The 144,179-nt window shown below is 39.9% G+C and overlaps 2 protein-coding genes and 1 long non-coding RNA gene across 8 annotated transcripts in view; 1 reads left to right on the top strand and 2 right to left on the bottom strand.

Annotated features, from left to right (window-relative positions):
• The window catches only part of C2H10orf67 (chromosome 2 C10orf67 homolog), a 184,939-nt gene extending 169,867 nt beyond the window's left edge, over positions 1-15,072 (bottom strand). Inside the window, exons 1-4 of the mRNA XM_049096630.1 lie at positions 15,005-15,072; positions 14,822-14,891; positions 6,852-6,952; positions 4,608-4,651 (exon numbers count right to left, since the gene is read on the bottom strand). Coding sequence (XP_048952587.1) covers positions 4,608-4,651; positions 6,852-6,952; positions 14,822-14,891; positions 15,005-15,072 — 283 coding nt within the window. The remainder of the gene's footprint in view (positions 1-4,607; positions 4,652-6,851; positions 6,953-14,821; positions 14,892-15,004) is intronic.
• Positions 15,073-29,919: 14,847 nt separating this feature from the next.
• On the bottom strand, positions 29,920-39,803 carry LOC112670316 (uncharacterized). Of its 3 annotated transcripts, none has more exons than XR_003142873.3 (3): positions 39,674-39,803; positions 31,325-31,413; positions 29,920-30,106 (listed from the first exon to the last, which is right to left on the bottom strand). It is a non-coding gene; the product is annotated as an uncharacterized LOC112670316 (long non-coding RNA). The 3 variants fall into 3 exon arrangements; XR_007405208.1 differs by lacking the exon at positions 39,674-39,803 and adding an exon at positions 32,597-32,786; XR_003142874.3 differs by lacking the exon at positions 39,674-39,803 and adding an exon at positions 32,597-32,765 and having other exon boundaries at positions 31,325-31,410.
• A 6,118-nt stretch (positions 39,804-45,921) lies between these two features.
• On the top strand, positions 45,922-136,712 carry OTUD1 (OTU deubiquitinase 1). Of its 4 annotated transcripts, XM_025463949.3 has the most exons (4): positions 45,922-47,768; positions 49,037-49,084; positions 50,923-51,040; positions 53,099-53,291. In XM_025463949.3, exon 1 carries the CDS (start codon positions 46,210-46,212, stop codon positions 47,692-47,694), a length of 1,485 nt encoding a protein of 494 aa, XP_025319734.3. In that variant the 5' UTR covers positions 45,922-46,209; the 3' UTR covers positions 47,695-47,768; positions 49,037-49,084; positions 50,923-51,040; positions 53,099-53,291. The 4 variants fall into 4 exon arrangements, with proteins under 4 accessions (XP_025319734.3, XP_035569810.2, XP_025319732.3 ...); XM_035713917.2 differs by lacking the exons at positions 49,037-49,084; positions 50,923-51,040; positions 53,099-53,291 and adding exons at positions 59,237-59,320; positions 136,549-136,712; XM_025463947.3 differs by lacking the exon at positions 49,037-49,084.
• The last annotated feature ends 7,467 nt before the right edge of the window (positions 136,713-144,179 follow it).

The following is a 144,179-nucleotide window of genomic DNA, read 5'->3' as shown; positions in this document are numbered from 1 at the left end:
ATAGACATTTCTCCAAAGATATACAATGACCAATAAGCACAGAGAAAGGTAAACACCATTAGTCATTAGAGAAATGCAAATTAAAACCCTAATGAGATATTGCTTCACACACACTAGGATACCTGTGCTCAAAAAGACAAGCAATAGCAAGCGTTGGCGAAGATGTGGAGAAATGTACGTTGCTGGTGGGGATGGAAAATGATACAGTCACTTTGGAAAACCAAAGTCTGGCATTGCCTCAAATAGTTAAATCGAGATTGACCATACGAGCCAGCCATTCCACTCCTAGGTATCTTCCCAAAAGAAATGAAAACATACAAACACACAAAGACTTATGCAAAACTGTTCATAGCAGCCTTATTCATGATAGCCAAAATGTGGGGGGAAAAAACCCATCAACTGATGAATGGATAAACAAAACGTGGTTGGTATATCCACACAATGGAATATTTCATCATAAAAAGGAATGAAGCCTTGATACACGCTGCAACATGGATGAACCTTGCACATGTTATGCTCAACAAAAGAAGCCAAACACAGAAAATCACATATTATATGATTCCACTTATAGGAAATATTCAGCATAGTCCAAAGGCCCAGTGTGTAGGTTGCTACGAGCTGCAGGGAAAAGACGAATGACTATGAGGTTTCTTTTGGGGTGATGAAAATATTCTGGAATTAGATAGTGGTGATGGCTGCACAAATTTGTGAATATAAACAAACCATTCAAAAATAAATAAATAAATGAATAAATGAATAAATAAATAAACAAACAAACAAACAAACAAACCATTCAGAGATGCCTGGGTGGCTCAGGGGTTAAGCGCATCTACATTTGGCTTAGGGTGTGACACTGGAGTGTGGGGATCAAGTCGCACATCGGGCTCCCTACATGGAGCCTGCTTCTCCCTCTGCCTGTGTCTCTGCCTCTCTCTTTCTTTGTCTCTCATGAATAAATAAAATCTTAAAAAAAATCAAAACTATTGAATTGTACATTGTAAAAGGATGAATTGAATATTACAGTGTGAAATATATATCTCAATTAGCAGTAACAAAAGAGCATGGACACTTCTTTCCCAAAGTTTTCAGAAAACCTCTTAAAAAATATTTTATTTATTTATTCATGAGAGACACACAAAGAGAGGCAGAGACACAGGCAGAGGGAGAAGCAGGCTCCCGGCAGAGGGCCCAAGGCGGGACTCAATTCCAGGACCCTGGCATCACAACCTGAGCCAAAGGCAGATGCTCAACCACTGAGCTACCCAGGTGCTCCTCTCAGCGAAACCTCTTGATAGCCTGAACTTTGACACATGAGCCCAGACCAGTGTCCTGGGGGATGACTCGCATCTAGTATGAGGTTTGTGGCTTCTGAGTGACAGGTTTCTCAGGGCAACCCCAACCCCAGAGCTGGGATCAGCCCTCTGACCTTATGACTGCTATCCAAAGAGAAAGAGGTGTGCAGGATGTCTGGCAAATACAATTTTTGTTCTTGTGCTTCCCTCCTGACATCTTAGGCACGTCTTTGTACCTGCTCCTATGCTACTCTCATGTTTTATAATTGTCTTCCTGCTGTCTCCTCTACCAAATCACAAGATCTTTGAAAGCAAAAGCTTCTGAGTATGCCCAACAACTACTATAGTTTAGTCATGGAAAGTAATCAACAAATACTTAATTGAATAAACAACTGATATGAAACTTGGAAGTATCTCCTATCCTGGCTGATGACCAAATTTTTCAATATCAGCAGTTCATTGTTTGTATGAAGTCATGCCTTCTGATACATCTTCCTTAGCACTGAATCACTCACGGCTTTGTGTGAGTTTGTTTAAATAACTCCTCTCTGATCCAGGGAACAAAACTAGCCCGAGCTTCCCAGAAATAGAAAAACTTGAAGAGGAGCTTGTCTACTTGACCTCTCAGTTTGGAGTCAGCTCACATGACAAAATCATGGTATATTGGTTTGTGTTTTTTTTTTTTTTGGTGTTTAAAATAAGAACTTCCAATTATATAAGAAATACCAATGCTTTATTTGACCTGTTGTGTCCAAGACACACACACACATGTGCGCACACACGCATACACAGTTACATTTTCAGAAATAATTTGGTCCAATTTCCGTAATGAGAAAGAAGCATTTTAGCATAGGAAGAAATAAAGTCTTAATTTAAAAGTTATTTGAGATGGTAAATAAGTACAGACAAAGGAAAAATTATAGAGATCATTTATGTTTTATTTAAATCTCAGGGTCCTCTGGTAAGTTTTTGTTTTGGTTATTTTTTTAAGATTTATTTATTTAAAAATTTTTTAAAAAAGATTTTATTTATTTGAGGGAGAGTGGAAGAGTGAGTTGGAGGGAGAGGGTGAGAAAATCTGAAGTTCAGAACCAGATTCAGGGCTTGATCTTTAGACCGCAAGATCACCTGACTGGAAACCAAGTCAGATCCTCAACTGACTGATCCACCCTTATATTTATAGGTTTCATCACAGAATAGTTTGTTTCAGAAAGCATTTAGAGAGGCCACAGAGGAACCACAAAAGGTGCCAATAACCAAAATCATCTTGAGAAAGATGAACAAAGCTGGGGATATCAGGCTTCCTGATTTCAAGCTATACTACAAAGCTGTAGTCATCAAAGTAGTATGACACTAGCATAAAAATGGAGACATAAATTGATGGAACAAAATAGAGACCTCAGAAATAAGCCCATGTATATATGGTCAACTAATTTATGATGAAGGAGGCAAGAATAGCCAACGGAAAAGTATGGTCTCTTCAATAAATAGTGTTGGGAAAACTGGACAGCAAGATGCAAAAGAATGAAACTGGACCGCTATCTTACATTATATACAAAAATTAACTCAAATGGATTAAAGACTTGAATGTAGGACCTGAAACCATAAAACCCCCAGAAGAAAACATAGGTGGTAAGCTCCTCAACACCAGTCTTAGTGATTTTTAAAAAAATCTGACTCCAGAAGCAAGGGCAACAAAAGAAAAAAAATAAACACATGAAACTACATCAAACTAAAAAGCTTCTGCACTGTGAAGGAAACCATCAACAAGAACAAAAAGGCAACCTGCTGAATGGGAAAGATATTTGCAAATCATATATCCAATAAGGAGTTAATATCCAAAATACAACATATAAGACAATACAACTCAAGACCAAATAATCCAAACTAAAAATGAATAGAGGATCTGAACAGGCATTTTTCTAAAGAAGACATGCAGATGGCCAACAGGCACATGAAAAAATGCTCAATATCACTAATCATCATGCAGATCATAATGATGTATCACCTCATGCCTGTCATAATGCCTATTATCAAAAACCTAAGAAGTAAGAAGCACTGGCAAAGTTGTAGAGAAAAGGGAACCCTCATGCACTATTGGTGGGAATGTAAATTGATGTAGCCTTTATGGAAAACAGTATGGAAGTGTTTCAAAAAATTAAAAAATAGAATCACCGTATAATTCAGCAACTATATGGATATTTATCTGAAGGAAACAAAATCACTAGTTCAAAAAGGTATCTGCACCCCCATGTTCATTGCAGAATTATTTATAATAACTAAGACATGGAAGCAACCTAAGTGCCCATTGATGGATGAATGGATAAACAAAAGGTAGAAAATGTGATATGTGTATGAATATATGACATTTACAACATGGATAGATCTTGAGGCTTTATGGTTAAGTGAAATAAGTGAAAGATAAATATGATATGATCTCATTTACATGTGGAACCTTAAGAAAAGATTCTAAGTATAGGGATTCTTTCAATCCTCACAATAACCCTATGCGCTAAGGACTATCAGTACCTTCATTTTACAGATGAAGAAACTGAGGTATACATTTGTGTAAGCAAATGGTGGAAATGGGATTCAAACCCAGACAGCCTGGTACCAGAGCCTGAGCTCTTAGTTTTCTTAACTATTGAAAGAAAGATGAGAAAGTGTGTAGCGTCCATCCACAAAGTATATGAAATAGCCCGGTTAGCATCTATTTTGTCCCTGCACTTACACCAGATGCACTTGTCTAGCAGACAGTGTGTTCCTACACTCACAGCATCTGGAGAAAAATAAAGTGAGGCTGGAGAAGTTACAGCAAGAGACCATCGAAAAGAATTTGAGATATCACAAGTGCTTCCCATTTAAGTACAGGTTGACATGATTCATATTCTTCACTTGGAAAAATGAAGGCCACTATGAGTGAACATCATATTCATTAGGAGTTTTGAGTACGAGCTACAAAACCAGCTCCAGCCCATCTTGAATCTGTCCTCTGGACCAGGTGTCCCTTGGAACTGTTGGGGAGGAAGGTGTATGCCCCACCCAGGGTGAAAATTTGGAGCTGGGGTCTGGAAAACATCACATCTCTTTCTGTTTCCCACACTGGAAGGCTTTATGGATGTGAGATCTGCCAGGAACTATGACTCTGTGCTTAGGGGGACCCATGCCTGGTTTAATACTCTACTGTCTTAATCGTATCTATTAACCTGCTTTTTGTAAGTGAAATCTGATGGACAATGGAACATGTGTGTGGGGCAGAGGAGATTCACACAATATGCACATCCACTATGGATTTTTGTCTATCCCCCAGCTCACATATGGTGTTTATGGGGTCCTGTAAGTACGGAGTTTCAGTAAACCTGCAATGTGTGGGAATTCAGTGAGACTCAAAGCACGTTACGGCTAGGACTGAGTACGCAGGAGTGCCAACAACATTGATAGTCCACGTTTTCCTAGAGCCAGAGCTTGCTTCAAACACAGGTAGAAGGCAATAGCATTCTAAGAAACACATGTGACCAAGGAATAACCTGGCCAGGGACAAAGTGACATGATACAAACAAGGGCAACGTCCAGAAAAGGACAGAGAGTGATACATTTTTTTAAATTTTTATTTATTTATTCATGAGAGACAAACAGAGAGAGGCAGAGACATAGGCAGAGGGAGAAGCAGGCTTCCCGTGGGGAGCCTGATGCGGGACTTGATCCCAGGACCCCGGGATCACAACCTGAGCCAAAGGCAGATGCTCAACCACTGAGCCACCCACGTGCCCCAGATGATACATTTTTTAAATGGAATTCTTTTGATAGGGACTAAATAGTCCTAGTAATAAGTAATAAGAACAAGTACTTTCTAATAATTAACTGGAGGTGCTCTGGGAATTTGGTGAATCACATTTATGCATAAAATTGTTGGCATGTGACTTCATGAAGTTAGTCTAAGTGACAGTACTATTAAAAATAATAGTAGTAAAATTTTTTTTAGTAGTAAAAATTTTAAATATGTCCAGTTACTCGAGAAGGTTTTTAAAAAAGATTTTATTTATTTATTTGAAAAAGGGAGAGTGAGCGAGCAAGCGAGAGAGAGCACAAGTGGGGAGGAGCAAAGGGAGTGGGAAAAGCAGACTCCCTGCCGGGTCCCTGGACTCCAGGATCATGACCTGAGCCGAAGGCAGATGCTTAACTGACTGAGCCACCCTGTGCCCCTGGAGAAGGTTTTAACAGATTATTTGGGCTCAGTAATGATAGGGCTAGGGAACTCCTTGGGGACACAGAAGAAAGTCTCTTGCAGAACCATGGGAGGGATGAAGGACCTGGAGGGAGGAGATAGCAGAAGCTCTCTGGTTGTTTACTTCTTCCAGAAGCCTCCAAACTCCACAAGAAAACAGGGTACAGGGCCAGAGCTGACCCTTGGAAAATCCCTGAGGACCAGGGATTCTGAGTTGGTGGCACTGTGTTAGCAGGTTCTCATTCTTTTAGCAATCCAGCCCAGAGTTTCTCAAAACCTAGTTTAGAAGATAGAATTAAGTAGAAAAAACTCATTTTAAAAAACATAGATAAAAAAATACTTCTTCCAGAGGTCTTCCAAGGGGGCCCACTTGGATTACAAGCCAAGTCACTTTTGAGCATTTCCTGCAGCCCCTGAAATCCAGAAGCCCACTGCTTCCCAAAATATAAAGGGCAAAAGTTCTGGGAGGTAGGAGAAAGAAGAGTAAAAGCACTGAAGAGCCATTTTTACTTGCTCATAAAGAATCTGAAGGAAATGAAAGCTTCTCTAAGTGGTACCAGAATGATTTGATCTTGCTCCATCTTTGTCTCAGCTGTCCAGGCAACATCTTTTATTTGGAATCTAATTATCCATCACTTTCTCATTTTTTTCTCCTCCCAATCAATTAATAACAAACACTTATTGAAACATTCCTATATGCAAGGTAGTGTATAAGATCCTCTGACAAAGGCAAAATTGAATAAAATATTCTGTTTGGGAAAGTAGTGTTTACTGTGACTCCTGAGTTGTTCTTAATCCACTAAAGTCCAAATGCACTGGGAGAAATGATGTCCAATTAATGATCCTCTTCTCTGTAACCTTTTAATGGGATGCCAAAACCTTACATAGGCAAGAGTGGACCTTTCTTTTATTTTCTTTTCTTTTTTTTAAGATTTTACTTATTTATTCATGAGACACCCAGAGAGAGAGAGAGAGAGAGGCAGAGACACAGGCAGAGGGAGAAGCAGGCTCCTTTTAGGAAGCCCGATGCGGGACTCAATCCTTAGACCCTGTGATCATGCCTGAGCCGAAGGCAGACGTCCAACCGCTGAGCCACCCAGGCATCCCAAGAGTGGACCTTTCTGAACACATTTCTGTGCAAAATTGTTATTCCTCTGATCTTGTCTATATCATATCACATCACAAAGGATTAACTACAAATGTATCCATGACACCAACCTTCTTGATTTTACCCAAAAAGATAGATAGTACATTGTAATTACTAAGGTCTCTCTTTGGTGGTTAATCAGAGAACTTGGAACCTGCCTTCCACAAAGCATAGAGGGAAGGGATACTTGCAGACCATCGCAGAATGTTTCCCCTCTTGATGCAAGAATGGATTCCACATTTCCCGAACTATTTTAATGGACTCCAACTCTTCCAAATGGTTCAGTACCTATGTGATAACACAAAAGAGTTTCAATATTGCTTTAATAATAAATGCTTCAAAGGAAATCTTGTAACATGAATATCACAAGAAAAAAGTCCATAGCCCCTTTTCTGAACCTGAGGTGAAATGAGCCCACCATGAGCACAGTGGCTCTGACTCATGCCCTGAGCCTGTTCTGCTTCAGCAGGCTCTCAAGATCCAACAAGTCATCTGGTGACTCAGAACAGAAAACAAAATGCTCTGTCCAACTCGTGTTTCTGAAGCATTTACTGGGTGTAGCCCTTTACTATCCAACTGAATCCTTTTTTGCAAGACATGCAACAAAGAATTCAATGAACAAAGCAAAACAAGTCTGTAGCATTCCAGAAGGATTCCCTAATCTAAATATAAAATATGCAAGTTACAACTAATCTGGCAGATTTCACAGGAACACAGGGAGGATTGTGATAGATCAGGACAATGAAATGCTGGCAAATTGAACTGAATCTGGTGCAGTTTCATTGATTATTTACACTTGATGACATCAGGACATAAAAACATGTTAAAATTGCAATGGTTTGGATTAATGGGATTGGCTTAATGGACAATCTGCTTAAATAAACGTCATGCACTATTAAGGTTATTACTGAAATCATAGCCTATGGGCTATATTGTGGCTTCTCAAAAAATAGGAACTCAATGCATTTTTATAATTATGCCCCTAACTTTTAGTCACTTACCCACTATTAGATATGAGTATGATCACACAGGTAAACACAGATGAGAGTTCTGAAAATTTAGGGATATGGGGAATTGTGACTCAAGAGACAATGGCTACACATTTTAATTTCTACAGGACTTATTTTTTTTCCAGTTTTATTGACACACAGTTCTGTCTATTTAAGGTAAACCACATAATGGCTTAACATATATACAGTGAGAATGACTTAGGTTTTGTTTGTTTGCTTTGAATTTCTATAGCACTTAATTTCTTAGCTTTGAAAGTTTTTATATTTAAAGTAAATACTTCTTGAATGGCAAGTATTAATTTGAGAGTAAGAGAGGCTGCAAGAAAATAAAGACCACAAACAGTTCACTTCTTTTGTTGTTTCAAATACTTAATGGGTATCATATACTGAGGTTTGCTAACTGCAGTTTTGAAACAATTCCACATCCTCTTCATTTTATTTTTTGAAAATTAAAAGCTATAGGAAAGTTGAAAGAAGAGTACAGTGAACACATATTCTTTATCCGATTTCACCACTTTTAATATTTTGTCACATTTGCTTTATCTATGTATATATATCTATGCACATATATACAAATATATATATCTGGAATGTTCTGATTTGTTTTATTGATTAAATTCTTTGTTCTTGGGATCCCTGGGTGGCGCAGCGGTTTGGCGCCTGCCTTTGGCCCAGGGCGCAATCCTGGGGACCCGGGATCAAATCCCACGTCGGGCTCCCGGTGCATGGAGCCTGCTTCTCCCTCTGCCTGTGTCTCTGCCTCTCTCTCTCCCTGTGTGACTATCATAAATAAATAAAAAAATAAAAAAAATTCTTTGTTCTTTGTTTAACTAAAAAAAAAAAAAAAAATTCTTTTTTTTTTTTTTTTTTTGCTAAAGAAAGAATCCGGCTGGCTATTCGTACATATCTACACACATACACATATAGAGGGAGAAAGAGGGAGAATTATCTAAGAACAAAGGACATCTTTCACATAATCAGTCACAATGGAATAGTAACATTTAAGAACATTCACATTAATTGTATAATATCATTTAGTATACAGTCTATATTTGAATTTCCTCAGTTGTTCCAAAAAATATCTTATAGCTGGGGTTTTGTTTTCTTTCCTAATCCGGGTTCCAACCAAGGTTTGTACATTCCATTTGGTCTTTCTTTAGTTCTTACTATAAAACAATTTCCCTACATTAAAAAAGTATTCTGTAATAATGACTTTTCCCCCAAGAACCTTGACTGATATCCCACTTTCTAGATTTCTCTACTTATTTCTTCATTATTGGATTTAGTTAATCAGATTTGGCAAATATGCTTATGTTGCTGTCAAAGCAATATTTAAAGTCAAATTTTGAATTTTCTTTGCTTGATATTATGGCATCTCCCAAATTCTGGTGCATCAAGACTTTAAACCAGTTTGATTTGAAAAAATTCTTTTGTGTAATAAATAGCTTGGTCCTACTAGCAAATACATGTTTCTTTAGCATGTTTTTTGTGTGTGTGAGGACATGGGATGTGTTTTGTAGACTTTTATTTTAAACCTTCCTAACACCAAGCAAATTCTCAATATATATAGTTTGCCACTCTGCCTCATTTAGTGACCACTTATGGCCATGTTTGTACAGCTTATCATCTGTACCTCAGTGAATCTACAAAGTTGTTGAGAGGGACATAATCAAGATAAATAACAAGTGAAGAACTATAAGTAAATGTACATTCTGAATGTTTTTCTTGATTATTAAAATTGCCATGTACGTGCATTTGAATTATCAATCTTTGCAATTAAACATATTAATTAAACACAATTCCCTATGATTTCTCCCTGATTTTCTCGAGTTATCAGTGGAGCAGGTCCAGGTCAGCAACTGGGGAGATTAAATCTTCTAATAATTAATGAATTAGTCTAACCATCAACAGAACTGGAATCTTCACCTTCACTGATACTGTCATTACCAACCTCATGTCACACTCACTGAATTACCATAAGGAGTGGTCTTCGTCTAGATCATCAGGGTCTGATGGGAATCTTAAATGCAACTGAGGTTGCGATCTCACCATTTGCAACTTAACATTGGCTATTCACTTAAAGAACCAGAAATAATCCTAGGATCAGGAGACCGAAAAGAAATCTCAAGAGGGTATCATGGATATTATCAGGTGGGCCCAAACTCTCCTTTCTGGCAGCTGCAAATCTACCCTATTTGTAATAACCCTTTACATAGGGATCTACCATGGCCATTTGGGTCAAGTACTTATCCCCGTGGTCAGGATATTTCATATTTATTTATTCATTAAAGATTTTATTTACTTATTCAAAGAGACACACAGAGAGAGGCAGAGACAGGCAGAGGGAGAAGCAGCCCAATTCCGGACTTGATCCAAGGAGTCCAGGATCAGGATCACTCAACTGCTGAGTCACCCAGGTGCCCAGAATGTTTCACATTTAATTTAAAGTGTTCTCTGTGGGGTAGCTGAGACACAATAGCTGTCCTTCAGTTGAAAGCTCTTTTCCAGTCTGGGTTCCAGTTTGTGCTGTAGGCAGAAGCACACTCTGTTGCTTTTCCTCACGGGTCTTGTTTCCTAAACCTTTAATCATTTTTATGGCTCTCCTTTAAACTCTCTCCAAGTTTTCTGTCTCCCTTCAGATACAAAGCTCAGAATTAAATATAGTCTTTGAAAGGATATGATTAGTACCAAATTTAGAAGACAATTGCTACATGGTCCTTATATTTTGTGCTCTAAGATTTGTTAATAGTTTTCAAAACTGATCAGACATCCAACAACAGCAACAGCAAGAGCAAAAGCTTCCAAGGAGAAATCTTGAATATTATATTGTCATGTTTTAGAACTCTCTTTTACCATGGCCCACTTCAGTGGGACAAAAGGCCTTTCCTTCCTGAGAAAAGCTCCTTCAAATCGCAGGAACAGATCTTAGGAAGAAGTGTAAGGAAAACTCATATTTGAGCCATAATGCGTCATGTCCTAAGATCTGCAAAATTACAGGCCGAAAGAGCTGATGCAAATTCATGTTACCACTCACTCTAGAGTTAACCAAACCACCCACAACAGCAGCACAATACTCATTCTAAAGAAGCCACATTGAAGCATTTTACGATTAAAAGGAAGATGATTAGGGGTGCCTGGATGGCTCAGTTGGTTAAACATCTGTCTTCAGCTCAGGTCATGGTCTGGTCCTGGGATCGAGCTCCATGTGGGACTCCCTGCTTAGTGGAGGGAGTCTCCCCTCCCGCCCTGCCTGTCTCCTCAGCTCATGTGCCCATTCTCTCTCTCTCTCTCTCTCTCTCTCTCTCTCTCTCTCCCTCCCTCTCAGCGTCTCTCAAATAAATAAAACCTTTCAAAAAAGGAAGATGATTAAAAATTAAAAATCATAAGGAAGTAAAAACCCTGTTGATCATAGCCTGATGAAAAAGTAATTTCCTGGAAAACTGTGGAAATCCCAAGCATCTGTGAGTGTATGTTTACAGCAGGAGCTTTTGCATCATTGTGTCACACTTCACAGAAGGCAAAATTCCTGGTGGTCAACTCAGGACTTTGCTCAGTAAACTAACAATATGTCAATTTTTCTCTCTAGTAATATTAGACAAGCTGTCATTTATTGAATGCTTACTATGTGCTAGGCAGTCTACTGAGCCCTCTGTACACATCTCTTTTGAATCATATCAACTTTGTGAGGGACATATTATTATTATACTCTATTTATAGATGAGTTGATTGAGGCTCCAAGGCACATGGTTAGTAAATGTCATAGTGGGGATTCCAACCCAAGTATTTCAGATCCAGTATAACTACTATGTTATACTGCCTTATGAATTTTAAATATCAGCACTCTAATAGTTGACTAAAAGTAGAACTCATTCAAAAAAGGATAGCACTTATTTTCCTTTTTAAATGTTCTCTGGGGGGAATCTGGATGGCTCAGTCAGTTAAGCATTGGATTCTTGGTTTCGGTTCATGTCGTTATCTCATGGTCATGCGATCAGGGCCCATGTCAGGCTTTGTGGTAAGTGGGGAGTCTGCTTGAGATTCTCTCCCTCTCCCACTGCTCCTCCTCCCACACTCTCTACTCTCTTTGTCTCTCTAAAAAATAAATAAATCTTAAAAAAAAAAAAAGATAAAATGAAATTCTCTGAAGTTGTACAATGTCCATGTGTAAAGTCAGAAGAAAAGACCACCATTTTTAGATGGGTTCCTGGCCCCAGGAGAACCCTTAAAACCACTGCTCTACAGCAGTTAGAATGATATAGAATGCTCTATAATGACACGGGAAAGATATAAACTGACCACATGCCTCCTCTCCTTCTTTCTCAGCTTGCATTTGGTTGCCTTTCCTACGGTCAACTCTGGCTGTAGGAGAAAGTTCTCCCTGGTGGCCTGGGGCTGAAGTGATATTTGCCTTACAATAGCCCATACACAGACCTCCAAGCCTTTCTCCAGGCTGAGTAGAGCCACAAGCAGAGTGACCTAACTTTTCAAATGACTTCAAGAAAACCAAAACCAAGTCCTTCCTCCCCACCCCTGAAAACTGGAACTCTTAACTGAGCAAGAATAAAATAAATTCTTCAAGCTACTATATTTGGGTTCTATCTTTTGAGGCAATTTGGCATGCTCCAACTCACATGCATATATGCATTGTTAAGATGTCAATATACATCTGATTCATGATGACTTGAAAATAGCAAGTTGTTAAACAAGGTTTAGAAGAGGATCCATTTTGGTTTGCCAAAGTAATCAAATCTGGAGGAATGGACACCAAAATATTCACCATGCCTGGCTTTGAGAAGAACTACAGGAAGGGTTTTCAGTTTCTACAGAATATAAATTTATAATGTTTAATGCTGAAAAATAATAGGTATGTTTTATTTGTAACAAGAAAATAAGCTCTATTGAAAAGTGTTGCCCTCGACCTCACTTTATAGGGGAGGGCAGATGTCCCTTTTTAGCAACACTTTGTAAGAAACCTACAATAGATACTTAAATTTCTCCTCAGAACACAGATTAAAAACTTTTAAAGAAGACAGGTAAATCTTATTTTATACAATCAATATAGTCTTAAAATATTATCTGTAAAACATATTTCTATTTATCAACCTTTATTTCCTCAGTGTCATTCAAAATGAAATTCTAGCGATGTTTGCCAGGAATAAAAACATAACTCAGGAGAAGAGCAAGCTCCCCTATTAATGTGTCAGCTTTTGAAAGCATGTGCTTTAAGAAAAATGATATTTGTTAATTAAAATATTAACATTCATGTAAGCTAAGCACACATGCAAATAGTCTTCTACATTTAGAAAAATATTCAAGACTTAAAATGCAAATCACCATTGATAACTCCTTTGAACTTAACAAAATGAAGTTCTGTTAAGATTCTCCCATCAGGGTCATATAGCTAATAACATATATTGGATTGCCCGAGCTGTACATTATGAAGAGTTAGCAGTACATCTGACTTCTAAAAATGATTTTTCTACTGTTATTTAAAAAAAGAAAATGAAGACACAAAAACACACAGTAGGCAAGGCACCAAATTAATCAGTAAAAAGTAACATTACTTGTAAGTCATTATACATGTTTAATGATTTCCTTGAATTTTAATGCTGTAAGTCAGATTTTTTCAGTGTACGCATGAGGGATTTTCCCCCAAAAGAAAGGACAAAATATATTTGATAGAGTAGGCAGTTAGCTAGATATGAGCAGGGAACAAGGGCTTTCTGACTGATAAAAGGGTGGAGGCCAAGTTCCAAACAGTTGAGGGTTGTGGGGGAGGGGTCTGTCTTTCTTTTCTTGGGAGGACCAATGGTTGGTGGGGCTTTGGGGCCATGCAAGGTGGTATAAAATTATAAACATGAGAAAATAGTTTTTAAGAATTGTTTCTGGGATTTATGCAGTGGATGGCCTTTAATGTTTTAGAACTTAGGCAAGATTAAAAGACTAGAATTCATTTTAAAAAGTGATGTTTTTTTATATTCCCCAAATGAACGAGACCATATAATGTTTATCCTTCTCCAACTGACTTACTTCACTCAGCATAATACCCTCCATTTCCATCCACATCGAAGCAAATGGTGGGTATTTGTCTTTTCTAATGGCTGAGGAATATTCCATTGCATACATAGACCACATCTTCTTTATCCATTCATCCTTCGATGAACACCGAGGCTCCTTCCACAGAAGCGAATAAAGGGGAAAGGAGAGAAAATCAGTGGGAAATATCAGTGAGGGAGATAGAACATGAGAGACACCTAACTCTGAGAAAGAAACAAGGGGTGGTAGAAAGGGAGGTGAGTGGGGGGTTGGGGTGACTGGGTGACAGGCACTGAGGGGGGCACTTGACGGGATGAATACTGGGTGTTATACTATATGTTGGCAAATTGAACTCCAATAGAAAGAAAGAAAGAAAGAAAGAAAGAAAGAAAGAAAGAAAGAAAGAAAGAAAGAAAAGAAAGAAAGAAAGAAAGAAAGAAAGAAAGAAAGAAAGAAAGAAAGAAAGAAAGAAAGAAAGAAAGAAAGAAAGAGAAAAAGGTGATGTTGGCTGTTTGAAAGATGCTTCTTTGAAAGTCTCTGGGGACTGAAAGGATTATCTCCTACCCATAAGGAGGCCCATGGTGGGGGTGCTTCACTCTGATCTCCTACAGGAGTAACCTCTAGGTGAAGAAATGAGGCCAACGAGATGTGTCTACCCAACACCCACGCCTCCTTCTAGATCATGCACCGAAGTACCCAGGACCCCAGATTCTCCTGCCCAAGTGGCCTTAGGTTGATTTACAGGGTTTTTCCCTGATTCATTTTTGAGTCTTGATTCCCAAGAGCAGATTCTGTGGCTAGGTGCCCACCCAGGACACAGATGCAGGCCACAGAGCTCCAATGGACTAGGAAGAGCCCAGTACAGGGCATTTCACTGTGTGGCAAGAGGAGGACAAGCTTGGGGGCCTCATGCAATCAGCTTCTGGCTTGTAATTCCAAGGAGTCAGAGAATGCCAAATTGAAATCTGGCCTTCCAGATCATCATAAAGGCATACTCCTCTAGGTAGAAAGATTGAGCGTAATGTATTTAACAAATGTTAACTTGGTGTATGTTTAAATACTTTGTCATATGGTATGTGAACCTCTGTTTGTACTCATGCCCTGAGCTCACAAGTAACAGGGGCAGCCTCAGGTTTGACTGCAGGGAGCCCTGCGTTCTCCAAGGTTCATCAGGATTACACCTATAACAAAAGCACACAAGTTAGAGTGTGACTTTTCTGATGTGCTTCATCTGCATAAAAATCTGGAGTTAGATGGATAGATCTGGCTCAAACTCTACCACCACACCCCTTACCTGCTTGACTGTGGGCAAGCTTCTGACCCTCTCTGAGCTTCATCTGGAAACTGATTGATGACGAGCATTTGGCATCTTATCTGGTACATAATAGGTGCTCAGTGGCAGTGATGGGGGCAAGTGGCTTGTAAGTCAACAACTTTTGTCTTTGAGTCATTTTCCCATTACTGTGCACATTTTGGGCCAAGACTTTAGAATACCTGAACTGAAAGATTAGAGGAGGACTTTTAGAAGAATCTTTGGAATCAAAATTGTCCTGAGTTCTGATCCCTTTTTATCTCCTACCAGGTGTGTAGGAGTGTGAGTCACAGAACCTCTTTGACACTTAGTGTCCTCAATTAGAAGACAGTAATAATAATAGTAACTAATTCATTGCACATTGCACCATTATAAGGATTAAATGAGAAACATATGCAAAAATGTTTGCCATACAGGAAGGGGGTTATCTTTAAGTGTCATACTTCAAACTTATATTGAATTTTACTCAGTATGTTATTCTACTGAATTTCATTTGATAGACAATTTCTCCAATTTACTGGGATATTTTGAACATCTATGGGGTCTGCCAAATGAAAACCAAATCTGCATGTAATTATTTGGTACATCTGGGACACTTACTTTTTCTAAATTCTTTTTTATTGTTGTGTGACTGGTTTTGTCTTTTATTGGAGAGTTATATTAGCTTCCGCTTTGATTCCATTTATACTGCTGACAGATGCTTATCTTTCATCCTTGGACCTTCAAATGTAAGATAGTTATCGCCCGAACAAAACCATAAAATACCATGTCATTTCTGGATCTTCTTAAAAGCCAAAGAAAATAGTGATCGTACTTGAAGTCAAAGTAAAATGTGATGGAAGATCTGAGAAAGAGAAATGTACATGCTGACTAAAGTGTCTGGAACAAAGAGTAGTGACCTTGAGTTTCCTCAGAGGGACAAACAGTCACAGGGAGCTTGGCTGTGCCCAGAGGAATTGGGTAGCACATCTGCAGAGTCCAAAAATCAGAGCTACCTCGATACTGACTGACATGACATTTTGGATTATGATTAGTACAGTGTGGAGAGATAAAGCGCCAGGGACTCAGATTCACTTTTCCTTTTCTCCTTCCTCTTCCAAGGGGGATTATTTAATAGCCTGTTTACACATAGAGCACTTGGTTACTCCAATAATAGCCCACAGGCCTGAATCATCCTGCGTCACTGTGGTGTCATACAGAGTCCTCAGCTGTTTCCACGACTTGTGTGGTTGGCTTTCCACACTATCTGAAAACCGCGAAGAATTTGCAGGGTAATCAGTGATTTTAATTTTAACTATGCATGACGTGAGGGATCTTCTATCTCCATTGACCTGTCTTTAAAATACGTAGTGTGTAACGATGAAAGAAATTCAGGAGAAAACTTCAGCGTGAACACTTGTACAATAATATATGTAGGTACATACAAATGTGTTTTAAATTTATTCATATAAACATATCTTACCACTCTTATTATTACACATGATCAATTTGTGACATAATTGGGACACATACCTGTATAGATTAACACTGTCACTTGATGGACTGCTAGGGTGTTGATCACGTTCAATTTCTTGATCTGGGAGCTACTTACATGATTGTATTCAGTTTGTGAAAAACGAGTAAGCCAAAGATTGATGATATGTGCACTTTTCTATATTAACTTTCAATAAACTAGTTGAAACATTTACTGTTTAATGTCACTTTTTTGAGGAAAAATTGAGCAATCACAGTAACATACCATATATACATGACAATACGTATTTGAGCCGTTTCAAAGATCAAATAACATTTGAAAATTTTACAAAGTTTCATAGACCTAAATATCTCATTTTTAAACAGATTTTATGCATTTATTTGACATAGAGAGACACAGAGCACAAGCAGGGGGAGTGGGGGAGGTAGAAGCAGTACTTATCCCAGGATCCTGGGATCATGACCTGAGTTGAAGGCAGATGCTTAACCAACTGAGCGACCCAGGTTCCCCTAAATCTCTCATTTAAATGGGACTCTATTTTATCTTTTTAAAATTTCTCCCCCAAACTAAAAATAACATTTCTCATCCCACAATCATAGAGGTATAACAAATTGAATTTTAAAATAACTCCTCTCTTTGATCTTATGTCTCTGTGTTGTAAAAGTCTTAAAAACTAAATTGGTATAAACTTTCTGAAGGCAATATCTATAAAAATAAAAAATGTTCATGATTTTGATCAAACAACTCTGCTATAAAATTTATCCTATGGAGCACCTGAGTGGCTCAGTCAGTTAAAAGTCTGACTCTTGATTTCAGCTCAGGTCATGATCTGAGGATGGTGAGATCAACCAGCCCTGAGTCAGGCTCTGCATTCAGTGGGGAGTCTGCTTGAGATTCTCTCTCCCTCTGTCCCTGCACACTCCCCACTCCTGTGGGCATGCATGCTCTCTCTCTTTAAAGAAAAGAAATAAAAGAATTATCCCAGAAATACACTGAGAAGTCTAAAGCATTTTTGATAGCCATTTATACACTCGACTTTCAGTTGATGTGTTTTTATTGAAATCTACTCTGTAGTAGGTGCAGGGCTAGGTTTGGTGATATATTAGTAAACAAGACGGTTGTAGTCCAACATTAATGGGGGACTCTCACATAGTTTCTATGCCAGAAGAGAGCATAGATGTAAAACAAGTCACACAATTCATGATTTCATTACACATTTAATTTAAAAGAAAAAAAAAACAATGACAATTATTCAAATTATTTAAATAAATATTATTTAATGCCAAATAAAAGAGAAGTGTGGGTCACTGTGAGAAGAACATGTAATTAAAGGATGTGGACCAGCCTGGAGACGTGAAATAGAAAAAAATTGGAAAAAATATAAAGTTCATGAAAGGTTAACCCATTACAGCAAATCTATAAATAGAATAACAAATAACTGTCATAAAGAATTAGGCAGCTGAAAAGCATGTACTTATGTCCAAGATAAATTATCATTATTATTTATAATTTGAAAAAACAGTTGCAAAATAGTCTGTGCTGCCATATTATCCTAGTTTTGTAAATGAAAAGAATTATAATAGGTAGTTACAGATATAAAATGCATAATAAAACATAAGATATGAATGTATGTGTACATGTGTGCGTGTGTGCGTGTGTGTGTGTGTGTGTGTGTGTGTGTGTGGCTGCCTATTCACCATAAGCTCTTCTTCCCTTCTTCCCAGGTATCTGTGTAGACATTTCCCAGCTCTCTTAGCATTTAGGTATGGTCAAGTGACTAAGTTCTCAAAATAGAATATGGCTTAGGGTACTGTGTAGGTCTATGCTCTTGGAGGGTGGGCCTACTTGCACTTTCTCTTCTTCTTTCCCACCAACTGGAACCTGGATTTGGTGGGGACCTATCTCATACCACTCAGACAATGATGACATTGCGGGGATGGCAGAGCAATGAATAGGAACTCAGGTCCTTGAATGACCATGTGGAACAGAATTTCCCTAACAGCATGGAATTCTTACCTTAACATTAAAAAAAAAAACAAAAATTTTATTTTATTCAGCAGCTGTAAGTTTCCAGAAAAACTGAACAGAAACTACAGAGTTCGCCCATAACCACCCCCCCAGCCTTCTATTTCCCCTATTATTAACATCACGCATTAGTGTGGTATATGTGTTACAGAGGGTCATCATTATTAACTGAAGTTCATAGGATACATCGGGGTTCACTCTTTATATTGCAGATTATATGAATTTTGACAAAGGTATAATGACACACATCTACCATTACAGTATCCTACGGAATAGCTGCCTTTCCCTAAAAATGCCCTGTTCTACTTCTTCATCTCTCTCCCTGTCCCTGGCAACTCCTGGCAACCAGTGATCTTTTTCTGCCTCCCTAGTTTTGCCTTTTCCAAAATGTCATATATTTGCAGTCATGCAGTTTATAGTTTTTTTCTCATGTTGGCATTTTTAGGTGAAAGAAAAAGAAGTCACTTAGTTCCTTTGTAATTAAAGCAGTTTAATCTTTATCCTAATAAAGTTAGTATAGGTCAAGAACAAGTTTGGAGGAACTGTAACCTACATGATTAGAGACTTTGTCGCTGGGTGGAGTTATGGGAGACTAGCATTTTAGGATAGTTATTTCTACTGACAAAGATTACTCTCCTTGACCTCTAATCAGGCACCTTTAAACCTTCTGCTCGGCTAAGCTTGATCTTGGGCTTCTCTCTTTGTCTTTTTACACAATCCAGTTTCACCAAGAACTATGCTAAGTCATTTTAAAGAAAACACCTCACACTTAGTATCTTTTTTTTAAAAAAGAGTTTATTTACCTATTTAACAGAGAGAGGGCACAAGCAGGGGGAGCAGGAGAGGGAGAAGCAGGCTCCCAGCTGAGCAGGGAGCCTGATGTGGCACTCAATCCCAGGAACCTGGGATCAACCTGAGCTGAAGGCTGATGCTTAACTGACTGGAGCCACCTAGGTGCCCCTCACCCTTAGCATCTGATCAAATTCCTCATCCACTGCCCTCCCCTCCCCCTATCATCGTAGCTTGCCTTCAGCAGAAATTCTACTGGGCCTGGTAAGAAACCCCTTTACCTCTGAGATTTCCTCTTTTCCATTCACTGACCTCCAGCCTGGTCTTTGCATATAATGCCCCACTTGTCCCTGTTGGAGTACACTCTCCCCTATTACAAAGCTCCATTGTAGTGGCCCCTCTTTGAAAAAAGTCTGTCTTAACCATCTTCAACAAGTGTCACAAATCATTTTTTCTTTAACATGACAATGTTTGAATCTTTAATGGTTACCTGTAATTTTGCAACTAGATAAATCATATATACAGAAGTAGGGTTTTTAAAAATTTATTTATGTTTAAATATTTTATTTGTTTATTTGAGAGAGAGAGAGCGTGAGAGTTCGTAGGAGCAGGGAGAAGGGTAGAGTAAGGGTGGAGGAGGCTGGAAGGAGGAACCAGACTCCCCTGCTGAGCAGGAAGCCCGAGGTGGGACTCAATCTCAGGACCCTGGGATTGTGACCTGAGCAATTGTCTTCTTAATCTAAATTCAGAGGAATCAAAAGGAATCACAATATTAAAATGAGTTTAATATGTAGTGCTATTATATATTACTACATTAACGGGTGGTATATACCTAGTTGACAGGCTGTGTACACCTGAGGTCAAATCATACAGATATGACTCTGTCCCTGTGTGCAAGAAAAAGAGGTAAATGATATAAAAGAGATAAATGATATAAAGATACAAGGCTGCTTTTAGAGAAACTAAACATTCAGATTAAGAGATTAAAGTAGAAGCTGGAGTGCCTGACAGGTAGACCTTTATTAGCAAATTAGCTTGACAAGATGTAGACCTGGGACATAACCACACAGAGTGATTTTTAGATGGCTAAGCAGAGAGTGATTTTATCTGGAACCCAAGACTGAATAATCCCAGGGGTGAAATCTTGCAGCAAGACCCAGTTCACTTAGGCAATAGATGTTAAGTTATTTTAAGACAGTTCAAGAAATGTAAATCTTTTGCAAATACTTGGTATCTTAAGATTTTCCTACTTTCTCTTAAAGGGTTTATGGCTGCTTGACTGTGCCATTAAGTCCACTCCACAAGGAAAGATGTCTTTTCAGGTGGTTAATAATATTTGCTAATGTTTGTTGCTTGCTTTTGATGGGTCAAGCACAGAACTAAGTTTTATGTGTATCGCCTCGTAACATCCACACAACCTATGAGGTAGATGCTAATATTAAATGCACATCTATCCTCCCAACACCCCATGAGGTGGTTACTATTATAAGACCCATTTCACAAATAAAGAACTTCTCAAGGACATACATGTAGCAAGTAAGAGGGCTGAGCCAGGGTTTGTCTACATTCCAAGCTTGAAATCTTAACCATGTTGCATTATCTATAAAGAAATTGAGGCCTTGCTCTCAAGAAGGAAAACCCCAATCACAGAAGCATAAAGCCAAAGGACCTTAGAGGCCTCTGGACCAAGCTCTTCCCTGTCCAGGTAGGGCAGGTGCATCACACAGCTTCAGTCACATGCTTGGTTGCAGAGCCAGGATGTGGAACCCGGGTTTCCAGACTCAAGGCCAGTCATTCACCATTTGTCTGTATACTCGCAGACATCTGCATGGTGGTAGTAGAAGGGGCATCTGCCAATAGGAGAATGTGTGCAAACCTTGTGTTGTTGGTAAAAGACACTAAACTTCTCTTCATCAGCATGATCAATTTCTTATCTTCCACCCTGCTGGCACTTTCACTTCACTTGTGAAACTCTGAGCAAGAGGATTCTGTATGTAAAGTTATTACTGAGACATACCCATCATTTTAAGCATCATTTAAAAATTTTCTAAATGTGTAATCTGGACAAAAAATGCTCGATTAAGACGGTGTTGTTTCCATGGCACTCAAGACAGCATTCACGGTGCACAAACATTCTCCTAATATAGTTTTTCAAATAAAAATAGAAATCTGAGAGAGCAGTGACTTTAGGTAGGGTGAGGGGATTGGAAAGATAAAACATACTTTGTTGTGGTTTTTACTGTTTTCAATACCATTATTTTAACTACAGCCAACATGATAGCTGCCATCATATGTCGTCATTCTACTGGTATTTACCTCTGTTTCTTAGGCCTGTGTTTCTGTTAGCTATAGATAGATGATCCTCAAAACTCCTTATTGATCAGTTAGGCAGGGCAGCTACTCAATCACTACATGTGCATGGATTGTCCTGTCAGGGGGACTGACAGACTGGCTGAGATACAAGGACTTTAAAATCACCTGGCCCAGACCCTTCAACACAATCTCTCTCTCTCTCTCTCTCTCTCTCTCTCTCTCTCTCTCTCTCTCACATAAACACACACACACACACTCCACTTTTTATGTGAGACAAAGAGATACCATATTACACCATCAACGAATGTGCCTTTTTGGAAGCCCTTCTAAGGATTCCTCATGGTAACGTTCTGGGGAAGATAATAGCAAATTCTGATCATTCCTCAAGGAGCATAGATGTCCCTCACTGTGGTTTGCTGTTGCAATCCTTCATTCATTTACTTTGGGGAGAAAAAAGGAGCAGTGGACATTCAGAGAAGCTCTGCTGGCATTCACAGCTAGACCATGTTATTTTGCTCTTAGACATAAACATAATCTCACAGAATATCAGATTCGGACAAGGTTATTCTGAGACCAGGATAAAATGGGACCAGGCAAGGCCACTTCATCATTTTGGCTAAGCACAGACAAAACCAGGCCACTGTAAGTAAACCCCCCCCCCAATACCAAACGTCACTTTCTCTTGCTAAATAAGTGTCTGCTGCTTCTGTCCCCAGTCATAGAATTATCACTCCCCAAACTTCCTGACAGCATCCAATGTGGGGCAAACCCCACTCTCGTAGGCCCTCCTCTAAATCACCCAAACAGGTTGTTCTAACTCAGTACTATATCCTGTTGCCGAGACAACAGGATGGAACCGCACAATTCCACACAGTATGTTCTCTCTTATTACTCACTGCAGTGAGTAATAAGCCAACTTGTCCAACCCTAAGTGTGCTCTAGATGATCTTTGGTTGAATAGAACTGACCCGCATAGCATGGACTAAATGTTTCAATTATTTTATGTTTACTTTCTTTCCCTCTCTCCTCAAATAGAAGATAGATTTCCAGAAGACAGAAACCAAGTCTACCCTGTCCCCTATTGTATTCAAAATACCTGGTTTTTATCTGGATTATAGTTCAATGTTTGCTGAATAAATGAATGAACATGGGGGAAATTGGGACTAGCTTCATATTCCTTGGATTTTTCACATCTCTCCTATATGTCAAGGAAGCCAGCAGTTAGGTAATAATCAGCCTGTCACTAGGAACTACTAACATACACTGGAAAATGTACATAAAAGCACTTTGTAAACTCTACTCACTCTTATCCTAACATTAGTCTTAGTGGTAATAAAAATTTTCCTTCAGAGTTTGGATTTCAATTGATGCCTGTGTGTGCTGTGAAGATGTTTGCTTATTTCCCCTGCCTCGAGTCTATTTCTTCATTGGTTTTTCTCTCTGATCACAAAGGCAACAGTTTATTTTGATATCTGGAACTTGGTATTTGGAAACCTTGAAAACTACGGGCAAATGTAAAGAAGAAAATGAAGCCATGTCCTGTTCTTAAAACAGGATCCTTTCCCCCACATTCAAGTTTATGCTACCTCAGGGTTTGCAGATTGAGCCTCAATGTTTAAATATTTAGATATTGGAAGAGCAATGCAAATTATGTTGTATGAAGTGGTTAAGAAAGGAACTTTGAAGGTATTCGTGAGAGGACTCAGAAATGCAATAATCCTGCTTGGCCAAAGAGCCAATCCCCTTTTCTGCCTTTTAGCCCTGTGCACCCCACCTTGAATAATGGCCACAGGAAACAAGGTTTCTCGTTATTACTTAGCTCCAGAGTGCCTGGGTAAAGAGTGATTTGAGTTTGTTGTGAGGATAGAGCAAAAAGGGGTAGAGGGCTCAAGGGGACAGGAATGGAGGTGGAGGGGTGGAGGGGAATAGAGGGGTGCTTCCTATCTCTCCAACTCCAGTCCAGGTCTTGAGCTCTCACCACTTTGCGGATGGATTTACAGTTCAAGACCTCATAGCCATGACCAGTAGACTCAGAAATATATATATAGTTCTACCTCAGGATTTTTACCATCACCACCAGAAACACCTTTTCCATCTTTGGTTATTCCTTTTATTATCTTCTCCAACAGACTGCAATCCTTTGAATGAGTTCATCTGGCCAAATGCATATATTGGGGGAGCACTGGTTACAATTGTGTATCTCCTTTTTTTCTTACAAAATCGAGCACGTATTTACCAGATAAAAATCATCACAAGTTTTAAAACATGAAGATTGCATAGATCAGTGCTGTAGTTCTGATGCTAATAAACAAAACTGTTAATTGATACCAACAAGCAATAATGTAAGTAATATACAGACACTTTATTGCTCCTCATGGCTATTATTGCTCACTAAAATTTAGCAGTCACTCTGTATTTATGCATGAATTAATTATGTGTTAGATTGATAAAATTGGGGTTGTTAAAAAAAAAAAAAAACCTAGCATGTTGAAACACTCTGGTAACCATCTGCTCCATTTAATAAATCCCCAGAATCTCTCTGATGTCATCAGCAGCCAATCAGAGCTCCTGCTGGGCATGTAGTCACTTCACTAGATAACTGTTTACTTCCTCCCATGTGCCAGGCATGTTCTGAGCACTGACTCGAGAAAGATGAATGAAACAGGCCCTTTCTGAAGAGCTCATAGTGAATTACTGTTGATATATTCTAATAAAAGATAGAGACTTTGGTATTTAAGTAGCTTGGATAACTTTACAGAATTACAATTTTATTCATCTTTTAAGAATACTAAAAGTAGCTCTAAGTCTTCATTATTATATTCCTGGACTCCTGCTGGAAATCACCAGTTACGTCACAAATTTCAGCAAATATCACCAACCTCTCAAGAGATAAGAATCTCTATTCTCAGTTTTATTATGACTTGCCTGTGGCTTAAAAAATGTCTAAAAGGGGTGCCTGGGTGGCTTAGTCGGGGAAGTGTCTGCTTTCAGCTCTGATCATGATCTCAAGGTCTTCAGATCAAGCCCCACGTTGGGCTCCCTGCTCAGTGGGGAGCTTGCTTCTCCCTCTCTCTTTGCTCCTCCGCCCTGCTCATTCTCTCTCTCTTTCAAATGAATAAAAAAACTTTTTTAGAAAAATAGTACCTATCTCTTGCAGAGGCTGTGAGGATGAATTGAGCTAATACATGTAAAATTCTCAAACAGTGCCTCAAACATACTAAGGATGTTAGTCATTATTATGTGGTTTTACCCAAAAGTATTCTGTTACAAATATATTTCCTGAGGTGAAGATAATCAGATAATTTCTCAAGTAGCGGTTTCAGAAGAAAGTAAGTTGCCCTCTAAATTTTTTTTAATTTGTTTGTTTTTTAATAAAGATCACTTAATCTTTATATATTGTTGAGTAAGCAGAGATAATCTGAGAGTGCCTTTTTTCTTAGAGGGTTTTCCAATAATACAGAAATTGCTATGTTTGAACTTTGCTTCCTGAGTCGAGTATTTTTTCCAAGTATGAAAAATGACTGATAGAATTTATTGGTGTACTAAGAACCTTCTGCCTATGTCTTCATTACTGTACTCAGAAGGAATCCATTAAACGAATCAATATATGCTTACAGTTGCCAAGCTGCAAAGAAATCCAATATCGCTAAGGTTGTAGTGAAGGGGCCATAGTTTTAGCAATGCTCTCTGACTCATCTTTGATCATTCTGAGTCATTTGTAACCGCCTAAACTCTTCCCAAAGTTAATCCTGTTCTAAGAAAATGTCCAAGTAAATGATACAGTATGGTATTTTTGAGGCTCTGACCTCACTTCAAGAGCCAGAGCGAGAAGGGAAATTTCTCTCTCAAAAAAAAAAAAAAAAAAAAAAAAAGGAAGAAGAAGAAAAGAAAACACAGTTAAAAACAATCCCTTTGGAAAAAAGAGAAGTCCCTATATTTCACCAACCATTTTGAGATTGTTCATTTCCCCATTCCCGTGATTTTTTGTTTGCTATGCTTAGCTCTGGAAGAGCGTGAGTGCCTGAAATAGAAAGGAGAGATCGTATTCAGGTTAAAAAAGAAGAAGATTTCACAATCCCAAAATGTTTAACCAGAAGCTATTTTAATGAATGACAAATCCTTACATTAGGGAGATTTATAGAGTGACAGTAAAAGTTTTGCAGTGCCAGCAAACTCAGTGCACTGTAGGTTAGAAAGTCTCGTGGAATGATAAGAAAGGCTTGACTATTCTTGCAGGATTACTCAAATACCCCTCTGGAGATTGCTTCATTTAGACTCTAAATTTTAGAGCTGTAATCCTTGACACCAGAAAGAGGAAGAAGCAACATGCCAACTGAGTGATTTGGTTTTTATGCGAAAAACAGAAAACATTCAACTTAGTTCCCTAGGTACAAGGAACACGTCCTACTATAGAGAGAGAACCAGCGAAAGGAAGAAGCCACACTTCGAGGAAGGAGATAAGAGGGTGAAAACTGAGAGTTGATAATGTGCCTAGCAATTGATTCTCTTTTAGCAGCTTTATTGAGATATAATTCACATACCATGAAGTACATCTGTTTAAAGTGTACGTTCCATGTTTTTAAATATATTTACAGAGCTGTGCAACCATTGCCATACACTAATTTTAGAACATTTTCACCGTCCTCCAAAGAAGTCTTGCCTTAGCAATCACTCCCCACTTTCCTCATTACTCCCCCACCTCTGAGTCCTAGGCGACCAGTAATCTACTTTCTTCTCTATAGATTTGCCTGTCGTGAACATTTCGTATAAAAGGGATTCCGCACATATGGTCATTTGTGACTGACTTCCTTCACTTAGCTTAATGTTTCTGAAGTTCATCCATGTTATACACATGAACTTCAGTACTTAATGCTTAACATGTATCACTACTTGATTCTTACTTCTTGCTGCTACTCCATTGAGCTGGTATCCTATGTTTGATTTATCTATCCATCAGTTGATTTCGTTTGTTGCCACTTTCAGGCTGTTAGGAATACTGCTACTGTGAACATTCATTTCCAAGTTTCTGTGTGGACATGTGTTTTCAATTCTCTTGCATACATCCCTAGGCCTACTATTGCTGGGTCATATGGTAACTATATTTAACCTTTTGAGGAACTGCCAAATTGTTTTCCAAAGTGGCCTCACCACTATTTATCCTCACCTGTGATGTATGAGGGTTTTAGTTCTCCACATACTTGCTACGATTTGTTATTGTCTTCTTTTCTGTTTTATTGAGGTACAATTCATGTACAGTACCATTCATCTATTCGAAGTGTATGATTCAATGGTTTTTAGCATATTCACAGTTGTCGACCATCAGCACAACCAATTTTAGAACATTTCATCACTCAAAAAGAAACCCTTACCCAGTAGCAATGACTCTCCATTTCCCCCACCCCCACCTCCTCCGTCACCCATCTACTTCCTGTCTCTGTATATTTGTGTTCATTTTCTCTAAAGACAGTCCAGGAAGAAGTTTTATTTTATTGTGGCTTTTGACTTACATTTCTGTGTAGACTAATGGTGTTGAACATCTTTCATTTGCTTATTAACCACTCCTGTATTTCTTTCGAAGAAATGTTTATCAAAACACTCTGCCCTTGTTTAAAATTGGATTGGCTCGTCATTGCTGAGTTGTAAGAATTCTTTATACATCCTGGGTAAGTCTCTTATCACATATGCGATTTGCAAGTATTTTCTCCCATCCTGTGGTTGTCTTTTCACTCAGTGATTTATTTCTTTAGATCCCATCCTTATTCCTGGAAACTCCACATCTTCATTCTCGTTTGAGTCTACATCTACAGATCTGACTCCCCTCTCCTCCCTTCAACTTGACTGAACACTTTTACCTGCAGTCTTTTCCCATTTTTTTTTTCATACAGTCTAAAGATCGATTTCCACTTATCTATACCTCTTTCTCCCTAAAAACAAGTAGTTCTGATAAATTTGCCTGCCCTGAAGCTTGGCTTCCATCAGAAAATGTGATCTTAGATTGCAGCATGAAAGCATGTAGTCTAAGAGCAACAACACTCCTTTTTTGTAATAAGGAATTTATTTAATTTTCTGTTTGGGAAAGGGTCTAGACATTTGGTCCCCTTTTTTTTTCTTCAGGAGCTGTAGGTCTTCTCTCCTCTTCAGACTTTAATTTTGAAGTAAGTCATTATTTGAGTGCTTGTAACATTGTTTTCATCAAGGATATAGAATGATTTTTCCCACTCATGAGTAGAGCTATAACCAGGTATGTATGGTATATATAAATTCATTTAAAAAGGATTCCTAATTAAATATGATATAATTATACTAGCTATTTGTACTTATTTTAAGGTTTAAGATTCATCTGCCCTTTTAGCTCTAAAAGTACATATGAATATTTGTCTGTATCCTGTGACAAGATACATTTGATTACAGGTTGCTTGGATTAAAAAAAAATGCTATATAGCAAAATTAACTAAGGACACCATAATTATGAGATTTAGGAAAGAGGCAAATTAAATATAGATTATATTTTAAAAATATAATTTGGTCTTTTCTGGGCACTTTATTAATCTCAAAAATATTTATTGAAGATTTGTTTAAGGAGAAGGGACATAAAATTTACACAGCAAGGTGCCTACTAGCTTACTACTAAAAATTAATAATTTAAAATACACAGCATTTTAATTTCCTTTGCTCCACAGTCCTCAAAGTTCAATTCAATTGAGTAAATATTCTTACCCCATTTTATAGGCCATGAAATGAAAACATGGGTTGCCGTCTAAAATGTAAGAGGCATATTTAATATTTACACAGAGTAATTAAATATAAATACAGATTTTTGTTTTGTTTTCAGTCTTTTTAGTTACATGTGAATTTCCTCAAAGTGGAAAGGTTTATTGTCATTATGAGACAGGCACATATTTATCTTTAAACACTGGTTTATTCAACAATTATACTATTAATCCAAAGCCTGAATAGAGACACAACAGGGAAAAGGAACTGAGCTATTCCCGATGTTCCTAAAGCTTATGATCTAGGAAATGGGCAAGTAACCACATGGTGTACCAGTGTAATGAGGCCCAGGCTGCTATGAAAATAGAGACAAGGTGAGGCACCTAACCCGGACTTGCAAGGACGTACGTAGCATCATCTAAATTGAGAGTTTATGGATGAAGAAGAGTTACTCAGATGAAATGTTCGAGCAAATGGAACAGTACGTGAAAAAGCTTAGGATTAGAGATATGAGGTCCAGTTAGGGGACTTAATGAGTTTCCTATGACTAGAAGGTAAAGAGGAAACAGAACATGAGTTTTGGGGGCACCTGGATGGCTCAACTGATTAAGTTTCTGCCTTCAGCTCAAGTCGTGATCTCAAGAGTCCTGGAATCAAGCCCCTACATCAGGCTCCCTGCTCAGCATGGAGTCTGCTTCTCCCTCTCCCCTCTTCTTGTGCTCTCTCTCACTATTTTTCAAATAAATAAGTAAATAAAATCTCAAAAACATAAAACAAAAAACATAAGTTTTGAAAGATGAGAACTGAAAAGAACCTGACTACCAAGCCACTAAACTGTGTTAAGAAAAGCAAGGAGGAGACACATAGAATCTTAAGCAGGCGAGGGTAGCAGGATGAAACTTGGAGTTTAGAGATATAATCATCATCATCATTATGATGTTGATAACATGTCAGACACTATGGTAAATGTTTTATATCAAACACATTCTAATACATTTTTCAAGTGCAATTACTATAGCTGACAATAAAGCTACGTACATTATGTTATAATTGTTAGAAAGTGCAAAGGAGAAACATTTTACTTTACTTAACTAGGGCTTTGTTCCATGATTACCAGCTCAAGGGAGACTTTAAGTGATGTGTGGACCCCAGCTTTAGAGAATGTAATATGACAGTGAGAGACTGTTTGTTTATAAACAAACGGGATATTTTTCATTTTGAGAACATAAAATTATTTGGGAAAAGTAGTTCAACTACTGAGTAATTTTGAGTAAGTTTGAACTATGTTTAATTCATTTTCCCCCAGTTCTACTTTGTGTTACCTTAATGACTCTGTGTGTGTGTGTATGTGGGTGTATGTGTGTGTACCTGTAGTAAGGTAAGTTGGGATTTGGTGGGAAGGCCTTGGAAGAATGTTACAAATGCACATCTTGAATTGTGGAAATACACATAAAGTCTTTGAAAAGACAAAAAAACTATCAGCAGAATCGTATCTCTATACTGATAGGTTTCTCAAAGGCGTTGTTGAAATGAAGAGCTTTAGAAATTATCATAAAGTTACTTTGCAAGCCATAGGCTGGACAGCTTCCAGAGTGACATTAAATATATTTAGTAACCATGGGATCCCTGGGTGGCGCAGCGGTTTAGCGCCTGCCTTTGGCCCAGGGCGCGATCCTGGAGACTCGGGATCGAATCCCACGTCGGGCTCCCGGTGCATGGAGCCTGCTTCTCCCTCTGCCTGTGTCTCTGCCTCTCTCTCTCTCACTGCGTGCCTACCATTAAAAAAAAAAAAAAAAAAAAAAATTTAGTAACCAATAGGATACAAGCACCAATTAATCCAAAAGGATTTGAGCCACAGAGCTGGAGGTTCCCTGTTGGTTTCTGGGTGCTGGGATACCTACGAGCGCTAAAGGATGGACCATAGATGCTAGAGCAGCTGGGAGAGCTCAGAAGTCTCATAGGATGTTGGCTGTTTATCAACAAAAATAGAACTATTTTAATATTTTATTACCAACCAGTATGATCATGCCAGTAGGTATTGGTTTAATATTCGCTGTACATATTCTTATTTTTAGCACGAATAAGAAGAGCTATATAAAGATGGCAAGATGGTAGGCATCTATATAAGCTATAGAAAAATGTGCCCAGAGAACACTGCATTTGAAAATAATAAGTAAATTTAACATCCTTCAAATAGACTTCTGTTCCAAAGGAAAATGAGTCAGAACCCCAAAACAGAACATAAACAGAGCCCAAATTCTAAAAAAGTGTAACATTCATCATAATGGAGATAGATTGTGCTCAACATTGAAGGAAACATAGTTTTGGTTCTTCACCAAAAAAGGACATAAAGGGCAGCCCGGGTGGCTCAGCGGTTTAGCGCCGCCTTCCGCCTGGGGCCTGGTCCTGGAGAACCAGGATCGAGTCCCACGTCAGGCTCCCTACATGGAGACTGCTTCTCCCTCTGCCTGTGTCTCTGTTTCTCTCTCTGTCTCTCATGAATAAATAAATACAATCTTAAAAAAAAAAAAAGGACATAAATTTCTCCAAATGGACACTCTCATTTTCAAATATTCATTGAGCTCTTAGAATACACAAGAGTGTCGAGAGCAAAAGTCACATTTTCTTGGGGCGCCTGGTTGGCTCAGTCGGTAGAGCTTGCAATTCTTGATCTCGAGGTCCTGAGTTTGAGTCCCACGTTAGGCATAGAGGTTTCTTTAAAAAAAGAAGTAACATTCTCCTTAACAAGGACATTTTCCTTGTTTAGTGTACAGCAGGTGATAGAGCAGAAATTTGAAAGCGAAAATGTCGCAGGTCTGCCACTTGCTGCTGGATGATCTATGACAAGTTCATGCATTGGTTAGGACACTGGTTTAATTGCTTTCATAGAGATTAAGATAACAGTGACTTATATATTATTTTATTTCTCTCTGACTTAAAAGTCCAAGATGGCAGGCAGTCTAGGCTCGTAGGCAGCTTCATGTGCTCACCTGAGAACTTGGGTTTGGCCATGCCATAAGGTTGTGGTCTTATTTGCATCGTGGAAGCCGACTCAGGGCCGCATCTATGTACCCGCCTGCTGGGAATGGGGCAATATAAGTTAGTGGAAGGCACTTTTTCAAAAGGTATGACCTACAAGTCATGTGCATCTATTCTAGTCACATTCTATTGATTATTATTGAATCACGTGGCTATTACCTAGCTGCTGTATGGGAGGCTGAGAACTGTAGTCTCTAGTTGTTCAGCTATGTACCTAGCTGGAACCATGGAGGTTCTAGTATTAGAAGGCAGAAGGAAAAGATGGATATTGGGGAACAATTAGTAGACCCTGGCCCCTTTAATGACTCTGATCCTTAATTTTGCCTTTGAGAAATGCAGAGAATTATATTAAACAATCAGTGTGGGGGTGCCTGGGTGGCTCAGTTGGTTGGGCATCTGCCTTCGACTCAGGTCATGATCCCAGGGTCCTGGGATTGAGCTCTGCCTTTGGCTCCCTGCTCAAATCTTACTTCTACTTCTCCCTCTCCCTCTCCCTCTACCTGCCACTCTGCCTACCTGTGCATGTGTGCTCTCTGTCAAATAGATAAATTCTTAAAAAACAAACAAACAAAAATCAGTGTGTAGAAAACCCCTAGCCTAGTGCCCAACACGTTAAGTGCTCAACAATAATTGGTTCCTCCCTACCCGTCTTCATGCGACGGTGGTAGAGTTCATGGGATTCATCCCTACGGAAGGCCCAGGTAGGTACAATAACAGTAGCAGTGCTGACGTGCCACAAGAGCAGCCATGTGGTGCCAGTCCAATTCCCGTCCTTCATTATGTGCCATATCCGTGAAGATGTGTTCACGAGTTTTACCAAGGCACGAGGCTTATTGGTTTACTACTTTTATTAGTTCACAAGTTTTACTATTAAATAGTTTCTCCCTTGAGTCCCAGGATCCCCTTGTTATTTTAATGAAATGAGTTTAATGACCTAAAGGAAGCATCTCTAGGAAATGCAAATGATCCCTTTGGGGTCTGAGCTCTGAGAAAGTAATGGTACAAATCTTATATTGCCAGGCATTCAGTTCTTTTCTCTCTCACATTCTGCTTTCCTAAATATATCCCAAGGAACTAGGCTCCACTGGGGACCATCCCCCTTTCTCTTCTATCTGGGCCCTAGGTTCCTGAGACCCTTTTTTTTTATGGTTCTCTCTCCATTCTTTCCAAAAGTTTCAAAATGACAGTCTTAAGATAGCTTTCATCTCTTATTCTCTTATTACCTGCAGGGGAAGCACTGCTCCTTCCTAATCCTATTTCCCTTATTTCTATCATACGTTGTCTCCAAGGTGGTCCCCAATAATCCTCACTTCAATAGTATTAACTTTCCTGCATCATCTATTTTCACACTGAGTCAGAGCTGACCCATGTGACTCATAGATCAGTGGAAATGACATCAGTGGTGTGTGACATCAAGGCTAGGTCATAAAGGCCATGGAAGCTTTTGCTTTGCTCCTTTTTTGATTCCTTGCCCTGGGGAGGTGTGAGCCACCAGGCCTTGAGGATGTGTTGAAGACTTTTGAGAAAAGCCCATGTGTCAACAGCCAGCAACTATTTGCCATTCATATGAATGAGCCAGCTTGGGAACAGGTCCTCCAGCCCGAGGCAAGTCTTCTTGAACTTGTCTCTACCACCATTTGACTCTGACTTTATGAACTAGTAGGCCAAGCTCTTACTGCATTTATGTTCTATCTACACTGTAAGAGATAATAAATGTGTACTGATGATTTAAACTATTATGTTTTGGGCTCATTTATTACATAGAAATAGATAACTAACATAACAATCTTTATGTTTTGGGGGATAGTCATGCATTTTTTTCCTCAAATCTTCCACTCTATTTGTTGTGCATTTTCCTGGGTGAATCATTAGGATTCTTTAGTCACGATGAGCAGAGTGCAAAGTAGTTCTCAACTGACAGATGTTACCGATGCAATTGCAATCAACTGTTAATAATATTAACTTTCTTTAGAAATTATTTTTTAATATATAAATTAGAATGAATTCAAAGTTATCCATAGTGTTTTCTTATTTAGTTTATCCCAATTTGTTTCCATAAGTGGGAGGGAAAGGCCCCCTGGCTGCAAGATAAAAGTACTCGTGGCTCATACTTTGCCTCACCTATGAGAGACAGCTTCAGGGCATCAGTAATAGTTATTGGGATAAGGGTGCCTGGCTGGCTCAGTCGGTAGAGTATATGACTCTTGATCTCAAGGTTGTGAGTTCAAGCCCCATGTTGGATATAGAGATCCTTAAAAAATAAAATGGTTATAGAGATGTACTTGGGTGGCTCAGTCAGTTAAGTGTCCAACTCTTGATTTTGGCTCAAGTCATGATCCCAGGGTTGTGAGATGGAGTCCTGCATTGGGCTCTGAGCTGAGCATGGAGCCTGCTTAAGATTCTCTCCCAGTCCCTCTGCCCCTCACCCACTAAAAAAATAGCTGTAGGGATTAAAAAGCAAAAGCTTACTTCCATGTTTTACTTCCTCATTTTCCCACCACTCCCCACCACCAAATCTCAGTATATACACAGGAGCATAACACTTGTGAAAGTTATATATACGGAGAGAGAGAGACAGAGAGACAGAGACAGAGAGAAAGAGAATCCATTCTCAGAACACATGGATTAAATTTCATATACAAAATAAACTTCCTCCTGTATGGTCTCCATCTTTCCCATCCATAGTGACAATCAAAGCATGGACAGTATATATATATATATAAAATCACTAAACTGACTGTGGCATGCCTAGCTCAGGAATCCTGGTAATATAAGCATTAGTTACGTGGTTGAATCAATCACGTGATGATACATATTGATCATTAATGCAGCCAAACCATGATAGTGGTTGGCTATCATGGTAGCTTGGCCATGACAGTTGCATGCACAGATTCTGATTTTACGACAGTTTCCTATCTTTAGGATCTAAAAATCCTTTTTTTCCCTCTGTCATTTTTCTTCCCAACTTTCTCTTTATTCCCAAAAGATCATGATTTCTTTATGTTTTCTTCTAGATGCATCTTTCTGGATGGGCATTCTAATGGAATGATAATTTTGAGACCCCTGAAGTTCAGTGTTTAAACTTAATTGTGAAAATGTGCATATCTTTGCTGTAAAAATCAGCTCTATTCACTTCACAGTGAAGGAAATCTCTGCCCTGATGACCTTTTCCTCTCCAAATCGTAGACACATATGTAGGCTTAGGTTTCAGTCTCCTACCAGCAATCCGTGTGTCACGGCTTGTGTCTACTTCCCCATAGCTAGCCTTAGTATTCTTTGTCCAGAAGATGGTCTTCATTGTCTCATCCCTGACTTCTGTCCTTTAGGACGAAACTAATCTCTTCTTGTAACACTTTGCTGGACTAGATAGACTCTAACTATGGTATCCCACTGTGTTCTTAGTGGTAAAACAGCATTTACTTTAAGTAGCTTTGAATACATTGCATAACGTCAAAGGATTCAGAGACTCCTCTGGCAAGTCAGAGTGGGGCTGGAACCAGCTGACACCGTATCAGGGGCTGCTCCAGGGGAAGCCTCCCTCGCCCTGCCAGTGCTCACATGAGTGCCACACTTGCACAGATGATGCTGGTGACCCTGGCAGGAGATGCTTCCTCTGTGCACCTGCTCACTTCTGTTAGTCTCTTCTGATTTTAAGTCCTGGGCCTGCGTGTGTTTGATGGCTGGAGCCTTGGTCAACATTTCATGGCAGCTGGCAGAATGAATCTCGTCTTCTCGCTGGGGAGGAAGAAGGGCTCTTACCAGATGAAAAGGATATTTCAAAAGATGCTGGGGCAGGGGCAGACGTGATAAATGCCCTCTGTAGTTAGTCACTCTTAAAAACTTAAGTGCTGTGTTCCATTTAATTTGAATAAAAGTATGAGATTTAACTTATTCAGCAACCATGATTTCATCTTATTATTTATTTTTAAACTGATAATTGACACACAATGTTGCAACTGTGATTTTATTTTTTTATTTTTATTTTTTCCAGTTTAAGATTTTTTTATTTATTCATGAGAGACAGAGAAAGAGAGAGAGAGAGAGAGAGGCAGAGACACAGGCAGAGAGAGAAGCAGGCTCCATGCAGGGAGCCTGATGTGGGACTTGATCCCGGGTCTCCAGGATCAGGCCCTGGACTGAAGGTGGTGGGAAACCGCTGAGCCACCTGGGCCACCCTGCAACTGTGATTTTAAATAGGATCTACTCTTAACAGAATTGTGACATCAACAATGTTGTTCACCTCTCATTTAGCATAGTTTTCTTCAATCCCAGACTCTGTTTCTTCCTACATGTTTTTCTGTTTCATCTGAGAAACTGACTGTAACCTAATCATCGTATCTTTTAAAAAAAAAAATTTTTTTTTAAATTGTGGCTAGGCAGATGAAAGAAGGTACACTCTCGAGGCCTCCAATTCTGTTACATATTTGGCTGTTAATTCTTTGAGCCCAGCCCAGGTATTCTTATTCAGGCATTTGTACTGAAATGTCCTAAGAAAGAACATTTTTGGGGAAGGGTAGGATGTTATATAACTCAGTTACCTCATTTATACTGTAAGCTTTTTAAGGTTGTTTTCATATCACTTCTTGTGGCATAAAGTCACTTAATTTTTTAAAAAATAATCTCTCCCAAATGTGGGGCTTGAATTCACAACCCCAAGATTGTGAAGAGTTGCATGCTATCCTGGCTGAGTCAGCCAGGAGCCCCAAAGTAATTTCATTTTAAGGTTGAAAGGAATAGTAGAGATCATTAAGCCCACATTTTATACATGAAATAATTAAGGGCCAGGAAGATATAAAGATTTGTTCAAAGCCAGTCATTTAGTGTTGAAGTTGTGTAGAATCCAGAGATTGGCAGAGGGAGAAGTAGGCTCCCTGTGGGAAGTGCAATGTGGGACTTGATGACAGGACTCCGGGATCACGACCTGAGCCAAAGGCAGATGCTCAACCACTGAGTCACCCAGGCGTCCCTCTTCTGTCAGTTGTTGATAGGGTGACACCACCTGCTATTTTTTCTGGGACACTTTTGGTTTATCCCTGACAACTGGAATAACTATTAAGAGGAACCCTTTTCACTCTCAAAAGTGTGCTAGAACATAAAGTATAGGTTAATTCACTTACTGAAAAATTATATTGTTCTTCAATGAGTCCATCTGCTCAGCAAATATAGGAGGTTAAAGGGTCAGAACATATTGTATATACAATGATTAATCAGAGTAAAACTGAGGTCGTAATTGTTTTCAAATTCCAAGTCCTGACCATTGGTGGTCTGTGAAATGAATTTGGGGTTATAATCAATATTTAAAAGAAGGAATTGGGGTGGCTGGGTGCCTCAGTTGGTTATGTGTCTGATTTTCACTCAGGTAATGTCTCATGGTCCTGGGATTGAGTCCCTCCCAACTCCTCAGGGTCCTGCTCAGCAGGGAGTCTGCTTGTCTCTCTACCCTTCCCCACACTTGTGCACTCTCTCTCTCTCTCAAATAAATAAATACATAAATAAAATCTTTTAAAAAAAATAAAAGGAGGAAAAGAAGGGAATGCATGTATGTAGTAAAGGTAAGCATTATTTTATGAGACTTGTTTTAGTTACATGTACATACACAGTAGTATATGTGGTCTCAATGTAACATTTTTTTAAAGATTTTATTTATTTATTTATTTGAGAGAGAGAAAGTGAGAGACAGTACGAGCAGAGGGGGGCAGGTGCACAGAGGGAGAGGAAGAAACACTCTCCCTGCTAAGCAGGGAGCCTGATGTGGACTCAATCCCAGGAATCTGGGATCATGACCTGAGCTAAAGGCAGACGCTTAATAGACTGAGCCACCCTGGCACCCATAGTATCTGTTTCTTATTGTAGGTTGTAGCAAAAAAAAAATAAATAAATAAAAAATAAAAATGGGAAAGTCACTGCATAAAGAAATCCAGAACTTTAACAACTTTAAAAATGAAAATGGAAGCTCTTAATAGTTTATATCACTTTGCAGTAAGCTACTAGATGAATTGGCTGTATAAATAACGCAACTAAAATTTACATGTTTTGAGACATGGTAAGGTATAAGTATTAAAGCTTTCACTACAATCATAGAGTCAGAGGAAGCAATAATCACCTTAAAGGGTATGTTCTTTAGTTATTTTCATATTTCAAATATAATTACACAGATAACACAATGTAGATCCACATGCTGCAAATACTATTTGGCACTTACATCTTTATGTAAAGATGTTACAAGATTTCTAAAACACTGAAGGATAACTGATTTGTTAAAATGCTATCAGAGAAAAGTGCTGTAGGAGTATATTTTTTATATGAACAATATTTTGACATATCAAGTAAAAGTATAGAGGACAGCATAGTATCTATGGTATGATCTCATTTTTGTAAAAACTTGTGTCTGTACCCATGTGTATGTTTCAAATGTTATCAACTTTGGCACATTTTGGACCAGGTAATTATTTGCTATGCGGGCTGTCCTATACACTATAGAATATTTAACAAGATCCTTGGTCTCTATTCATGAGATGACAGTAGGAGATTCCACCCATGCAACTGTGATAACTAAAAGATGTCTCTAGACATCACCAGATCACCTGGATTGACAACCACTGATATAAATAAAATTGACCAAGGAGCTGTCTTTTCAGCAGATGATTTTTTAGGAAAACTTTCTCTCTTTTGTATTTTCATAATTAAAAAATCCCATAAAACTGTATTTACATTAAAAAAATGTATCAGCTTCACAGCAGTTGTTTTTATAATTTTGATGATTAATATCCTTTTTTAATAAAGATTTTATTCATTTATTCATGAGAAACAGAGAGGCAGAGACACAGGCAGGAGAAGCAGATTCCCTGCAGAGAGCCCAATGTGGGATTTGATCCCAGGACCCCAGGATCATGACCTGAGCCAAAGGCAGATGCTCAACCACTGAGCCACCCAGGTGCCCCAATGATTGAGATTCTTAAGAAAGATGTTCCCAGAAAATTGAAGAGTCTCAAGTATATAATCACAGGAGCCAAGAGAGTATGATTTTTTCATTCATTCAAAAATATCTATTTATTAACATTTATGTGTAAGTTTATATATGATAGAGTCTTTAGAAATACAGTACATGCTATTTGCTCTGTGCTAACAGAAAATTGGAGTGAGGGGAAAAATAGATACACTAAATATATTTCGTAATGAAATAATTTCCAAAATAAATCAGATTGCCTGGCATTCAAAACCTCCTCAAGTTGATAAACCTTCTCATGAACTACCTTCTAAAATGTTTAGAAGAAATTGTCCTAGGAGCTCTCATTTAAAGGTGCAGATATGCGTACAAAGGTGCTCTCTGCGACATTGCTGGACTAGTGACAAAATTAAAACAATCTGAATGTCATTAAAAATATATTATCGCACATCCAAAGTTTGGAAATTTTTTGGTAGATATTAAAGGAACAAGGAAAAATGTTCAGTATATACCAGTTAAGAACAAAAGCATATTGCAGAGAAATATGCATACCATAGTCCTACTACAAGAAATGTTACAGAGAGGTAGTATGCAAAATATACACTCTATATGCTTATAAAAGTTCTAGACATATATGTAACCAATTGTTAACACTGCTCATCTCTGTAGCTTGAGATAAGGGAGATGGGATGGAAGGAAACTGCACTTTTATGTTTACATATTTGCATTGCCTTAGTCTTTTATAACACATTTTCTTAAAAAAAAAAAAAGCATTTTTGAAGTTGCTTAATGTCTATCCTCCACATTTTCTTTTTCTTAAGTCCTGGTAAAATAGTTCCATAACGGCTGGGCATTTTCGCAATTGACCTCTTAGTCAATAAGGGTGTGTCTCCCAGCCTGGCCTTCTACTTCTGTAGGAGGGAGGGGTGTGAAGGTGCCTCCTCAGTCCCCATTGGTCTTTAGGAGGGGTGAGCCATATTGCTATCATGTTCACTTATTTACAGATATTTAACTATGTAAACATTGAAGATTGTGGATAAAGTGTGGGCATACAACCAGGTGACGACTGAGTAATGTTAGAGCCACCCTTGGCAGCAGATTACAGCACTTACTGCATTGTTATTGTGTGTGTGTGTGTGTGTGTGTGTGTATAATGCCTTGTTTTTGCTACTTTATGTTAAACCCTTTATAGACAGGGGCTGTCTTAATCTGTCTGGGCTTTTATAACAGAATACCATGGAGTAGCAGTGTAGCTTGTGAACAATAGAGATGTATTTCTCATGGGTGAGGTTATAAAAGGGGAGGGCAGGTTTAAAAAGGGGTGGAGTAAAAAAAAAAAAAGATTATTTCTCACAGTTCTGGAGGCTGGAAGGTCAGGATGCCAGCTCGGTCAGATCTGGTGAGAGCCCCCTTCCGGGTCACAGACATCTCATTGTGTCCTCACATAGTGGGAGGGGCCAGGGACCTCTGGACCCTCTTTTGTAAGGCAGTAATCCCATTCATGAGAGCTCCACATTTGTGATTTAAACTGTTCCCCAAGTCCACACCTCCTAAAACCATCATCTTTGCAGGTTGGGATGTTAGGATTTCAACATAGGAATTTCCGGGTGACACAAACATCCAAACATATTAGGAGCCATATCTTATATTTTCAGTTCTCTCTCTCCAACTAGCAGGCCTCATTATTAGTAGACTTGATCATCATATTGGTTAAAGCATCAGAAGCAGGTAACAGAGCATGAAACAAAATATTTCTGGTCTAACCACTCCTTTGTTAATATAATACTAGATCTGATGAACAGAATTCAGGGAACACCTGAGGTGTTTGGGTTCCTCCCCTCCTGCTGGAATGATTCAAAGCTGTGTGTGGGAACGGATTATTCTGTTAGGATTATGTCATCTGAACCTCCCTGTGAATACCAGGCCTGGCCTGCCTTCTGCTCTCTCAATAGTCCATTGAATTCCACAAAAATGCCATTGCATGAGTGGGGGCCTAAGCCATATTGCTAGTCATTAGGGGAACTGTTGGACTATTTATCAAAAGGATCTGTCCATTTTCCACTCCTGAACTTAGGAAACGATTACACATACTTCCCAGCCTTCCCTCCATTCTTTGCCCTATTTCTTTTTTCCATTAAAAAGCAAAAGTCTACTGATTACTTGATCTAGTTATCCTAAATTAATTTAGATTTCCTGAGTCATGAGATCTTTAGATAATGGGATTTTCAGTGATACTAATAAATACAATTTCAGAAGAGCTATAAGGTTAAAATAATTAAGAGGTGCTTTCACTTCTGCCTAGAGATTTCACTTCTCCCCAGTGACATGTCAGCAGTAGTAAATGTGCTGGGGAGAGAAGACTGAGATGTTTGCATGCTATGGTGCCCTTTATTTATTTGTTCACTTTGAATTGTCAGTATAATAAAATGAATATATGTCAACCTACACAATATTTCCCAGGGTGCTTTCCTCTACTGCTTATATCCCATTTTTGCTGGGCAAGATTTAGAAAATATTTATTAAGAGCCTGCTATGGCCCAGGCACTTTTCAGAATCTTTTTTCACAAATGCTACATATTTTAAGTTTGATTGGCATTATATATGATTACGTTCCCATATGGTTGTGCATATTAGTTTCCAGTAATTGGTGAACAGAATGTAAAATTATCTTTTTATATCATGATGATTACACAAAAAGTTTAAGAAGGAAACCAAAATTATAAATTCAAATAACCCAGCTTTTCTTTTTTTTTTTGTATATTTTTTATTGGAGTTTGATTTGCCAACATATAAACACCCAGTGCTCATCCCGTCAAGTGCCCCCTCAGTGCCCATCACCCAGTCACCCTATCCCCCTGCCCACCTCCCCTTCCACTACACCTTGTTCGTTTCCCAGAGTAACCCAGCTTTTCAAATATCCTTTCACCTGACCCTAAATAATTTGATTTCCGTAAGCTTCAACTCTTTGATATCCTCTTAACAACTACTTTTAAGTACCATGAATTTATCAGAAAAATCATTAAAGTATATAAAATGTGTGACTCGTAGAAGGCTTCTTAAAAACAGCTTTATTTGGATGTAATTCACATACCATAAAATTTACCCAAGTCCTCACCTCATACCATCATCTTTGCAGGTTCAATTTTAGTTCAACTCTGTATTTTTTAGAATATTCCCAGAGTTATGCAACCATTACCAACACTCCGAGAAGAAATCCATTCCCATTGGTAGTCCCTCCCAATTCGCCCTTCTCCCTAATCCTTGGCAACAAGTAGTCTATTTTCTATCCCCATGGATTTGCTTATTCTGGATATTATATATAAATGGAATTATGCACCACATGTGGCCTTTCCTGTCTGGCTTCTTTCACTTAGAATGTTTTCAAGGTTCACCCAAGTTGTACGATGTATCAGTATATCCTTACTTTTATGAATGAATATTTCACTGTGGATATACCATATTTTATTTATCTATTCATCAGTTGATGGGCACTGGGTCCTTTGCACCTTTTGGATATTGAATAATGCTACCTGCTGAGGCTGATTCACAAGTTTTTGCGTGGACATAGGCTTTCATTTCTCTCGGTTATATACCTAGCAGTGGAACTGTTAGATCATGCGGTAATTCTATGTGTAATCTTTTGAGGAACTGTTCTTTTACAGAATGTCTGCATTGTTGTAAGATCCCCTAAGGAATGTATAAGGAAGGGTTCTGTTTCCTCTACATTTTCATCAACACTTGTTGTTGTCTGACTTTTTAATTAGAGCCATCCTGGTGGGTGTGAAGTATAACTCACTGTGGGTTTTGATGTGCATTTCTCTAATACTAGTGACTTGGGATTTTTTTTCATGTGCTTATTTGTTGTTTGAATATCTTCTTTGGAGAAACATCTATTCAAATTATTTGACTATTTAAAGAATTGAGTTGTCTTTTAATTACTGAATTCTAAGACTTCTTTATACATTCTTTAAATATTTTATTTTATTTTATTTTATTTTTTCATTCTTTAAATTTTAAACTCCCTTGTCAGATACATGATTTGTAAATATAGTCTCTCATTCTTCAGTTTCTCTTTTCACTTTCTCTATGGTGTCCTCTGGAGCACAAAGTTTTTAGTTTTGAAGTCCAGTTTATTTTTTCTTTTGCCATTTGTGCTTTTGGTGTCACATCTAGCAAACCACTGCCTGATTCATAGGCACTGAGATTTCCTAATTTCATCTAAGGATTTGGTAATTTTAGCTCTTACATTTCATCCATTTTGAATTAAATTTTGTGTATGTTGTGAGGGAAGGATCCAGCTTTATTGTTTTTATGCAGATATCCAGTTGTCCCAGCACCATTTGTTGAAAAGATGATTCTTTCTCCCATTAAATTGTCTTGCATCCTGCAAAGTCAATTGACTGTAAACATATGGATTTATTTCCAGACTCCATTCCATTAATCTATATGCCTATCTTTATGCCCGTACCACATGGTCCTGATGCCTGTAGTGTTGTAGTAAGTTTTTTTCTTTTTTAAGATTTTATTTATTTTAGAGAGAGAGAGAGAGCACACAGGGGGTGGTGAGAGGGAGAGAGGGATTAGAGGGAGAGAGAATCTCATACAGACTCCTCACTGACCATGGAACCTCCTACAGGGATCCATCCCATGACCCTGAGATCATGACCTGAGCTGAAACCAAGAGTCTGATGCTTAACTGGCTGAACCACCCAGGCACCCTTGGTAGCTTTGTAGTAAGTTTTGAAATTTGGAAGCATGAGTCCTCCAACTTTGCTCTTTTTCAAGATTGTGTTGTTGTTGTTTTTTTTTTTTATCTTAGGTTGATACAGAAATGATTATTTAATGAATGAATAAATGGATTAATGTTTGCATTTTTAAAAGTTTTATCTTGGGGGTAGGGAGGAGGTTAGGAATTTTATTATCTTTAAAGGAATGTAGCTAAGAGATGGTGGTTATTTACATGTACACACCTGCAAAAGAGCATGCCAGGATTGGTCCTATTTTATAAAGCTGCTTTTGGTGACTAGGTTTCTGTTAGCTGGGCCGTGTGGCAAATGTTTCTCAATTTTCTGTAATCGGTACCATGTTGAGAGCATAGCTGGTGCTCAATAAATATTCATTGATTAAATGCCTTGTCCTTTTTGCTTTGTTTTAACTTATTGCTTGTCTTATTCCTACCCTTCGGTTGATAGTTGGTAAAATTTTCTGTTTTTCTAGCCATTCAATGACTGTAATTTTGGTTTAGAATCCTATTTTCCTAAACTTCTGCCAATTTTCTTCACAGCACCAAAATATGCTAGACAGATGATTTTCCAGGATGGAATCATTAGGAATTCTTCTCAGATGGAGTATTAAGGAACTGGATTTGCTACCCTAATCTCTTTACTATCATTTGCAAGGAGTTGCCTTTTTTTGATTCCCTCGGGCAGGAAACAACTTCCATTTCCAAGTCTGGCAATCATTCCTGCTTTGAGTTTCCTGAAGTGTCATTTCCTCTGAGTAGACTTTTCAGATTGAGATATAGAGTGGGCATGGATTCCATAGTGAATATGCAGCCTTGCACAGCCCACCACATCCACCACCGCCCCCCCATCCCACAAGATAAAACAGAAAAAAAAAGAGCCTTCATTTATTTAAAACTTTGTATTTTGATATGTTTGTTTACATCCATCTGTTCCTAATTTGGTACATTTTCCCTGTGTTTACCCTAACCTGTTAAAATACATCTTGCTTTAGGATTCATATTGAAGTTCCCTTATCTCCCTCCAGGCTCGTTATGCTACTCTGCTAGTCACATAACGGGTACTTAATAAATATTATTTGAGATTTATTTATTTGTCTTGCCATCTGTTTCAGAACATAGCTACTGAAAGGCTCAAGGTAGAGCTCAGTGTGAAGTGTTTAAGACACAGAGCAATAGATCCCCGCAAAAGCAGCGATGAAATCTAAGTAATCTCCCTTTTCTAGGTAGCCATGGGGGCAACCAGCTTCCAATAGGGTAGTTACCATTAGTTTTTATTTCCTCCGGAGTTGATTTACAGAACAGGTTGGAACGACCTCAGCAAAAGCCTCAATGCTGGGATCCTCCTGCCAGTCACCTACGCCTGACCCCTGCAGAGGAAAATTCAAAGCCCTGGCGAGCGTCAGGAGACCGGGATCCCAATTCCGGGGGGAAAAACCTTGGGAACTCATTCTCCGTTAATTAGTTCATTCTGTAAATATTAGCTCTAGCTCCATAGCCAGGTACAGTGCTAGGGGAGGTCACCACAACAGCCAACAGGACCAAGTATTTTCATTCAAGGAATTTACACTTCAAAGTAAGGTTTGGGGGGGGGAGTGGGTGGAAGCATGCGCCACAGTCCACAGCTATTTCCCATTTCCTTTTTTTTTTTTTAAGATTTTACTTATTTATTTATTCATGAGAGACACAGACAGAGAAGCAGAGACCTAGGCAGAGAGAGAAGTCTGATGCGGGGAGGCGGGGGGGGGGGGGGGGGGGGGGCTTGATCCCAGGGCCCCTGGGATCACGACCTGAGTCCAACGCAGATGCTCAATCACTGACCCACCCAGGCGTCCCTATTTCCCCATTTCTTAAAAAAGGTGAGAGAGCTTCCACGTTCAGTTTGAACGCTTAGGGCCTGTTACTTGCAGGTGATGGAAGCTCAGAACACAGCACACCTGCCCGCTAGTATAACCAACACTCGGTTGATCAAATCGAACACTTTGGCTTCCCTTTACAGAGAGGATACGACTAGCACCGGTGAGCACAACTCTTTCCAATATTCTGCTCGGCCTCGGCAGGCATCACGACTGACCTACGGTGGGCGGTGGGCGGCTGCACCTGATCTTCCAAAGGCTGTTGGAAGGGCTTCCCATCGCCCAAGTCGTGTGTTTGCCCGTTGACAGGGGCGAGGGGTGCAGAAAAGTTGCTTTCGGTTGGGCAAGGCAGCAATCGCGGGTGGACGCGGGGCGTCACGGTGTTTTAACACTGTGACCCAAAGAACTGAAATCAAAAGGACGGCAGCGGTGCCCTGGCCCTGCAGGGGGTTACAAGGCTACGCTCCGTCCCGGAAGCTGCCTTCGAACCGCACGGGGTCTAGGCGGCGCAGCTTCCCCACGCAGCGCCCACCCCGCCACGATCCGCCGCGGCAGCCGCCGCAGGAGCAGGAGCGCGGCGCGGCGCCAGGACCCGCCGCTGAGGAGCAGGGAGCGTCCGGCGGCCCCTCCCGCCCCGCCCCCTGCGCCGCGGGCCCCGCCCCCTGCGCCGCGGGCCCCGCCCCCTGCGCCGCGGGCCCCGCCCCCTGCGCCGCGGGCCCCGCCCCCTGCGCCGCGGGCCCCGCCCGTGACGTCCGCCGAACGGGCCGGGGGGCGGGGCGCGGGCCGGGGGGCGGGGCGAGCCCGCGCGGCTGAATGGGGCGCCGCAACGAGCCGCACATTCCAACGGGCCCACGTGACGCGGCCGCGCGGCCTGAGGTAAACAACCGCGGCCCCGCCTCCCGGCCCCTCCGCGCGCCCTGCACTGCTCCTCGCCGGCGGGACGCGCTCCAGCGGGGCGGGCGGCTTTCCCCGAAAGTCCCCAGCGGCCGCCGCGGCCGGAGCAGCGGCAGCGGGCGCGGCGCCCCGGGTGTGCGGGAAGAGCGCGCCGGCCCGGGTCGAGCGCGCGTCCCCTCCCCGCCCCCACCGCGCGTTGTGGCGCAGCAGGAATTTGGCGGGGACCCGGGCGCTATTTGCGGCTCCTGACGCGCCGGCGGCCGGCGGCCCTTGGGTCATTTCTATTCTAGGGGCGCCGGGTCAGCGCGCCCGGCCGGCCCCCTCCGCCGGGCCCGGAGGGTGTGTCCCCCTCAGCCCGGCTCGCCGCGCCTATAAGGGGCCCGAGCGGCGGGCAGGGACATGCAGCTCTACAGCAGCGTCTGCACCCACTACCCAGCCGGGGCACCGGGTCCCACGGCCGCAGCCTCCGCCGCCCCCGCCGCCGCCGCCGCCGCCGCCCCCTTCAAGGTCTCCCTCCAGCCTCCCGGAGCCGCCAGCGGCGAGCCGGAGCCCGAGACCGGTGAGTGCCAGCCTGCCGCGGCCGCCGAGCCCCGAGAAGCCGCCGCCGCCGCCGCCGCCGCCCCCGCCGCCAAGATGCCCGCCTTCTCCTCCTGCTTCGAGGTGGTGCCCGGGGCCGCCGCCCCCGCCTCGGCCGCCGCCGGCCCGCCCGCCGGGTCGTGCAAGCCGCCGTTGCCGCCACACTACACGTCCACGGCGCAGATCACCGTGCGGGCCCTGGGCGCCGACCGGCTCCTGCTGCACGGGCCCGAGCCCGGCGCCCCGGCGCCCGCCGCCCCGCGCGGCCGCTGCCTCCTGCTGGCCCCGGCGCCCGGCGCCCCGCTCCCGCCGCGCCGCGGCTCCTCGGCCTGGCTGCTGGAGGAGCTGCTGAGGCCCGACTGCCCCGAGCCCGCGGGCCTCGACGCGGCCCGGGAGGGTCCCGACAGAAACTTCCGACTGAGCGAGCACCGCCAGGCCCTGGCCGCCGCCAAGCACCGAGGCCCCGCGCCGCCCCCGGGAAGCCCGGAGCCCGGCCCCGGCCCCGGCCCCGGCCCCGGCCCGTGGGGCGACGAGCACCCGGCGGACAGGAGCCTCCGGGGCTGGGAGAGGGCGGGCGAGCGCAGCGACCCTGCCGGCGCGGACGAGGCGCGGCGGCCCGACCCGGAGGCCCAGGCGGCCCCGGCGGCCCCGGCGCGGAGCTGCGAGGCGGCCCCGGGCGGCGCGGCGGAGGCGGTGGTGGTCTCCAGGTCGGATCCCAGGGACGAGAAGCTGGCCCTGTACCTGGCGGAGGTGGAGAGGCAGGACAAGTACCTGCGGCAGAGGAGTAAGTACCGGTTCCACATCATTCCCGACGGCAACTGCCTCTACCGAGCGGTCAGCAAGACGGTGTACGGAGACCAGAGCCTGCACCGGGAGCTGAGGGAACAGACGGTGCATTACATCGCCGACCACCTCGACCACTTTAGCCCCCTGATTGAGGGCGACGTGGGGGAGTTCATCATCGCTGCTGCTCAGGACGGGGCGTGGGCCGGGTACCCGGAACTGCTGGCCATGGGGCAGATGCTGAATGTGAACATACATCTAACGACTGGAGGGAGGTTGGAGAGCCCCACGGTGTCCACCATGATTCACTACTTGGGCCCAGAGGATTCCCTACGGCCTAGCATTTGGCTCAGTTGGCTCAGTAATGGACATTATGATGCCGTGTTTGATCACTCCTATCCTAACCCCGAGTATGACAATTGGTGCAGACAGACTCAAGTGCAACGGAAACGCGACGAAGAACTTGCCAAGTCCATGGCCATATCCCTATCCAAAATGTATATCGAACAAAATGCATGCTCTTGAAGTGTCTGAAAACCTACACCCTGGGAGAATTGCATACATAGTTTGTGTTGGGAGAATTACGAACTCTAATCAGGGTAATAGCACTTTTAAACTTCCTAGTAGATTTACTGTAGGTGTAATGCCTTAATCATTTTTTTGAATGTTTTTCTCCTCAGAGCTGAAGGTTGCTGGGCACCTAAATAATGTTTCATGATGGCTTGGGGTGATCCTACTGCTTATTTATAATTTGCTGTATAAAGTTGGCGCTACTTATAATTTGCAAGCTAGTTTCTCACGGTGTAAATTTGTTCATTCCTGGTAATCTGTTTTCTATAAAAATGTATTTTTGCACAACGTTTTTAAGAATGGGTGTACCTTCATCTATGACGTGTTCCGTTTTGACAGACAGCTTTCCGGCATCAATCCAGAGAAAGTGCTTTATATGAAGTTTATTACTTTGAACAGAGTTTGTGATTCAGTAGTTACTTTATGTTGTTCGATTTGAATTTTATGATTCTTAGATCATTATTTCAAGTGGATATTAATGCATTTGTGTTACCAGATGATTGACCCATTCCATTTTAATGAAAAACAGATTGGTTGTTTTGGAAATCATTATTTTTCTAGAAATGGTCAGCCTTTAAAAGAGAAATATTTAAGGGAGGGAGGAGTTTTCTGTAAGGGGGAATAGTACCAGGTCTTCTTACTTGAATGGAAGTCTGATATTTGCAGATGGCAGAGTGATGACTATTCTGTACTTTGGTTGGTGTTTAGAGTAGATTGGTGCTCTGAATTGTTCTTATTTATATTTGTCATTTTGTTATAAGAGCATTTTAACTTTGTGACAAGATAAGCCTCCTGCTTTATATAGCTTCTTGGATTCAACTAAGAGATTTTAAAAAACTACTAGCATTAAATGCCTTGAATCAACTTTGGCAGTTGTTTTATAGCAGGAGAATAGTGTCTTAATATTTTATTCCTTTTAAATTCTCTCAAAAGGCAAAATAGGATTGCCCTGTATTATGTACAAATAAAAATGTCTGTAAACAGATCTTGTATGGTTTGCTGGGTCAAACAATGTTCTCAACCTAAAATCTATCTCATTTCCACTTTAACTACTTCTAGTCATATTTATTAAGTGCTGCAGTTTGTACTTTTTTATTTTGTAACATTTTGTGATTTTTTTGTACAATACCGTATTTGTACAATAGAGCGATTCTCAGCCAATGGAATGAATGAATAAAATGCGTACTTTTACTTTTACAATGTCTTTTTGGCTAAGATGCTTTTTCAATTAAAAAGTGACACTTGTAGGAGCCTCTCTTACATACACACTCTTTTTTTTTTTTTTTCTTGTGTAAAGATGTCCCAGAATTATGAGGGAGATTTCTTAAGTTCTCACATGAACAAGGTAGGATAATCATTATAATTTCAAAGGATAAGTCTTAATGAAATATGATCTACAGATGGAGTAACTCAGGACATTGCTTTTACCATTTCTAATTATAATCCCTGTTTAAAACTATAGAGGTACCTGTTGGCTAATAAACAGGGAAGTACAAGAATTGTGTTAACCAGCACAGTGTCTAAGTATCATAGTTTTGTGTTTCACTTACTCTCAGCACAGATTTAAATGTTTCAGAGAGTAATCAAAACAGTGTCCTAATTCTTGTCCAGTCTGGGCATCTTGAGACCATGGGAATCTATTAATTTTAAGATGTGTTACTGTATTTAGTAGACAGGTACACCTGTATGCATATCTGGGTATCTTGTTTATTACAGAACAAAAACAGCTAGTTTGGATATTTTACTTTACAGCTGATAGGTCATATGTTTATATTTCATGGTTAAAGACGCATTGGAGCTTGAGCTCATTGCTTAACCACATTTTTGGAAGAATGCCATTGGTTATCAGGACAACTTCCCTTAAATGCTAACTAATGAATTTCTTTTCAATGTTAACTAATCATGCATCTCTGGTTTTTTGGGTAAGAAGACGTTTGCTTCACTGATCAAGTTGGGAAAGAAGTTTTTTTTTTTTTTTAATTACCTGTCTAAACATACTTCTTTCCCATTTCTCCCCTTAATTTAGACATGTAAAAATTTGGGCATACTTAAAACTTACACAAATGAGTAGACTAATTAGATATGATATCCTAAAAAGCCATCTGTAAGCGCATTACTGTTTTAAAGAAACAAATTTTTCTGGGTTCTGTTTCATTTTCGAATTAGAATCCCAAGTCCTTGATATTTACATCCTCAAGGGTGATGTGTTTAAAAGAATTTAATGGATCCTCAGGTCCTGTTGCATTGGCAGCATGTTTTCTTAGTTGTCTTGCCTGAAATGTTTATGCCTTTCACATTCTCTTTCTATGGCTTGGTTTTCTGAAGAAGTGTAGTGTTGGTCACTCCCTCAGGCTCAAAATTTATTCTCTACTGCCGTACCAGTTTTATGTATTAGCAGTAGCAGACCTGGATCACTGAAAACGCGTAGTCGAAGAGGTGGAAATGTGGTTGACTCAAATAGATTTTATTAAAATCTATTCCTTCAGAAACTCTTTATAGCAGCTAAGAGGTTCCAGACTATGAAGGAAACTCTCGGTGGCTTTGAGCTAAAGTTTCTTTAGAGTTTACCCCCTTCTCCATAAAATACGATGGAGGCGGATAAAGCCCCTAGGTCAATCCAACTGTGGTTTCTGGTATATTAATGTGAAAATCATACTATCAACTTGAAAATTTTACTAAAGTGGTATATGAATAAAAACCGATACAATTCACTATTAGTGTGATTTTTAAAAAATTAAATGGCATAGTACTTCAACATTTTGGCAAAAGCCTAATTCCCTGAACCTTTTGTTCATTTTTCCACTTGTATTTCTGTAAGATAAGAAAATGTACTCATTTTCATTTATTTAATTGGACTAAGCAGTAAACCTGTTGATAAGTGTCACAAGGACATGTACATGTGATTCTTTAATTACGTTTTCCTAAACTTGTAGTCCATATGCTTTATATGCTAAAATTCTCATAGGCACAAAGCCTTTCTTCAGATACCACATTCTATAGAGAGGAGGTATCTGCCTTAGGATTTCTTTAACATCAGAATTGGTTAGCCTCAGCTTGGGTAAATAATCATTATGCTGCGGTGTTTTCTTGATAACTTTTGTATTAAAAAAAAAAAGGATCTTGAGCTAATTCTCACTACTTTATTAAAATTTATTTTATGTATTTTCCCTCTTTCCCTAAAAGGTGAGAAAGTTGAACTCTAAAATTTTACCGTGGTATTCAGTGTGCTCATATGGAGGAAAAGCGTTACTGATTAAAAATAGGTTTTAAGCCTTTGGACATCTGATAATTTAATATGCAGGTAAACATACTGGATCAATATAAGTATGTATTTCAAATGTGTTACATGTTCACACTTAGCAGTTATTTGTCACACGAAATCTTAAGTCCAGACCTTATTACTATTTCTGACATTCCTGGAGTGTCTATAACCATCTCAAAGAGGCATCGAGAAACTAGATGACATTTAATTCAGTTTTATTCCCTAAATGTACTAAATGGAATAGACATGGACTATATACTATGTTCTCTGTGGAGTCCCTTGGTTCCAACCTAGTAACTAGCAGAGTAAACGCTCAGTAAACATTTGTTGAGTGAAAGAATTAATTGAAGGAAACTATGAGCTTTGGGAAATATTTATTTGGTAGATGTGAAATTAAATAAAAATGGAGTCTACAGTAACTGAGAATTACCACTAACAAAGTGATTCTGAGCATTTTAAAGAGAGGTCGTGTCATAAAAAGACAGTGAAGTACTGAAGTCCTTAAGTGGAAAAAATAGATTGTGAAACCCAAAAAGTAGAATTTGATGCTATCTTTGTGTCATCTTCCAAACATCTTGAGCGCTAAATTAAGAAAAATTATTTAAAAACAGAACCTCCATCAACCTGAAATGATTGTGAAAGTGTTCTCTTATCTGAGAGGGACTTGCTCTGACTTGCTTTAGGGGTTACACCTATCCCAAGTCCAGTCTACAGCAATTCCTAGTTCTGCTGTGTTTTCTTTCTATAGCCTGGTCGGGAAGGAAATGCTGGACAGATTTCAAGCATGCTTTAGGATTGTTGTGTTCAGCAGCACGGGCTGCAGGCTTATGCCATTGGTCAATGCGGGCTGGACAAGTAGCACACATCAGATCAAAACAGATCTATGTGGGGTGGGGGTGGGGGGAGAAGCAGTGTATTTCCTCCTACTGTAAATTAGGTCAGTGACAATTATTCTGTGGGTAGAGGTCAGAGAGAGAGAGAGAGAGAGAGTGAGTGAGTTCACTGTCATCAGATAAAATCCTATCTAGCCTGGTTTTCACAAACGAATTTTCTAATGGAACGGTCTATTTATGTGTAAAATTTAAAACAAAACTGCTTTTGATAAAATTCTTTAAGGAGCAATCGGTGGTGCACTTATTTGCCTTTGGTAAGATAACTGAATAGTTTTTAATCTTCCCTTAATGACTGAGGGCTTTCATGATGGCATGGGTATATGGCCCCGAAGCCTTGGCAGATTGCTGAGGTGTGACAGTCCCTTTGTACTTTAAAGGACCTCAGGGTGCTAGGACTTTTATCTTTGTGTTGAATATTTTCCTATCCCCTCCCTCCTGCTCATCATTATTTTCTACGTTGAATTAAAGGACACCAACAAGCATGCTTGTCAAAATTGACTCCAAGATCATAGGAAATGGGTTTCTAATTTGAGAATAGGATGCTCTGCTATGGGTAATGTACTTACACTTTAGTTTTTGGTCAACCAGAGAGCTTTTTTTTTGCTTTCATCTCTGTCTTCTTTTTTGCATTCTGTGGTGGTATCCTGGAAATGCCAAATTTGTCTGATTAAGGGACCTCTGCACATATGCAGTGCCATATGAAAACAAAAGACCCCTGGGGGTTAACCTTCTCAGTCCTCAAAATTGCAGTTGATTTGTCATTGCCTGGTTAATACTTTGCCTCCTCTCTTCCATATGTAATCCTTTTTAGTGGGTACCTGCCGGTTGTCTCTCTTTGATTTTCGTGTTTAGTTTTCTGGTTCACTAAAGATGTGCTAATTATGAAGTAATTCAAATATCAGTTCTTCACTGAAGACTGCAAGTTACAGTACGCAGAGATAGGTCTAGTACAAATACGACTACTGTCTTTTGAACTCCTTTAATGAATGTATATTATGTCTACACTGGGCAAATGTAGACTACGCGGTTGTATTCCGTAGCTTATCAAGGTACAAAAGAGTGGTGTGCAAAGTAGGTGATTGTGAAGGAAATTTATCCCAATGGGTCGCATAACACCTGTGCAGCCAATTTGTAAAATAAACTCAAATAAAGCTTTCAGTTCTAATGACAAACAGGAGACATTCACACCTTTTGTTTCTTACAGTGAAATTTGACCTGTACGGTGATGTAATAGGAATGAAGAAGTAGAAGAACACCACGAGGAAATCCTTAGCTGTCACTCCACTGTCCTTGTCATCTTGCTGAAAATTGCCAGGCCTAGGGGGAGTTCACAGATTTTTACTTAAAATCTGAACAGCGCTCCTATCTCAATAAACAGTAGATGCCTGAAACGGAAACCTCAGTGGCTGCTTATTCTACAGAATTCCAGGGCGGAATTAGAAGGGAGATTTAAGATGGATGTTAAACTTCTCAATATACAGTCGTTTTCTCTGACGGATTTTCCATTACCTTCCCACATTATTGATAGTGGCTGCTGGCAGCAGGCAGTACTGCTCAGAATGGTGGCAATATGCAGAGAGATGGCCAGACTGGTGTAGAATGCACCAGAAATCTACAGGAATAGACGGTGTGATTTTAATAGTTAAGCTAAGCTTGTAACGGAAGTTTTTCTCTCTTTCACTTAACTGTTCCAAAGGGAGCAGTCCAGGCTGGCAGGGCAGCCACGCTCTGTAGAAGACACATGTCCTGGGACACTGCCCCTGTGCGAGTGTAAGCTGGGCCACCACCAGGTCTGCGTCGTCACTCGCAGAGCACACAGCGGAGGGGGCACACTTCGCCTCTGCTCTCGTCTGTCGGCCCGAATTTTGTCAGATGGCCTTATCTAACTGGGGAATATCAACCAGACTGTTCCCAAGAAAAGGGTAAATGGATCTTGGCAGGAAAATAGCAATCTTTTCCAAATCTTTATTTGTCAGGAAATGGTTTAGGGTGAAAATATCTCTGAGAGGAAAATGATAATATGGAAGTATCTGTGCATCAAGGGAATAAAATATCCTGCGCCTGTTTCACATTACGGAGATACAGAAGTGGGATTCACAGTGGCCACCATTTAGCGTTTCTTATCAGCTCCTCAAAAAAGTGTTTGCCACAGGTTACACGCATACATGCACAAAGCCTTCCATGTTTTGAGAAGGCTGCTTTTCTTCTATTTCCTTTCCATTCTTAATTGTTTCTTAGTATACAGAAATATCTCGAAAATCTGGCCTTCAACACAAGCACTGTTTTTCTTCAGAAAGGACAATATAAAACTTCTTCCTCTTACGTTTTTATAGATCTTGCTTCTTTCAGATATTCCTGGTTTTACTTCTCTCCCTTTCTCTGTGTTCCAATTTTTTTTATTTACATTGTCCTGCTTGGTTTTCTTTTAGAAGAGCTGTATGTACTTAAAATAAGGCGGTCTTTTTTTTTTTTTTTTTTTTTATGATAGACATAGAGAGAGAGAGAGAGAGAGAGAGAGGCAGAGACACAGGCAGAGGGAGAAGCAGGCTCCATGCCGGGGCCTGATGTGGGATTCGATCCCGGGTCTCCAGGATCACACCCTGGGCCAAAGGCAGGCGCTAAACCGCTGAGCCACCCAGGGATCCCAAAATAAGCTGGTCTTTAGTAAGTTTTACTAATATACTGATTTTGCTAATTTACTCAGTTTTTAAAAGAAGATGTCTACACCTCACCTCATCCCATAAAAAAGGGGGAAAACCCCATACCACTAGCAGGTACTTGGTGGTCTAGAGACTTCATATAAGGGTATTTAAAGATGAGCCTTGGGATCCCTGGGTGGCGCAGCGGTTTGGCGCCTGCCTTTGGCCCAGGGCGCGATCCTGGAGACCCGGGATCGAATCCCATATCAGGCTCCCGGTGCATGGAGCCTGCTTCTCCCTCTGCCTGTGTCTCTGCCTCTCTCTCTCTCTCTCTGTGACTATCATAAGTAAATAAATAAAAATTAAAAAAAATAAATAAATAAAGATGAGCCTTACCAGGGGGACCTGGGTGGCTCGCTGTTAAGTGTCTGACTTTCGCTCAGGTGGTGACCTCGGGGTCCTGGGATGGACCCCATGTCGGGCTCCCTGCTCAGCAGGGAGTCTGCTGCTTCTTCTGCCCCTTCCCCTGCTCATGTTTATTCTTTCTCTCTCCCTCTCTCAAATGAATAAAATCTTTTTTTAAAAAATATGAGACTTGGGATCCCTGGGTGGCGCAGCGGTTTGGCGCCTGCCTTTGGCCCAGGGCGCGACCCTGGAGACCCGGGATCGAATCCCACATCAGGCTCCCGGTGCGTGGAGCCTGCTTCTCCCTCTGCCTGTGTCTCTGCCTCTCTCTCTCTCTCTGTGACTATCATAAATAAATAAAAATTTTAAAAAAATAAATAAAAAATATGAGACTTGCCTTCTGTATAACTCCTATAACTCTTATTCACCTTCTTAAGATTAATAAGAACCCTCAAAAATGGGTCAGAGTGGCCAACTGTAAGCATAACCCACTCTGAGAGATGGTCACTAAAACTCTTGTTGAGAAGGGGACCCTCCCAGTTGAGTCTAGGCAGCTGCATAACAAGCAGAGCCTTCGTGGGGGTTACTAAAAAGTAATTGATGTAGGGGCACCTGGGTAGCTCACTCAGTTAAGTGTGCAGCTCTTGATTTCAGCTCAGGTCATGATCTCAGGGTTGTGAGATCGAGCCCTGCATGGGGCTCCATGCTGGGTGTGGAGTCTGCTTAAGATTCTCTCTCTCCCTCTGCCCCTCCTCCCTCTCTAAAAAAAAATTGATGTAAAGAAAGCCATAACTGACACAAATATCCATAGCCAAATTATTTATCCTGCCGCAGAAATATATTATCACAAGAGAAGGGTAGTGGTCTGTATGATGCCTAAGGAAAAGAGAGCCCAGGAACAATACATTAGTCAATATGCCTGTATTTATCTAGTTAAGAAGGTGTTCTGGGCAAGCCTCACTAATATGCCAAATAGATAAGAAAAATAAAGGAAAATGTTTCCTGGAAATATGAGGTAAATATTCATTCAACAAATATTGACTGCCTCGAGAGTACGTACTGTGGTAAGTAGTAGGTAAACTCACGGGCTGTGTGTAATAGATCTTTAAAAACTGGAGGCTATCATAATCGTATCTTGCATGAATTATTTTGCTCATGGGAGGTCTTTGGAGTCAAACTAGCTAGGGTTCAATTTGAAGGTGAACCACTTTACTGTAAGCATGACTTTGGGTGGGTTAGTTAACCTCTTTAGCTCTGCGTCATTTGTGTAATGGAAACAGTTATATATTTATTTCAGAAGGTTGAGTAAGGATTACATTAGAAATGATGTGTAATGTACATATCTCAAGCAAAGAGCTAGCACTCATTAAATGTTAGCTACTTCTGGAATTATTACCTTTAGAATCACAGGACAGGTTCATTATGTGCATTGAACCTGGCTTACAGCTTTGCTTTCAGTTTTGATCCTGATTTTCTATTTTAGGCTTACTCTGATTGAAATGATTTTTTAGTATTGATTGCTGACTGGTGATGTGCTTCATTATTATTTATTAACAGGGTTTTGCTTCTTCTTTATTCATGCAAATATGTTCTTTTAATATTTTTGCATTGGCATATTTAGTATCAAAATTCTATTTCAAAACTTGAAAAGTGCTTTTGAAAACAGTGATTATTGTATAGATCCACATATGTGGTATTTGTATTTTCCATTGGTCAATACTTGTTGATGTTGATAGCTTCCATTTGCCTAAAAGTATCAAAACTATGTTTGAAATGTATGCATTTTTTTTGGACTAGAGAATATTAAGTGAAATTTTGATCATCTTGGTACATGTGCTTAAGAACTGTGGGATTCTTTCTTTTGATACAACATTCTGCTTTTACTTGCCTCATCTTTAGTATAATGTCTCACCTAATAAATTTAATCTTATATTGGGGGGCAAGACTGTGAATTGTTTAGATTTGCAAACCTCATTTCATCCTCACCACCTTTTGTACAGGAGGAAAAAAGGTAATCTTTGTTCTAAAAAAGATGAAATCAAAAGAGAGAAGTTGTTTTTCATAGATAGTGACAATGTTGGGACTAGGACCCAGGGCTCTTTACCTTAAACCAGAAAATTTTAAGTGACAGCATATGTGTTTTCCCCAATGGACTGGTAGTGGCTACCAAGAGCCCTCTGTTGAGAAAAAGCCATGCTCAGGCTTGGTAGGGGAGAGTCCACAGTTCATGAGAGCAGAAGGAAGTGGCAACCCACATGATAGGTATTTGCTCTTTGTATGTTAGATCATGTTGTCTACATGACCTTTTTTGTGGGTACTTTGCAGAGTTGAGGACAGCCTCATTTATAATCATTCTCGATGAAAAAATAGCTGTGTTTAATTTTGTAACTCTCAGAAAAAAGAAATATTCATGCTTCAAATTTCACTGTTTAAGCAAACAAATTCTCGGTATTAAGAAAACATAATTTTCAGGACAATGCAAAGCCACATAGATGAGGATCATTAGTTTCACCAGGAGATGGATGTCTATCTATCTATCTATCTATCTATCTATCTATCTATCTATCTATCTATCTTTATTACAATACATATACCTACATATAAAAATACACACATAGAAATATTGTAATAAATATATATATGCATATGTATGTGTATATATATACCTTTATTGTATTTGTGTGTGTGTGTGTGTGTGTGTGTGTGTGTGCATGCAGAATAGAGCTCAGAGAGATGTAGTAGGGCTGGAGTGGGGCATGGGGATTATAGATTTAGAGATCTTCCAGGTAGGGCACCTGAGTGGGCCAGTGGTTGAACATCTGCCTTTGGCTCAGTGTGTGATTCCGGGGTCCTGAGATCGAGTCCCACATCGGGACTACAGGAAGCCTGCTTCTCCCTCTGCATGTGTCTATGCCTCCTCTCTGTGTCTCTCATGAATAAATGTGTAAAATCTTAAAAAACAAACAAACAAAAAAAACAAATTCCCAGGGTGGTTTTGATGCTCAGCTCCCAAGGTTTGGGGACCCTTGAACTACAGGCAGATCTTAGGAGTCTCACTCCATGACTGAGCAAGTGCTCTGTGAAGTTTAGGAAGATGAAGTGAGATGAGAGGAAGAATAAGGAGTGTGATGAAAATTCATAAAATCATGAATGTTATAAACAGGATGAATATGGATGTGCTCACCAAATCTTGAAATACCAAGATGAGGTAAATTGATTCAATTTGATTCTTGCGTGTGTAAATATGTCCATATTTGTCCACAATATGTAAGCAGAGGAAACATGAAATTCAGAGTGTTGTAAAACCTGTTGGGGCAAGAGCCCATTGGCAGGCTCTACTTGCTAGCCTGGCTTTGAGAGCTGCCCTTTCCCACAACTCATGACACTGTAGATGGTCAGGTTCATTCTGGGATGGTCAGGTTTCTTCTTCTTCTTCTTCTTCTTCTTCTTCTTCTTCTTCTTCTTCTTCTTCTTCTTCTTCTTCTTCTCCTTCTTCTTCTTCTTCTTTTTTTTTTTAAGGTTTTATTGATTTATTTATGAGAGACACACAGAGAGCAGCAGAGACACAAGCAGAGGGAGAAACAGGCTCCCTGCAGGGAGTCCGATGCAGGACTCAAGCCCAGGACCCCGGGATCATGCCCTGAGTGGAGGGCAGACCCTCAACCACTGAGCCACCCAGGCTTCCCTCATTCTGATATGAGTCCAGATTCTTTGGATTGCAGATGCCAGAAACTTGATTCAAACTGGCTCCAGAAAAACAAACAAAGGGAGGGGGCCCTATTGACCTATGTTGCTGAGCAGGATCCTGGCATAGCTCACAGAGCTGAAGACATGGCTGCAAGACCAGGTCCTTGGGGCTTGGAATGAGGTCTTCCATGTTCATGTTTGTCTCTTCTCTGGCTTTCATCTCACAAACCTCTGCTTTTATTTAAATGCCAGCCTCATTCTTCCTGGCATGAGGCATATCCAGTGACTGCAAGTGGTCCCCAGATAGCACCTCCAGTGAAAGGAAGCCCATTTCCTTGTCTTCATATCAGTGGGTCCCAGACTGCAGTGGTTTCAGAAACACCTCCAGAGTTTCTGTTTTTGTCTGTCTGGAGGTGAGGACTGAGCATTTGAATTTCCAACATATTTCCAGGTGATGCTGATGCTGCTGGTCCCAGGACCTCAGGGAAGAACTTTTCCTTTCTTCTGGGCTTTGTGCATGCTGTTTGCTGGGCATTGCTTGGTCCCTGTTGTTTCCACAACTATAATAGTTAAATTCAGTGCTTGACCTGCTTTTCTCATTTACTCCTCAGGATGATGCCATGCAGTAGGTAATACGTTGTTACCTATAAGTGAGGAAGAGGAGAGGTGGGTCCCTGGCAACCATTTGGCCTTACGTAAGTTTTTCAAAGTATAGAGGGAATATCAGATTTTTTTAAATGGCATTTTCAACATATTTTCCACCTTTTCCTCTCAAAATACTTCCTGAAAAATGATGGGGGGAAAATCATAAACCCACAAGGACAAAGAACCTGGGAAAGGAGATGATGATGATGATAAAACAAAATGTAGACATTGGAAAGAGGGGCGGTAAATAATTTAGCAGATTGGAGAGCCAAAAGCCTTACCAGACTCAGGGGGGAAAGTCCAGAAGCAGCCCTGCTCTGCAGAATCCCAGAGAGCAAAGGCTGGAGGTACTCATTACCTCTGCTGGTGACAGCCCAGGTGGGGCTAAAACCAGAGGATGTGGAGACACAGTGTGGTCCTGGCCTGCCCTCAGATCTGAGAGTCGTGGCTGTCAAGGCATACGCCTCTCCCCACCTGCCACCTCACCTGCCACACCCAACCTGAGGCAGATTTCTTTCTGGGAGAATAGGCTAGACCAGAGAAGAGACCTTCAGAGACTCTCCGTTGGGATCCTCAGGAAAATGGGCGTGCCAGGTCATTTAGAGGGAAGCCACCACTGGAAGCCACCCTGCACACACATTCTAAGCAAACTTTCTCCTGGAAATGTCAGTGCCACTGACCACCAGGCATTTAATATCGTCTCTAAAATAAAAACAAGATGCCAATACTCGAAAAAGAAATAGCAAGAAGGACAGAGAAAGGAAACAGGATGCAGTGAATAAAAGCAAATCTAAAAGGAGAAAAAAAGTGAATAAATTGCTAATTGATATCTTCTGAGAAATAAGACAAGATCTTGGATCTGGAGAACAGAGAGCTGCTATTTTTAAAAAGAACTCTTGTAAATTAAAAATAGCATAGCTGAAGTTAAATATTCAGTAGAAGTTTGGAAGATAAAGTGGAGGAAATCTCTCAGAGTGGAATAAGGAGACATGGAATGAAAAATAGAGACCAAATAAGAAAATGAAGAGACTAATCTGTGAAGTCCAATATTTGACTAATAGGTATTCCAGAGATAGAATGAAGACAATGGTGGAAAAGAAAGATTACACAAGTGAACTCTTAGAATTCAAGAATAGCAGTTGCTTGACTGTAAGGTCCACAGGATGTCCACAGTTCATCACGGACAGCCATATAGGTGGTGTCTATGGATTAAGATGGGAATAGTCTCCCCAGAGTGGTGCAGTGCACAATATGTACAACTGTGTGTGGCCACCGAATGAGTGCAACCCCCACCGTGTCATTTTGAATAGATATTTCACAAAGTATTAGGGATTTTAAAAATAGCCTTAATGCCTTCAGAGATGAAAAATAAGTCATATCCAGAACCTTCAGAACAAGAATGGTATCAGACTTCTCAATAGAAACATTGTAGGGGCAGCCCAAGTGGCTCAGCAGTTTAGCACCACCTTTCAGTCCAGGGCCTGATCCTGGAGACCCGAGATCGAGTCCCATGTCAGGCTCCCTGCATGGAGCCTGCTTCTCCCTCTGCCTCTCTCTCTTTCTCTCTCTCTCTCTCTGTCTGTCTGTCTCTCATGAATAAATAAATAAAATCTTAAAAAAAGAAACATTGTAACCAGGAGACCATGGAACAATGCTTGTAAATTCTGAGGGAAAATTATTTCCAAGCTACAATTCTATACCCAACCATATCAATATTCTTAATCGTGTAAGAACAGCAGAATCTATATTGTTAGTTTAAACAGATACATTTATTGGCTTTACATTGTTTGTAAATGGGAGAGAATGCAGGCTTACATGCCATGCTGCCAGGATCCACACCTAATGACTACTGTGGGGGCTGCGACTGAGAAAAATATCACCACCATCACACCTGGTCCAGATACCACAGCTGGCAGCAATGATGAGTAAGCTCTGCTATTAAGTCATTCCTCCCCTACAGAGTACATGCCTCATGTCTCTGTTTTCACAATTTGCCAAAAAAGAAAAAAAAAAAGGAAAAAGAAAAGAGAAAAAAAAAAGTAAACAGCCACTCTCTCGTCTCTCGTGTTGCTTACTTTTTTTTTTTTGCTTACTTCTGAACTGACATTACACAGGTATGTGTTATTGTTAGAGTGTAGGTTAATAGCTCCTTCTCCAACCCCAGCAGCCAAAGAGCACATTCTAGGTTTTACCTTGGAAAAGTGAGACTCAAGATGTGAGAAATTTACCAAGGGAAAGGTGACCAAAAGATCTTTAGTAGCACTGAAAATAGACAATATTTACTATAGCAGCCAAACTATGAAGAATGAGGGTAGAATAAACATATTTTACATATTTTCAGACACTGAAGTCTTGAAAAATGTACCACCCCCTTGGCCTTTCTCAGAAACCTCCTGACAGGGATCCCTGGGTGGCGCAGCAGTTTGGCGCCTGCCTTTGGCCCAGGGCGCGATCCTGGAGACCCGGGATCGAATCCCACGTCGGGCTCCCGATGCATGGAGCCTGCTTCTCCCTCTGCCTGTGTCTCTGCCTCTCTCTCTCTGTGTATGAGTATCATAAAAAAAAAAAAAAAAAAAAAAAAAAAAGATTCAGAAACCTCCTGACATGAGTCCTACCTACATGAGGGTGTAAACCAAGGAAAATTAAGACATGGGATCTAGGAGACAGGCATCCGTCTCAGATGAGATAGAAGGAAGCCCCATAATGGCGGTTGAAGGAACCTCCAAGTTGACGTCTGGACAGTAGGTTTGTAGAGAAGCTAGAGCCAGAGGGCTTGGGGCTTTGGGAGGGAAGGCTGCCTTGAGGACTGTGTGAATGTCTTGGGGGACTCACACTGCTGTTGAATAGTTTGAGGATAGGTCTGTGATAAGAACATAGAAAACAAAGCAAATACAAGAAGACAATGATTACTTTTAAGGAGAACAAAAGAGTTGTACCAGAAAAGGAAATAATAACCCAAATATAAAATGTTTATGCTTAGCTGTGAAACATAATTGCATAATCATAAAATGTACACCTTGGATAAAAATGAAATCTATGATTGGGAAGGTACAGGGAAGAGTATATATGTGTGTGTGGGGGGGGGAGAGTTAAAATCTTACCTTCCATAATAGAAAATCAAAATATACTACCTAAAAGTAAAAACCAAGAAGTTTAAAAATATTTGTACTAAATATAACCACATTATATATTTATATGAGCATAAATTACATTTATATTAATAATGCACATAATAATGTAAGCACATTATTTTTAAATACAGAGACATATGCCAGAATACAGATTAAAGGACAGAAATCAACTATCTCTGGGGAGGAGGGAGGTTGTGTCAGGGGACTTTTTTTTTTTTTTCATTTTAAACTGTGTTGAACTATTTGACTTTCAAAAGTGTAAATATATAGAACTTAATCAAAATAATGATTCCAAGAGCAAATTCAACATATTACAGATTCTTACAAGCTCTGCATTCCAGATTTGTTCAGCATTGTTCTTAATGCTGTATCATGACGATAAAGACCTGAGTTCTTATACTAGCATGTAATACTGGAAATGGCATAAATGAGAGATCTGTGTATAAAGGGAGGGGAAGCAATGAATAAAGTTATGTGCAGTCTATACTTAAATGAAGCTGGAGTCAGATCTCATCTACACAGATCAAAACATATGCTCAGGGCATAGAGTTACTGAAATTTCTAGGAGAAATAGCAAAGAAAAGAAACCAACATGTCAAGCAGGCTGTAGATTCCACGCTGGAGTAATTAAGTGCCCACAGTAGGAGTCACTGGTTAGTCATGAGGCACCTCAGAGTGGTGGTTGGAAAATTCATACCCTCTCATGCAAATCTTGTACTCGAGCCAGAAGCTTCCAGTGACCCCTCGGAGATGCAAACCAAGATGACATCTTCCACCTAAGGAACTAATAGACTAGTGGGGGCATAAGATAGGAAAAGAAATTTTAGGGGCACCTGGATGGCTCTGTTGGTTAAACATCTGACTCTTGATTTCAGCACAGGTCATGATCTCTGGTCCTGGGATAGAACCCTTCATCACGCTCCATGCTCAGCAGGGAGTTTGGTTGGGATTCTCACTCTCCGTCTGCCCCTGGCCCTGTTTGCACTCTCTCCCTCTCTCTAAAATAAAAAATAAAGAAATTTTAAGAACACAAATAGAAATTTTTTTTATTGAATAAGCTGACTCTGGGGGTTCAGAAAAGTGGAAGGGCAGCAAGGTTTGAGTTGTCGAAAGAGGTTCACAGAGGAGGCTGGACTCAGAGCGGACTTTGAAGGGAGAAAGAGTTCAACTGGTAAGGGAGAGAGCAGAGAGAGTCTCTGGGACCACACACCCCTAAACACACAGATGTTGCAATGACTGTGGTGCATTCAGAGCAGTAGAAAAGCAGTCCTATGTCACCTTGAGGAGTTCCTGTGGAGCCCTGGAGAAATGGGGGGTTGTGGGGGCAGTGGGGCTACACTACAGAAGATAATGACAGTCTAAAAGAAGAGGTTAAATTTGATGCGTTAAAGATGGTCAGCTTTAAAACAAAGAAGTGATTTTTCTTGATGTATCTTGGCTTAATATAGAAGTTTGGTTTTTTCCTTGTTATAGAATTAAACATGCTAATTATAGAAAATACACTTATCTTAGATACTTTTTGGTAGAGTCTCGTGGGATCATTCTGTTAGATTTGGAAACGTTTGAGGTTTGAAATGAGATCTCAGTTAAGGTCATGACATTACCCCTGGTAGTCTGTGGCCTTAGGGAGAGTTTCTTATTCTACCTGAATTTTGGTTGGTTTCCTCATCTTTTAAATTGGGCAAATGTGGGGACACCTGGGTGGCTCAGTGGTTGAGCGTCTGCCTTCAGCTCAGGTCATGATCCTAGGGTCATGGGATCAAGTCCCACATTGGGCTCCCCTCAAGGAGCCTATTTGTCCCTCTGCCTATGTCTCTGCCTCTCTCTGTGTCTCTCATGAATAAATAAAATCTTTAAAAAAATTGGGCAAATGTGGCAGACATCTTTCAATTTTCTAAGTTCTCACCCCCGTTCTCTGGAAATTGTCCTGTCCCCGCACTTGCAGGGATCAATTCTTGGGAAGCCTTACATTACTATGCTCTGCGTTATACGTCTGACTGAAGCTGCGCTAATCGGTTTCTTTCTTTTGGAAATTTGTCATAGTTGTGGGCCTGGGATGGTAACATCTGAATTTAGGAGGCCCTGGATGTAATCTCTCCCACAGAGTCCTGGGGAAGCAGGAAAGGTAGCTGGTTTGCAGAAAGAGAAAAGAGTGAAGTAAATATGCTGAGACATCTGGGTGATAGAGTGAGAATCCCCAGATTTTCATTTCCAGCATTGACCTCTTTCTAAGGCTCGCTGCCTTCCCACATCCTCCTAATAAATAAACCTTTTTCTCTTATGCTAATTCAAGTTGGTTTTCATTTACTTAAAATGAAGAGTCTTAACTCACACAAGATAAAAGGATCTCTCTGTACAGCTTATGCACTTCCCCATGTTGCTTGGCCTTACCTCCAAATTTTGACATTGGTCCTTGCTTGACAGAAATGCCAGTCATCATCTCATCTCCTTGTACCATTGGCTGCCTCTGCTGCCCTGTGGTGCTGCTTCAGCATGGCACCTGTCACACTTATTATGGGGGGACTGTCATGGTTTCAGTGATGTTAGATTGGGACCCCAGAAGTCACAGCTCCTCCTGCCACTCTGGACTCCAAGGAAACACTGGAACATGGATCATAGGATCTTGTTTCCCCAGCAGCTGCCCAAAGGGCCAGATAACCCAATCTCTACTGTGGAAGAGTCCATCAGTTGGCTTTGCTATGCACCCCAAAGTGTGATGTCTTTAAACAACAAATCCTTTTTTTCTCACAATTCTGAGGGTGGCTGTGCCGTTCTGGGCTACACTAGCTCCTCTGGCTGGATAGTATAGAATGGAACTATAGGCAGCTGGTTGGTCTGCGGGGCCTCACCCACATGTCTGGCAGTTGGCTCAGTGTTAGATGGGACAATTGTACGTGGCTTCCGTCTGTGGCAGCAGGATTAGCCTGGGGTCATGTACACGCTGGCCGAGGTTCCTAGCAGCAAGAGAGGGCATGCCCCAAGGCACAGGCGCTTTTCAAGTCTCTGTTCGGTATCATATTTGCTAACGTCCCCGTTGGCCAAAGAAAGTCATATGGCCAAGACTAGATTCAGGGGGTGGAGAAATAGACCTGTCTTCTTGGTAGCAGTTGCTACAAAGTCACATTACAAAGGGGTATGTATACAGGAATGGTAGGAATTAGTGTGGCCATTTTTGCAAACTCTACCATAGAGTTTTATTTTTTAATTTTCATTTTTAGTTATTTTTAGATTTTATTTATTTATCTATGAGAGACACAAAGAGAGAGGCAAAGACAGACATCGGCAGAAGGAGAAGCAGGCTCCCTACAGAGAGCCTGATGCAGGACTCAATCCCAGGACCCTGGGATCATGACTTGAGCCAAAGGCAGATGCTCAACCACTGAACTACCTAGGAGCCCCTACCACAGAATTTTAATGCCTACTGGGGTGAACTTGGATGATTAGAAGATAGAAAGATCCAGTCACTTTGTCTTCTTTCTCCCCATTGGACTATTTTGAGGTGCACTGTTTCCACATCCTCTACCTGGGGGTATCCTGTGTGACTGCATAACTGTCTTGATAACTTTCCTTCCTTCCCTATTACTCGGTCCACACTCTTGCTGCCCTGGGATGGTAGCCACCAACAAAGCATGCATACAGACTTTGCCTCAGGTTTATTGTATATGTACTCTGAGCTAGGACACTATTACAACTTCTCGAGGGGATTAAAGAGAATATGTCTCTGGGTTATATTCCATTAATTAGTATTACTAACAAAAGTATTTCATAATAATAAAATCTTAATGGACTTTAAAAGTATTAGCATATCTTGCTTTACTGCACTTCCCTTATTGTGCCTTATAAATATTGTGTTTTTTACAACTTGAAGGTTTGTGGCAGCCCTGCATTGAGCAAGTCTGTTGGGGCCATTTTTCTGACAGCATTTGCTCACTTCACGTCTCTTTGTCATGTTTTGGTAATGCTTGCACTATTTCAAATCTTTTCATTATTATTATATTGGTTATGGTGATCTGTGATTAGTGATATTTGATGTTACCATTGTAATTGTTTTGGGGTGCTGTAAACGACACTCATTTAAGACGTTCAACTTAACTGATAAATACTGTGGGTGTTCTGTTTCACCGTCTGGCCATCCCCCCATATCTCCCCCTCCACTTGGGCCTTTCTACTCCCTGAGACAAACAATATTGAAATTAGGCCAGGGAATAACCCTACAATGGCTTCTAAGTGTTCAGGTGAAAAGGAAGGGTCTCATGTCTCTCATTTTAAATCAAAAGCTAGACATTATTAAGCTTGGTGAGGAAGGCATGTCAAAAACTGAGACAGGCCAAAAGCTAGGCCTCTTGAGCCAGTCAACTAGCCAAGTTGTGAATACAAAGAAAAAGCTCTTGGAAGAAATTAAAAATGCTACTTTAGGGCAGCCCAGGTAGCTCAGTGGTTTAGCGCTGCCTTCAGTCCAGGGCATGATCCTGGAGATCCGGGATTGGGTCCTGCATCGGGTTCCCTGCATGGAGCCTGCTTCTCCCTTTGCCTGTGTCTCTGCCTCTCTCTCTCTCTCTGTGTCTCTCATGAATAAATAAACAAAATCTTTTAAAAAATAAAATAAAATAAATAAAATAAAGTAAAATAAAATAAAATAAAATAAAATAAAAATGCTACTTTAGTGAACATATGAATGATAAGAAAGGGAAACAGCCTTATTGGTGATACGAAGAAAGTGTGAGTGGTCTGGACAGATCAAACAGCCACCACACTCCCCTCAGCCAAAGCCTGATCCAAAGCAAGGTCCTAACTCTCTTCAGTTCTATGAAGGCTGAGAGAGGTGGGGACGTTGCAGAAGAGAAGTCTGATGCTAGCAGAGGCTGGTTCATGAGGTTTAAGGAAAGAAGGCATCTCCATAACACAAAAATGCAAGGTGAAGCAGCAAATACTGATGTAGAAGCTGCAGTGAATTATCCAGAAGATCTAGCTAAGATAATTAATGAAAGTGGCTATGCTAAATAACAGATTTTAATATAGATGAAACAGCCTTCTATTGGAAGAAGATGCCACCTAGGACATTCATAGCTCAAGAGGAAAAGTCAGTGACTGGCTTCAAAGCTTTGAAGGACAGGCTGACTCTCTTATCAGGGGCTAATGTAGCTGGCTTTGAGTGGAAACCACTGCTCACTTACCATTCTGAAAATCCTAAGTCCTTTAATAATTATGCTAAATCTACTTTGCCTGTGGTCTATAAATGGAACTACAAAGCCTGGATGACAGCACATCTGTTTACAACATGGTTTACTGAATATTTTAAGCTCAGTGTTGAGAGCTGCTGCTCAAGAAAAAAAAAAGATTCCTTTGGAAATTATACTGTTCATTGGCAATGTACCTGATCATCCAGAAACTCTGATGGAGATATATGGTGAGATTAACGTTTTCATGCCTGCTAACAAAACATTCATTTTGCAGCCCATGGATCAAGGAGTCATTTTGACCTTTAATTCGTATTATATGAGAAATACATTTCATAAGGATATATATGCCTGACATAGATACTGATTTCTCTGATGGATCTGGGCAAAATAAATTGAAAACCTTCTGGAAAGGATTCATCGTGTTACATACCAGTAAGGACATTCATGATTCATGGGAAGAGGTCAAAATACCAACATTAAGAGTTTGGAAGAAGTTGCTTCCCACCCTCGTGGATGACTTTAAGAGGTGTAAGACTCGAGTGGAGAAAGTAACTATAGACAGGTGGAACAGCAAGAGAACTAAAATTAGAAGTGAAACCTGAAGATGTGAGTGGCTGCAATCTCATGATCAAACTTGAGTGGATGAAGAGTTGCTTCTTACGGATGAGCACAGAAAGTGATTTCTTGAGATATGATCTACTCCTGGTGAAGATGCTGTAAAGATTGTTGACATGACAACAAAAGATTTAGAATATTACACACACTTAGTTGATAAAGAAGCAGCAGGATTTGAAAGGACTGACTCCAATTTTGAAAGTTCTACTGTGAGTCAAAGGGGATCAAACAGCACTGCATGCTACAGAGAAATCATTTGTGAAAGGTAGAGTCTGTTGATGCAGCAAACTTCATTGTCGTCTTATTTTCAGAAAATGCCACAGCCACCCCCGCCTTCAGCAACCACCACCCTGATCAGCCATCAACATTAAGGCAAGACCCTCCACCAACAAAAAAGAGTATGACTTGCTCAAAGCTCAGATAATGGTTGGCATTTTTTTTTTTTTAGTAATAAAGCATTTTTAAATTAAGGTACGTGCATTGTTTTTTTAGACATAATACTATAATACACTTAATAGACTACAGTATGATGTAAATATAACTTTTACATGCACTGGAAAGCCATTCTTTTGACTCATTTTATTATATTTGCTTTATTGCAATGGTCTAGAACATATGGCTGAGGTGTATGCCTTGGAAACTATAGAGGCCACATTCTCAAAACACACTGCAGTAAAACTAGACATTAATAAGTTTAAAGAAAACATTCTAACCTGATGGATAAAACAAAACCAAAAACAAAAATAAAAACAAAACCCACAAATGTTCCTAAGTAGCATTTGGTCAATGATACAAACAACAGACTATTTACAAAGTAAGTGAACAGGGAAAACTAATGTTTAAAAATCTCCGTGTACACCCAAAACTGTTTTCTTGGTTAAATTCCTTAGTGATCTTGATAAACAACAACAACAACAAAAAGATAATAAAAAGACCAAAAGTGATTTTTTCTACCTAAGAGATTAGAAAAAAGAACATAAAACCAGACCCAAGGAAAGAGGTTATCAAAATACCAGAGGTGTGCTGGTGTCTGCCCTTCCTGGCTGCTCCAACAATTTTCAGGAATTTAGTGAAATGGTTGTTAAAAGGCCATTATTAAAGAATCACATTAAATAAACTTTAATAAATTGTGTTAAAAACAAAAGTGATAAATGCTCAAGTCATCACTTCTTAAATAATTTAGTTCGTTTCACTAGTATATATGCTCTGGAGTTTATCCATGTCAATTGTATCTGTATAATGGTAATACCATTCATCTATTTGCAACTCTGCATTTGTCAATGTCACACTGGCAGGTGGAAATCGGCCATGGTGGGAGTATTTACACTATGGTATTTGGCCAGGCTACAAATTAGAGCCGTTGTCTCCTCCTCTCCTCCTCCTTCTTTTCTTTTCTTTTCTTTTCTTTTCTTTTCTTTTCTTTTCTTTTCTTTTCTTTTCTTTTCTTTTTCTTTTCTTTTTTCTTTTCTTTTTCTTTTCTTTTCTTTTTTTTTCTTTTCTTTTCTTTTTCTTTCTTTCTTTTTCTTTTCTTTTCTCTTCTTTTCTTCTTTTCTTTTCTTTTCTTTTTTTCTTTTCTTTCTCTTCTTTTCTTCTTTTCTTTTTTCTTTTTTTTTCTTTTTACATATTCACAAGAGACACACACACAGAGAGGCAGAAACATAGGCAGAGGGAGAAGTAGGCTCCTTGCTGGGAGCCTGATACAGAACTTAATCCCAGGACCCCAGGATCATGACCCGAGCCGAAGGCAGATGCTCAACCACTAGGTGCCCCTCCTTCTTTTCTACAGAGCTGTTGTTAATGAGCATACCACTGGCCATCAGTAGATAATCATTTTTAAGGAATATGAATTTTCCAGGTTGAGATTAGAATAAAAATAAAGCATGAAGATGATTTATAAAGTTCAAACATTTCATTGTGGTGGAATGATCCAAATCTCAGGGATACATTTCTTTTGTTGTGATGCTTGCAGTGAAATCCATTCTAATTAATGCAAGATGGACCTTAACATTCAAGAGTGAGCCAGATCTCACAATGTTTCTCTGGATTAGTAATAAGTAAGGACTGGATGGTACAGAAGTTTTCTGGCCAAGTTGCTGGATGCTTCTAGGTTATCTAGAATCTTGGAATGGGGGGAAATGTACTTGGGACATATAGGGATTTTTGTCAAATGAAATATACTTTATACATTTTTTTATAAAACATGAGAAAAACTTAAGTGGTTGGTGAGTATTAAGTGAAAAAAATAATGAATAGCAACAGTGACTAAAACCCCTTTTTCACAGTGGGGGTTATTTTCTTTGGCTCTGAAATAATTCTTAGTAAAAAAGTCTTTGTAGCAATTTGTGTTAAAGACATTTTAAACCATACGCTTGGTTTTAAAAATACATTAATGCTAATTCAAAATACAGAATTAAAAAAAAATTAAAAAAAAAATTAAAAAAAAAAAAACAAAATACAGAATTATGTTTTTTTTAAAGATTTTATTTATTTATTCATGAGAGGCACACAGAGAGAGAGAGAGAGGCAGAGACACAGGCAGAGGGAGAAGCAGGCTCCATGCCGGGAGCCTGATGTTGGACTCGATCCCGGGTCTCCAGGATCACGCCCTGGGCCAAAGGCAGGTGCTAAACCACTGAGGCACCCAGGCTGCCCCAGAATTATGTTAAATATGTTGGTTTGAGGAAAAAGAGTGAGCCAGCACGCAGCTCCTTAGGTACCCATAGTTTATTCCTCCTTTTTTTTTTTCAAATTTACTAAATTGATTTTAGGATGAAAAGTTTCTCTTAATTCACTCTGTATACCTGATTAAGTTTTTTTTTTTTTTTTAAACATTTAAACATAATGCAGAATGTATTTTGGAGGAAGAGAAATTGCAGTATTATGCAAGTTTGCTGACAGTTTTCTCCTTTGTGACCAAGCTGTGCTATGACTCTGTGAGGTAAAGGAAATATGTTGGAGCAATCTACTCCTATAGCAGAGTATCATATTTGAGCAGTCTATGCCTCAATTTTTAAGAATGCTTAATTTGTGCCCAAGGTCCTTATGGCCTATAGAATATATTCCATCTTTTTATTTCTTTTTTTTTAAACATCTTGTTTTGTTTTTAAAGATTTTATTTATTTATTTCAGAGAGAGAGAGAGAGCTTGCACAAACAGGAGCAGGGGGAGGGGCAGAGGGAAAAGCAGACTCCTTCTGGAGCAGGGAGCCCAATGCTGGACTCATTCCAGAACTCCGGGATCATGACCTGAGCCGAAGGCAGACCCTTAACCGATTGAGCCACCCAGGCACCACACCCCGCCCCCATCTTTTTATTTCTTTATTTGGTTTTTAAAAAAAAGAGTTAGCATTAGGCTTTAACCTTTTTCTTAAAATATTTTATTTATTTATGCATGAGAGACACAGAGAGAGAGAGGCAGAGATGTAGGCAAAGGGAGAAGAAGGCTCCTGTAGGGAGCTCCATCGGGACTCAATTCCAGGGCCCAGGATCATCACATTCTGAGCCAAAGGCAGACGCTCAACCACTGAGCCACTCAGGTGTCCCTAACCTTTATTATTATTATTTTTTTTTATCCAAGGCCTTTCCTTATGCTAATGATTGTTTTTTACAAATTCTCTTTAAATAATGGTAAGATTTATTTTCAAGTCAGTTAGAAAATCTTCAACTTGAAAATAAACCACTTCCAAAGATGTCTTTGAACTAAGCCTGACATCTGAACTTTCTTTTTAATTTGTTCTTGGCATTGTTAGCTCTTGTGCATTCCCTGGGCTTATTAGAGCATGTGAAGCTCTTACGACTTTCAGTTAATATAATAAAATCTGTTAATGTAAATTTATCTTGGTGTTCTGCATGTGTTTGCTGATTCTGCACACTTGAGTCATTCAGATCTAAATATAAAAGATCATGTTTTAAAAGTAAGGAACTAAATGATTCTTTCCAATTATGCTAAAATATTTAAGCATTTGGATTTAGTTTTAGTCTAGATGAAATATTTCTGGGAAATATGACTCCACATGTTTTTTTAAATTTGTTTTTGAGAGATAACCTAGTTGATTTGTAACATATGTGAAAGTGGATTTTCAAGCTGAATGGGCTATCTCGAGATTTGGGCTACTCTAGTAAACCAAATGGGATGAAGGACAAACATTGTGGACTGTACCACTTACTGGGTCATGAAAATGTATGCCTGGTCTGCTTAAGTAAGTACTCAGTTTGAGCCCTTAAGCATGATTTGAAAAGTCTACTGTCCCAATAGGACTTTTACCTGCCTGAGCCAGTGTAAATAAATACTTGTTAAGTGATATGTAAGAAAATCGTAATCTAGAAAAATAGTCCATGTTTTTCAGCTAATTTTGTTTTTTGTATTTGAAAAATCTTACCTTTTGGGACACCTGGGTGGCTCAGTGGCTGAGCGTCTGCCTTCGGCTCAGGGCATGATCCTGGGGTCCTGGGATCAAGTCCTGCATCAGTCTCCCCACAGCCTGCTTATGTCTCTGCCTCTCTCTCTGTGTGTGTCTTTCATGAATAAATAAATAAAATCTAAATATTAAAAAAAAAAAGAAATCTCTTAGCTTCCTAAATATAAGTTTAAGTAACAATCTGGGTTACTTTATTCATGGATTTGCCCAAGTAAAATTAAGGGGTTTATCTGCAGTCTGTTTTTGTATCATGATAATTCACCCATTGGAAGCAAGTTTGACAAGTTGAGGATGAAGTGGTGACTTCTAAAGAGGATCCCCAGAATAGAATCAACATATTAATAAACCTGCCCATCACCCATTTCACCCATGTGAAATCCATTGAGTGTTGTTTGTCAACTAGTTACAGATCATGCCTGTGAGACTTCTCAGTCTTTAAATTTCATGAATTCCTGGCTATTGAGCTCATTAGGTTAGTACAGGTGGTTAGTACAAAAGGGTTAGAACAAAAGGATAGTAAGCTTTGCAAAATGATAAACAGTGGTTGTTTACTTAAATTCCAAAAACAGAGTCTTAAAAAAAAAAAAACAACAAACCTTTTGTATGCATTTTAAAGACCCTCTAATTGGGCAGCACTGGTGGCTCAGCAGTTTAGCGCTGCCTTCAGCCCAGGGCGGGGTCCTCGAGCCCCGGGATCAATTCCCGCATCAGGTTCCCTGCATGGAGCCTGCTTCTGCCTGTGCCTCTGCCCCCCACCCCCTCCGTGTCTTTCATGATTAAATAAATAAAATCTTAAAAAAAATAAAGACCCTCTAGTTGATACAATGATCAATTAACAATTAAATCTGTCATCACCAGAACAGCTACTACTACTTGATTGATTTTAACTAATAGATATCAGGCAACTGATGAACCTTTGTACAAATAGGATGCCCCGATTGAATACTGTTTGGCTAACACAGATATTAATGTAAGATTTTGTCTTATTGTCAGTCAATCAAAAAGGGAAAAGTAAGGATCTTTCACAAAATACCTATGAGGGGAGCACCTGGGTGGCTCAGTGGTTGAGCATCTGCCTTTGGCTTGGATCATGATCCTGGGGTCCTGAGATTGAATCCCACATCAGGATCCCCGTGAGGAGCTTACTTCTCTCTCTGCCTCTCTCTCTGTGTCTCTCATGAATAAATAAAATCTTAAAAAAAAAAAAAAAGTACCTATGAGGGTAGGATTGGAGTGGAATTGAAATTTTTTTTCTTTTTCTTTTTGTAAGAGGTTAAGCTTTATTTCTACTCTCAAACTCTTACAACTTTGCATAAAGTCCTGATGGTCCCGGGGCAGCCTCCACTGAGTTGATGTGTCCTACCGAGGCCCTTGAGATACAGTCCATGGGGGGGCCTTTTCACACCATGGCCACCATGGGCCCAGAGCTCAGGTAGCTGATGAAGGGGTGGAAGGGCTTCCTCTACAGGTCATGGTAGTGCTGGGCAAGGATGTTCTCTGGTGCCTGCAACATCTTCATTCCCATCAGTTTGAAGCCCCTCCTCTCAAACCTCTGGATCAGATCTACAAGGAGACACCGCTGCACCCCATCTGGCTTCACTGCAACAAGGGTCTACTCCCAGGTCCAGAAGGGACCTCCTGAGCTGGCATGCAAGAGCAGGCTTGGCCAGGGGCTGGGAGCCTGTGGGCTGCTCAGCAGCCCTGGCAATGAGGCACACCCTGAGAGGCCACCCACACCCCTTCCCTGTGGGCTACTGGCTTTAAGCTTTCTTTGTGTGAACATGCAGAGATAAAATTGGCCAGACATATTTACCTGTAACATTTACCCATTCATTAGTTGCTGTCCAAATGAATACATGACAATCAATTTGCTATATTCTAGCACTATGATTTTTGTGAAGTAGGCATATATCTGAAAATTTAAGAAAAGCGGTATTCATTCATTCAACAGATACTTATGTAATGGAGTATGAGATGAGGTTGGAGATGGGGGCAGGAGCCAGGCCTCGTGGTGTCCTGTAGGCAACAACAAGGACTTTGGCTTTTAATTCTAAGCAAATTGGAAAGAAATTGAAGGGTTTTTAAACAGGAGAGTAAACAAAAAAATATTTGATTTATTGTCTAAAAATATCTCTGTGCTGAGTAAAGAATAAACTGCAGTAAGGCAAGAGGTAAGGGCTTATTTCAATAGTCAAGACCAGAATGGATGGCAACACAAATTGAGGATGGGTCCAGGGCAACGGAAAGAAGTGGGCAGCCTCAGGTTGTACAGTCTAGAAACTGGTAGTGGAGTGAACAGAGAACTTAAACTGCATTTAATACCTAGACCTTCCTTTCCTAGATGCAAGATGACCTTGCCTCTCTTTTTTTATTCTTCAACTTCAAAACTTGAAGTTTTGGGAAAAGATCTACAAATCATGGCATCTCGTGCATTCTGTAGTTAAGTGTCTGAACAGAACTGTATTACTGGGCACGCAAAACAGAACAGGACAAATAGACCACTAAATATTTAAAAATGATGTCCTGACAGAACTTTTCAAAGTTCCAGGCGAGTGGTTTTCAATGGAGAGAGCGAGGTAAAGCTTTCTCCCTGTTGAATGATCCAATTGTTGGTAAGAACACAGTTCCTGTATCACTAGCGTCAGTTGTCTCCTGGGTGGAGATGCAGCACCTTAGGTCACACAGGGTATGGAAAGGCCAACAAGTGACGCTGAGATAGTCTAAGCAGCAGTCCAGCATTAGGGCGATGTCACCAAATGATTTGTGATTCGTATACATTCTGAGAAGTTAATTTGGTTGAGGAGTTTTTTGATTTGAAGCTTTCAGCAAATGGTTTAGGGAGGTTGGTTTGGCTGAGGACAGAAGCCATCACTTCTTTTTATGTCATTCCTACTGAGTGCTTAGCATAACACCAGTCCAAGGAGGCACTCTGCATTTTCTGTGAACACTTTTTTTAAAAAAAATCTGTTTGAGGATATAACTGATGAACAGGCAAAGCACTGAACAAAATAGCTTGAACACTGAGAATCCCAAAATGGTGGAAAGAGCCGGACTTTGAAGTCTGACACAGCTTCAAATCCTGCTTCTTGCTCCTACCACCTGCATGATTTCAGGCAAATTACTAATCTCATCGTCTCTTTTAGTTTTACCTGAAGAAAAAAAAAATAGAGGTGTGGATATCTTTTTTTTTTTTCTTCCAGTTTGCTAGTATTAAATAACAAAAACCTGAATAGAGTTTTTTTTTTTTTTTTAAAGAAAGAAAAGGGAAAACTGTGAACAGTAGAACAGTAATGGGTACTTAATGCATGTTTTGAGATTCAAGAAAGAAATTTTGAATTACAGAGCAGAAATCCCCCCCAGCATCCTCATGTTGAAGGAGTTAGGATAACCCATGATAAGAAAACAATTAGCATATCCATTTGTTGTAATTGTCTCAAGGTTGGAGATGAATGGGGGTGTTAGTTTTCATGCTATTGAATAATCAGAGACCAGAGAAGCCAAAAACGTGCAAATTGTAAAGTACAGGCAAGTGTAAAAGGAATTAGAAAGGGAAAGATGAGTATAGGCTTTTAGTAAACTGGAAACGATTAGCCTCAGAAAGCTGATCAGAACGTGGATAAGCACGTGGGAGAAGGGCGTGACAGGAAACTGGAAATATCTATTACCTTTCTCTTCTGCACTGAAATTCTCTTCCCTGGCCAGCATCCGGCGGCAGGGCGAGCCAAACCAGATGATCTTTCTGTTTTCCTTTTCCTGGTTCAATTTCTGCAGGACTCTGACTCCCGGCCAGAGTTGACTCAAAAGGTCTCTGCTTTCAGAGCCGGTTTACTGCCAGCTCCTGTGTCCACATCTTCAAAATCTTACGCTGCCAAATGCACTGGGACAAAAAAGCAGAGGGACTCCAATTTCTTAGAAGCCACAATCCGCATGGAGCTCCTCTAGGCCCTGAAGCTTGCGGCCTGCTCTGCAAGGCGGAGCCTCCTCTCAAGGCCCGCGCGACCTGGACTCTGCTGAGGGCTGTGCAGACTGACTTGAGACGCGAGTGGGAAAATCCACGCCACCCGGCGTGGGTCGGTGGAGGGCGGCGGGGGGCCGCTGAGGCAGACAGCGGGAGACGAGCGATTGCGGACGCCGCTACCTGGTGCCCCGCACGCGGTGCTCAGCCGGTACCCTGCGTTTGGTGCTTAGCCCGGTACCTCGCACGCGGTGCTTAGCCGGGTACCCTGCATTTGGTGCTTAGCCCGGTACCTCGCATGCGGTGCTTAGCCGGGTACCCTGCATTTGGTGCTTAGCCCGGTACCTCGCATGCGGTGCTTAGACGGGTACCCTGAGTTTGGTGCTTGGCCCGGTACCTCGCACGCGGTGCTTAGTCTGGTACCCTGAATTTGGTGCTTAGCCCTGGAACCCCGTACTTGGTCCTTAGCCAGGTACCCGGCACGCAATGCTTAGCCGGGTACCCTGCTTTTGGTGCTTAGCCCAGTACCCTACATTTGGTGCTTAGCCCGATACCCCGCACGCGGTGCTTAGCTGGGTACCCTGCATTTGGTGCTTAGCCCAGTACCCTACATTTGGTGCTTAGCCTGGTACCCCACACTCGGTGCTTAGTCCAGTACCCTGCGTTTGGTGCTTAGCCCTGGTACCCTGGGTGGCTCAGTCGGTTAAGCATCTGCTTTCAGCTCTAGTCATGATCCCAGGGTCCTGGGGTCCAGCCCCTTATCAGGCTCCTTACTCAGCGGGGAGCCTGCTTCTCTTCTCCCCTCTGCCTGCTGCTCTGCTTGTGCTCTCTCTGTCAAATAAATAAATTAAATCTTTAAACAAACAAAATAAAAAAAGAAACAAAACCCCAAAACAAAAACCTAATCCACTCTGTCTAACATGAATAATATGCTAGATATACTAGACATGCTACTGGTTCTTCAAAATACCACTGTTAGTTTCAACTAAAATATAACATGTTAATCAGGGTAGACAGAAAATAGACCTTATAACCAGCTTTTTTCTCCCTCCCCTCCCATAATAATTCAAGAGAAAGCAAAGGACCAATGAAGATCTACAAGTGTGCTTTGATTTGGGACTCATGAGTGTGTTTTATACACTAAAAGATTTTGTTTCTTGGCCCTTTGGCATTTCAAAATTTGCACATGTCTGTATAATGGTAATTTCAGGAGGAGTTGCCTTTTAAATATGGTTTACACATTGAAGAGCATTTTAAATTTGTTGATCTCATGGCAAACAAGTGCCTAATAATTTTAAAATAAGCATATATTTTTTGCATTGAGGAATTTAGGAAGCGGGACAACACACTGCCACCAAGTTTAATTTCAGTGGTGATGTGTTTTGCATGTTCTAATGGCAACACTTAGTGAAAGTTACTAAGCTCTTCTATGAGCTATTTGTGAATCTCTGGTTGTCCTAGTGGCCAGGATTATTATCTTAGATGGGTCAAGTTCTCACTTTTTTTTTTTTTTTTAAGATTTTATTTATTTATTCATGAGGGACACACAGAGGGAGAGGCAGAAACACAGGCAGAGGGAGAAGCAGGCTCCATGCAGGGAGCCCTATGTGGGACTCGATCCTGGGTCTCCAGGATCAGGCCCTGGGCTGAAGGTGGCGCTAAACCACTGAGCCACCTGGGCTGCCCAAGTTCTCACTTCTTAGGTGCCATTTGACCTTTCCTGCATGCACTCGTGCAGCCATTGGGAGTGATGCCCCGTGCTACTTAAATTCTTTCCTTTCCCTTCTTCACCATCCCCTTCTGCTCGTCACCAATCTACTTTTTTGTCCTCCTCTTCCCATTTTTACCCCATGTCAAAAGTTTATGGTTAAATTCCCTTGATAGATTCTCATAGATTAATTGGTATATGATGCAACTCTGCAGTATTTGGCATGTCACCATATTTTGTTTATTTTCATTTTACTTTCAATAGCACAATTTAAGAAACACAGAGTGTAGGGATCCCTGGGTGGCGCAGCGGTTTGGCCCCTGCCTTTGGCCCAGGGCGCAATCCTGGAGACCCAGGATGGAATCCCACGTCGGGCTCCCGGTGCATGGAGCCTGCTTCTCCCTCTGCCTGTGTCTCTGCCTCATTCTCTCTCTCTCTCTGTGAGTATCACAAATAAATAAAAATTTAAAAAAAATTAAAAAAAAAAAAGAAACACAGAGTGTAGGATTAAGATCAAAGTTGGGATCCCTGGGTGGCGCAGCGGTTTGGCGCCTGCCTTTGGCCCAGGGCGCGATCCTGGAGACCCGGGATCGAATCCCACATCGAGCTCCCTGTGCATGGAGCCTGCTTCTCCCTCTGCCTGTGTCTCTGCGCCTCTCTCTCTCTCTGTGACTATCATAAATAAATAAAAATTAAAAAAAAAATTAAAAAAAAAAAAGATCAATGCGTGTTACATGCATTGATTATGTGCACCCTTTTGTAGAATGGACTGACCTTCAAAGGTATTTGCTTTGGGATCTTGCCCAAAACATACTTTTGATTCTCTAGGGTTAGTGAGGAATGGAACTGTCAGGGCAGCAAAAGTCAATGATTAGTTAAAGGATTTTTCTACCATCCCCTTTGTTTTCTACCCAAAACCTTGTTAAGCAATATCTAGATATCACTCTCATTGGTTTTGAGGCATCGACAAATGAGATATTTCTTCATAAAATCTTGGAACAATCTTGAACTCTTATTTACTTGGGCAAAAGAGGATACAAAGGAATTTGTCTACAACACACAGCTGGGCTCTGTGACCCTGAGTGCATTTCTACACCGAAGGGCCAAGTGTTCTACCCTGACCATCTCCTCTAGAATAGAAAATGTCGTTGAAACAAGGGGTGGTGGAAAGGGAGGTGGGCAGGGGGTGGGGGTGACTGGGTGACGGGCACTGAGGGGGGCACTTGATGGGATGAACACTGGATGTTATGCTATATGTTGGCAAATTGAACCCCAATAAAAAATAATTAAAAAATTTAAAAGAAAAGAAAAAAAGAAGATGTCATTGAGAAGACATTCAGCCATGACTCTCTTTGTGGAGGCGTGTCCATTGGGCAGATTTTTTCTATTAACTAGCCTTAACTGGCAAAGGTGCATACATTTTATGTGAGAGAAAAATTCATTTTTTTTTTTTTTTGAGAAAAATTCTTACAGGAATTTTTGCAGACATATATTCTTTCCTTGCTGCAATATTTGTCTTTTGGGAAATGACTTGCAGAGCCTTGTGGTAAATTGCTTAAGAGTAGTTATAATCTGTTAATTCCATTTTTTTCTCCCTAAGAGAGACGGAGGAAAAAACCATCTGATGAATATCTAGGTCCCTAGGCTCATACAGGAGCATTGGACCAAAGGTCTCCCAGAACAGCAGTGTTACTCTAAAATAAAGAGACTGGCTCTTGACCGGAGTCTATAGCAATTTAGCAACCAGAGTCCAAGGGGCATCTTTGGCTGGGCTACAGGATTCTGGAGAGCCCTCTAAAAAAAAAAAAAAAAAAAAAAAAGGCTACACTGTGTTTTTTGTAGGTACATTTCATCAGGTTTTCAAATGCTTCACTGACTTTCTAAAATAATCTGTAGCATTCCAGAGATAAGGTTTGCATTTCAAGTTATATTTAATTCTTTTCTTTCTTTTCCTCTTCCTCTTCCTCCTCTTCCTCCTCCTCTTCCTCTTCCTCCTCCTCCTCCTCCTTCTTCTTCTTTCTCCTCCTCCTCCTCCTCCTCCTCCTCCTCCTCCTCCTCCTCCTCCTCCTCCTCCTCCTCCTCCTCCTTCTTCTTCTTCTTCTTCTTCTTCTTCTTCTTCTTCTTCTTCTTCTTCTTCTTCTTCTTCTTCTTTTGAGAGGGGGGGGCGGAGAGAGAGTACAGGTGGTGGGGAAGAGCAGAGGGAGACAGAGAATCTCAAGCAGACGCCACACTCAGCATGGTGTTAGACCTCAGGCTCGACTCCATGACCCTGAGATCATGACTCGAGCTGAAATTAAGAGTCGGATGCTTAACCAACTGAGCCACCCAAGCACCCCTAAAATTAATTCTTAATTGGTATGCTATTGCCTAATTCCATCTTTGGGGATGGAATTTTTCAGAGCCCTTAAGTATCTATCACCCAGTGCCAACAATCACCTAGTGACACGTGGCCAGGCCACTTCCTCTCTTATCCTGTACCTCCTGCCCCATCTCTGTTGTAAAGCAAGTTCTAGACATTGTATTAATTTATTGAAGAGGGTGTTTATTTTTTTTTTTATTTTTTATTTTTTTAAATTTTTATTTATTTATGATAGTCACACAGAGAGAGAGAGAGAGGCAGAGATACAGGCAGAGGGAGAAGCAGGCTCCATGCACCAGGAGCTTGACGTGGGATTCGATCCTGGGTCTCCAGGATCGCGCCCTGGGCCAAAGGCAGGCGCCAAACCGCTGCGCCACCCAGGGATCCCGAAGAGGGTGTTTAAAGAAACAAAAATACATTTATCTGGATGAGAATTATGATCCTATGTTACATACATATTAACAGTATCTTGGAATTTTTGGAAAGGACATTCATGTGTGTCATGTAATTCTTATGGTAATCTTTGAAGTGTAAATCTTTATTCCCACGTTGGAATTGAGAAAACCACGGCTTTGACAGAGATTGTCATTCCTACCCAGTCACAAAACAAATGCTACAGAGATAGGACTGTCAGATTCCAAGTCTTGGCCTCTTTCCCACGCACCGCTACCACCTCACAGACTGGTAGTTGTGAATGAACTTCAACAACATCCCTATGTGAGGGGAAGAAAGAGAATTTAAAGTGGTTCATGCATTTTACAACCCAATCTTCCATTAGTTTGGAGATTTCTGGAGCTCTTCATCCTTAGATCAGTAATCGCACTTAGTTCTGTGCTGTGAAATTGGACTGACAGGACCTTGTAGAAAATTATTCTTAGTATGAACAAGACACTAGGTTTGAATTAGGTTAATATGTAACTAGCACATTCTCTGTCCTGGAGAAGTTGATTCACTGCTTTGTGCAACAGAATTGATATTTTGATAGTCCCTAAATGCCATGATTATGCATTTATTTTGTGCTTAAACATACTGTGTGTTAAGGGGATATCGAGATGAGCAAAGCAGATTCTGGCCCCAGGAAACTTTCAATCTAATGGTGGGGAAAATATAGACATAAATATTTGTAAGACTTGTCAAAATATAGATAAATTTAGGAGTTCAGAAGATAATAAAACTATTCACTGTTTATGGATTACTTCTCTGTTAAGAAATAGGGATGTGTGTTGTTGGTTTTAATGCTTCAACACACCTTTAAAGGCAAATATTGGGGCGCCTGGGTGGCTCAGCAGTTGAGCATCTGCCTTTGACTCAGAGCATGATCCTGGGGGTCCAGGATTGAGTCCCACATCAGGCTCCTGCAGGGGGCCTGCTTTTCTCCCTCTGCCTATGTGTCTCTGTTTCTGTCTCTCTCTCTGTCTCTCATGAATAAATAAATAAAATCCTTAAAAAAATAAAATAAAGGCAAATATTATTAACCCCAGCTATAGCTGATGAAGTTGAGGTTTGTATGTCTGGTGACTTGGGCATCCCAGGTGAAGGGAGTAGCCTCAGAGAATTGCTGAATGAGTGAGGGGTCTGGGAAGCAAAGAAACTTCTCAGGTTCAGGAATCAGGAAACAGTGAATGACAAGCATATTCAAGGCCTCTAACCTGTAATGATAAGGAAAAAACATTAAGTGGATATGTATTGTCAAGTGTAGGAAAAGCATGGCCTCAATGAAGTGTCTACCGATCAGTGAAGTTCGTATGGACCTTCTGAGTGATGATATGAGTACTTTGGGGAGGCTGTGGCCTTAGAATGCACAAAATTCTGATGCATGCTTTTCATTTTCACCCGTGGTTCTTTCTTTTTTCCTTTCTAAACTGTGGTCAGCTCTCTGCTATGAGCAATTCTCTAGCAGCTGAACTTTAGTTTAAGACCTTGTAAAACCCCTATATAATTATATTACCTACAAAGAATAATCTGATAGTGAGTTAAGTGAACATTATTTTGATTTCATATTGTTTAACCATCTCTATTCCATGTGGCAGTGGCCTAAGCAACTTGTTCTTATTATCCAGGTGTCTCTTTGATTAATTAAATTTGATTGGTAGGTTTTTTTACATAAGAATTAATCAAAATTAAGGTGATGAAACTATCCTTTAATAGTGGGTCCATGTCATTATATATTTGTCAAAACCCATAGAATGTACAATACCAAGAGTGAAACCCAATGCAAACTATGAACCTTGAGGGATATTGATGTATCAATTGGAGCAAATATATCACCCTGGTATAGGATACTGATAATGGGGGAGGATATGTATGGATGGGGGTAGAAAAATCTCAGTAGTTTCTGCTCAGTTTTTCTGTGAATCTAAAACTGCTCTAAAAAATAAAGTCTTTTAAAAAAAATTAATACAAGTAGAGACCGACCAAAGCCAGGAGCCTTCTATCTAGGTAGTTTCATCTGTGAGTTTAGGAGTTGGTGGTAAAGGTAGGAGTACTATGTAATAGCACACCTGAGGGCAGCAGGGAGCCAGGATTTTTCCAGCTGTACCAAGAGTGGCAAGAGGTTCCTCAGAACGATTAAATTCTCTTGTGATGTGAGAATGTTCAACCGAGAAGAACATGACAGAGGAGAGATCTTAAGAATCAGAAAGAATGTCATACTTGTCATTCTACAAATACAGAATTCATCATTCTTTTCCATCCAGAACTGATGCAGGATGAACCACTCTACTATCCCTCACTCTCCCAAAAGCCTTGTAGTGATGACTTCCCTTAAGAACACATCTTGATTTTGTCATGATAGTTGGCTCTTGGGTCATTTTTAATTTAAAAGTTCAAAACGCAAACAAAAACATGTACATCTAATCTAATGTAATCTAACATAAAAATTATGTCAGATTTTGCCAAGTCTCTCTCTCTCTCAATATTTTGTTAGAAAATCATGGCAGCTGGGCAGCCCGGGTGGCTTAGTGGTTTAGTGCCTGCCTTCAGCCCAGGGCGTGATCCTGGAGACCCAGGATCAAGTCCCGTGTCGGGCTCCCTGCATGGAGCCTGCTTCTCCCTCTGCCTATGTCTCTGCCTCTCTCTCTCTCTCTCTCTCTCTCTCTGTGTGTGTGTGTGTGTCTCTCATGAACAAATAAATAAAATTAAAAAAAAATCATGGCAGCTAAATATCTATTTCTATCTCTCTTTCTAGATAGATGTATAGATAGGTAGGTAGATAGATAGATAGATAGATATCTCCCTTGCATATATATACCCTTTTTCTCTTACATGATTTTGACTAAAGTACTCTCTTTTTTAAAGTACTCTCTACTATCACTTATTTTTTCTTCTCTAAACTCACTTGTTTTGAGTTTGCTTTTTTATTTTCACTGAATACTTTCTTTAGATTCTTAGTATTGAAAACTATAACACACACACAAAGTCTTGAAAAAAAAGCAATAATACTCTATCAAGAGTTGGAGCCCAGTTTCTCTGGTATTCCTAATAGCACTAGTTTCTGGAGGCCTCATAGTTCCTGATCTTATATATCTTTGTTAGCCAAATCATATTTCCATTTGTTTAGAGTCTTGGTTCCTGGGTCAATCATTTTATTTCTTTAAAGAACTATATGAATTACAATTACAGGAAGGGACTAAGTGAGCCAGGAAATAAAGATTTTCGATCAATCCTTCAGTCACCTTCCTGTAGTGGTAGTAAAGCCAGTGAAATCTTCCTTGCATAACTCTTATTGTAAGTGTGGAGTTGCCCAGATCAATCTTACCAAGTAGGAAAGAAAACTGGTATGATTCGTTTAAGGGAGTAAAATAATTAAGTGTCTTGGATTCAGCTATTATACTTTTGTATACAATTGTGTTGTATGTTGAAATTTACTATCTTCATTTTTTAAAAGATTTATTTGTTTGTTTTAGGGACAGGGGAGGGGCAGAGGGAGAGACTCAAGTGGACTCCACAGTGAGCACGGAGCTCCATGTGAGACTCTGCTGTGGGGCTCAGTCCTACAACGCTGAGATCTGGACCTGAGTCCAAACCACAAACTGGCTGCTTAACTGACTACACCACCTACGCGGCCAAAAATATACTATTTTTTTTTTCTAAGATTTTATTTATTTATTCATGGGAGACACACAAGGAGACACAGGCAGAGGGAGAAGCAGCCTCCCTGTGGGGAGCCCAATGCAGGACTCAATCCCAGGACCCTGGGATCATGACCTGAGTAAAAGGAAGACACTTAACCACTCAGCTACCCCCCAGGTATCCCAAAATGTACTATGTCTTAAAAGAAATATGGCTTCAGAATTTTTTTCTTGTATCTCAGTCTGCCAGTCACAGAGAAATTCAGTAAATGCCTATGAAACTAGATATGATCACCTGTGTCCTTGAAGTTTTTTTTTTTTACTTCCACCATAGTATTTTATTAGTTTTTTTTTTTTTCCCACACTCCATAAAATGTCTCTGATGTCTATCTCTTGGCTGTTTTATGTTGCATAGTGGTATGATTTCTAACTGGTGCTCTCTTGTTAATCCATTGGCAAATATTTGTCTTTATTCTGTCAAATGGAACATCCTGAAATTACTCAATACATCAAAATATTAGATATTTCTTGAGCTGTTTAAAAGATTATTATTGATCTCTAAAATCGTTTATAATTTAATCTTTCAATTAGTTTTACTTTTTTTCTAAAGATTTTATTTATTTATTTATTCATGAGAGACAGAGAGAGAGAGGCAGAGAGATAGGCAGAGGGAGAAGCAGGCTCCACACCGGGAGCCTGGTGTGGGACTCCATTGGGGGACTCCAGGATCACACCCTGAGCCACCCAGGTGTCCCTAATTAGTTATACTTTTTAAGTAAGAAACTAAAGCTGCTTTCTTCAAAAGACACTTTTTTTTTTAAGGAAATCAGAGATTGATATGGATGATATATGAGCATTTATCAGTAAATGTTACCTAGCTCCCTCAGTTATTTGCAGAGGTAATATACAACATACTTAACAATGCATATGTTATGAGTATCTTCCAAGAAGAATAAGGCATGGGTCTTAGAACTAGAGAAAATCGCTGGATACTCAAGAGAAGGCTCCTGGGGTAGTTGATATAGTTGTATCAAGAAGACTCAGCTAGTCATCCTTTCTATTGTTGAAGAATTGTGGCAAGAGTCTAGATTCGATCTTGACACAGGCCAGCTGAGAAAGTGATTTATGTTTACTATTATTCTAATAGAGCAGCATGACACTGAAGACAGTCTTCAAAATCAGAAAGACCAAGTTTGGAATCTGCCTTTATGGCTTGTGCGGCCCTGGGGAAATTTCTTATCCTCTGGGTGAAACAGTTTCCTTTTTTATAAATAAGTATGGTGATATCCTCCAAGTAGGGTCACCAGATAGTAATAGCTAATGTGGGAAAAACAATTGCTGGCCTACACACAGGAAGTGTGTGGTCATTGAGAGGGGTTGCCACCATTCCCTTCATTTCTGTAGCCCCACTCTTCCGGGTTGCTCTTTTGTTCTTGAACAACCTTTCCTTGGGCTCTTTGTCTTCTGCTCCTGCCTTGAACATGAGTGCTTGCCAGCTGCCTTCTGTTCTTTTTGCGCTCACCCTTTCCTGTGATCTCATCTGGAACCCTGTACAGATGCTGTCCTGACTTCAGCAACAACTTCCTAGCCTGAACCACTCTTCAGTATTTCTCCTGGGCTCGGAATCCAACTTGTTACTAGTAATTTCCGTTTGACTACCCTCCAGCTACCTCAGACTCTGTATGTCTACAACTGAACTCACCCATCACACACTTTTTCCCATCATACACTCTCTCCTTGCGTCTTCTTTTTATTTATTTATTTATTTATTTATTTATTTATTTATTTATTTATTTATGATAGTCACAGAGAGAGAGAGAGAGAGGCAGAGACACAGGCAGAGGGAGAAGCAGGCTCCATGCACCGGGAGCCCGCTGTGGGACTCGATCCCGGGTCTCCAGGATCGTGCCCTAGGCCAAAGGCAGGCACCAAACCGCTGCGCCACCCAGGGATCCCTCTCCTTGCGTCTTCTGAGTTAAAGTAGCACCATTTGCTTACTCTCTCAAGCCAGAAAACTGAAGGTCATTTTTGAACATTCACTACCATTTTTTTTTCATTCACTACCATTTTTATACCCAAATATGTCATGTATTCTTGTAAAATTTGCCATTTAACTATCTTTTCATCTCCACTGTAGTTTGGGCCCCCATTTTTTTTTCTACTAAGTATCTTTCCCCATTTCCAGTATCAACCCTCTTCAGACTATTCTATGCAAAACCAAGACAATAATTTTTTAATACTACTTTCTTTTAAAATTTTATTACACCCAAAATGGCTTAAAGAAAGATAATAAAATACACACACATATATATATATATACACACACATAAATAAGAATAACTAGGGATCCCTGGGTGGCGCAGTGGTTTGGCTCCTGCCTTTGGCCCAGGGCGCGATCCTGGAGACCCGGGATCGAATCCCACATCGGGCTCCCAGTGCATGGAGCCTGCTTCTCCCTCTGCCTGTGTCTCTGCCTCTCTCTGTGTGACTGTCATAAATAAAAAAAAAAAAAAAAAAAAAAAAGAATAACTACCTGTAATCCACTAGGTAGATGAAACCACTACCAAAACTTGGTACACATTCTCTCAGACTATTTTAAACTTTTAAACAGCAGACTGTGCTGTAAGGTCAAACTTTAGAAGTTTTTGAATCCTTGATATGGTGAGATTGAAAATAAATAGCGAATGGGGGCACCTGGGTGACTCAGAGGATTAAGTATCCAGCTCTTGATTTCAGCTCAGGTCGTGATCTCAGGGTCCTTGGATGGAGCCTTGCTTTGGGCTCTGCATTCAAAAGGGAGTTTGCTTAAGACTCTCTCTCCCTCTCCTTGGGCCCTTCCCCCCTGCTTTTCACTTTTCCTCTCTCAAGTAAATAAATAAATCTTAAGAAAAAAAATTAGCTAAGATCTGCAGTCTGACCTGCACTGGGCAATTGACCATACACTGTGCTGTCATAATAGAGTTCGACTATTGGCTGATGATTGATTCTTGGTCAATTTCATTTTAAAGGCCATATGGCCAAATCACATACCTTTGTTGAGGTTATAGCTTTTCCTGAAAGAAACAGCTGTCATCCTAGGAGTGATGGATCCTGGAGCATGAAACGTGGACAGTCAGCTGACGTGAGATAAAAGGCTTTTTTTCTCCTTAATACCAGAATTTCCTTTAGTCTACACTTGGAGGATTTCAAGGCCTTTCCGGTGAAGCAACAGCAGTGGCGACATGGGGGAAGCTGGGAGCACCAACCCTGCTAGAGACCAAAGAGATGCCCTGGGCATGCGCAGTAGAAATTCTGCAGGTGGTTCTTCCCTCCTCGTGTTCCCAAAACTACATACAGCGAGACTCAAAGTTACAGCCTGCTTCCTGCTGAACCCTGGGGAAACAAGAGTAAAGGTCCATTTGATACTTGAGGCAAAATTAAATGACTGAATGCATGTAACTAGAAAGGCTAGATAGAGCTAAGATAACCAGTAAGTAAATGTTTGTTGAAACACATTCACTGCTCAGTGACCTGAAGTCAGCAGTAATAGAATAGAAGACAAGTACATTGTAGTAGATATCTGGCACCTTTTCAGCACTGATCGGCCTTTTTTTTTTTTTTTTAAGATTTTTATTTATTTATTCATGAGAGACACACAGAGAGAGGCAGAGAGACACAGGCAGAGGGTCTTAATTTACTTTCGCTATGTGTTTTATAATCCTGTGTATGGAAATAATTGGCCTTTAAAAGGTAAAATCTTCTCTAGGTGTTTGATTTTTCGCTAGATGACAATCCTTTGAGAAAACAAGCCTTCATAAATAAGAGGTGGGCCACGTTTCTTTGTTTGATTTCATTGTTCTGAAGCCTTTCATTGTTGACCTTCATTCACAAGTTTTGTCAACTGAGGGCAGTTTCTGTGGTTAGCAGCGCCCCTCCCCCCACGGTATTTCAGTATTGCCTTGGGTGGTGACTTTGCTTTGGCACTTGGTTTATGAGCCATTATCTTGTGAAGGAACTTGCAACTCTTCAATTTAAATCTATCTTGTTAATGCTTCCCTGTTTTACTAGTGGAAAATAGATATGAGATTTCTTGAGTCTCAAAAGGCACTTTTATGTACCAATTATTTTAGGCTAGTTTCTTTGAAGGCAGCAATTAACATAGTATATTTAAATAGCTAAGTTTATTAAAAATAGCTAAGTTTTTCTTCTGCATATCCTGGCCTCTGAAATGTCACTATCATGTGTATCGCATGTTATTTAGATCATGGGGACAAGGTGTTTCAAAGTAAAGTCAAAACAAATTCAGCCTTTCCAGTCCTAAAGTTAGTTTTATTTTATTGCTGTATAACAGATTCAAGTGGGAATCTACTTCTGTAAGTTACCTTTAGTTTCTTAAGAATACTCTTCTCAGAAAGTTAAGCTAAGTATCTTTTCAGTCTTTTTTCTAAATATTTTTATTTATGGATAGGAAATGGAAATATTTTTAGTTTTTATAGCACCAAGATTATGTCTGAACTTCTTAAAATGGAATAAAATAGATCAAGATAATATCTGTTGTATAAAGTATTACACAATTATAAAAGGTTTATACTAATTGAATTAAATATACACTAATATTTAAATATTCATGTACTCTGATATTTAAATATTCATGTACTCTAATATTTAAATATTTGTTTTCTTCTAAGGCCCAAGATAGTGGGTTGCTTATTCCACCAGATCTTCAATTTTAGTTTGTACCCTGATTACCTGGAAAATCCTGGGTCCTGTCCTGAAGAGCTGATTCTGTAGATCTGAGAAAGGCTAAGAATTCACTTTTCTAACAAGTTTTTAGGTGATGCTGATGGTTGGAAAACCACTAGTTTAAGCATTCAGAGGGATGTTTTTTCATAGCTGAGTATTGGAATGTTTCTGTGGCTAATAGGCACAGACAGGGACTTCTCATAGGTGTTCCAAATCTAAGATCTTTGATCTTACATCTCCATTTAGTTTGATGATCTTTGGAATTCTGGCCCCGGGGATGGAAAAAGAGCTGATGCCATTAGCCCCAAATCAGCTATGGGAGAGTAGGTAAAAGTAGAAGAATGTGTTAGTTTAGGTTCGGACAAATTGAGTTGGGTGTCCAGGTAGAAGTGTGCTAAAGGCAAATAGAAGTTATGGACCAGCACTCCAGAGCAAAAAAAGGGCTGTAGAGAGAAGGAAACTAGTAACTTTCTGATGACATAGGGGTCGATGCCTTTGCTGCTTTGTTTCATTTAATTTCCACAAGTCTCCTAAGCGTAGGCAAAAAGTATTCTCATTTTTATCCACGAGGAAGGAAACCAAGATTCAGAAATTAAGTAACTTATAATTAGTTGTCTAGGACCAAAATTTGAACCCCGTTTGGTTTGTTTCTAAACTCTCTATTATATCTGTGGATGAGAGAGTTTGAAAGGGGACGGTAGACTTTAGTGTTCTATACTGGGGGGGATCAGATAGCAAGAGGCTGAGAAAGTCATTGAGATTTGCTGTCTGAAAAGAAAGTCTTTGGTATTTTGGTTGAGAGTGTAAGTCCCTCGACTGCAGAGGGCAAGGAAGAAGAGGCAATGATGGAAGATTCGCTTTTTGAAGATTGACTTTAAAAGGAAAAAGAAAAGAGAATGATGTTTTGAGGATTAGGGTCTTCTCTAACATAGACACCTGTTATAGACTGAATGTTTGTATCTCAGCCAAGTTCATACGTTGGGGTCCTAACCCCTATGTAGTGATATTTGGAGGTGGGACATTTGGAAGGTAATCAGGTTTTGATTATGTTATGAATATGGGACCTCCATCATGGAATTGGTGCCCTTGTAAGAAGAGGAAGAGAGAGATGTCTATTTCTCCATGTATATGCACCCACAAAAGGCCACGTGAGCACACAATAAGAAGGTGACCATCTGGGACGCCTGGGGGGTTCAATGGTTAAGCGTCTGCCTTGGGCTCAGGGCATGATTTGGAGTCCCAGGATCAAGTTTCACATGGGGCTTCCTGCATGGAGCCTGCTTCTCCCTCTGCCTGTGTCTCTGCCTGTGTCTCTCTGTCTCTCATGAATAAATAAATAAAATCTTAAAAAAAAAAAAAAAAAAAAAAGGTGGCCGTCTGCAAGCTAGGCAGAAGACCCTCACCAGATCTGGACCATACTGACACCTTGTCCTTAGACTTAGACACAGCTTCCAGAACTGCATGGAAGTAAATGTCTGCTGTTTAAGCCACCCGGACTATAGCATTTTAATATAGCAGCCTGAGCTAAGACACCACCCATGCAAATTGGTGGCTTGTTTATTCAGACATGGTCCATTGAAAGATGGCTCTAAGGGTTTTGAATATGTGAAATTGGTGTCTCTTGATGTTTGTTCCCATCCCTACTTCTGTTGGAACACTTACAAACAAGCAGGGTATTCCAGTCTTGTCAGCATTCTCCTGCCAAATATGCTTAATTATGTAACTGGGTGAGGTGTGCATTGCCTCTTACATAAGAACCGGTTTTTCTGTCATTTATCAAGCTGGGTTGGGCTACTTCTCTTTCACTTGTGTGCATGTGATACATGAGGTGGTGAAGGTGGTGTTAAAAGCATTACTTGAAGGGCTTTCAGTTTTAGTTTGAGCTTCAGAGCTGATGAACTAAAGTTCTTAACACTTAACACTAAAGAAATCAACTCTATTATATTTAGGGCTTTGAAGTGTTTAGAGACCTATCCAAAATAAATGAAATATCAAGTTATTGATTCATATGGGTCAGTGCCTTCATATAAAGGATAGTGTAAAATGTTATTTCCTTTCAGGCCTGAACTCATTTTATCTTTTCATTTTGAAGTTACAATGGAGATGACTTATAAATGCCTACAGATTTTTTTTTTTTTCTGCAGCATGGCTAGAAATGTTCGTAGTTGATTTATTACTAATCTCTTGAATCTGTAACAGGTAGAGCCAAGAGAATGAGGAGCATATTGAACATGAAGCTAGTGGGGCTGAACTTCTTCTTCAGCCAGGAAGAATATAAAATGACTAATCTATCACCAAGATGCTAATTAGTATCTAAGAGAAAGTGAGATTGCTGACATCACATAATTTCTATGAATTGAAATATGTTTTGGAAATGATTGATGGGCTTTTCTTTTGTCTGAAGCATATTCTAGCTGAGGTTTTAAATGGCAAGGAATTCTCCCTGAGGGTAAATATGAAGACTATGTGAAGCTAGGCTCTTCATATTTTTTAGCAATATGAGGTCTCAAGAGTGGACAGACACTCAAATTTCCCCAAAGTCAGCCCTGTGTGTAAGGGAAATGTAATAGCTATCCACACCAAATTAGAGAACCATCAGCAGCTTCTAAGACAGATATGGATAGAGTATATATAGTCTTTTACAGGCCAATGGTGGCACTATCCTTCTTCTAAGTCACCTGAAAAAAAATTACAAATATTAAAACGATGTTTTGGGTTACACACTGAACAGGTATGTTTTGGGTTACACACTGAATTATTCCCTGGATCATCTGAATGTATTATATGTATGTGTCTGGGGGTATATATAAGACCATAACCTTTTTGTGTCTCATCTGTAAAATGGGGATAATAGTAGTACCCACTTTTATAGAGTTGTTATGAAGATTAACTATTAATATGTCTAAAGTCCATAGAATTATACCTACCATAGAGTAAGCCCCCAATTAGAGTAATACATTTATTACTTAGAAGGGAACATGGAATAAGTCCTCTTCCCACAGCTATTGGCAAAGAGAGAGAAGAAAAAAGGGGGGATGTGAAAGGTAGAGATACCTCAGTCAGGCAAGCTCAGCAGTGAAGGGGCAGATTGGAGAGCATTGGTACAGATGAGGCTGCTCATGATGTGGGGGGGCACATCACGATTGAGATCTATCTTGTTTCCTTGGCAGGGCACATCTTGTGGGGACAGTGACTGCCAGTGGGTGGCCAGGGTAGGTAGGCAAGGACAACCCTCTTAATTCCCTTTCCGCGAACTAGGTTTTTGCTTTTGGATTATTGTCATATCTGAGCACAAGCGCCAGCTTGAGCAGCCTTTGAGGGAAGCTACCTTCTCCCATTCAAGACTCAGGGCTCACTTAGAAGTAAAAGAGACTCTACTTCGTTCCCATGCACTCAACTCTTGCCTTCCTTCGGGAAATGGCATGTTGTTTGCCTCTTTAAGCATGTATGGACAGATACTTTTCTTAAAGGACCTCTCTAATCAAAGAATCACAAAGCCTCCTCCAGATATATATTTAGAAGTGTTGCCATGGTCACTGTTTCCTGTTTGGGCATCTGTCATCTGGCTACTGCAGCCTGCAGGTGAGACTCTTCCAACAGCTCATCACACATGTCTACGCCAGCTCAGTGGGGGGAGGACCAGGACCCCAGAAGAATCCCTTGTTGCTATCAACAGTCTTGCTAATTGCTTTACAATTTTACTGTAATTGGGCAAGCCACTTGATCTCCATGGACCTCCATCCCCTCCTTCTGTAAAATGAGGGTGCTTGAGCCTCTGAACTCCTGCAAAGTGTGATGTCCCATTTGCTACATGCGACCCCAGTCACAAAGATGTTAACTCACTCTAGGGCGGCTAACATATTTCTTACATACCGATTACAAAAGTGATTCAACAGAAATCCCTTCCATTCGATAACAATCTCAAGGAGATTGGATCTAGTGACCCGGAAGCCACTATTACTGTTAACTTCCCCTTGGGCTCCTTGCTGTCTAGTCTGACCAATCCCCACCCTCACTTTACTTGAAGCAGGCCTTGCTGTTATTTACTTCTTGGAGGCTCCCAAAGCTCAAACCAGTTCATCAGAAAGATTCCTGGGCTCAGAAGACTTCCTGGAAGTGAGAGGTTTTAATTCCAGCCCGGGCAGGATCAGATTGATCCAGATAAGCCTGGTCTGAGATTCTTCTGGGATTCTTCTGTCATTGTCAATTGCTGATGTAGAAACTGTTTTGTAATACTTTGAATAGGGTCATTTTCCAGACATGATCATGATAGCATTTTTTTCCGTGGTTAGCAACCATGGAGAGATGGCATGCAAAGAAAATTACCAATATTTACTATGAGGTTGCTGTGAAATTGCAAAATTGGATTTTTTATATATTTTAGGGATGACAAAATGATCAGCAAGAAAGGATAATGCTGACTCCATCAGTGACTGATGGAGGGAAACTCTGGGGTGAGCATAAGTGAGCCCATGGATACTACGTCTGAAGATGAGATTTGCTCTCTGTATATTTCTAGCAGCCAGCAGTTTAAGTGTGTGGAGAGTCTACACATGCAGAACATGAACTTGGAGTGTTCCGATCAGAGGTTTTATATATTATTTCATAAACTTCTGGTGGGTAGTTATAGTCTAATGCATATTGTCTTTGCCAAAGTACTTGAGTTCATTACACTCAAAATAAAGGCTTAGCTGCTTCAGATGCTTTTTGTGATGAAGAGAGGAGAGACCTATATACATAAATAAATTGCATAGCGTGTCCGATAAATATTGTAAGTGAAAATGTGATCCTCTTGTCTGTGAGAGAATCTCATAGGTACTCTCAAGCAAATTGCTTCTTTAAAATGTTCTATTTTCATTTTATCATTCTGATTTGGGGACCTAGAAGATTTAAATCATATCAGAATGCACAAAACAGGAAATTTTCTTAGTACAGTTAATATCTTCTCCCTGGTTTATTAGGCTTGAATGCTGTTAGAGAGCTTTAATGGGGATGCTAAAATCTAAAATATTTTATGAAACAGGTAAAATGATTTCAAGTAAGGGTTCACTTACTAATAAGCCAAGCTGTTACAGATATGCCTTTTACATTTTTCCTGAGAGCTTCACAAGGCCCAGGGGTACACACCAGCTCAGTCAGCCTGGCTCAGAAATTGTTTTGAGGCTCACATCTTAAGGAGTGAGGGTTTTTAAAAATTATTTATCTTTTTAGTTACTTTTTAAAAATTATGAACTATTGTAGACCAAAAAAGTATAGATGATTGCCTAATTAATACTCAATGTCCTGGTGACTTGGTGTAAGAATATCACAAACACAATTGAGATCCTCATGAAATGCTATCAAGAGTTTTCATACCTGTACTATATATATATATATATATATATATATATATATATATATATTTTTTTTTTTTTTTACTATATATATAGCCTTAAAATTAAGTTATTTTTGGTATTTGTACCATACTACATATGTCCTTCTTCAATAACTTTTGTTTATCCACATATTTTGATATTTAACCATGTTGGCAGATGTAAGTAAATTCTATTGTGTTCACTTTCACTGATGTTCGGTATTTTACAAGGTGAATAGACCAAAACTTTTTTTCACTTGTCCTCCTGTTGTTCAGTTGTTTTAATTTTTTCTCAGCTTCAAAAGATAACATGTTAAACATTTTTTTTAAACATTTCTCCATATCTCTTATGGAAGAACTCTTTAGGGATAAATATGTAGGAGAACTGCTGGGGCATGAGATATGCACACCTTTATCAAGACTAGCTGTGACCAAATTGTTTTAGAAAGTGGTTGTGTCCGTTTATGGTTTTTTCAGAATGGTATCCCTATTGCTCTGCATTTTTGCTGACACCAGTATTTTTTATTTTGACCAATCTGGTGGGTATGAAAGAGTATTCATTCCTTATTGTTTAATGGGTATTTCCCTGGTTGCTACTAAAGTTGAGCAGCTTTTGTAGGTTTACTGGCCATTCACATTCCTGTTCTGAGAATTACATTATTATATTGTTTTGCTCATTTTTAAACATTTTTAAAAAAGATTTTATTTATTTATTCATGAGAGACACAGAGAAAGAGAGAGAATGGCAGAAACATAGGCAGAGAGAGAAGCAGGCTCCATGAAGGGAGCCCAGTGTGGGACTCGATCCTTGAGTTCCCTGAGCCAAAGGCAGACCAACGCCAAGCCACACAGGCATCCCTTGTTTTAAAAAATTGTTTATCTTTTCAGTGACTTATAGTTCTTTATAATATTTGGTCACTGAATTTTTTTCTCCCAGTCTGTTTTTTTTTATTTTCTTTTAATTAGCAAGTCATTTTAAAAGTTTGCTCTCAATAAAGCTTTTCATACCATGGGATCATAAAGCTATTTTCCCCAATTTTGTTTCATAAATGTTTTAAAGTATTCTCCTCTCCCTATTTAGCTTTTGATTTATCTACAGTTGAATTTTGGAAATCTTGTGGGATAGGGATCTAATTTTATTTTACCTTTTCATGTATGTAAGCAATTACTCTAGTAGAACTTTTTTTTTTTTTTTTTTGGAGAGAGAGAAAGATATGCATGAGAGGGAGGGGGCAGAGGGAGAACGAGATAGAGAATCCCAAGCAGGCTCCTTGCCTAACATGGAACCCAAGGTTAGGCTCGATCTCATGACCCTGAGATCATGACCTGAGTGGAAATCAAGAGTTGGATGCTTAACTGACTGAGCCACCCAGACACCTCTCTAGGAGAACTTATTGGATGGAATTTTCAATGCTAGGAATATGTGAAGTTTTATTAATCATATTTGGATTTGTTTTGCTTCTTGAAACTAAGGGATCAGATTATTATCAATTCTGGGAAAACATAAGACATTATCTCTTTGGTTATTTTCATTCCTGCATTCTCTTTATTTTCTTTTTCTGGAACTCATTTTAGAACTATGTTCAAACTTCTATCTTCCACATTTCTTGACCTCTTTTTCCTGTGTTTCACATCCTTGATTCCCTGTCTTGTCTTCTGTGCAATTTCCTCCAAGTTAAAAGTTCTCTCTTAACTAATTTTTTCTTCAGACATGTCTAATATGCTGCTAATATTTTCCATTTGTGTAACTTGTAAGTTTAGTCTTTTTCAAAGCTATCTTCTCTTTTAAAGTGATGTTGTTCTCTCACGTGTTCAATTTCCCTTTGTCTTTATTTTGGCATACTTGTTTTATGTCTTGGATACTTTTGTTATCTGAAGTTCTTCCACCAAGTTATTTAGATTTTAGGTTTATCTTCAGTATGGTTTCTTTGATTCCTTGTAAATTTTGGATTGTGAAGTCATCTAAAGTAGGACTTATTGGTGGGAATCTTGTACAACTGCCAGAGCAATTTTTAATCTCCTCCTGCTAAGGATATTTCTAGCTCAGTAGGACTTTTTTTGTTTATTTGGTACCTTTCTGGTTCAGACATTGCTAGACAATGGAATAGGTGCACGATTACACATTTTGGAGAAAGATAATTATTGTTTCCTCCCAGAGCCTAGGCCAAGATAAATGCTCTTCTTTTCTAGAGTGGCTTTTTTTTTTCCTTCTTTTTTTCAGTCTAGCTTTTCTAGAGGGGTAAAAACCTTCTGGAACCTGTCTTGATTCAGGTTCTCAGTCCTACCTTCCTTTCCTCAGAAAGGCTCCAGGCATTGTCTGTTACTCAGGTGGTGATTAGGAACTTCAAGTTCTGGTTACAAAGACAGACAAAACCCTGTTAGAACTCTTTAGTATCATCAGCTTCTCCTTACCTTTCTAGCTTAGGTGTTTCAGTCATTTTTGATCACTGTAGATTTCTCTTGCATAATTAATTAACTTTGGTTTTATAGTAGAAGCATTTCAAATCCCAAACTGCCACAAAGGGAAGTTTGTTTGCTTATCTCTTAAAGCTTAAGTTATTTAATAGTCTTGGGTGAAGATGAAAATTATTTATTTTTTTAAAGATTTTATTTATTTATTCATTAGAGACACAGAGAGAGAAGCAGAGACATAGGCAGAGGGAGAAGCAGGCTCCCTTGCGCAGAGCCCGACATGGGACTTGATCCTGGGACCCGGGGATCATGATCTGAGCCAAAGGCAGATGCTCAACCACTGAGCCTCCTGGGTGCCCCAGGATAAAAATGACTTGACCAGTAATAGAGCCAAACAATCATAGAGTGCAATACAAATGAGTTTACTTTAAAAATTGGTATTGCACTTTTGCCTCCATTCGAGTGAATCTTCAGAAAAATAACTTGCTCTTGACCAAAAATGTCTTTATTCTTTCAACAGGTTTGTACTGAGTGTCTGTGATGGTGCACTTCAGATTTCAGTGTATTGACTACTGACCTATTTCTCTCTCAGCCAATGAATAAACAAACCCATGTGTGAATTGAAAAATGACAGCTAATGTATTGCAGATCCTCTATATCTCCTTAAAACAAAAGAGGTTAAGTGGTGCTGGAATTTTGACAATGTGGTCATAAACTGTTGCCAATTAAAAGCAATTAGCCCCCATTGTTTTGTATTAACTGGACATGCAACTTAATGGAGCTCAAAGGGCTTGCAGTCTGAACCTGATTTGATCTCCTTTTACAAGTAATTATGACTCAAGGGAAGACTCAACAGATATGTCTACAATTATATGTATGTGTATGTCCATTTTGTTCCCTTAGAAACAGTATCCTGTTATTTGTACCAATTTTCTAGAAAATTAACTTTTCCAGTTGGGCAAGCTCGGTTTACTTGGCAAGAGAATGCATAAAAGCACCCATTTACATCTATTGATTTGGCAGAGACATAAAGAGTATGGTGAGTAATGCCCTTCATTCAGACAGACTTCTCCTGAAAGGTTGCTGCAAAGGATTTTGAAACAAAGTGTTCTTCTGAGAAAAAAAAATAACCAAAACTTAAAAAAAGTAATTTTATTAATAAAATATTTTTTTTTATTATTTTATCTTATGGCTATACCAGAAAGTTTCTCTGCCCTTAAATGGCTAAGGGAACTTTAGGTATAAGGATCAAATAACAATAACTATTTCTTGTGGCAAAAGAGATCTTAGGATCTTAGGAAGTCTTTTCCAAGGTCATTGTGACCTTAAGCCAAGCCAGAGCACAAGCAATCTCCACATTGCTCTTTCCATGGCCTTAAGCTCTTGTGAAGTGGCTCAGAAACCACAAATGACATCCCTTGAGTATAAAGATAGAAGGACAAATATCTATTAATGCATTGTCATGGCTTCTTTGACATTTCTCTTACCAATGCCTGAGAGGTCCATGGGATGTCAACAGCCAAAGTTGATAGAAAATCTGTGGGGCCACTTTGCTTTTCTCATAGTTGAGTTGACTAGCAGGAATGCAAAGCTGTCAGGTTCCCTAGGATGGAATTTGTGATTTCTTTGACCCCATAAATCATCAATGAATGAATGATGTATTTAAAAACACTTAATGAGGGGCACCTGGGTGGTTTAGTCAGTTAAGTGTCTGCCTTTGGGTCAGTCATGATCTCAGGGTCCTAGGATAGAGCCTCCTGTCGGGCCTGCTTCTCCCTCTTCTTCTGTGCTCTCTCTCTCTCTCTCTTGTTCTTTCTCAACTAGATAAATAAATTCTTAAAAGTAAATAAATAAAAACACTTAATGAGAGTCTACCAGATGCTTGGGTTGAAGCAACAGAAGCAATTGAAAAGTAGTTCCTACCCTACCACTGGGTAGTGTTGGAGGTTAGTACAATTGATGAGTGTAATGTGGATGGAGTAGGGGTACAGATCCAGTTGTGGGAACATGGGGGAGAGGGTCAGGAAGGGATCCTGGATGAATGACCTCTGACTTGAGTAAAAAGGGAATTGCAGTGTGCAACTAAGGCTATGATGGGAATCATATTGCAATAAATAAGCATATCAAGCCAATACATTGCATACCTTAAACTTATACAACGTTATATGTCAATTTCATCTCAATTTTTAAAAAGTAGGGAATTAATTGCACGTGTGTTAGTCAAGTGAAGTGTTCTCAATATCAGAGATAAGCAAAACTTAGGAACACAGCAGGCATGGCTATTTTTTGTAATAAATTGTTCTATTTAATTATCCTAGTTTTTGTTTAATTTTTAAAAATATTTTATTTTTTAAGTAATCTCTATACCCAACATGGGACTTGTACCCATAACCCTGAGACCAAGAGTCACACACTCCACCAACTGATCCAGATAGGTGCCCCTGTTTAATTTTTATTCTCTTGGTAACATAGCCTCTGCCTACTATGTATAATGACAAACACTCAGAGAATCCCAGGACAAAGCTTTCTCCATCTCTGTGCCAATGAACTGATAATTTCCTACGAAGAAATTTAGGAAATTCTTTGTTATTATCTAAAGGAAATAATTTAATTCAACACAAATTCGTTGAGTGCTAACTTTTGGACAGCTACTATAATGAATGCTGGGTTTATGATGGTGAAAAAAAGGCTTATTTCTGCCTCCAGTTGCTCACAATGCAGCCAGACTCTTAAATAGGTAACCATAATGCAATGACAGAGTGGATTTGGCTAATTTATGAAAAGATTATATCCTTGTGATCTTAATTACCACCGATTCCCTGACCAGCCTGCAAATCAGGCCCTGATTTTCCATCCCAGATCTTTCCAGAACCGCCTGTCATGCATTTCTGACCTCCAGATCTCAGTCATAATTAATAGTTTATCCACTTAACAGGACATGTTTGTGGAACTGCCCAGCCTCATGCAACCCCAATTCTTTAATTTATAGAATTAGGTGTTGTCTCCAAACTCCCTCTGTTCCTGAACTCCCACCTCTGCTCATTGTTTTTTTTTTTTTTTTTCTGCTCAGTGTTTGCTCCCATCCCAGGATTAACCTTGGTCCCTATTTATCCTCTGTCTTTGAACTTGCCTTCTTCCCCTGCCACACCCTGCTCGTTCAAAATATCCTTTACTTACTCAAGTCCTGCCATTTTTGAACTCCTGTGGGTTTCAGCAAGATGTATACAAAAAAAAAAAAAAAGGAAAATCACTTAAGAGTTGTATCCTGGGTGGTTTAAACCCATTGGTGGAACTTGCAAAAATAAAGCCAGGATCGTGAAAGAACTGAAGGTGGCAGTAGAGGAACAAACATGCTCTCTAGTCTGGTACTGGGGGGGGGAAAAAACAAAACAAAACAACCTAAAAAAAACCCCAAACCCCGAATATAGGAATTCCAGCTAGCTTCTGTTCCTCTTCTTTTTTATTCCTAATTCATCTGTTTCTGTCTCCTTTCTGACTTTCTTTTCTAAGTCTTCCCAATTGCTTTAGAAGACTGTGCAGGGAGAGATATCATTTCTAGTTTTTTCATTTTTTCCCTACTCATCAAGAAATATTAAATCTGCCATCCTTTGCCTTTTCATCTGCTCCAAGTCTTACTAAATAAATGGCCTCTTGGGACTGCTAAAAGGAAAAATGACAGGCCCCAAATGGCATCACTTTGATTTAGGCCCAAGTCAGTAAACCGGGGCTTAATGCTTCATCGAATTGTACCCCAGAAATAGAAGCCTTAACCGGTCAGCAGGAATTTCCTGGTACTCACCAAAGAGGTTTCTGTCTCTGGGCCTTCTCCATCCCTCAGATGAAGAGGAGATAATCTGTAAAAATAAAGCCCTCTGCCCTTCTCCCTAAGAGAAGGTGATCTTGCCTGAAACAATCTTTTTTTTTTTTTTTTTCTCTAGTAACTATCCTGCCCTACACTCCTTCCTATAAAAACCTTCCATTTTGTATAACTCCTTGGGGCACCCCTCTATTTGCCAAATGGGAAGCTGCTCAAATCACGAATTGCTTAATACAGCCAATGAGATTTTCACATTTACTCTGTTGAATTTTGTTTTTTAACAGAACGAATACAACCAAGTCCATTCTCTTTCATCTTGAATACAAACTTATAAAAAGAACCCTGGTTGGGCAAAATTAACATGTGATTTTAGGCAATTGCCTGTAGAATTTTTAGCCATTGGGTAAATCATTCAGGGAACTTCCTTGGGAGGACCTATCCAGCTGTCCCTGAGGGTCAGATCTGGTCTGCTACTTGTTTTTTTTTTTCCCCAAAGATTTTATTTATTTATTCATGATAGACAGAGAGAGAGAGAGAGAGAGGCAGAGACAGAAACAGGCTCCATGCTGGGAGCCCGATTCGGGACTTGATCCCGGGACTCCAGGATTACTCCCTGGGCCAAAGGCAGGCGCCAAACCGCTGAGCCAGCCAGGGAGCCAGCCCTGCTACTTGTTTTTATAAAGAAAGTTTCTTTCTTTTTTTTTTAATATTTTATTTATTTATTCATAGACACAGAGAGAGAGAGAGGCAGAGGGAGAAGCAGGCTCCACACAGGGACCCCGATGTGGGACTCCAGGCTGCAGGCGGCGCCAAACCGCTGTGCCACCGGGGCTGCCTGTAAAGAAAGTTTCACTGGGATGTCGTCATGCCTGTAACCTCTGAGAGCTTTTGCCTGACACCAGCAGAGTTCAGCAGTCCTGACCAGACCATCGGGCCTGCAAAGCCTAAAATACTTACTTTCTTTCTGGTTTTTTACCGAGTTTGCGGCCCCTGCTCTAGGTGTCTGTATTAATTCACTGGGGCTAAATTATGCTGCAAGTGGCAGATGACCAAAAACCTTAGTGGCTTATCATGAAGGGCCCCTTTTCACTAAGAAGATTTAGGAAAAAGGCAAAAGAGAAAAGGCAGGATCATGATCATTCCTAAAACTGATGTCCTCGGGCCGGGTCCAAGGACTCAGAAGGTGTCCCTCAGGACCCAGCCCAGAGGGCTTCACACAGGATGGAAAATCAAATGTGAGCCGGCAAGAGGTGAAAGCAGAGTTTATTGAAGGTCAAGAAATGGCAGATATGGACAGGCCATTCGGGAGACCCCGAAAGGAAAGGGAGCTTGAGTCTCCTCTTTGCTTGGGGTCTAGGCTTTTTTGTTTTTGTTTTTCGAGGTTTTCTTTATTAGACAGGGATAGAGAGCACAAATAGGCAGAGTGGCAGGCAGGGGGAGAGGGAGAAGCAGGCTCCCTGCTAAGCAGAGAGCCTCATGCGTGGCCTGGGATCATGATTTGAGCCAAAGACAGCAGCTTAACCCACTGAGCCACCCAGGCACTCCAGGGGTCTGGGGTTTTTTATTGGTAATTGTGGCCTGGTGCACCTGTGCTCTCATGCATCCAGGAACTGGTCAGAACAAGGACAGTGTTCAGGAGTCCTTCATGTCACTAATTCCATGAAGACAGGGTTCTTGGCATCAAGGTATTTGCAGTCAGTGGTCTTGGAGAACATTTATGAAGACCCACCGGGTCACTTCTTAGATGTTATCTGTCGTGCTGGAAGATTCCAAAGAAATCATTAACCCTTTGATGTTTACAAGGAGGACATACATTAAGGCCTGAGTTAGGTGGGGGTGCAGGTCCTAGCAAGAATAGAAGTAGAAAACAAAGCAAAGGAAAAATCCCCAACTTTTTCTTTCATGAGGTCCCTTTGGGTGCCCTGTCTCAATCTTTGATGGCACCTGTCACTCTCATTCATGTTTCATTGGCCAAGCAAGTCACAAGGCCAAATCTGGGTCAGGAAGTAATTCCTCTGGCATAGATTTGTGGGAGAGAAAGACCTGGTTAGGAATTCAGAGAATACTTTGAGAATAATACAGTCTATCACAGTGGCTATTCAACTTTTCTCAAGGGTTCAATCTAAAAATGGAAACTTATACAAGGTCTCAGGGCAGAAAGGCTAATCATTTTTGTCTTCTCTTAAAGCATATCAAAGAGTATGCTACAGTAAAGCACAGCCTCAGATTTCTTTGTGTTCTGGAGTTGAAAAGGGAACTTCAGAGCTTGTAGATTCTTGGCAAGACCCCCCCTCACCCCCTCCCGGTCCTTCTTCTCTGGGACATTCCCAGCCTCCTCTCACTCTTTGCTTTGAGAATCTTGGGCTTCATGCCACCATTTTCCTGGCGTCGCAGATGGAGTTCCCTGAGGAGATTTGAGCACAGGCATTTCACCAGGGGATGATCTTTCAGTGTGGGTGGGTGGGGTTGCAGGTGCAGCTGAGGACTGCACAGACCCTGCTGTGTCAGGGGGAGCTCTGAAGTGTCCCTCTCTTTCAGAATGGACAGACATTCAGACTCCTCATTGACCAGTTACTTGTGTGTGTGTGTGTTATGTGTGTGTGTTGTGTATATGTGTGATGGGGAGTGAGCCCAGAAAGGAATGTGACCGTGGGTAAGAAAGCTCATCCCTGGGTCCCTGGAGAAGACACTGAGCTGAGAACTGTCAGCAGCTGGGACTCTCCCAGAAAGCAGGGTAGGAGCCTGGGACCAGTATTGCAGCTTTTTCCACTCTTGTTTCCTTCAAGCATCCTTAGGAGGGCATGACTCAGGTGCCTGGGTGGCTCAGTGGGTTAAGCATCTGCCTTTGGTTCAGGTCATGATCTCAGGGTCCTGGGATCGAGACCCTCATCAGGCTCCATGCTCAGTGAGGAGTCTGCTTCTCCCTCTCCCTCTGCCTACAACTCCTCCCTGCTTGTACACATGTTCTCTCTTGAATAAAAAATTTTCAAAAAAAAAAAAAAAAAAGGAGGGCATGACTCAGGTTGTCCAGGTCTTGCTCAGCTCCTGGATTCTCATCTCCACTCAGCTCTGAACACACCCTTTTTATCCTCGTTGTAACCAAACTTACAGGAGTTCACTCCTTGGGGAGTTAGAGGCAAAGACCGGCTTTGTGTGGAGTTGTCACGCGAAGGAAACTTTATTTATAGCAAAGGAGACCTTGGGAAGTAGCTTCCAAAACCGTGACTCCCAGATAGAGGTGAGTGGGTTTGTTTCTTTTGGGGTAGGATGAATATTCAGAAAGGGGAGTTTTGTCATCACGTGGAAAGGCAGGCATAAGGTTGCACAGGTGTACCTAGAAAACGTGCCCCTACGTATATCGCTGTCATGTCAGTGAAGCTCACGCTCCTCCTTGGGTGGAGATCTAACGTTATAATGAGGTAGAGGTAACTGTCGGACACCCTGTGGTCCCTCTGCACAGGTGTGAGTCACTGGTTGAGCTCAAACTGGTCTAAGCCTCCAGAGCTCTTCCTGTTGTTTGCCCCTTGAAAGATAAGGTTCACATTCCTGTGAAGAAGGGGGTGGAAGTGATCAGCAAAGGTCTTGCTGGTGACAGTTTTAACCTCATTAACCCTATGGGGCATGGTTTCACAATCACTTGCCCCTCCCCCAAGCCCTGACACTCCTGTGTTCTTTGGCATTCACTCTCTTCCCTTCTCCACATGTGCAAACTCTTCTCCCTAACTATTCCTTAAAATCTTCCTGCTGGGAGTGAAACCTAGTTCTTCCCTGAGGCCACTGCTTCCCCAGCAGACCATCTAAAGGATGCTTTTTTCTTGCCTACACCCTGTATCCCCTCGGGCCCAAAAAGTTGGTGGGTATCTTCCTTTTCCCCACACTGCCACTTCCAGACTTTTCTCCTCCCCTCCACACTGACCCTCTGAGTTCGGATTCTCCTATCAAGAGACCCTCCATCCCCTGCTGCTCCTTGTTGCCGACCATGGGTCATTTCTGCCCATTCCTTGAGGACTTTAGCTCCTGGCACACTAACTCCTTTAACACAAGTTCACAACTTTAACACAACATCATTCTTAGTGATATAAATGTCCATGCTTTTAACTCATTAATCTCCCAGTTTGTTACCTCTTCTCCTAGAATGGCTTTGGGTCTCACTCTTCCTCATGGCATTCCCTTTCTCCATTGTCTTGATTTTGTTGTTACCAGTGATCATATTCCATCTAAAGTTCCCATTTTAAGCATCCCCACTCCCTAGCCATCATCTTGTATCTATCCAACTCATTTCCTCTGGGATTCTAACTCCAATAATTTTTTGACTTCATTGGGACCTCAAATAGCACTTTCGCTCTGTCTCCTCTCTGTCCAGCTGAGAATCCATGCATGTACACATCATCCATTGCATTGTTAAAAAGTTCAATTCTTCACCCATTGCAGCTGGATAGGACTTGAAAAAAACATGCTTGTTAAACTCATGGACTGCTTTAGTCCATTCCAGCTGCTAAAACAAAATACCATGGACTGGGTGGTGTATAAGCAACAGAAATTTATTTCTTATGGTTCTAGAGGCTGGAAGGTCTGAGATCAAGGCACGAGCAGGGTCCCGCTCTGGTAAAAGCTCTCTTCCTGGCTTATAGCTTGTGCCTTCTGGCTGTATCCTCAGCTGGTGGAGAGCAGGAGCTCCGCAGGGGCTTTTTTTTTTCTTTTTCTAAGAGCGCTAAGCCCATTCACCAGGGCTCCCCGTTCATTAGCTAAACACCTCCCCAAAGTCCTACCTCCTAATATTATCACATCAGGCAGTGGAATTTCAACCTATTAATTTGGGGGATGTTCATTCTCTAGCATGAACCTTAAGTGAGGTCTTAGGGTTGTAGGTTATGACTACCATGGTTATGTAGTCTGTTTACTTCCCACCTGTTCTAGACTTTCTCCTTTCCACACTTTCTCCTTTCCCTCCAAACTTCCAACATCTTATCCCTCTCCTTCTCAGCTGACTTACTGTTTTACTGAAGAAGTAGGAGCAAAAAAAAAAAAAAAAGACTCCTTCCACATGTTCCCACTTCCCCCTGGGCCCATAGAGTCTGTTTTCCCTCTTGATTCTATGGAAGAACTGTCTTGGTTTCTATCCAAAGTCAAATGCCACCCCCCTCTTATATAATATATCCTTTCCTTTTCTACCTACCCAAGGACACTGTTCCAGTGTTTGCCTCCTCTGATACATAATAAAATGATTCTTCTTTAATATATTCATATTATCAGCAAGCAAATATGCTGTCCTTTCTTCCGTCTTCAAATGCCTCTCTTGACCCCATATCCCCTTCTAGATGCTGCCGTATATCTCTGCACCTCTCAGGAGCAAAACTCAAAAGAGTTGTCTACACTCATTATCTTCTTTTCCTGTCCTTCTTCCAGCTGCAATTTGTCTTTCATACCAATTCCACCAACCTACTAAAAAGCTTTTCACATTGTAGGTCTAATGGCCATTCTCTGTCCTCATCTGACTTGACCTCTTAGCAGCATTTCACACAGTTGATCGCTTTCTCCTTGAAAGAGATTCTTTTGGCTCCCAAGACACTGTTGGCTCCTGGTTTTCTTTCTACCTTGCTGGCTAGTGCTTCTCAGTCTCTCTTGCTTGCCCTTTTCCATCCTCTGGGTTGTGAAATATTATAGTACTTCAGTGATTCTCAGCAAACATTTTTTTCTTCTCTAACTATACTTCCTCCTGAGGGAGTTTATTCAGTTCTGTGACTTTATTTATTTATTTATTTATTTATGACTTTTCTTTATTTATTCATGAAAGACAGAGAGAGAGAGACAGAGAGAGAGAGAGAGAGAGAAGCAGGGGGAGAAGCAGGCTCCATGCAGGGAGCCCGATGTGGGTGGGATTGGATCCCAGGACTCCAGGATCACGCCTGGGCTGAAGGTGGCGCTAAACTGCTGAGCCACCCAGGGATCCCCAGTTCCATGACTTCACATGTAACTTTCAAATTTATTTCCACACCCTGGGCCTCTGCTTTAATTTCCAGACTCATAATCCGGCTGCCCACTTGACATTTCCACTTGGATGTCTCACAGCCAGCTCAAACTTGATATGTGCAACATTAGATTCTTGATAATAGCTGTCATGTGGTTGTTTTGAGAATCAAGTGAAACAGTGCATATATTGTATTTGGATTATCTGTCATGGTAAGCGCTCAACTAATATTACTTATTATTATAACTGCATTGAGTATTTGTTAAATAAATGACTATTACAGTAAATCACTAGGTTAGTATTATGCTGTCTTATGTAGTCAGCAATAAGAAGTATATGGCCATGATAAAGAGAATGAGTAATATGGTTTATTTAATTTAGTGTCTACTATGTACCAGGCACAGTTATAGGCACTGGGAGTATAACAGTGAAAAACAGACAAAATACTTTTTCTTTTGAAGTTTACATTCTAGAGGGTAGAAGGGGAAGGGACAAATAAAATGCATACTATGTTAGATGGTAATAAATGCAATGGAGAAAAATATAGTAGGGGAGAGAGATTAAGACTGCTAGGGGTTTGGTAAGGGAGGCTCTTTTGGGTAGAATCATGTATTAGTAAATTATTGCTATGTAACAAACTTCTCCTAAACTTAAATTATCTCACACAGTTTCTGTGGGTGAGGAATTTCAGAGCATCTTAGCCCGATGGTTCTGGTTCAGGGCCTCTTATCAGTGTGCAGTCAAGATATTAGCTGAGGCCACTGCCATTTGAAAGGATGGGTAGGTCTGGAGTCGGCAGGAGGCCTTATTCCTCCCCTCATGGACCTTTCCATAGGGCTTCTTCATTTCTTATAGCATGGAAGGTTGCTTCCCTCAGAGGATATGATCCAAAACAGATCAAAGCATAAGCCCCATATGTTTTATGACCTAGTGTCCAAATCACACATGGTTATTTCTACAGTATTCTGTTTGTTACCCAGGTCAGTCAGGTCCAGCATAGGAGGGGACCACACAGGGTGTCAGTCCTAGGAGGTGAGCTATGGACAGCTATCTTGGAGATTGGCTACCACATGACTGTACAGTCTTTGACACTCCTTCTGTTGACAAATGGGATCTGTATTGTCTTCTCCCTTGTCCTAGAAAGTGAGGGTTGCTCTGAGACTGCTTAGGTCAATAGAATATAACAGAAGTGACACTATGTTAGTTTCTGAGCCCAAGCTTTAAAGGACTGGGAGCTTCCACTTAATGCTTCTTGAAATGGAACACCTACTCCACCATGTAGAATTCTGACTACCCTGAGACCACCGTGCTGTGGGGAAGCCCAAGTTAGCCATGGAAGAGATGTGAGACATCTGAATGAAGAAGCCTTCATTCCAGCTTCAGCCTCCATTTGACTGCAACTACATGACGGTTCCAAGTGAGAACCTCCCAGCTGAGACTTTCCACCCCCAGGATCATAAGAGATAATAGTAATTTGTGTAAATCACCAGTTAGGGGACAGTTCCCACAGCAGATGATGGGAAGTCAGGGATAGCTACTCTGGAAAGAATATTCCACCAGGGATCTGGCTATTTGAGGAAAGGGCTGTCCAGGCAACAGAAAAAAAAAAAATAATTGAGAGGCCCTGGAATAGGAACATGCTTGGTGAATTTGAAGGACAGCAAGGCAGCTTATGATTGAATCAAAGTAAGAGAGCCAGAGAAATGTAGGTGATGAAGTCATTTACTTTGAGAGATAGAGAGAGGTTGCCGAAAGGGTTTATTTAACCAGAGGCATAATGTAATCCATTCAAATGTTTTGTTTTACTTTATTTTATTTTTTATTTTGTCTTATTTTATTTTTTAAAGTAAGCTTCACACTGTGGGTATAGCCCAACGCAGGACTTGAACTCATGATCCTGAGATCAAGACCTAGTTGATATGAAGAGTCAGATGCCTAACTGACTAAGCCACCTAAGTGCCCTTAAACTTATATTTTAAATACCTCAATCTTATTGCTTTGTGGGAAAAAAATTCTAGGAAGGCAAGAGTGGGAGAAGAAGAGCATCTAAGAGACTGCTCTTATATATAGTCCAGGGGGTAAGCTAGAGGTGATGAGGATTGATCAAATTCTGGAAATGGACTGAAAGTAAAGTCAACAAGATCTACTTATAGATTGGATGAGCTGCAATCACAGAAAAAAATACATCAGGAAGGAGTCCTAGGCTTTGGCCCAACAACTAAATGAACCAAGTTGATATTTACCAAAATGAGAGAAAATGAGGAGAATTCTTTTCTTATTTTGGGGGCAGGCTAACATTCTGTTTTGGAAGCTGATGTTAACTTCCAAGTATAAATGTAACTTCAATAGATATGTCTGGGCATCAGGGTAGGACTAGATGTATAAGTTAATGGGTTGTGAGCATTTAGATGGCATCTGATGCCAGCAGACTGAGATCATCACAGAAGTTCTAGAAGAGGTCCAAGAAGCAAGCCCTAGGGCATTGTAGCATTCATAAGTTGGCAAGAAGAGGATCCGTCAGAGAGACTGAGACCGAGTGACCAAGGATGAAGGAGAGCAAGAATGTGTTGTCCAGAAAACAAGAGAAGAAATATTTCAAGAAGGAAGCATGATCATATGTGTCAAATCCTGCTGATAAGGAAGAGAACAAATAAAAGTTGATTATTGGATTTGATCATGTAGAGGTCATAGGTGACTTTGATGAAAGCAGAGAAGTGGTATAGTACCTCAAGGGAAATATGTGGATGATAGCGATATTTTAAGTTGGAAGCATGTGTAAATGCTGATAGAGATAATTAAGTAGAGAGAGAAAAGTCAATGATAATAGGAGAAAGGGATATTTGCAGAGTTGAAATTGTTGAGTAGGAAAGAGGCAGGGGGATCTAATGAATAAGGACCAAGTTTATTGTTATAAAAGGGAAGACAAGGAATATGGTTACAGGTGCAAAAAGTTAGGGGATTTATGGACAGGGATTTTATTTTTTTCACTGAAGTAAGAAGCAATCAGTTGATCTTACAGGGGGTAAGGGGTTTGGGAGATTTGAGAAGAGAGAAGTTATGGAATATTTGTTTAGGAGAATAGACTTGATAAAAGCACACAAGAATTGTCAGCATAATTGAGCAGCATAAGGGTCAGCCTGTTGCTTATGGCTGTGATTTTACAGATCGAACAGTCAGCATGATTGTGTCCTCTTTTTTTTTTTTTTTTTTTTTTTTTTTTTAGCATGATTGTGTCTTGCACGGGTGCAGGTGAGGAGTGGGGAGAGAGAGTCAGATATGGTCAAGGTTGGAATTGTTCAGGCAGTTACTAGTAAAGGAGTGATGAAAATGACATTAAGGGTGTCTGCAAAGGAGGGCTTATGATGTTGATCATGGAATTTGAGCTGAGCATGGAGAGAAATGAAGATGTGAGAGGGAGAATGAACGAAGACAATGAAGTGCCAGTAGGATCAAACATGGTTGGAGTTGGGGTGTAAGAGAGAGTGAGCCGGTGGGAGGAGAGTGGGAGGTCTGAAAGTGGGATTTTGGATGGGATGCACTTGTTGGTTATGATGGGGACTAGAGTGTGAGCATGGAGCGAGGTGCAGCTGAGCGAGATGGAACTGGAATCTTGCTGGTGAAGAGTAAAAGATTGGTAGGCTGATGAGTTGAATGTGTCTTCCATATGGGTATCAAAATCCTCAACAATGATGGCAGTATTGTTGATAGTGTGTCAGCTCTAAAACCTCGAGTGAATGAGAGGCAGTAATTGAGAGTTTGTGGACAATGATGATAAGTAAAGGTTGCAAGCACCTTCTAAAGCTGATTTTATGAGATTGGCTATTTCATTCAATCAGTACTGATCTCAGTTTAGTCGACTAAAAATGAAGAAGTCAGTCCACATCATCCTCAAATTCACCCTGTTCTAGGACTTGGCAAAAAAATTATCTATTCATTAATTTTTTAAAGCATTTTGTTTATTGGGGAGCCTGGCTGGCTCAGTTGGATAAGTGTCTGACTCTTTCTTGATTTTGGCTCAGGTCATGAGCTCAGGGTGATGAAGGTGTGACAGTCTGCTTAAGATTCTCTCTCTCTCTCTGCCTACCCCCCACTCACACATGCACACATGTGCTCTCTCTCTCTCTCTCTCTCAAAAAAAAAGAAAAGTTTTATTTATTTAAGTAATCTCTACACTCCATATGGGGCTTGAACTCACAACCCTGAGATCAAGAGTCCCATGCTCTTTCAACCAAGCCAGTCAGGTTCCTCTTGACAAAAAATTTAAAAGAAATATATATATATATTTATATAAATAAATATATATAAAACATTAATTATATTAATATTATATTAATTATATAATTATAATTATATATATATAAATATATATATAATATTTATAACCATCTTTGAAAACTCTTCTGTTAACTAGAGAACAGTTGAGCTCTTATTTCCAGTTTTCTGACTCTGTAAGGAAATCTATTTATTTCAGGCTGTAATGTATGTTTGCGGCTCATTATAAGGGCATTTTCTTATAGCTAGCAAGATCAACGCGGGTCTTGTTGGGTTAAAAGAGGTGAAAGTTCAGAGCAGGAGGGAGAGGCAAAACTCAATTCTACAAGTGTTTATTAAGTACAAACAAGGGAAATTTGGAATTAATGTAGTTGGAGATTTTACCATTAAAGAGAAAATCACATGACTGTTATTTTATGAAATGAGCCAACTGGGAGTCTTTGGCACCAGAACTCTAATTGAATGAACGTCCCCACACATCAGAGAGGATTCCATCACTCCTCTGCACCCGCTTCCCCCTGACCCTGCCATCATCCTTCTGCTAAAGCACTTTCTCAATGCAATGTAGTCATTTGATTTCTTCTCTACCACCCTGTCTTGCAATTGGAGGTCAGGGAGGGAAAGATTGTTTCTTATTCATCTTGAAAGCACAGTGCCTGATAAATATCTCATCAATTCAGGATTGAATGATAGACTAAATGTATGAATGGGAAGCAGGAGCCACACATTTATTTGCTTCAGTGTTTATTAGAAAATGACCATCTTACAGGTTGTTGTTATTCCACAATTTAGGAATTTGTAGGTATTTAAAGTATCCAGTGGAATGGGAATGTGAGAAAATTCTAGGTTCCTGCTAAATGTCATCCCTTCTCTACTCCAGGATTCTGTTGAATCTCATGCATATGTATGGCAAGATCTTCTTTCTTCCCTCGTTCAGACATATTCTGATTTAAACTTATTACATCAGGCAAGTATTTCTAATAATCTAGGTCTTTTAGATACTCTGGGATCAAAAATCCCTCAAAAGACCTAAAGGAAGAATTTTGAGAAACTGGGCCCTTTCTCGGCTTTGCTTTATAGGGGCTTTGGATGTGACCTCCCACATTGGACTATGGTGCATCAGGGTGAAGTGTGAATGGGAGGAGCCTCACCATTTCCTTATTTCTAACTGATTTTATTATTATTTTTTTAATTGTATTTCTAACTGGACATTAAGTCATTTGCCTTGGCTCTAGAAATAATCAGTGAAGCTCTGACATGAACTCTGAGGTGGTGCTGGGTTTTTCAAGAACCCTCTCTTCTGACAAACCAGGCCGATTCTCGATGCCTGGGCCATCCCAGTGGCTACTGCTACATGGAGCAGTTGGGACTCACCGGATGGGACAGGGGGAGTGGGGTGGTGGTGGTGGGGTAGTAGTGATGGTGAAATCATTCACTATCTCACCTTTGTCTCCAATCAGCCGAAGGAAAGTAGGCAAGTTGCTTCCCTCTATGAACCTCTCTTCTCACCTGTAAAATAAAGGGTTGACCCAAGAGAACCCAGATGGTCTTTTGCAACTCTCATTTTCGAAATGCTGTGAACTTTTTCTTTTCCCAGACACAGTTGTTCTTCTAGTGCTAAGTGAGCCCTGCCTAGCCACTCCCTTCTTGAGATAATGTTTCCGTTGAGATTTTCTCCAATCTCCACCTCAGTCCTGTGGTTTATATCTCTCATATCATTGTTTTCTTGTTCATATCTAATTTGGGTTGGTTTACAAACATTCGGGAGTCATTGACATTGACTTGGCATTCACTTACTGAGTTATTTATTAATCTGAGCCACACACTGGGGACAAGGACAGGAAAAGCTCTGTCCCCTAGGCTCACACAGCTCAGCAGAATGTCAGTTAGTTCCATTGCTGCAGATACCATTTTAAAGTGCTCACAAGCATTGCTGTCTCTCTTACTCCGCAAATTTTATTTGTGGATTTCCAAAAGGATATAAGGAAGTTACCAGTACTAGCAGTGAATACAAATGGTAATGAGCATTTTTCTCTAGTTTTTTTGAGCAAAAATAATATGGACCTTCCATCTGGTATTAATTAATTTGGACTATTCCGGTTTGCAGAACTGTTATCTTATTGTGCCTCTATTTTTTAACTATGGGGAAAACATTAAGTAAAAAGTAGGATGTTTAAAATTTTGAGGACTTGAGGTTGAATGGAAAGCAGTGCCTGCGAGCTCTGCGGAGCCGCCGAGCCACCCTGAAAGGAGAGGGAGGTCAACCCTTGGCGTGAAAGGCGCAGGAGCGCCCCCTCATGGTAATAGTCACGAATTACTTTGCTGACACCCGTTTACCCATTAAGGGTGTTTGAAAAGCAAAATTTTAGCTTCACTTCTGCTCCAAGAGAAGAAACGCTATTTAAGACAAAGGAAGTCTGTCCATTCCTACTCCAGGAAGGAGCTGAGCCAGAGTAGGGGCCGGGAAATGGAAACTTCCTAGGTTTCCATAGTGAACTTCGTTTTGTGACCTCATAGCCACAGACTTCCTGTAAGCATAAAACTACTTCCAAGAAAAAAATTTCAATGAGTTTTGAAGGGTCCTCACCTCTGCTCCTCTCCATTATCTTAAACATTAGAGAATTGAGAACATTACATTTTATACCCTTTATATTTGGTTACTTTTGTTGTCTTTGTTGTTTGGTAGTTTTTATTGTTTATTAATTGTTGTTGAAGTTTATCATTAATCAATGAGTCCCCAGAAAAAAATTATATCAGTTTCATATAGGATTTGTAAAAAATTAAAAAACATGCTTGCTGTTACAGAATATTTATTAGAAGAAAAAATGCATTTTAGGAAGCACATGTAATTTATCTCATCTTTTAGCACCACTTCTGAGCTCTTATTTCCTCTGCTGAATTGCTAGCTCTTTGAAGTAGAACATCATTTTGCTCAATTTTGTGCTCTTTCTCATTCTAAGTGCCTATCACAAAGGAAGAATATAATGTGTGGTTTGATGGTCATGGATTTTAGAAAAACCCTGTGATATAAGCAGTGGAGCAAATCCTTGACCCACCTGTTACTTGATAAGAGAGGGCAAGTGACTTGCCCAGGGTCATACAGCTTCAAGTGGAAGGGCCGGGATTCCAACTCAAGTAGTTTGGGTCCAGGGGTCGCCGTGTATAGTTAGGTATATAAGTTTGTGTATGTCCCTTCTTCTACCCTCCCTCTGATATGGTCTTCCTTTCCCTTAAGAGTCTTGCTTTTTACACTGGCATCCCTACCCCTTGCATGCAGCTCATTTACTGTCCAGAGGCAGGGTGGGAGGGGAAGCTGATGTCATTTCTGGCTACTGAGATGGGACATGTAGCTTGGGCCTAATGTAACAATGGGATCCCCTTCTCTGGCCAGACTTATTGCACCAGTGATGGTCAGTAAGCCTGCAGACCATGCTTGCTGAGGAATTTCTGGGAGAAAAGTATCCTCTTTCTCTTTCTTTCTGGAAAAACTTTGGATTACCATTTTCTTTCTCTATCCTTAGATATGAATAGGAGCAGGCCGTTGTGGATAGCCAGAGTAGGGCTGCTGGAAGGGAAGTTGACATGGCCAAGGGCAGACAGATGCAGGAGCAAACCTGATCTTGGATGACATTAGTGAGTAACTGAGTCAAATCACCCCTGAAACCAACCCTATCTCTAGCATTCAATCATGTAAGCCATTAAGTCTCTTTTATTGTTTCAGCCACTTTGAGGGTTATTTATTTATTTATGTATTTATTTATTTTTAATCATTCAGGGGAAACTATTCATGGCCATAATTTGAGAGAATAAGATTCTGTCTCTTTCTGAAAAAGCTAACTGGTTAGAACTTTGACCAAGTACAGTTGTTAAATTTGGAAAGAAGTGATTAGAGCTCAGTGTTTAAGAGCTACATGATAACTAGTTCATGTTATATTTACAACTCTATATCCAAATAAAACCTAAATGTCAGGTGTCTGACTACGAATATAAAAATATCAAGACCTGCTGTTACTGCAGCTGAACCTAAATGATGGCTCCCTCAGGGAGAATCAATACTTTTAAGGCAAACTCATATTCCTACATGTACTTCCAAATGACAAATAATAAATGTCCAAGGAAAACATTTAAAAAATACCTCTACAAAGGTTAAAAATTAGGAAAAAATGTGACTTGCTTCTTTCAAGAGTTAGAAAAAACATCTCCCAGAGGATGTTGCTTTTCCCCTACCGTAGAGCTAACTAAATAACTTTTAGAAAGGAAGTTTTGATTGTTGGTGATTATACTGACAAATAATTCAAGGATAAAGATAAATAATCTAAAATTGAACCCACTATCTTGAAAGAGCATTTCTTTAAGATTTCAGTGGTCCTAAATTTTAAACTGGAAGAGAAGAGCTTCTGTTGGTATCAAGAAAGCCTAGATAACCAAGTATCTTCAGAATAAATAACAATTCTTGGTTAGAAAATCTGTAAGTCCCTACAATTCTAAGGTTCCTGTTCTGTTTTTCCTTCTTTGACAGAATCTATTGGCTAAATACTTTCCTTTCCTGCTTGGAGACAACTTCTTTCTTCACCTCCTGGCACTCTATCTTGAACAAACAAAATTATAAAATACTTATTAAAGTTGGAGAAAAAAATAACCTTTTTCTGTTCTTGTTTTGTCTGTATCAGAAAGAGTAGAGGGTCCCAAGCCATCTGATATAATGGATGCACTATCCTTTATTTCAATAACTAATTATTAAGGAAGAATGGTTTGATTTTCAAGGTCCTTGGACTACAGAGAACTCAAGCTCTGGCTGCAAATTGTTTGCCTCAAAGAGACATAAATAACCGCAACTGCCACAAAATAAAGCAGGTAATCTTTAGACATGCCTGAATAAATTAAAATGAAATATAACCCAAGACTCCAGCCCTTCAGGTCCCATTGAATACTGTGTTCTCGGTCAGCTGGTAAGATTTTAATTTATTTTACTATTACATTTCTTATGACAAAATGTAACTTAACTCATTCATGTTGTCCATTAATCCACTCTCTCCTTCATAAAAGTGGCATATATGATGATGACCTATATTAAGGTAATTGTCTACCATGTGTAGTATTGTAGTGATAATCTATAAATAGTATAAAAGTTTGTAGAAAATTAAAATATGAAGCATATGACCACAGAAAGATATAAATCTTTAAATATTTGTTTTTTTCTGCACATACATTGTTTTAGCGACTTGAGCCACCTAGTGGTAATATCTGTGAAATATGATTTCTCTTTTTTTTTTTTTTCAAGATTTTATTTATTTGAGGGAGAGAGAGAGAGCAACAGAAGGCACAAGCGGGGGAGCAGCAGAGGGAGATGGAGAAGCAGGCTCCCGGCTGAGCAGGGTGCCTGACTCAGGGCTGGATCCCAAAACCCGGGGATCATGACCAGAGCTGAAGGCGGACACTCAACCGACTGAGCCACCCAGGCACCTGATAAAATATGATTTGCTATACTGAAAACTAACATAAAAGCTTTTAACTGCTTCCACCTTAATAAGATTGAAGTAAATAAAACGAATTATAACCATTATGTACATTCAGATTTCCAAATTAGTATTTATTTATTACTAGACAAATAAGGGCAGCCCAGGTGGCTCAACAGTTTAGCACCGCCTTCGGCCTGGGGCGTGATCCTGGAGACCTGGGATCGAGTCCAACACCTGGCTTCCTGCATGGAGCCTGCTTCTCCCTCTGCCTGTGTCTCTGCCCTCCCCCCCTTAATAAATTAATAAAATCTTAAAAAAAAGACAAATAAATTTGTAATTGATTAATTAGCAAAGTAAAGTGTTAGGTTTTTATAATTACTTTACAATATTCAATCTCCCAATATGGCATATTTGTTAATAAGCTTGTTATTAATTTATAAATTAAATAAGCAACTAAGTTATAAAAACATAACCCTTTGCTTGTTTTGTTTCTTCTAGTAAAGGCCACATAGCCAAGAAAATAAAAATTTTATGAAATAATTGATGAAGGGGAAATTTTCAACATGTATAACCAAGAAATAGTTAACAAACGTTTAATGAACTAAAATGACTAATACATTTAATGACTAATACATTTGAGAATCTGTTGTGTTTACTTATTTATTTAAAAGATTTTAGGGACACTGGGTGGCTCAGTGGTTGAGCGTCTGCCTTTGGCTCAGGGCATGATCCTGGGGTCCTGGGATCAAGTCTCACATAGGGCTCCCCTCAGGCAGCCTGCTTCTCCCTCTGCCTGTGTCTCTGCCTCTCTCTCTGTGTCTCTCATGAATAAATAAATAAAATCTTTTTTTTTTTATTTTAAAGACAGAGAGAGAGCACAAGCAAGGGGAGCAGCAGAGGGAGAGGGAGAAGCAGACTCCCCGCTGAGCAGGGAACCGGATATGGGGCTCAATCCCAGGATCTCAGGATCATGACCCGAGCCTAAGGCAGATGCTTAGCCAGTTTAGCTCCCCAAACGCTTCTATAACTTGTAGTATTTAAATGTAACTTTTGATAAATGGGCTTGAGTATAACCGTGTTTTCCAAATCTGTCTTCTGTCATATCATCAGTCTCATGTCTTCTTATATTCAAAAAACAAGAGTTAATTACCAATCTGCTTTCATGGTCCATTAGAAATGCTCCACACCCAGATTACACAGTGACTAATTTTAGATTTCTTTAACTGGGAATTGTAGCTCAAATTCAGTTTCCATGTTGGCTCTGTTCTCATGTAATAACTTCCAGCAGAGCCAAATCACAAAATACTTACTAACTTCAAGTGTTAGAATCCACGTTCATCTTTGCCTTGTTAACTTTTAAGGATCTTTTTATTTATTGTTCCAAGAATGTCAGGTTCTTTGATTTCCTGCTTTCTTAAATTGCCATATGTCTCTAAAGAGGTTGTGTGTGTGTGTGTGTGCTTAAAAAATCAGAATTAGCACAAAGGAATGATAGATTTGTCCTCTTTGAATTCATCAAACTTCCGACTTAGTGGATTGCAAAGCCAGAATATGAAACCAGCAAGGCAACTATTCTCTCTTTTGGATGATCCAGCTTTATATAAACTCTGACCTCCCTCCATCTCATTCAATTGGCATTAAGTGAGCAGAAGACAGGTAGTTTTCATGAGTGTTCCTAGAAGCAAAGGTGTCTGCAGAACTGTGGAGAAGTGTCAGCCTGAGAGCCCATCAGACCTCTAAGGAGTGACTTATCAGAATAAAAATGAAATAGGCTCTAAGAGAGGAGAAGTTTCCATGATATATAAGGCACCCAGGCAGATCAGGTAGGGGAATGAGGTACCAGAGGGAGGATTCTGCTATAAGCATATGGGGAATGTCTATTCTTTTGCTCTTCCTTCTGGGAATGCCATCTTTCTGGACAGAATGTGCAGCCATGGGTCAGACATGTTCCATAGGCTAGGCCAACTACAGACTTTCCTGAGGCATTTTGAACATGGGACCAATAAGAACGAGTCTGACATGTTCTTGGGGGGTGAAACCTGGGGGATTTGTGGTACTTCTTGCTGCTCTGTGGAGAAAATCAGCCCAAGAAGCCAAGATACAGAGACACAGGTTAGGGGGAGTGTCTGAACCAAACTTCTTGGAATACGCTTTTTTTGCCTCAATTACTTTGACTTGGGTTTCTGTCACTTGCAACCTGGAGAATATGCTGAAAGGTAAGGGAGAAAAGTAGGTTCTAGTGCCCTGAGAATCAGATAGATAATGATCAGAAGAACCTGCCTAGACCTGGTGTTGATCAAAACAGTACCAAGATACCTAATACTAGTTTTGGATTGGAACTGATGCTAGCTAGGTCAGCATTGCCGCCTGTTAAGTCCACAGCCCCATTGAGTAAAATGGCCCAAAATGCCCTTTCCTAAAACCAAAGGTCCTGTGCAGCCATGTTTGGTTATCAGGTGACTTATACATCCTCATCCTCATCGAAACCCTCACTCTTACCTCCTTAGACAAATTCAAATGTGAAAGTGTAGTGTTTATGAAATAACACAAATCCCCAAGTGAACTTTAGAAGACTAAGAAACCCATCCAGAGAATATGGAGGGGTAGGACTTTCCTCTGTTCTGGGCGCATCTTTAATGTAGAGTGGTAGACATCAGCCAAAGCCAGCGTCTGCTCATGTTCAATCTGGTCTTGATTCCCCACCCACTCCTCATTCTTCATAGTCTCTCTGAGTCAATTTCCTTACTCTCACGATTAGCCCCCACCATTGTGCTTGCTGATGGCTCCTGAATTTGTATTTTTACTAGTGAATTCTTTCTTAAATGGAAGATCTGCATACCTCATTGTATTTTGGACATTTCTTCTCAGTTCCCTGGGAATGTCCAAGCCAATGCATCTAACAGGTAAACTCTTCCTAAATTTTTCATATTCCCTGTGGAAGAGAGTGGTATCACTATCTACCTGGGTGCTTAAGCCAGAAACATATGAATCATTGGTGACTCCTGCTTTTTACCCCTATAACTTATCAGTCAGTATGGTTTTTCAACACCATCTCTTTATTATTACTCAAATGCCTCTCCTTCTCTCCACCCCCACCACTATGTCCTCAGTCAAGATCCTTATTATTTCTTGTGTGGCTTATTGTAACAGCTTCTTTTTTTTTTTTTTTTTTAAAGATTTTATTTATTTATTCATGAGTGACACAAAGAGAGAGAGAGAGAGAGAGAGAGAGGCAGAGACACAGGCAGAGGGAGAAGCAGGCTCCATGCAGGGAGCCCGATGTGGGACTTGATCCAGGGTCTCCAGGATCACACCCTAGGCCAAAGGCAGGCGCCAAACCGCTGAGCCACCCAGGGATCCCTGTAACAGCTTCTTAACTGTTATTGCAGCCTTGATTATTCACCATTTGATACTATTCTTTTTTCTGGAGTTAACTTTCTCAGTTGAAGGTCTCGTAGTGTATTTAAAAAATCTTTCATGACCCCCGTAGACAAAGGACCGTAAGTTCATCTGCATGGCTTTTCCTCTTCCTCCAACATGATCTTTAGCCAGTTGTTTCCTATTATTCCCAGCCATGTGAGTTGCACCCCAAATGGGCCGCACTCCTGCTTGCCTCAGTGAGCAGGCTGCTCCTTCTGTGACTACTGATTGCACCCCATCCTAGGTCAGCCCAGCCACTCCCTTCTGGGGAAAGGTTTTCTTCAGCTCCTTACTCTGTAGATGGCTCCACCATACATTTATCACAGTGTCATGCTATCATCTGCTTACTTCCATGTCTTCCCAAATGTGCTGTAAAACTCCTTGAAGCTAAAAGCAGCACCTGGCTATTGAATGCATAAACAAATAGAGTCTTTTAACCAACCGATGAGTTCAAAGATGAATAAAACCATGAAGCATTTACTAATTATTCTGTTTGGAGTTTACCCTCCGGGCGGCATCAATTCTGAAGCAATAAATAAGAAAAATGAAGATGGCAGTGCTCTATTAGTATTGATGAAAGGCTGCAAAGGAGGATCCTCCTGCCATTATCTGCCCACTTCCAGCAGAACAGATTGGTGGGTGAGAAAGATGCAATATGGTAACTTGAACTGACATAAGCTGGGGTGGGAGGAAGGCAGTCATTTCATTCTGATGGAGTAAAACCTGCATAGAGACTCTGCTCCATTGTTCATCTTTAAGCAGCTCTAATGAACATTGGCAGGTGTCTGAATGAACAACTTTGAAAGCTTCTGAATGTCCCCCCAAAAAGATTGGAAAGCTTTTCTAGAAGCAAGCCAGAAGAGGTGCTATGTGGGATCCTTTGAGGACTCCAACAGAAAAGTAGATTTCATCTGGATTTTTGTGCTCCCAACTCAAAGGAGTTGGCCAGGTAGTTATTTTCAATCTGTTTTCTGTTGTTTTATCTATTTAGGCTTTTTCTGTCTTGATAACGTTTAGCAAAATAGCATTTGCCTTTCTTTGTGGGTCAACATAACTATTTGTAGGATTTTTCTCCTGGGACCCCAAGCCAGCTCAACTACCTGAGGGAGATACCACAGTCTTTACCCTCCACAAAGGGGAGCTAGAGACACACTTGAGGGACGTGAATCAAGGGATCTATCATACAGGTCAAACAACGAATTTCAGAAACATTTATTTGGCATCAACTCAAAAGTTGCTTCAGAATTTCTATTAAAAAGGGGATTAGGGGCACAACTTGTTAGTAAAGGTGAATGGGAAGGGGTTGAAGGAGATGTGGAGATTATGGAATGGCAGGGTAAAGCTAAATCCCTCTGGAGCCCCCTGTTTGTGTTACTATGGTAACTATTTTCTTAGTAAATTATGCTGGACATTGCGGGAAATTAAAAAAAAAAAAAAACTTGATTACAATGAACCTTGCCCTGAAGGAAATTAGAGTTCAGCCAGGAGAGACAGAAAAACTAACAGGTTTAAGAGGCTATTAATCAGGGACACCTGGCTCATTCAGCCAGTAGAATGTGCCACTCTTCTTCATCTCCGGGTTGTGAATTCAAGCCCCACTTTGGGTGTGGAGCCTATTGAAAAAAAATAATAATTAAAAAAAGAGGCTATTAACCCAGAATAATTTTCTAGAGGCCAGTTTGTGGAGCTAATTGACTGGAAATTCTGGGCTTAATGGCACCATTTAAATCCCTCCTGGTCCCAGATGCAATTTGGTACCACTTGGTGGTCATGGTGTCTGTCCTCTGGTTAAATATCAATAGGGAGGATTCTGGGTCATGGGTGTGGCTGGACTTTCCAGAGATCTCTGAGTCACTCAGTACCCCTTTCTTCAGCCCAGTGTGGAGAATTTGGGCTGAGAGATTACTGGGGATACAGGACACTCCTCTCACAGCCTTATCTCCTAAAACAGGGTTGCTACAATCTCTAAACCCGGTCTTACCTCCTCATCTCATCTATTTTCCTTTCAGAAAGTGAGAATTTCACCTGCCCTGTTTGAAAAGTGGGATTGGGTACAGGTGAAGACACTTGCCATTTTTCAATTGCATTATATCTGAATTCTCATTATCCTGGGACATGATTCTCAAGGGGATTTTCTATAATAATGTTCTCTCTGAGTTGAAGGAAATCAGAGTCCTGCCCTGAGGAGAAAGAATTTATATATAATTAGTGCATATATGTGTAGATATGGGGTGGTTATTATTCAATGATAACGAAGGATTGTTGAATCTTTACTATATGTCAGGCATTGTTCTAAGCAATTTGTTCATGTTGTCTCATTTATTCCTCACAGTGGCCCAGCGAAGTCTGACCTGTTACCATCTCCATTTTAGAGATGTGGAAATTTGGGTATAGATAAACCAATTTGCCCAAGAGCATATAGCCACTCAGTGGAGGTATAAACTCAGCCAGTCTTACTCTGGATACCATGTTTTTAACCACAAAGTTATTTTGAAGGGAAACAGTACAGGTTGTCTTGTTTTATTTTGCTTTAAAACTAGCTCAAACTCACAGCTTAGCTCAAATTCACAGCTGGACAATAATAATTAAAATCTGAGCAGCGAGCTTTGTTATAAATGGGAAGAGTACCATTGGGGGTAGGAGAGCCCTGCAAACTCTTGGAATCTTAATTTTCCATTTCCAAAGAAATTCTTATTTGATTTTTAAGTCCAGCCTCTTATCTCTTCACAGAAACATTTGGCAACCATCCTTGGTTTTTTTCTCTCCCTAAAAATTGCAGCTTTTCTCTCTTAATTTCTTCTTCTTTCCATTTAGGTATGCCCATGTTTACTGCATCTTGGGGGGAAAAAAACCACTGAGTGAACCATCCCCTTGGCTGCTTCCTCTAGCTTTTTAGAAAGACCTGTTTCTTCCTTTCACTCTCCCTCTACTTCCTTAATGTTTGACTCCTGAAGCTCCTGGTAATCTCTTTTTACTTATTTAAGGTTTATTTATTTATTTATTTGAGAGAGAGAGAGAGCGCGCGAGCGGGAGCAAGTGGGGTAGGGGCAGAAGGAAAGGGTGAATCTCAAACAGACTCTGTGTCGAGCAGGGAGCCTGATGGGGTGGGGAGGGGGCTTCATCTCAGGACCCTGAGATCAGGACTTGAGCTGAAACCAACAGCCCAATGCCCAACCGACTTAGCCACCCAGGCGCCAGATCCAGGTAATCTCTTTTTGAAGTTCAAAGGCCTTTGCCATTTACATTGCTCCTGTCTTTTTCAGCTTCTGTATTACCGCAAGACCCAGCTCTTCTGCTTCTTTTTTTCTTTTCCTTTTTTTTCTTCTCTCATCTTTTCTCCTACCCACCTCCCTGTGGGTTTGCCCAATGGGTATTTCTTAGAATGTTGCTACCCTTTGTATGGTTCTTCCTTTTGGAAAGGTCAAGGTCATCCTTTTTCAAAGTTTCACCTTTTCCTTTTATATTGGCTACTTTATATCTGTCTCTACCTTAGTTATTTCCTCTTACCCAAGTGTATTTATTTCCAAGGGCTTCCTGAAAATTTCCATGTAAGGATTCCACTGCTACCATTAGGCTCAAAGTGAACAGGACTTAGTTCATAATATTTCCCATGTGAGTTCTCATGAGAACAATGTAATAGAAAACACTTATGCAGCATGTTCACTATACACTAGCCTGGCACCGCTCCAGTTATCATCCTGACTTCACAGATGAAGGAACTTAGGCCTAGAGATTTAAAGCAATATTCCCTCAATTGACATCACATGGCTACAAAGTGGAGGAGCCAAGATTCACTCCAGCCAACACTTGGTATTTCTATGCCATGTTTTCTGATTTCTCACAGTCAAAATTGTATTCATCAATGTTCTTTTCTTCCAGCCCAATTCTTAGCTTTTTGCTTTTCTTTCAAGATGTTTTTGGTGTCTATGTAAGTCAGGATCTGCAAAGGCACACATAGCCTATTCAAAAAGAAACAAACAAAACCCAGTGGTATGGTTAAGGAAACCAGCAAGGATGGGGAGCTCCCAGGTGTTAACACACTGGGATGCTGTCACCACCTCTAGTCTTGAAAGAGCAAGAGGGTTAAACAATGCTGTGGGAGTCCAGAGAAATCTAAATCTATGCAAGTGGGACCACCTGCCAGTAAAGCATGGGGCTGTGATAGGAATGGAGAGAATAAATACCCCAACTCTCTCTCTTAATGGCCTCTGATTTTTCACTTGTGCTTAATTAAGTACCTCATGCCTGGATCATTGTTGCTACCTTCTCAATGATCTAACCTCATTTTCCTCCACTTTATCCTGCTGCCTTATCACCAGATGAGACTCTCTAAGATGCCACATTCACTATGTGATTTTTCTTCTCAGAACTTTCAAAGGCTTGTCATTGCTTCTTATTCTATTATCAACAGTCCTCCAAATCCTGAGTCTAATCCCTCTTTCAAATGTTCTGTTCTGCATTTTGCTAACACTTTGCTCCAAATGGCTTCCTTATTCCTCTCCTCCTTTCTATAAACATACCACTCTTGTACCTGCAGCAAATGCTATGGTTCATATCATTCTTTAGGCCTGAAATGCATTTTTTGGTCTTGTATCCAAATGCTATACATCCTTCAAGACTCACCTCTTCTGTAAAAATTTATCTGTCTGCTCCTGTGTACATGGATTCCTCTATCTTCCCAAGTTTCTGCTGAACTGTGGATAACACCTTACCAAGTAAGTCTTTTCTAGATGTTTCATAAACATGTGCTTTGTCTCCCCAAACTGATGGATAAAGATCCCAAAATCAAGAGTACAGTTTTGTTTTGTTTTTTTAAATTTATGATAGTCACAGAGAGAGAGAGAGAGAGAGAGAGAGAGAGAGGCAGAGACATAGGCAGAGGGAGAAGCAGGCTCCATGCACCGGGAGCCCGACGTCGGATTCGATCCTGGGTCTCCAGGATCGCGCCCTGGGCCAAAGGCAGGCACTAAACCACTGCGCCACCCAGGGATCCCAAGAGTACAGTTAATGGTTTATTGGTGTGACTCTCATTTTCTAAACTATACTAGTTTGGAGGGGTACAATTAAAGCAATGTGGGGGATGGTAAACATGCCAACAGACAGCAATCTATTCTCTAAGCCCCTTACTGGTGGAACCCTAGCTTTTAAGTCCCTCCCCATCCTGGCGGGGTCCTGGGTACCCTCCTTTGCTTCTAGAAGCACTTCAGAGTAAATGCCCAAGGGCATCTCTGCTGTTCTCTTTCTTTGCTTCTGTAGGACTGCAGCCTGTAGAAAATTGATCTGTGCTCTGTAGGCATCTTTCAACTTTCCTTTTTGTGACTTTTCATTTTCATATGGTTGGCATTCTTCTTATTCTTTTGGCATAAACCATTCTGTTTGCCAAAAGTTGCCTGTGGGGATGGGATTATTTGGTTCATAAGCCAAGAGAATTCCAATCTACTGACCTCTAGCTCGTATTTCTGGCTAAAACTGATCCGTGTCAACTCTTCCACAATATAGGGCAATGCCTGGAAGATAATCTCATTTCTAATGTTTGCTCAGCAATCTCAGTGCTGGAGCTGCCTGTGAGCTCTTTCCGGCCAAGAGCTCTCCTTAGAACAGTGCGGCATGCTTGAACATAGCTGAGTTCCCTTAATGACCATTAACAATTTGTTCTCACAGGACCCTGTCCATCTGTCCATCTGTCATCTACTGTGATGTCTATATATTGATTTTTTTTTCTCTTTGCTTTTCCAATGTCATACTGTAAGACTCAAGAATTTCTTTTGTTGCTACTAGGAGGCTTAAAACTTGACCTTTTGTTTTATTTTTATTTTTAAAATGTTTCAAAGATTATTTATTTATTCATGAGAGACACATAGAAAGAGAGGCAGAGACATAGGCACAGGGAGAAGCAGGCTCCCTGCAGGGAGCCTGGTGTGGGACTCCATCCTGGGACTCCAGGATCACACCCTGAGCCGAAGGCAGGTGCTCAACCACTGAGCCGCCCCGGTGTCCCAAAACTTGACCTTTTAATAGTTAAGTAAAGGCAGGATGAGTTAGTGAATATAAATGGACTTATTCATTGGTCATTGGGATGGATTCTCTGACCTTATATTAGAAGATTTTCTCATAAAATATTTTTTTCTATCCCATCTTTTTCAATGAATGTTCCCTAAGGTGATAGGTTCTCTGATAGCTTAATCAAAACTAGAATAGTTTTTTCTTTAAAAATGAACCCTAAGAAAGGCCATATTATTTCAAAGGAAGGAAGAATTTGCATAGTGAAATGTATTCATAATGGATATACATTGGGTTCATCTGAATGACATAGGTACAGTTAAAAAAATTATTTGCGTGCCCATTAATTTTGGAGCAAAGAAACACAATGCTCAACCTTCTCTAATCTACTGTGGTTTGTAATTAGGTGATGAAAAGCAGTCTCTTCCAGATTCAGCAGCTGCTAGCTATCTAGATGTTTCTTTCCATCAAGTAAAAGCTATATTGCTTTTTTGGAGATGATCACAGAAATGAAAAACATCACCAGACTAGCTAAATCAAGACATAGGGAATGGAGGAGAAAAAAAAAAAAAAAAAGAGAACCATTTAGAAAAGCAATTGAGTCCATACAAGAGCATTCCTTTTGAAGATTTTGACATCCTGAAGGAACTTATCTGTCTACCTCAACTCTGATAAAATTGCATGATGTGCAAGAGGAAGCTAGAGCTAGAGGAGGACAGAGGAGGGGGTCTGGGCTGTTCCCTTTTGCAAACACAAAAACCTTCTTTTGTTAGAATGGAGACGAAAAAAAAAAAAAAAACCAGAAGCTGAACTTGGTGGGTTTGAGGGCTTGCAAATGCAGCCAGCTGAAACTTTGTAAACATTTAGCATAAAACTCATTTTTAATCTCATAAACTTAATTTTTTCCCCTAGCATATGGGATGCATAAAAAGGAAATAAAACTTTAGTAAATTGAGCCTTACTTGTGCTTTATAAAAAAGAAATTGAATTGCTCTAATGGCAGCTGCAGCTGGCATTCAGCTTCGAACAACCAGTGTAAATCTAGTTTTTAGTGCTTGATTTAGTAAACACTCAGCTGCAAACAGGCTTCTAAAACAACTCTGAATGCAGGGTTTTCCGTAAAGGCAGTTATGTAACCTCTGTGTGTTATGCCTTTAAAATATGTGAAGAATAGCAGAAACCCTGATTGAGATATCTGACAATTATCCTTTACTCTATATTTAAATCTGCATAGAGTTTGCTACTCATTATACACAGCACTAGCACAAATGGATTCTAATAGGCCATAAATTTCAATGTATGTGTAATTCTCATTAATAATGTAAAAAAAGTAGAGTGCTAATAACCAGCTCGGACGCCAGAGTTGAGTTGGCTTCCTCATTTGGTTATCTTATCTCCAAGCGATAATCACAGCCTGTGTTCCATTTTGCCCTTCGCTGAGCCTTGTCATGCTCCCACACGTTGAGGAGCCGCAAGAAACCCCGTTTCGTATTCTGTTTAGCAAAGGCTGCACGTGCCCGGCTTGCAATTTTTGCTAAAAATAGAGAGAAAATCTTGTCCCTGACAAACAAGATGAAACGTCCAACTGGTTTTAAATCGACGCACAAATAGCTGTTAGGATTCTAATGCCAGTTTATCCTAAATATTTCTTAGTGACCTGGGTTTAGTGGAGATTTTTGTGTTTCGCTTGTTGTTTTTCCAATCACTCCCTATATTCACTGGTAGACAAAATGAGGGTTGGCACCTTATGGCATTTCTACTAAAGGAATCTTTTATAATAATTCTGGCTCGGATGGCCAAGGTTAACCCTGGGAACAATTTGGAATTAGGATAAATTGGTGTCTCTTTCTTCCTTCCTAAATGTCTTACAGTATCTCAGGTTTATTTTTAGCTGGCTGCCAACCAACCCTGTCTAAGGATCTTTCTATTTCTCAGGAGGCATTTCCAATTTTAAAAGAGACCCTCGAATGTAGAGACGTCCTTGGGCCCCAGATTCGTGTTGTTTGCAAGCCAATATCTGGGGTTAATCTTCTGGGCAGAGGGCAGGTTGTTCTAAGGCTGGCTCTGGGCTTTAGAGAAGGAAATTCACATACACCCTCTTTCTTTTTCCCACCATCTGGTCGTTTGGCTGCCAGCAACTGGAGCTATTAAACAAATGGAGACTTTATGAAATTTGAAAACAAGACTGCCACACAGCATGGTAGGTGGAGAGAGTCACAAACTGCTGGTTCTACTCCTGGCTCTGCTGTTACCAGCTGAGTGACCTTATGGAAGTCACTCAAACTCTCTGAGCTTCTGCCTTTTCCTACCTTTCAGGACTGTGGCAGGGCTAAAGAAAAATATGAGAAAATAGTTTGGAAAGCTCCAGAGTACTACACAATTCCGAAGGACTTGGATTATTCAAGGCAGCGATGGTTACATATCAGTGAGGAGTATCTTACTCCTCAGGAGAGAGTAATCGTCACCTGTACCATCGTGTTTCAGAGAAAGTATGTGAGCGCATAGCAGATCCTGTTATGACTGTGGGTGAAATTCGGGATCCTGGAGAAGATTTGATCCCTTGACTATTCAAACAACTAAAAAGGATAAATGTACTACAGAAGTCAAGTGAAAATATTAAGGGGAAAACAGATGGACTATTCTGGATGTAATCTGTTTCCACCTCTCCCCAGCCAGGACAGGCATTCAAATAATATCACATCTCTTTCTAATATTCAGGATTAGTCCAACATTTTTGTGGTTTTAAAAAAAATTTTTAATTTTTGAATTTAAAATCAATAATTCACAGGCATGTAGTTTAAAAAGTTGGATAGTAATTACAAAATTCACTTTCCTGACTTGCTCTTTTTCCCTTCCCTAGTCCCCTGCCCCCAAGGCAATAGCTTTTAATTCTTTTAAAGCTCTCCTGACCTTTACAACTTTCCCAAGTTCTATAAATGACCCATATATCGCTATTTCTTTATTTGTCAGTTTTAGACATTATCTATTGAATTCCTGTCATGAAAGACAGAGCTTGCTCTCTCTCATTTTGCTTCTCCTTTCTCAACTTCCCAGCATACTTCTATTACAATTTTGGTTAAATTAATATTAAGATTATTCTAATATTCCTTATAACTGAGCATGGTCACATGCCATGGTTATTTTTCCTTCCTTCCTTTATTATTTTCATAAAGTTAATAATGCTTGTCTTTCCTTTGCTGAGTTTTCTTTGTATCTATTTTTAATTATTTCTGTTTCTTCTAACAGGCTTTTAGTGAAACTCTCCACAAAGGTCTAACACAACACACGCAATAGCTAACCTATCAGTTCCTATCTGTGGTTTTTGAGACATTGCCACTTTGCGCCTCCAGTCTGGCTGGACTGTGGTCATCTCTGGATTACATTTGTTCCCATTTCAAACTGGGTGGACTTTCTGAACTCCCATCTTGCTCTTTTCCCCCCCTTTCTTATTTTTTATTAAAGGACATCCTCTAGTAGTTTCATCTGGTAGGTGTTATAGGATAAGAGGAAGTCAGGATAACAGCCTTTGCCATGCCAATCTCTTGAATCACACTATTTCATTCATTCTTTATACTTGTGTCCAGTATTCATGAGAAATCTCTCTACCATTGTCTTGAATATTGTTCTTTTTATCTCTCCTGTTTTGAAGGGACTTTTTCTTGTATCTTATATCTTCTTCCTCCATGTCCTCTCTCACTCTGGTGAGGGTATCAATTGCTGCCTGAGATAGTATGTCTGAAATGCAAAGTTTTTGAGATATTACACTTCTAAAACTATTCTTTACCTCACCTATAATTTATGGCTGAGTATTGAATTCTAAGTTAGAAGTTATTTTCCTTCAGAATTTTGAAGGCACTGCTCCATTGTCTTCTGGATTCCAATGTTGGTGTTGGCAAGTACAAAGCCCATGCAGTTCTTGGTCCACAGTGTTCTGAACTGATGTGCCTTAGGGCCAGTCTATTTCTTCCCCCATGCTGGCTATGAAGTGGGCCTCTCAGTCTGGAAACTGATGTCCTTAGTTCTAGGAAATTTTGCTTCTAACTTCCTCTTCTCTGTGTTCTCCATTCTTTCTGGTAATGTGATAATTCTAATGTTGGGGATCTCTTTTCTTTTTCTTTCTTTTTTTTTTTTTTAAAGATTTTATTTATTAGAGACAGATTGAGAGAGAGAGAGAGAGACAGGGAGAAGCAGGCTCCACGCAGGGAGCCTGACATGCAACTGGATCCCGGGTGTCCAGGATCACACCCTGGGCTGAAGGCGGCGCTAAACCGCTGCACCACTGGGGCTGCCTGGAAGATTGTTTTCTAATTGTCTTATGTCTCTAGCTTTCCTGTTTATCTTTTCCCCTGTTGTCTCTGTTTTCTAAGTCATTCAGATTTTTAAAAATTTGTACCATGTTTTTAATTTTGAAGAACACTTTTTGTTTTCTGAATGCTCCTTTTTACAGGATTCTGTTCTCACTTCAGGAATGTGGTATCTTTTCTTGTTCTTCTGAGGATACTAGTTGCAATTTTGTTTCTAAGCCATTCCTCCTCTCTTAGATTGTTTCAGCTTTCTCCAAGTTGCTCTTTTGTTTGCTTTGATCTTTATCTTCCACATTTGAGGGCTTTCCTATATGTCTTCCCTTGTTTGTCTGCTCATGATCAAGATGAGAGAACTAACTCTGAATAGAAACTCTACAAGTGTGCTTGGGGCTTGTGAACTTTGAGCGTGACCATGGGGTCATCTTCACTTGGGTCATTTGTAGGGGAGCTCTCAGTGTTAATATTTTGAAATCTTTCTCCTTTCCTCTTTTGTCATTTTGCTAGTCTTAGTGAATTTTTTCTCCTGAAATTTCTAGCTCTATGTAGCATCATGCACTGCAGTATCTTATTATAATGCCGTGCCTTTGAATAACTTTTGTTGTTAACTAAGACATTGTGAATCTTGTTCCTTTTGTCTTTTACTGACCTTGTGAGCTACTTAACCATAAAATGTGGTTTATTGCATAGTGTCTCTTGGTATTATAGTCTTTCTGAAAAGAAGATTTTTCAATTGCAAATAAGACAATGATGTCTTTAAAACAAAAGAAGTATTTCCCAGTCTCCTTACTTGAAACACATGATTTTCATCAGCTCTTTTTCTCTCCTTAGCAGCAACCATTTGGAAAATGACAGACTCAACTCACACCACCAACATGCACTCTTCCCACTGTCTGCCTTCCTTCCAAGCCAACAGACACACTCCTACCTGCAAAGGAAATCTAATCAATGATCATCCTCCAATTGTCAGACCCTACCAGTGGCACATTCATCAGCATATGCATTACAGATGTCATAGGGTGTACCCAAATTGAGACAGGTGCCTTGTCTCTCTAGCTATTAAGAAGATCTCTGATATTAGACCTTGAGCTTCTTTGTCTCCCCCAACCTTTCCCCATCTTTAAAAAGCCCATAATGACACTAATTTTCAGGATGGTCATGAGTGTTAAAACAAATGATCAGGCTGGAGGCTTTTTTTGGTCACTATTTTAGACCAATCTCAGCACCTGGGGCTTTTCAAGGAGGGTTTTGAGGGTCTTAAAGCATGCTTACTATGCAAGTGGCACCCAGTGCCCTAATACACAGACTTCAGGCTTAAAACACAATACTTCAAGGTATTTCCTTCTGAGGTTGATTTTGTTCCTTATGAAAATTTTTTTTTTTTAAAGATTTTATTTATTTATTCATGATAGTTACACAGAGAGAGACAGAGAGGCAGAGACACAGGCAGAGGGAGAAGCAGGCTCCATGCAGGGAGCCCGACGTGGGACTCGATCCCGGGTCTCCAGGATCGCGCCCCAGGCCAAAGGCAGGCGCCAAACCACTGCGCCACCCAGGGATCCCTCCTTATGAAAATTTTGTTGCAAAAAAGAAAGTCAGGTTATGATGAATAATTGCATTTGATTTTTAGTATTGTTGTAAGGGACAAATGGAAACAAAGTGCTGTGTTCATTCTCTTCCTTCTTTTCAACTACAGGGTCTGTCAGATGGACTCTAATGAATGGTTTTACACTAGACTGCAAATTCCTTGTCTGCAAAATGAGGTTAATGACACTTCACAATGTTGATGAGACTGTTCAGTGAAACTATGATCTTAAAGTATCTGATACATAGTTGGTGCTCAATTAATATTAGTTCCCTTCTCTTCTGTTTAAACATTTTTTTGATTTTATTATATTTATTTTAAAATATACTTGCTATATTTAAATGTGTATTTGTTACAAAATAATATCAAATAATTCTTTTTCATAATCTTCTATATTTCCTTGTGTGCTTTTATACCTTGGCCTGAGTCAGTCTTTCAAGGAGGTACAAGTTACAGGCTTCCATGGGTAACCACCACTGTGATTCAGAATGGTTGCTCACTGACCCCGATGAGAGCACTGCGTGGGGCCAGGCAGTTCTGTTATGAATGCATGCATGTTGCGATTAAGTTTTCTTTCCAAGATAACATCGATCTACTTAGTAGTTTAGTCAAAATGGAACCTCATAGTCCTTGCAGCAGCATTCACTCCATCTTTCTGTGTATTTGTAATATCTATTATTCTACCTCTCTATACATTTGTTTCCAACTTCATATATTTACCACCCTGTTCTTGTTGGGAGAAGGTGGAGGAGAGAATTTTGATTCATTATGAACTTTTGAGAAACAATTTGTATTAAATGTCTAATTATTTGAACTTTTAAATGAGATGCTTTATTAAAATCCAGCTATATTATATCCGTAGGACCTATGCTAGCCATGGAAACTTCAGCCAACTTGCTATGCATTTATCTAACAGTACCGGGATGGATGGGCAATATAGTTATAAGGATCATATGGAGTTGCAATTTGAATTTTTAAGTGGGTCCCCACTTAAATGTCTGCTAAAGACCTCTGCCACACTTTTTTTTTTTTTTTTTTTAAGAAAAAGAATCATAGGATATTTGAGACAGAGTTTCTAGTACAGCTTTTTCTTAAGGAAGTTCATTGATTATCAAAGGGTAGAAAAAAGGAGGTTGCCAAAAGGTCGGAAAAAAAATGCCACTGCCTGTGTGTGGTCCTGTATGGATTGCATTTCCAAGCAGAGTGTTAGAATCTCCCCAGGCCTTGATGGAAACAGGGTCTGCCAGGAGCAAGAGAAGGTGGTGGGTGACCTTTAGGAAACTCCTTTGTAGAAAGCTCTCATCCTGGGATCCCTGGGTGGCTCAGTGGTTTAGCGCCTGCCTTTGGCCAGGGCATGATCCTGGAGACCCAGGATTGAGTCACACATCAGGCTCCCTGCATGGAGCCTGCTTCTCCCTCTGCCTGTGTCTCTGCTTCTCTCTCTCTCTGTGTCTCTCATGAATAAATAAAATCTTAAAAAAAAGAAAGCTCTCTGTTGGCAATTTGAACACCAATAAAAAATAAATTTATTATTAAAAAAGAAAAAAGCTCTCATCCTTAGGAAGATGAAGGTCTTTGTAACTATGCCTTGTGCAAAGTTTTTGGTAACTCCTAGTATTCAGCAACTGTTACACTTAGAAATACACTAACCACCAGTCCATAAATACTGGTTAAATACCAGTAAGAAAATGTGTGGAACAGAGAAGTAGAGTATCTAGTAGTAAAAAGCAAGTCTCAGGGTTAAAAGGACAGATTTCAGTACCATCACTTTACTAGTTGGGGGGGGGGGCGGTCCTGTATAAATTTTTTTATCCTCATTTTTTAACCTAAAAAAATGAAGATAATAATAGTTTTCAATTTATTGGGTAATGACTATCAAATGAAATAATGATTTCACATTACTTTACATAGTGTCAATATATATTAAGTTTTTTTAAAATTTTATTTATTTATTCATGAGAGACACACAGGGAGAGAGAGAGAGGCAGAGACACAGGCAGAGGGAGAAGCAGGCTCCATGCAGGGAGCCCGACGTGGGATTCGATCCCGGGTCTCCAGGGTCACACCCTGGGCTGAAGGCGGTGCTAAACCACTGAGACACCTGGGCTGCCCATATATTAAGTTTTAAATAAAAATCCAAACAAGTGTTTTTTTTTTGTAGTTTCAATTATTACATAAACATTTCATTAGACATTCATTCAGATACCTAGGTATGTGAATTCATGAAGATATAGAAACCATTTTTTACATAAATGGGATCAAATCATACATGCTATTCCATTATCTGATTTACTCACTTACATATATGTTATAAGATTTTCCAAGTCAAAAATAAAAACCTCTATCATCTTTTAAAATGGGTATAATGCATTTTGTTTAATGTATTTATCATAGTTTATATAACCATTTTCTTACATGTAACCTCAATTTGTGTCCATATTTTTTAATTAAAAATTTTGGAAAGGAAATCCTTAAGGGTGCTTTTTTTTTTTTTTTTAAAATACATGTTCACTTTTCTCTATAAGGTAAGTTCCAAAAAGCAAGATAACAGGATCCTTAAAACACTCTGATTTTAATTGAATTGATCCACTTTGAAAAAGTTGGTCATCTTTACTTGAGGCCGATCCAAATTGTGGCTTTGGTTATTTTCTCAAAATGTTCCTCCCTAACATATCACACATTCGTGTTTCATTTATTTTTTATTATATAAGTAATACATAATTTTGGGGTAAAAATCTATATAAATACAGCAAAACTATTTACAATGCCAATCCCCTTATAAACAAACCACTGCTATTAGTTTCTACACCAGTAAATGAAGATACTATATATAGACATACCATGGTCTAACCATGTTTCAAATTATGGACATATAAAACATTTCCAAATTTTTCACTTTTGCAAGTAAGATGCCAGTTAATATCTTTATACATGCTTGTTATGTGTGACTATGTCTCTAAAACAGATGAGGGTGGAGTTATAGGGCCAAATGTACACATGAATAAAGCTTTAATAAAAAGCTGCAAAATAACCTTACAATGAGTTTTACAAATCCTTATGTATGAAAATAGTCATCTCCCCACTCCTTTGTCAATAGGATGGCATCAGTTTAAAATAATTTTTGCCAATTTGATGGGTGAATAAAAATGCCATTTTAAACATATTTTAAACTAATAAATCAAATGATTTTCAAAGTTCAGTGTTCTTTCCACAGCTATTACTAATTTTCTATTGGGTTTCTTATTGACTGTTGCTTGTTTTATATGTATTTTTATATACCTATGAAGATGAGTGTGTCCACAGAGCAGTTCCTGCTCTTTTATATATGTTGCAAATATTTTTTCTAGTTTATAGTCTGATTTTTAGCTTTGTTTATATGATCTTTTCTTGTATGGTGTGTGTGTGTATGAATGTGTTGTCTAGTACAAGATAATAAACACATTTTTCCTTGAATTTTAAGTTTATATATTTTTAATAGCTTAGATATTAATCACATATCATGCAATTCTCTTGTTTAAAGTATACCATTCAGGGGTGCCTGGCTAGCTCAGTAGGAAAAGCATGTGACTCTTAATCTCAGGGTGGTGAATTCAAGCCCCATGTTGACTGTAGAGATACTTAAATAAAAACTTAAAAAAAAAAAAAAAACTTAAAAAAAGAAGTATACCATTCAGTAATTCCTGGCATACTCATAGAATTGTGCATCCATTACCACAACCAGTTCTAGAGCATTTTCATCAATCCAAAAAGAAACCCCATTTCCATCCCCTCATCACTCCTTTGTCTTCTCACCCAAGGCAAACGCTAATTTGTTTTTTGTTCCTGTATTGTTACCTATTCTGGACATGTATAAGTAGAGTCATGTTATATGCGGTCTTTTGTGACTGGCTTCTTTCATTTAACATAATGTTCTCACGTTCTAGCATAATGTTCTCAAAAACTTGAGAACATTAACATAATGTGTTATGTTGTAGCTTTATGTTTTTAGAGTTAGATCTTAAATCCATCTGGAATTTATTGATTTGTATAAGTTGAGTAAAAAATCATATATATTACTGATCTTTTAAAAAAGCATAGCCAGTTGTAACAATATTTAAGATTCAGTCCATCCTTTTGACACTAATCCAAAGTGTCTCCCCACCCACATGTATGGACTGGTGTCCGAACTCTTTATTCTTGTGCCTTTAATACATGACTTTAAGGGCTGTAGCTTTACAATATAGTTTTGCTATCTAGTAGGGCAAGTCTTCCCTCATTTTCCTTTTCCCAAAATTTTCTTGGTTTTATTTTTCCACATTTTCCCTTCCCTTGAAATTTTGGAATAAGCTTGTTGTGTTTCATCAAAATCCTACTTAAATTGTGATCAAAACATCATTTATATAGTATGAGTAGATCAATTTCTGAAGAAATTTCATCTTTATAATATTGGGGCTTCCTATATTTTAATGGAATTTATAGCTATATTTTTTATTCGTTAGACGGAATAGAGATATTCCACCTGGAATTAACTTTTTAATTTGTTATTGATATCTAGGAAGGTCACTGTGGTAGGAGCTGCAGAGGGAAGAGGAGAGTTTGATAAAAAGATAATGAGATCTGCTTTGATGCATTTTTCCTGAAAATGTTGATGAGAAATGAAGATGAAGATGCACACACCAAATGTTGCACCACTTATTTTGGTGACTTTTATTTATTTATTTATTTTTTTATTTTTTTAAATTTTTTTTTTATTTTTATTTATTTATGGTAGTCACAGAGAGAGAGAGAGAGAGAGAGAGAGAGAGGCAGAGACACAGGCAGAGGGAGAAGCAGGCTCCATGCACCGGGAGCCCGATGTGGGATTCGATCCCGGGTCTCCAGGATTGCGCCCTGGGCCAAAGGCAGGCGCCAAACCGCTGCGCCACCCAGGGATCCCCTATTTTGGTGACTTTTAAAGAATGGCAATGGGAAGACAGATGACCCATGAGACCTTTTGAAGGAGAATTTGGCGTTTGGACCAAGAATGTTTGAAACGATTAGATTTGAAAAGAGCAGAGCTTCTACCCTATAGTTGCAAATTTCTTTTTTTAATAAAGAGGAAACAAGGCACAATCAACTGTTTAATTTGACTTAGTTCATGTTGAGAGGCTATTGGAATAAATAATTCTTGAGCTCATGGCTGGCCATACTCTCTATAGCCTGCCCTTCTCTAAGATCTGGTTGCAGATTATTCCATTATCCTAGGTTTCAGCATGGCTCTAGGTGACTTGAATTTTCTAGGCAACCCATCTGGTTAAAGTGAGAATAAAAGTGGCCAGTTTCTCTTCTCTGTACACACAAACTCTTGTAAGATACCTGATTTCCCAGTTTTTCCTCCAATATCTCAGGAAACCCTCAGAGGCATCTCGGTGGATTTCTAAGCATTGTCTTCTTAGGTTTCTTACGGAACCTAACATCTCTCCCTCTCTGCCATGGTGACTTGATGCACTGTTCTCTCATGCCTGCCGTTAATGGGTAATATTAGCCATGTCCCATTTTTGTGTCCAGCACAGGGTCATGCTGCCTTTGAGTTGAGCCACACTGACTTTTGACATCTTGTGTCAAATATACTGAAGCAAATTCACCAAAGCTCTGCTGCATTCTCTACCAAAATGGGGAGACTCTTTCCTTTCTCTAAACACCATGTAACATTCTTTCCTAGCCAGAGAAGAGCTGTCTCAGGCTCTCAATAAATACCTTTCTGTACTGGATTGGGTAGCTGGATGTGCTAAATGACTGAATTGTGCCCAACATCTCCTTCTTCTCCAGTTGTCTAATTTTGTGTGGGGCCTAGACCTTGAACCAAGCTTGTGTATCAGCATCTTCAGTCTTGGTTTCATGCATACATAGACCTCTGGTGTCCCACCTCCAGGGCCTTCCAATAAGACCAGACCACCTGAGTCCTAGGATGGCTATAGTTTAGGTTCAAGCTGGAACCCCTTCTGCTCATCTAAGGAAATGATTCAGAATCATGCATTAAGTTTGAATCATCCTAGTAGGCTTGTGTCCATCTGCTCATACTTGTAAAGAAAGAGACAAATTATGGTTTTGGACATATGGCTTTTGCTACTAAACCTTATTGTCTTCTCTTAATGGTGAAAGTGATACACTGTTTAAAACTAAGGAATTATATAGCATGTGACTAAATGTACAATAAAATACTATAAAGGTTATATTGATAATTTGATGCTCAAACTAATGGAATAAGCATGAAGGCAGGAATGGATGGAGCATGAAGAAAATTGTGGCCATAAACCAAAAAAAGCCAAGTTTATTCCTTGATTCATCCTTTTGGGGGGGGGGGGTTAAGAGTGGCAGGAAGTTGTTGGAGAGGGTGCCTGGGTGGTCATTCCTCTTCTCAACCAGCAATGAGCCTTTTGGTAACTACTTTCCCAGTATTTGTCTCTGTCTTTACTTCAAAAGGATGAAGAGGTGTGGTGCCCTCAGCTACCCAAGCCTGCAGGACCTGCTGTGGACGACACTCATTATGACTTCTCTGGTTTGGATTTATCTGAGAACATAAGATGTAATTTTAGAGAGTACCACCTTGATGATTTTAAAGAGTTGTAAGAGTTGTGCAATAGTAGGAAGAGATAGAAAAGTGAGTGTCAGACATAGACCTGAGAAGCATGCTGCTCTGATTCAACTTGCTTTTAGGCAGGACTTCCAGTTGGTTGTCCATTCCAATCTAATGTATATCTCAAAGACTCCTGTGGTTACATATCCCCGTGTCTCACAGGCATTATTATTTAGGAAGAGTTTTCTGGGTAGCCCCGGTGGCGCAGTGGTTTAGCACCGCCTGCAGCCCAGGGCGTGATCCTGGAGACCCTGGATCAAGTCCCACATTAGGCTCTCTGCATGGAGCCTACTTCTCCCTCTGCCTGTGTCTCTGCCTCTCATTCTTTCTCTGTCTCTATGAATAAATAAATAAAATCTAAAAAAAAAAAAAGGAAGAGTTTTCTGACTTTTGAAGCCTAAGTCATATATTCTTGTTCCATCTACAGTGAAGATGACAAACAGTTATTGAGTCCTCCCTGCTCCAAATTGTTTGTGGAATGGAATGTAAAGTATAGAAGCACTAACGTGAGACAGACCTAAGTTTAAGCCCTGGCTTCACCATTTACTAGCTGTGTGACCTTGGACAAGTCATTTAACCTTTCCGAATCCTGCTTTTTGTAGCTCTACAGTGGAGATCTAAGGCCCATCTCAATGAGTAGTTAAATGAATTAAATGAAATGATAGATGTGAACATGGCTGGCATGCATTATGTGTTCAACAAATGTCCTTGACCTCTATGCTATTTTCAGATATGCCCTATGTCCAAGAAATTATTTTGCATTGATTCTGCTGCTTGTGTAGCAGGTGACATCAGCAAGGAAAGAGTTCATTACAATTAAGGAAGTCTTTGGAAATCAAGTTACAGCCCTGAAGATTGGACTGATATCCAGAAGATGGAATTATTTTGCAACCTAAGATTAGTTCAGTGAAAAAGATTAATGAGTCACATTATAGAATCAGCTCAAGCTAATGACAAATGAAAATGTTCTGGTTTTTAGCTGGAGTTGATTTAATAATATTTGTGCAATAACAGCATTAAATTCAAAGTCTGTTCTAGTGAATTGGCCTTTACCCAGAGCTTTCCTCTCAGAGGTGAGGTCATTCTCCTCATCTGATTGATTGCTTTGGGGGCAGCCCCCTTGATGGTGCAGTTCCAGGGCTGACAAGAAACCCTCCAATTCTCAGACACCTTGATCTTTCTCCTCTTTCTTGTTGATGTAACTATGAGGTGATTGAAGCTTTTATTTACCTATTTCCATGAATTAAGTCATCTGCAAGAATCATGGATGAAACAAGAATCAGGAATTAATACCTTAATTGGTATTAATTTTTCTGATTAACCCTGGCAGAAAGTACAGTCCCAGGGTAAGTTGTTTTGGGGGAAAAAGGTCAGAGCGGAGACCCAAGACCCTTGGGAAGAAGTGGGTAACGTACAGGGGCTGAGCAACTACCGGTGATGGGTTATATATTACTCCAAGCTGCCAGAACACTGTTTATGTGTTAGTTTGTATTTGGGTCAATTATGCCTTGTTTTGACATTACTGTTTCATATTTCTGTCATTCCCACGAGGCTATAAAAATCTTCAAGGGAAGGGAGCTTCCCTTTCATATCTGACTTTCCCTCAGAATGCCTTCCTTGTATCTAGCAGGCATTCAGTAAATGCCTGTTGAATGAATAAGTAAGTCAGTGGAAGTAAAGGGAATATTCAAAGTGAAGTGAAGAGGCATTGAAGAAAATCTGTTCTTTTTCCTTTTTTTAACCTCGGGCTGAATGTCATAATTCTCTGTTCATTTGTTGCTTCAGGTAAACTATCCTTTTGTGAAGTTTTTTCCATTTTCTGCCTACATTTAGGTCTCTCTGCCCCCTTCCTTTTCATCTTCTGGCCCATCACCTCCAATATATCTGAGCAGGCTCACCTTGCATGTGAATTCTATGGCTGTCTCTGCTGCTTTCTTCTCACTGAAATCCTAGAGTCCACTCTGATGGTATTCACGCTGACCAGGAAGAAATCCACCGTTTGACCCTAAAATCACACAAGCAAGAAATATTCAGGGATCATCATGCTTATGAAGTGTTTTATTTTTAAGTTCAAATTACAGTACAAAAATCAATTAATTCACTAATAGAAGCAACCAAATATCGAACACACCAGCTATATGCCAAGATGAGAAATAGTGTTGCCCAAGATATATACTGCAGGGGACTATTGAAAGCTCCTGGATGAGTAAAAATTCTGTTGCCCTGATCAATTTTTAAAAATTTTAAAATATTGGAATGGTTTTCTATTACAGAAAAATTCATTTCAATGTTTCTTTTATTGAAATGGATTGTGTTGGTTCATTCTTTTCTTTTCCTATGAGAGAACAATATATTCAGAAACTTTTTATATTTAAAATCTTTATCATGGGGTAATTGTATATTTCCATGCCGTTTTTAAGAAATAATACAGAGAGACCCAAGTACCTTTCATGCAGTTTCACCCAAAGGTAACATTTTTGCAAAACTACAATACAGTATCACAACAGGGGATTGACATTGATGTAGTCAAAACAGAGAATATTTCCATCACCACTAAGATCCTTCATATTGTTTTTTATAGCTATGTCCCCCTCCCACCGTGCACACCCCCTTCTTAATCGCTGGCAACGACTAATCTGCTCTCCAGCTCTATATGCTTGTCAGTTTCAAGATGGTTATATAAATGGTATCATACAGTCTGTAACCTTTTGGGATCGGCACTTTTCACTCAACATGATTCTCCAGAGATTCATTCACGTTGCTGTGTATCAGTAGTTCACTCCTCTTTAGTGCTATGGCATGGTTATATTGAAGTTTGTTTAACCGTCCATCTATTTCTAGTTTGGGTCTATTACAAATAAATCAACTATAAATATTTGTGTATAGGTTTTGCTGTGAACCAAAGTTTGCATTTCTCTGGCATAAATACTCAGGAATGTTGATTACTGGCTTGTATGGTAGTTGCATGTTTCATTTTTAGTTTTGCTTTTTTTTTTTAAAGAAACTACCAAACCATTTTCCAAAATGGCTATACCATTTTACATTCCTACTAACAATGTGTGAGTGATCAATTTCTTAGCTTTTGTGGCAGCATTTGGTGTTATTATTTTTTCTTTTAGCTATTCTGATATGTGTGTAGGGGTTTCTCATTATGGCTTTAATTTGCATTTCTCTAATGGCTAATGATGTCGAACACCTTTTTATATGCGTATTTGCCATTTTTATATCTTCTTTGGTGAAATGCTTCTTCATGTCTTTTGCTCATGTCCTACTTGGACTTTTAATTTTTTTTTTTTTAACCATTGAGTTTTGAAAGTCCTTTATATAGTCTAGATATTAGTCCCTTATCAAATATGTCATTTGCAAATTTCTCCCCCCCAAATTGTAGTTTGTCTTTCAATCCTCTTCAAGTCTTTCATTGAGCAAAAGGTTTTACATTTTATGAAGTCTCATTTATCAATTTTTACTTTATGGATTGTGTTTCTAGTGTCAAGTCTATGAAATCTTTACCTCAATCCTGAAGAATGTTTCCTATTTTTTTCTAAACAATTTACAGTTTTACATTTCAAGTTTGTGATACATATTTAGTTATTTTTCCTATAAAGTGTAAGACAGATTGAGTTTATTTTTTTGCCTGTGGATGTCCAATTTCTCCAGCACCATTTGTTGAAAAGGCTATCTTTTCTCCATTGAATTGCTTTTGTACCTTTGTTAAAAGTTAGTTTGGCATATTTGTGTGGTGCTATTTCCAGGTTCACTAGTCTGTTACATTGGTTTATGTGCATATTCCTCCACCAGTATCATCTTGTTTTGAGTACAATACCTGTACAGTATGTCCTGAAATCAGGAAGATGAGTTCCTCTTACTTTATTCCTCTTTTTCAGAATTATTTAGCTGTTCTAATACCTTTGCTTTTATATATAAGGTTTGATATGATCTTGTATAATATTTGCAAAAAATCTTACTGGAATTTTGATAGAAATTACATCAAATCAATCTACGGAGAAATGACACCTTTACTCTGTTAAGTCTTTCAATCCATGAACTCTATATATCTTTCCACTGATCTCAATCTACTCTGATTTCTCTCATCAATGTTATGTAGTTGTTACCATATAAGTCCCATACACGTTTTTTAGATTTACACTTTGTTTTAATTTTTTGAGAGGTTGTAAATGATATTGCATTTTCATATTAGGTATCTATGTGTTCGTTGCTTGTATTTACAAATACATTTGATTTTTCTCTACCTTTATTGAAAAATAATTGAGATACATCACTCTTTAAGTTTAAGGCATATAGCATGATGGTTTGTTTTATATATATTGTGAAATGGCTACCACAGTAAGTTCAGCTAACATCTATCTTCTCATGCAGATGCAATTAAAAAAGAGAAAAAAAAAGATTCTCTTCTTGTGGTAAGAACTCCTATAGTTTACTTTAACAACCTTCCTATATATCACACAGTAGGGTTAGCTATAGTCATCATGTTGCTCATTTCATATTTTGTGCTTATTTATCTTATAACTGGAAGTTTGTACCTTTTGATCACCTTCCTCCAATTTCCCCTCCCACCTTCTGCCTCCCCTAACCACAAGTCTGATATCTCTTTAATGAATTTGGTTTGTTTTTTTATAATTGATTTCTACATGTTTAGCTTATACCTAGTGACCTTGCTGAACTTGCTTACTAGTTCTAGGAGTCTTTTTTGTAGATTCTTTTGGTATTTATACATAAAAATCATATAATCTGCAAACACAGGCAGTTTTATTTCTTCCTTTCTGGTCTGTATGTCTCTCTCTCTCTCTCTCTCTTTTTTTGTCTAAATGCACTGGCTAGAACTTCTAAGCACTATGTTGAAAAAGACTGGCAAGAGCGAACATCCTCCTCTTCTCAATCTTAGGAAAGCTTTCAGTCTTTTACCAGTAATTATAAGGCTGGCTCTGGATTATTTTTAGATGTTCTTAATCATGTAGAGAAAGTTTCTCTCTATTCCCAGTATTCTGAGGGCTTTTACCATGAACATGTGTTAAATTTTGTCAGTGCATTTTCTTTGTCAATTAATATAATCATGTAAATTTTTTCTTTAGTCTGTTATTATTGTGAAATATGTAGGTTGATTTAAAAATATTGAACTAGCCATACTTTTCTAGAATAAACCCATTTGGTTACAGTACCTAATTCTTTTTATATATTACTATTTACTAACATTTTGCATCTATATTAATGCAGTATATTATTCTCTAGTTTTATTTGTACTATCTTTGTCTGGTTATGGTACTAGGGTAATACTAGCTTCATAAATATGTTGGGAAGCATTCTCACATTTTCTATTATCTGGAAGATTGTGTACAATTGATGTTAAATCTTCTTTAAAAAAAAAAAAAACTTCTTTAAAAGTTTGGAGAGGAACACCTAGGTGGCTCAGTGGTTGAGCATCTGTCTTTGGCTCAGGTCATGATTCTGGAGTCCCGGAATGGGGAGTGAATCCTTCCATTAAAAAAAATAATAATAATAAAATAAAAGTTTGGTAGAATTCTTCAGTGAAGTTTCTAGATCTGGAAATTTCT

Source organism: Canis lupus, chromosome 2, assembly GCF_003254725.2.
Source record: "Canis lupus dingo isolate Sandy chromosome 2, ASM325472v2, whole genome shotgun sequence".
NCBI classification, from domain to species: Eukaryota; Metazoa; Chordata; class Mammalia; order Carnivora; family Canidae; genus Canis; species Canis lupus.
The sequence above is the reverse complement of the archived record's forward strand: the minus strand, read 5'-3'. Positions and strand labels throughout refer to the sequence as shown.

Excerpts from the sequence above, each read along its gene's own strand:
- OTUD1 (XM_035713917.2), top strand. The coding sequence starts at position 46,210 with ATGCAGCTCTACAGCAGCGTCTGCACCCACTACCCAGCCGGGGCACCG.